We start from the raw sequence: 130,748 nt of genomic DNA on the forward strand, positions 1-130,748 counted from the left end.
AACAATTTCACTCAATTCATCTCGACTCAAATTTCATTTCATTTGACTTGATTCGAAAAAATTTTAAATTAAATTAAGATGATAAAATAGAACTTGTCAACTTGATTAACTCGAAATTTTTTTCACTCGATTCAATCAAATGCTCACCCTAATGGCAATTGACAGTGTTGGTTGTCTCTAAGTGGTCACAATAAAAAACAAAAAAAGAATTATAATAGGTCATCTTCTGAAAAATTGAAGAAATGGTTTTGTTCCATACAAATCATAATGAAAACCCTAATATTTCTGTTAAAAATTATTTTTAAGTGAAATCTCAAATTTTCAGTCTTCCAATTCAACTGAAAACAAGTCCGGCTCAAATAGCAATTACTCGAAGCACTTCTTTTATCTTTTTACACTACTTCGGAAACCCAAGGAATGGGTCTCATGGATCCCAAAAAAAGAAAACTTCAGAGTCATGTGAACAGTCCTTTCCTTTTATTACATATGGATTGGGGGCTAATGCTACAAGGCCACTAAAATATCATGAGAGAACAGGTCTCAATCTCCAGTAAAAACATAAACACACAAGATATGGGAGGACAACAGTTATGGACTGAATTGAATAAGCAATATAAACCTGCTGAAATGTTAACAAACAGTTGAAAATAGAGCAGTCAAAAAATTAGGCCAAGTTGTAACTATGAAAATTTTCTATGGAAGTAAATTCAATTTGAGCTCAATTGTGTTCCCAAAAAATATTACTTCTTACGACAGTGAAGAATGACATTGAAGGAGTAAGTTTCAATCAGTAGAGGCCCAAAAATTTCCACCAGAATTTTCCAACAACACCCCAGATGATGGCATTAATGGAAGCCATTATAAATCCCATCTTGAATACCTCGGGAAGGTCTACGTATCCGGCTGTCAACAAAAACAAATGAATTCATCAGTTCCCGGTGCAAAATCCGAGTGGACAAAAGTAGGTCTTGTTTGTGCAAAGGCACGGTGCTCATATGCATGTGTAAAAAGAGAGGAAAAAAGAGACACACCTCCATAGTAGACAGCTGCCTGACCACTGCTATAATGTGTTAGGGCACCAAAAAGATTGGTGTTGTAAGCAAGAGCCAGTGCTGCTAACATGCCAGGTACTCCAGCTGCCAAATGCATGGCGAGAAAAGCGGAGTATAATGCACCTACATGACCGGTTTGACTTGCAAATAGGTAGTGGATGAAAAAGTATGATGCCTGAAGAACACCCAATGCAGCTGGCCAGCTCAATGAGAGAGATTGAAGGACCTTAGCTACACAACCAGACATCCAGCTCACTATCCCAAGGTTTGTCAATTGGCCTGCCATGCCTACCAAAACAGCAAACCAAGCCAATGTATCCCATGCTGATTTTTCGCTTAAGCAATCATTCCAGTCGAGCACGCCTAACAAAAGGAGTATTGACAAACCGATCATTGCAGCCACAGCACTTGGTATACCAAGACTCTCACTGCACATGGTTCAGGAAATATCGACAAATCAGGAAATTGTAAATTACATGTTCTGAAACAAACATTAAACCACAAAATTCATAGCTACAAATTCGCTGCCTATGAGCATGCATGGACATTGACCATAAATGATAAGAAAAATAGTCAGTGCACACGTGCATGCAAGTCACTACTAAGAAACATTTTTATTGCCTTGAACTATAGCAGGGCAATCATGCTTCAATATTTCAAACTCATTTCTAGAAATAAATCATTTCCTCAACATTGGAGTACACAACTGATTGGAGTTAATTTCATAGATGCATCTACAACTTCCTCTATAACCACATTCTTTTTTTAAAAATAAGCATCATAAGTAATAGTAGATGGTATCCTCGCAGAGCAGAGCTTAACAGGAAAGCAAACAAGGTAGTTAATCAAGATACACTTATTCCATTTTTATACAAACATATATTTCACGTACACACAAACATAGGATGCAAAGACATCAAATTCTCAGCTCAAATGGAAAGAGAGGTGAATTGGTATGATGAACTGTCACTTATGACTTACCCACAGACCCATAGAGCAACTGCAAGAAGCATTGTTCCAACCATGATCCATTCATTTCTAGTGACAGGACCCATGTTCTCTAGTTTCTTTGCTGCCATTGCAGGGGCATCTGGTGTGTCTTTGGTTTCGGGAGGATAAAGCTTGTATAAAATCAATGGAGTAAGCAGTAGAGAAACAAGTGCTGGTAAACTAGCCGCCTTGAACCACGAAACCCAAGGACTTGAAATGACAATCCCAAGCTCCTCTGCTAATTTGAGGCATAGCAAATTCTGAGCTGCAGCAGTCAAGAAAAGAGCACTGGAGTTGCCAGCAGACTGTCATAGACAACCACGAGTAATGCATAAGTCAAAGACCCAAAACTACTAATGCAACTAGGAACAAAGATAATCACAAGTTCAAATGAGACATACAAATCAAAAAGCCTAACCATATGAAAACCCAGAATCCAGATTACTCAAACAGAGTAACAAAAGCCTATTTCCAGGACCTAACAGTATAAAATTAATTATTCCCAGTTTCCCACCCATGAATCTAAGCTAACAATATAAACAAAATAAACCAAGTAAAGGGTATTCTCTAGTTCAAATGGGACAGAGGAATGCAAGAGTCTAGCTATATTAAAACCCAGAATCCAGATTAATCTAACAGAGTAAACTAAGTCTAATTCCATAATCTAACAGTATACAAATTAAATATTAATTATTCCCACCCATAAATTCAAACGAATATTATAAGAAATTAAACTAAGTAGATGATCATCAGTAATAAACTAGAAATTAAGGCAAACCTGAAACTGCGATTGAATTAGATAACTCCCAAGCTTCTTGGATGACGAATCTCCAGGCCGACTTCCAGCAGACAAAGACAAGGACTTAATAATGGGCAAGAAAACCCCACCAGCTCTAGCAGTAGTACTAGGCATCGCCGGCGCAATCAAGGCCTCACTCAAAGTCAGTCCATAAGACAACCCCAACGTGCTTTTGCCCAACCATTTGACGAAATAAGTAGCGATTCTATCCCCGAGCCCCGTTTTCACGAATCCACGAGCGAAAAAGAAGGAAATGACAATCAACCAAATGACTTCATTGGTGAAAGCACTGAAGGCGGACGCAAACGGCAGCGTTTTGGTGACGATGGAAGTTGTGAGACCTATAAAAGCCCATGCTCCAACGGGTAAAGGGCTTAAGACTAGACCGGCGATTGTGGATAAAAAGATGGCCAAAAGTTGCCAGGCTTGTGGAGTTACTTCGACCGGTTTGGGAACGAGAAAACGAACAATTAGACCAATGGAAACTGAGAGAAACAAAGGGAAGAGTTTGGCTCCTTGAGGAGGAGGAGAGGTGGTCGTTTCAGTAGGTGGGGTGCTGTCGTTTCGAGAAACGGCCCGGATAGGTGAAATGAGGGGCTTGGGTCGTTCGGGAAGTAATAAGAGAGGCTTGAGCGGAGATCGAAGGGTGGGGATTGAAGATGAAGGGAAAACGGATGGCTGGGAAATTTTCGTAATGGGTCTAGACCGGAGGTGAAGCGAAGACCGGGAGGAAAGCGAGAAGGGAGTGGTGGTAACAGTGGAGAAAGCTTGAAGGGCTAAGCTCTCCATTGTTTGGATTGAGAGAAAATGGAAGGAAAAAAGCTGAAAATCAAGTAAAGGAAAAGACGATGGCTGATTCTGAGTAAGAATGACCTTTGATTGAAATGAAAAGGAACGGAAATCCCAAAGGGAGTGGCGAATCTGAAACTGGTGATTGGTGGTGAATTGGGTCGGGTTTGTCTAGTTTCCTACGGAGGGAAGTTTTTTTTATATTTTTTCTTTTTCGCTTTTATATTTTTGAGGTTTTTATTTGAGGCTCTCTTTGCTTAGACTGAAATTTTCATAAGTATTCGGATAAATTACATCTAACTACACTAAATTATTAATATATTTATATTTGGTCATTTATTTTAAAATTTTGTATTTAAGTTATCTGCTATTAAGTTTTTTTTTAAAGTCCAGCTAGCAAGCTCCAAGTGGCAATTCGATTGACGAGTAAAAAAACATACTTAAGATTCAAGTCAATCTAACGAACAATGTTGGAGATCAAAGAAGAAAATTGTTTGGATTTTGGTTTGTTTTAGGGGAAAAAACTAAATTATAGAAGAGAAGTGAAATGAGAGCTATCAATTGGTGCGGATAAAAAAGGCCTTACAATAATTATTTTAACAATCTAATGCCTCAAATGAAAACATTTCAAATAGTTCGATGATCATTTTGTAATTTTTTGAAGTTGGGTGATCAAAATGTAAGCTTACTAATAATTTAGTGACCTTGGTGTAATTTACCCTAAATATTTTGAGGGCAAATGTGTTTTGTTTTTTCCTGGCTTTGTGTTTTTTTATGGATAAAAGAACATTTTATCTTTTTTATCTTCCAGTTTTTGTAGCCATTATATTAGGCAAAGAACCAATTATTGCGTGGAAACTAGATACGTTAGAAGGGGATTTTTTTATCCCAGTAATAAAAATTTTAAATTTAGTAAAATTACTAAATTAATACAAATTTTTAAATTATTTGCCAAACCGATACACATTTTCTATAAAGAGAAATCAATTTACTAAAAAACTAATTTTGACTTTTTTATTTTCATTTTTAATTCAATAAAAAGGAGTGATGGATGAATATGGTATGATGTAAGGTAATGTGAGTCGTGACCACAGAAAATTAATTTTAAGCAAATCGATTTCGGTTTTTTTATTATTATTTTTAATTCAATAAAAAAAAGGACTATTTGATTGATGACTGCAAATCGGCTTTAAAACACTTCATTTTGTTTTATTTGTTTTTTAATTTAGTCCATCGACATGTGAGTCTATTAAACCATCTATTTCCAACAGCATTTAGCATCTCATTTTCCTGAAAATACATATTAGTACAAGCACTTGGTCCATAATTGGTTAAGGACGTGCAACCTTTGGCATATAGGTTATCGACATTTGGTTTGTGAGCAAATAGTGCAAGACATGATCTGGTACTAAACATTATGGGTTCGACAACTGAGAATGTTGCACATGATAATGACCATGTTTCTAAATATGGTGATCCTTATGCTGACGATGTATCGGTCAAGGAGATTGTTTGTAAAGATGGGAAGAAAACAAGTTGCAATGATGAATGCAGGACGCGTATTTTGTGAGAAACTGACACAGGCTATGGATGCTAATTGTACAAAAGAAAAATCAATGACGGTTAGGTGTATGAGTCTTTTTGGGCAACATATAGGTCCCATTGTCCTGCAATACTATGTAGATATTCTTCAAAGGTGGTCGATTATGAGATCTAGTTGCAGCATGTGTTTTTGCTTACATGGAATATGTTGACAGTATGTATAGACTTAAGCATATTTTCAACGTTCTGAAACATGAGTTCCACCAATGAAGAATGAAACATATTGGGACATGTCTTTGCCTATTATAGAATTGCTACCAAATTTGTTACTACATTGACTTCCTAATGGTAGACCATAATCAAGCCATGGAATCAATGTTGTACGAGCTCGTACCCTGTCGAAGTAAATAAAAAGTATATCCATGAATTAAAATCATGTATATGTTAAAGAATGATATAGAAAATAATATTTACTATATACTCGTGTTAACATGTCAGTGTTCCACATCATTGTGGAATTGACCTATGTAATTGTCCCCAATATGTCGTATACAATATCTATAGCGTGTACAATCCCAAAGGCTTCCATTTTGATCAATCACAACCTGTACTCCGGGTGCCCTATCAGAAATGGTGCATATCTCAGGTTGCAACACAACATGACTTCTCAAGTTAGTCAAGAAGAAGTCCCATACATTCGCGGTTTCTCATTTAACAATTGCAAATGTTATTGGTATAATGCTCCAATTATCATCTTGTGCAACGACCGACAACAAGTGATGCTCATATCTCTCGTACATGAATGTAACATTAATTTAGGCAAGTGACTTACAATATCAGAATGCATCAATGCATAGATTGAATGTCCAAAAAAGATGATTGAAAGTTCTTTTGCCTTGGATGATTCAATCTCCATGATTTGTAGGCTTTATTTGCAAATCGAATACGGTACTTGGGACATATTAGTTCAGTACGCTCAACCATTGCCACAGATTATTATATGATTTATCCTACTCGTTATGCATTTTTTTCATTATCTTCTGTTTTGCAACTCATGCTTTGTAGTAAGACACAATGTAATAATACTCAGTGCAAATATTAGCAACCGAAACCAAAATGAGAATCTTAGAATTTGCTTTCACCAAAGGTAAGACAATATAAGAGATAATGTCAGAATCTAATTTCGAATGATCCCATGACATACCTCCAACAACACAAGTATATGGAGCGTCATATTTATTTACCATTTATGGTCTCGTCTTCTTCATCGATGCCATGATTTTCCGAAAACATCTATTCTCACGCTATGTACACTTCATCTAATATTTTCCTGCTCACAATTTTTAACATGAAAATTGACTCCATACTTTATATTATATTTGCTTTACTGCAACAATAACATCTTTGGAGGAAAACTTCATTCCAACTTGTAAATTACCAAAATTTGTAGAAAAACTTGTATGGCCCGATCTTCTATGAAACAATTCTAAAAATTCTACCTTGTGTTGAGCATCAATGTCAACAATAAGCATGTGGGGTGGAGGTTCATACGCTGTAAAATATGGTTTAGTAAGAATGGTCTCTAGTTCAAAAATAATGTAATTTTTGAATCATCATAGTCAGAGTCCTAAACTAGATCATTATCGGTTTTATCACTTTTACTTCCTCTTTATTATAATGTACCAGAATAGATGTCCCTTCACAAGTGCAAATGGTAATGAGAACATCATATATTTTCTACAACCCTCCATTAAAACCAATATTACTTACAGAATGTCCTCTCATATAACTTTATGGCTCACCCGCATAAGGGTTTCCAACATAGGACATCAACATATTGATGTCGAAATCAAAGGTGCTTATAGTATGTCGTGTCGGGATCTTCGTGTTCGGGTTACAACTAACTTTGATGGTACACCAAAGTTGCAACCGAAGGCTTCAATCTAGGAATATCTTCCCATTGATGATTCTGGCATTCCCTAATACGAGCTTTTCAATAATGCTGTTAAACTATTGCACAACCGTGTTATTGGATTTTGTGCTTCTTATTCCTAGCCAAAACCTTAAGCGTATTAATTGGAATTGTTGATGAACTCGGACCATCTTCTTCTACATCGACAAATTGGGCATATAACTTTACTACAACGTTCCCAGTTGAGCAATGCACATTAAGCATTAACTCGACATCAGTGTTGCCATTTAGCTTAAATGTATCATATCATACAAGGTTCATTGACGTTAGGTATCTATATTTCAAGCTTGAAATTCTCCTCTAGATTGAATCCGAGGCTTTTCTTCTAATTATTGATAGAAGTTTGTTCAATCTGATACTTTTGTTGAAAGCTAAATCTGTAAATTGGGCAAAAACAAAAATGACTTCGATGTTAATGTAAAAAGTTTGATCGTTGTAGTTAATTTTAATTTTTTACTCATCTTTGCAAAAATAAAATAAAATTGTTTCACATATTTAATAAAAAATAAAAATGATAATATTATAGAAAAAATAAATAATTATTAACCAAATTTAAGCAAGATAACAACGTCAAATAATTATTTACTTACTTGAACTAATTTAGTTTGTTAGGTTGATTTTCCAACTTTCACTGCAACAAATATGACCTTTGTTTAAGCAAATTAATAAAACAAATTCAAATATTTAATATCAACAGCCTTCTTCTCAACATGCAAATCTTTTGCTTGAAATTTAACTCTGGAACCCTTGCCATATCATCTTCATTTTATAGGAAAACTCTACCACATAATATGAAACATTTTTCAAAATGTTTGAAAAGATCGGATATGACTACACAAATAAAAAAAAAGTTTCTAACGAGTAGCCTTTTTTTAAAAAATTCAGCCTAGAATTCCCAACATCCATTTTACATGAAGACTTTGCCATCTGATGGAAGAGACAAGACGAGTTTAAGAAAAACTTAAAACTGACAAGTTATCTCAAGATTATCAGGATTAAAATCATTAAAATTTTAATATGACAGTCGTATGTTTTCCTTTTTTTTTATCTAATAGCCCTAATTAAACCTAATGTTACTTACTTGACAGATGCTGACATGGCAGGCCTACAGGGCAAAAGCACGCCCTGTAGGCCCATCACAGAAACGAAGACGCATCCAGTAACACGTACTTACACCACCTATATACTGATACTCCCAAAATTGATCTATTTTCTTAAATTTCTTAAAAATCGGCCCAATTCCCTAATTTTCATTTTTATAATGGTTTCTATTTCATTGTCGTGTACTATAAAAAAGTTATACATCTTAAAATATTTGTTAGGTAATCACTTTGACCATAAGTAAATATGGCGTCGCCCATTGTAAAGCCTTTGCTGCGGACATCATATGGTGACATTAAAACCTACTTCCAATGGAAGAAAAAAAAGGGACCTTTAAATAAAGACTCGAGAACCCTGAGGAGGAGCCTATAAATAACCCATCCATAAAAGGATTGTTACTGAAACCCCTTTCTACGACTTTCGGCACAACCGGTATGAACTGTTATTGAAACCCAAGTCTTATGTAAACAATATTAATAAAAGAATTTTGTATTTAGGTATATAATTTTTTTTTATACATAATAGAGGAAAACAACAATGGCTACTGCCTAATTATCCATGTAAATCAGACTTAGCTTTTTTCTGGAGGTTCATTGAAGAAATGGTATCCAAGCTCCCTTGTTTTCGCATTATTAGACAATGGATCGGCTACATCATTTGCCTCCCGATAAACATGCTCTAGACAAACAATCCATCCTCTCTGCAGTATTTGGTGTATTGTACGGATCACAACATCTGAAGAAGACTCTGGATTCCTTTGACCAATAATCTCGAAAGTTAGTTGTCAAATTTAAGTAAAATTTTGATCTCCATAACTTTAGGCAACAAAACAACAGGCTCCTAAGGCCCAATTTCAGATAACACAATCTGAAAAAAGAAAAAACTTGAGATATGGGCTTTTTTTATCTCCATTTCGATAGGGTTTAAGATTTGTTTCATTAATGAGAAAATATGAAATGGACCAAACTGAGCCACACAAGGGTTTAGAAGTACAGAAAAATTATTTGAAAAAATAAAATATAGAAAAATATTAAAATTTATGAAAACGTATAGAAAAACTTTAAATTTTATAAAAATATAAAAATTTACTAAAATTTATAATAAAATATAGAAAATACAGAAAATATTAAAAAATAAAAACTTTATCAAAAAATATAATATATAAAATATAAAAAATTATTAAATTTTATTATCAATTATTATAAATGATAAAAATATATATATAGAAATTTATTAAAAATAGAAAAAAAATAATTTTTAAAAAATATAGAAAACTCTTTAAAAAATTAAAAATTATTATAAATTTATCATAAAAGATAAAAATATAGAAAATTTATTAAAAATTATATAAAAAGAAAGAAATTATAAATTTTTGGCAGCATCGTGATAGTGGCGAATGACCATTATACTCTAGGGGAGTAATCAGAAAATTTTTTTATGAGAGATCAAAATTAAATTATAAATTCTGAGGTACTCAAAGTGCAAATTTACTATTATATGATATTTTACCATTTCGGGCCAAGGTGCTGAGTGCTTACCCTCGGCCACCACCAGCATATCCCATACTCAACATGCATCTACACAAAATTTTCATAGCTTGTGGGATAATAATTTATCAACCAAGGTTAAACTGGTGGCATGGTGAAGGTTCAACAGTTACTGACCGACCTATGCCGACGCCGTCATGTCCCAGTTTCAGAAGGATGCCCTCTGCATGCTGTTGGAGACTTGGTGATCCTGTTTTGGAGCACATCGACATTGTCCACAGAGAGAGATTCAAAAGAGCGTTAACTAAATATGTGGGCAATAAGGGGATCTGAAAAACAAGCAATCAACAGCCATTTTTACCTTTGCCGAAACTGATGCTGCGACAGCACCTTAGCCTTGGTGCATGTGGGTCGAAGATGGTCCCTTCCTTGTTGAAGCCTATGACTCAAAGCTCTTCTTGGTTGCCTTGGGTTCCATTTCCTCTATCCGATGGTTACTTTCAGCTGTTCTTTTAGTGGGGTTAGATGGGCAATAATTGCTGCCGTATGAATAATTTATTATTACATGCATTAATGGCAGCAGCCAATTATTTACCAAATAATAAGAATATCAGTCAAACATCAAAGAAAATGAACCAAAAGAAAATCATCAAAGAACGACATATGAAAGAGACATACTACTTGTAGAGGGGTCGATTTCTCTTTTTTTTAAGGTTTACATAGTGTTTCTTCATTTGAAGTTGATATAACTCTGTAATGGTGAAAACTTAAGTACTTAAGAGGATTTGATGTTAGAATCATTAAAATATTATACAAAATTTAATAAATCGGGATCTCTCATATAAAATCATCAAGAATAGATCATAAATAAAATTAGATACGGAAGCGTACCTGAATTCATCGATTCATTGAAATTTGTTCAGATCTTACAATTTTTTATCTTCGAAAAAAATAGTTTTTCTCTAATGGGGATGGAAAAGATATAATAGATAACCCTATTTCTTGGGAACCATTACCTCTCTAAATAACTGATTATTAAATCAATTTTTGGTTAATTTGGCCCCTCATCAAATTATAAATACAACTTATGGCATCTAAATATTATTTCCATAACACTTTAATACATATGACACTTATAACATAATTGGTCATTTAATTTTGTATCACACTTTATAATAACATTATACATTATACATATGTGCTCATAATTGAAGATTTTAATCCAACATGTGAGGTATCCGTTGGTCACCTATCAAAAGGACGTGAACATCTGCAAATAGTAGGATTTGAGCTCATAGCACTTTCACTTTGTGAACCTTGTCCCAAGCATTAGTGTTTCATGTCAGAATCGAGAGACCAAGCCCTGACTCGACTTGATCGGGGACAATACCAACCCATTAAGAAATTCATCTACTCCAAAACAAATAACACTTCACAAACTTGTTCAGGACAATTTATGGACAAATAGTGTCATAAAAATCACAATTTAAGAATTAATTAAGATATTGGGTGAAAAAATAATTTTTTTCATACAATCTTTTTCTGTTTTCCTTTTACTATATTTTGTAAGTTATCATTCAAAATCCATAAAGAGTTTATAGTTAGCTTTGACCTTATATTAAAAAAACAATATTTTTATTAAATCTATACAAATAAATAACATGTAAGTTATGTATATATATATGACTTATTTTAGGATAAACAATTAAAATAGTCACTTTTGTTTACCTTAAGTTATATTTTAGTTATTTATGTTTGAAATATTACGTTTTAGTCACTTACGTTATCGCATTATAACATTTTAGTCACTAAGCCGTTAATCGTCGTTAATGGTGTAATGGTAAGCTGACGTGACACGTTAAATCATCATTTCAAACAAAAAAATTATACAATCGGTTCCAATATTTTTTTCGTTTTGAGCAATTTAATTTTTTCTTTTATATTCTTTTAACTTTTTTTTTTTAAATTTTTCATTTCTTCTATTTCTCCCTCTGTTTTCCTCCCTTCTCCATTTCTTTTAACATAGCTTTTCTATGTTTTTCATTTGTTAAAACTAGTCCCTATACTTTTATTTTTTTGAGTGAAGCGAGCTTGTAAACTAGTTTTAACAAATAGAAAACATAGAAAAGCTACATTAAAATAAATTATGAAGGGAGGAAAACAGAGGGACAAGCAGAAGAGAATAGGAAAGTTAAAAGGACATAAAAGAAAAAAAAAGTTAAATTGCTCAAAATGAAAATATATAAGGACCCATTGTAGAATTTAACCTAAATTTTTTGTTTGAAATGATGATTTAACATGTCAGTCAGTTTACGGTTACACTATTAATAAAAATTAACGGTTTAGTAGCTAAAATGTTACAACACGATAACGTAAGTGACTAAAACGTAATATTTTTAACATAAGTGACTGAACTATAACTTGAGGCAAATAAAAATGACTATTTTAGTAGTTTACCCTATATTTTAATTTATTAGTTTGATAATTCTTAATTGCGTTAAAAAAATCAAGAATTAAAACCGATAATGTTCAAACATTTCAAAGGTCATTTGTCAACGGTAAAAGTCAACCACAAAAATGATGGCTGGCTATGTGAAAAAAAAAGGAGCAGTCAACATAATATTTTTAAGATGCTTCGGAGAAGAAGGTGGGGCGGAGTTTAACAGCCGCCTTTAGATTCGAAGGCTTGATTTTTATATTAATATTAGCTTTATTTTTAATAAAATGATTTTATTTTATAGTTTTTAAATATATTTTTATAATTAATAATTATATTATTTTTATAACATAAAAACAATCTAGGGTAAATATTTATTTTAATACCTAAGCTTTGCTTCATGATTCAAATTGGTACCTAAGGCTTTTTTAGGTCCAAATAGATATATAAACTTGGCTATTGATTTAAATTGATACTCTTCTTGTCGAAATTAGTAGTTAGTTATTTGAACTAATTTAAACTATGAAGGCAAGTTCAGGTACTTAATTGGGTAAAAAATAGTTTAGATACCAAATTAAACATTGATGCTAAGTTTAGATACCTAATTGAAAAAAAAATACTAAGTACCAATATGAACTTTGAAGATAAATTCAGGTACCAAAATGTATAAATACCCTAAATACTGATTTAATTTGAATAATCTTAATTTTATTGGAATTGTGTAACATTCAATGGATGAAAAGACAAGGAGAACGTCAGCCATGAATTCAGTATTTCCAACCTGCCGCATTTTTTTATTTTTATTAATCTGTTGGGTTGGTGGGCTGACTGGTGAATGGTGATGATGCTACACATCTCAATCTTCAAGTGGGCCAATGACACTATTTATTATTATTAATCTTATCTATATATGACATGTTGTTTTTACGCATTTATTTTATACACTCTTCTCGCAATATTATCAATGATATCTTTTTTATTTAATAATATTTTAGTAATTTTTTCTATGTTATTGACATATAATTTAGACGACTTTTTTTATCCCGAGTCCTAAACCAAGAATTCTTAACCCTGAATTGTGATCCCCGACCTTCAAATCATGAATCGTAGATTTTAAACCTCGAATCTCGAACCCTAAATCCTAACCCTTAAACCCGAACTAAGAATCTTGAACCCTAAATTCTAGGCATCAAATCTACAATCTCAAAACCCAGATCGCGAGTCTCAATCGCAAACTCTAAACCCTAAAATTGACCTCAAACCTCAAGCATTGAACCTTAAACTTTGAGGTTTGTGTTCGAGGTTCATGATTCAATGTTAGAGTTCACAGTTCAAAAATTTGGGTTTGGGGTTCAGAGTAAAAAAATTAGCAAAACTATGTGCTAATGACATAAAAAATTTGTTGAAATGTCAGTAAATAATTAGAATGGAACAACGAATGATGTAGTAAGAAAAGTTTATAAAATAATTTCTCCATATTCAACATAGAAGAATAATATAATGGATAATTATATATTTAAACATATTTAATATAACATATATCTTATTTTAAAATTTTGACTCATTTAATAATTTTTTTCTTAGTTGAATAAAAAAGCATTTTAATATTATTTAAAAAATAAAGAAATTATTAAATTGGGTTTATTCATGACTGCATTTGAAATAAAGAAAAAGATTGGATTGTAATTCAATCAGACATGATCCAAGATAGTTAACACGATTAATTAATATAATATGCACATCCTCTATTTTATATACTATCAACCTTCTTTATAACAATTTCATTTATCTGTTAATATTTTACCTATGATAACACACTATTATAGAGAGTCATTTGTTGTAAAGTTATCATAGAATTCATATCATGAAATTCTATCAAATTAAGAAAATGAAAATTATGTTCAAAAAAGAAAAAGTGGAACTACGGTTGTTACATCAAGTATTGTGTCGGAAATGGAAGATTCTTATTGGGCATATCCCAAGAACTTTTGATGGTGTTGCAAATCACATGACTGAATGTGCTGATACAGGTAGTTCTTTGATACATTTATTTAGAGCCCCACCAACTTTGGTTATGAGCTTGTTGGGAAGAGATCACAATGGGTCTATTTCCTCTTAATTATGGCTTATCTATTATAATTGCTTAATGCTGTCATTTTCTACCAAAAGAAAAAGAATAAAAGAAAAAATGGGAAGCAAATCAACAAAATTAAAATATGTACATCGGGTGCATGCATCATTACGTCTTTTATTTTACATTCTTTCACTTGACTAATTACGGAGTTCATAAATCTAACAAGTCCAATTAATTAGTATTAGTTATCAAATTAAAGTAATTAATTTATCATGAGGTACTAAATTCAAGTAATCAATTTATAAGTTTATGATATTCCATTTTCGTAGTAAAATATTTAACTAGGAAACTTAATAGTCTATGAAATTAATTTCTTTTAATTCCACTCATTGAATATTATTTTATTTAATAAAAAATATTAATATATTTTTCATATAAAATTTAAGTACTTTATTTTTAATTAACATTATTTTAATTGAATAAATTATAATTAATAGGGTTGATTATATGAAATAGTTGTAATTTTACTTAAAATTTCAGGCAATATATTGTTGTAGAGAATTAATTTAATAAATAAAATACTTCATAATTATGGATGTTACTTTTATAAGTGAAAAGTTGTTATAAAGGATTTAAATAAAATATAAAAAACCGATTCTACTGAAAGTTTGATTGTTATATTGAAATATTGTTATAGAGAGGACTGATTGTATTAAAAAAAATAGTGATAAAATTCCTATTTCAACAATTGGAACTGATTTCTAATCTCACTTAAAAAGAGTTCAAGGAAATTACGGTGCGATGAATAATTCGATGTCTATTAAGTAAAGTATTGACTTGGAATTTTGTGGACAAAAAAAGTATTAGTGAAAGAAGTTGAGGCTTAAATCATCGTAGTGCTTTATGTTCAAATTAATATTTATTATTTTGAAAGAAAAAACGAGTTTTTAGTCTTTTCTCAATTAAATAAGTGTTTAATTGACTCAGGGTATAAATTTAATTATACACTTAAATATAATATTAGTGAAAGAAAGTAAATTATAAAAAAATATACATAACACACATTTGGGGAATTGATTAACAAGTCTTACTAACACCTTAAATACTTGGCAACTTTGTTTAGATTGTCCTTTGAATATTTTTTTATTTCAAATTAATTTTAGAATTTGATAGATTTTTTCAAACTGGTCTATGAATTTAGATTCCGTTAAGGTACGATGGTGTTATAATTTGATATTATGTCACATCATTATTTTTTAAAAAAAATTATACATTTTTCAATTATATATATTTTTAAGAATTTTTAAGTGATGATATGAGACAATCTCAGAATGCCACATAATCATACCTTAACGGTTGTATATCAAAATTGAGAAGAATTGTCAAGTTCCTGGATTAGTATGAACAAAAAATATTCATTAACCAAATTAGAAAAAAAAATACTAAATTTATGGGACAAATCTCAAAACTGTATATGAACCATGGTTTAATGTCCAAATGTATACATGAACTTTGATTTTGTGTACTTTTTATACATGAAATTTTGATTTGATCCAATTATTGTAAATTATTAATACAATTATTGATATAAAGTCATTTTATATTTATATATTGCATACATAAATAATTATATTTATCAAATATAAAAATAAATTGATATATTTATTTATTTAAATGTATATGATTAGGTCAAAATTAAAGTTTTAAGTATACATTTGAACATCGTGTATAATTGCATCAAATTGAAGTTCATGTATACAATTACACATTAAATCGAAATTCATGCATAAATTTGAGATTTGTACTCTAAATTTGTGGACTAAATATTATTATTTTATTGAATGTAGACAGTATGTTGATTTATCTCTATTTTACATGAACTATTAAAATAAAAAATAAGGAAATTTAACATAAAAAAGTATTAATTATTAATTCTTTTTTAAGATTTAAAAGTTACACGAATTTGAAAAGAATTAAGCTGTCATTAGCTCACCCGCGGGTAAGGGATGAGACAACAACTAGACAACGACAATTCGCCGCTGTTTCGTGAATTACCTTCCATTTTACTTCCTTCCCATCGCACCCTCTATAAATATATACATATAAACATAAAAGTGGAGGACCAAACCTTTAAAATTACAATACCGAAATTCCTCCCATTAAATTTCTTTTAGCTTCTTCGTTTGGCTGCTAATGGCTTCTTTCAACGTATCTTCTCCTTCAACTGCAGCTCTTTCTCGTCTTCAGTAAGCTCTCTTGTCTGTTTCTTTTACGGGTTTGGCTCTAATAGTTTGTATTTAAAATTCTCACTCTTTTTTTTTTAAGTAAGTTAGGTTTCTTATGTATTCTCTTTGGCATTTCTTTTTTTTGCTCCAATATGGATTCCTTCTATTATTTGGTTTTCCTATCAAATTTTGAATCAAATGTCAACTTTTATTTTTATGGAGTAATTGTTCCGTTTCGATCTGATACAGACGCTTTGGTTAAATTGGATTTGGTCTTTCACTTTTATTTTGATTGGTCGTTGACTTTTATTTTAAACGACTCAAGGTTTCCGATGGCCGGTGATATGAAACTTTGAAGAATCTCACCCAAAAGTTAGGCGTTAGGATCAGAGAGCCTAGGTCCATATTCTTAAGGAAATTCCATACTTTATGCGAGATCCAAGTCCTATACCTTGGGATTAGGTATATTCTAGTTCATCACGCTTTGTCCTATATCTTACCATTAGGCATATTTTAGTCCGCCAAGCTTTTTTGCAGTTTTGGTGTTTACGGTGGTTGACTTTACGCTGGCTTAATCTAACCTCGACAAATGCTGTAATTCCGGTAATACCATCAGAGCGGCAGATGACACTAGTTTTATTTATTTGAACCTCGATCAGACATTGCAATGTTGAGCTCATCGCAAGTGTTGCTTATTAGCCACTGAGAGATACGGTGAATGTTTGGCGGATTGCACCTGAAAAGCTAGCTATTAGGGTAGGAGAGCCTAAGTTTGTATAAATGCACAAGGGAATCTTATACTTTCTAAAGTGCTATCCAAGTCCCATACCTCGCAACCAGAGATTGTTACCTATTAACTTAAAAATTTAGCCATTTTGTCAAAAATGTCCTGTCTTTACATAAAAATTTAGCCTTGGCTGGAAAGCAATGTGGCAATGTTATTTACGAATTCATTGAATGATAAATGCCTTTGTGTTTAGTGTTCAATAAACGGCTAGAACTAGAAAGAAATAAAAGGTACAACTTTAGTAAGCCAAACAAAAGAATAACCTATACTATTTTAAATGCTTATTTGTTTTTGCTGCTATTTCACATTTGATCAATTTGATAAGCAATCATCAGATCATTCCACTCATATCTACATACTATTTTTAAGGTAACTTTTTTGGGTATGTTTATAGGATTCTAATAATGCTGAATTTCTGCCTGAAGTTGCTAGAGTTTGTTCAAAGAAAATATTTGGGGGGATTTTGTCCGGACGCACCCCAAGTGATTGATGTTTAATGCTTTATCAATGTTGTATGCAGTCTTTACAATTATCAGTACAGTTTGATTGTTGGAAATTCTTATTGAACTATCTTTCTGCTCAGGTCATCCAAAAGTTTCAAATTCTTTAATGGATTGCACAGCACAAATCTATTCTTAACAAATGGCTGCTTACCTGATTTGGCCTTGACGCGGTTGGATAGTAGATCATCCTTTGTTATTAAAAGTGGTGGCAAAACTAGAGCTGCACTTGTATCTGGAGAAGGCAACATCCTGTCTTATTCGAATGGCAATGATGCTACAACAAATGGTACCCTCTTCCGTGATAAATCGGTAGGGATCAAAGCACAACAAGATGCAATAGCATTTGGAACTCTTGCGGCCGATACTGCTCCTACAAGTAATGGCTTTCCCATTGATAATGATGATTCTGATTTGGATCGTCCAACTGAAGGTTTTGCTTCCATCCTTGAGGCAATCGAGGACATTCGCCAGGGCAAGGTTTGTTGTTTTCTTGGATTCTTTTTGTTCCCTGAGCTGATAATACTTTTGTATTTTATTTTACTGCATATTGGTCCTTTCGTTTACTAATCTGAATTAATGTTGCAGATGGTATTGGTTGTAGATGATGAGGACAGAGAGAATGAAGGAGATCTTATAATGGCAGCTGAGTTGGCGACACCGGAAGCAATGGCCTTTATCGTGAAGCATGGAACTGGGATCGTTTGTGTGAGCATGCTAGAGGAAGATCTGGAGAGGTTGCAGCTTCCTTTGATGGTGAACCAAAGAGAGAATGAAGAGAAACTCCGCACTGCATTCACAGTTACAGTGGTATGTTATTTTGTCTTATATCCATATCCAAATACATGAGTAATTTCACTTTCTATTTGGAAAGAAGTTCCTTCAATGATACTAACTTAAAGCTTCAGGCTTAATTGTTTCTTACTGTTAATGCTTTGAAAATTATAGCCAGCTACTGGGGGCTGAATCTGAATGCTGATAATGTTACATACGTGGAAGATATTTATGATCGTGATTGCCTATAGTTTTTTTTAAGCTCATAGAACAGTTTTGTATACACCATTTTATAATACTTTAAGCAACTTATGATTGAGGACTAGTTGGTTCTAGACTTTTAGTTCCAGAAAGATGGCTTCAAGACTATATAGTTGAACAATTTCAATGGGTCTCAACTTTTCCGTTCCATGAAAATCAATTTTGCAGGATGCAAAACACGGTACTACAACTGGTGTATCAGCTCATGATAGAGCAACAACAGTATTGGCCCTTGCTTCTAGAGAATCCAAACCTGAGGACTTCAACCGCCCGGGTCACATTTTCCCACTGAAGTATAGGGAAGGTGGTGTCCTAAAAAGAGCTGGGCATACAGAAGCTTCTGTTGATCTAGCAGTGCTAGCTGGACTGGACCCTGTTGCAGTTCTCTGTGAGGTTGTAGATGATGATGGATCCATGGCTAGATTACCAAAGCTTCGCCAATTTGCTGAGCGGGAGAACTTGAAAATTATATCCATTGCTGATTTAATTAGGTAAATAAATGAGTATCATATCCAGCTCTGTGCTTTCTACTTATATCTTTCATGCAGCCTATGGTTAAGTTGCATTGGTTGAATTTGCCAAAACTATTATCAATTGTCTATTGAGTCCTTGAAGAACAATAAAGGAAAGGACTACTTCTAATGCTACTTATGATTTGACAGGTATAGGAGAAAGAGGGATAAATTAATTGAGCTTGCTGGTGCTGCACGGATTCCAACTATGTGGGGGCCATTCACCGCCCATTGTTACAGGTCGATATTGGATGGGATTGAGCATATAGCAATGGTTAAGGTGAGGACATAGTAAATTCTTATAGGAAGTTTCACTTCCACGTATTATCTGTAAATCCTGTATAAATACTTTCCTTGTGGTTAGTCAAGTCAGAAATGTTTTAATCTATTTTCATCACATTTCCTATTATATTTCCATAAGTATCATCATTCTATATATTCTTTTAGACTTTGGGTTTTCTTAGATCAAAAGCATTTATTCTGAAGAATATTGCATGATTCTTTTTTCGGTGTTAACAGGGTGAGATTGGAGATGGGCAAGATATTCTTGTGAGGGTTCACTCGGAATGCCTCACGGGAGACATATTTGGATCCGCTAGATGTGACTGTGGGAATCAGCTTGGCCTTGCAATGAAACAGATTGAGGCTGCTGGCAGGGGTGTTTTGGTATACCTTCGTGGACATGAAGGCAGGGGAATTGGTTTGGGCCACAAGCTTCGTGCATATAATCTTCAGGACGCTGGTCGTGACACAGTCGAAGCTAATGTGGAACTTGGATTGCCCGTTGATTCAAGAGAATATGGCATTGGCGCACAGGTATATATCTAATTCTAAAACGAAGAAATAATGAATGGAATTAAAAACAAAGTTCGGTAAATAATAAATCGAGAAGGATCCGAATCCTGGTTTACACCTGTGGGCTTAACCATTTGCTCTGATGGATTTTACTTATTTCTTACCTCTCAAAAATGTTTGTCAAAACATAACCTCCGACTCTTCTTTGCAGATACTGAGGGATCTTGGCGTGCGAGCGATGAAACTGATGACTAACAATCCGGCCAAGTACAGTGGACTCAAGGGTTATGGATTAACAATAGCAAGCAGGGTTCCACTACTAACTCCTATTACAAGGGAGAATAAGAGATACTTGGAAACAAAACGAGCTAAAATGGGTCACATATATGGCTTAGATTTTAACGGCAGTTTGAACAGTCTCATTATCGGCGGCAATGGTAACACGGTTGCTCCGACGGATGCTGCATCTGAATCCTAGAATCTGCTGCTGCTGCTTTGCTTTTAGATGTAGTAGGCAACTCGTTGACATGATCCATTGCTACAAATTGACATCAATACATCACATCTGTGAACTTGGTAAAAAATATGAAGATTTATGCATTCACTTTGGCATATGCTTCCATGTAGAAAATATGATTCGGTTTCCTACAAAAGGAAGAGCCATAGCCATTCATTCTTTTTCTAAATAACATCTCTCATTTGTTAGTGTTGTAATTCGAATTTTATATGAATAAAATTTAAAATGAAAAATGCTTTTAGCATGTACTTTGCTCTTATTTTCACAATGGGATTTTAATCTAGAATTTATATTTGGTGAATGTAAAAGTATTTATATACTAACAGTGAAAATTTCAAATTCAATTGAATAAATTATTAACAAATCAGAAATGTTACATTTTTAAATATTTTATTACTTAATTTATACTATTTTTAAAATTCAAGTTTTGAAATATGCCCTGAAAATATTTTAATTATTTACTTATCATTTATAATGCATCACCTAAGATATCTATTTAATAAATTAAACTCGTGTCATGAGAAAAATCAAAATTAATATATTTATAATTATTTGAATTTGAATTTGAATTTGAATTTAAAAAAAATTACATTTATTATTTATCTACATTTGCTAATTACATGGAAGATAATAATTATAACTTTAAAATTCAATTTTTCAATACAAAGAAATTACAAGTATCCAAATTTAAATCATTCGTTAAAATATTATTTCCAGGTGGTGTCATGTATATCCGTACAGTACTTGTCTTTCGCAGTTGATCAGAACCGTTAGATCTTCCAGGTTCTCGACCGTTTCCAACATGTAGACCCACTCAGCAGAAGCTTCAACGGTTCAGATTTAATCACAATGCCCCACATCAACGGTCAAGATGCAAACGACGACCGTGCTTTGTAGTCGTTACTAAAAAGCACAAAAAATCAAAGTAGTAAAGAAGCCAAAGCCAATCAGTCAAGGCCAAAGCAAAAGCAATAAAAGCATAAAAGCAAACCCTCTTACTAGAGCAAATGAAAGCCGTTTGATTTCCTAGAGATTCGTGATAGAAACTATCCAACCGTTATTATTGAATCCTGTTATCTATATAAGCCCCCCGGGGTCCCTTCCTCTTCCTCGTACGTACACTAACGCAAAAAAGAAGAAACTTAAAAATCTCCATTATTTTAAATCCCTCTTTGCATTTCTTTTAACGGCAATGGCTCTCTCTCGTTTCGTTTACTTAATCATGCTGGCATTGCTTTTTTGCTCCGTTATAGCACAATCTCCGACGCCGTCTCCTGTTTCTTCGCCGAAGAAATCTCCGTCATCTACTCCGACACCGATCTCTTCACCTCCTACAATATCTGCTCCGTCTCCGTCGGAGGTTCCGTCAGCGACTACACCGTCTCCAGCAACTGTTGAGTCACCTCCATCTCCTTCTGCTCTGTCACCGAATGCCAGTCCCACGTCAATTTCTGAACCTCCTGCCGGAGCTCCGGGACCAGCGGAGAATAGTGCCGTTAGGTTTGGTGCTGCTGGATCTGTTGCGGTTGGAGTGTTGATGGTCGCTATGGTACTGTAGGCATATCCAGATCTTCCTTCTCTCGATGATAGTATAAATAAAATTTAGCTTATGTATTCTCCTTAGTTTTATTTTGAAATTTTGTTCTTTATATAATGGTAAATTTATACAATTACCTATATTACTGCCTATGAATTATGTATTATGCTTGCGATTTCAATTACTGTATTCGTATATAATATAATAGTATTTATATTTGTGAATTAATCCTCTTATTCTATATTTAGATCTTAAGATTTTGGCATTCTTAAATGTGATCTGATTTTTTAAAAATGGTAACATTAACACTGTCCCCATCGACGGTGCCAACTCGTCATCTCCGCGAACAATTATCGGAGCGTGGGATAGGCGCTATTGTTCTCGATCAAAATGGAGGTAAAAAAAAGTCCGATGAAAAAAGTTATCAGTAGCATTTTAATATTAATTAATTTACTTACCGAAGACCATTAGGAAGTATGCTTAGTTGCGCAACAACAATGTGAGTTCTCTTTGAAATGCTCCAATATCATTTAGTCACCTTAATTTGCCATTTATTGATTTTTAATATTTTTAATAATATTTGAATATTTTTATAATTGTCTTTTAACATTTTTATATATTTTTAATAATTTTATTTTTAAAGATTTCTAACGTGGTGGTCCAGATCTAAGTCAAGTGCATCTTTTAGAAGGTTAAATTTTGTTATTAGTTACCGTACTTAGTAAAAGCAGATTTAATCACTATACTTTTAATTAGTCATTTTTAGTTCTTGTATTTTTAACATTTTAAAATTTTAATCCTTGCCAAATAATAATTTTTTAAATTTATTAAATTAAATTAAATTATTTCCAAAATCTGATGCACCATGTCATGTCACGTTAGTTAATTGATTAAAAACTGTCATTTGCGTTAAACTAAAATTTCAAGATTGAAAATTGTAGGGACTTAAAATGATTTAAGTGGAGAAAATAGACTAAATCGACAATTGAATGAATAGTATATGATTAGTAATTAAAATTAACCAAACATATTTAACTGCTATTAATGTTTGAGTCAGGAATAAAATTTTAAAATTTAAAATGCATAGGGATTAAAATTGGCTAATTCGAAAAGTACAAGGCCTCAAATTGATAAAATATGGAGTAATAGTAGAAGTTAAACTTTTTTAGAATTGTAATGATTCCACTAAATTGAGTGCATTTGACGTCGTCGTCTCCTTGACAACACTCCTCTTTTTCTTTTTAAAACTTAAAATATAATAATGTTATTTTGTTGGTGTAAAGGGTAGCAAATGAGGAAGTGGGGAGGGAACATGCATTGTATCTTCGCTTTGAATTTTGAAGTTTCCATATATCATTTCATCACATGTTTTCAACACCTGCTCAATCATTTAATTTCCACCAAAATTCCTAGAGTTTTCTAATAAATTTTAAATTCCAACATTATAAATAATAAATAATATTAAAAAAATGTATTTCATTTTAAGGGATTAATTTAATAATAGAAAAAATTATACTCAATGGCACTAAATTATTAATAAATTTACGTTTTGATTGTTTAACTTTAAAAAATTACAAAATAGTTACAGAATTATTCGAAAGTTCTCATTTAAATAATTGAGCTGTTAAGTTTTTTTTTTTAAATTCGGCTAGCGAGCTCTAAGTAACAAGTGGTATATTAGATCAGTACTCATCAACAAGTAGAAGAATATATCTTAGATCCAAGTCAATATGATAATCAATGTTAGAAATCAAAGAAGAAAACGGTTTAAATTTTGGTTCGCTGATTCATGATGTTTCATAAAAAAAACAGTTGAAGGGGAAGAAGAGTTTTCGATTAATGAAAACAATGCGAACAAAGACGGCCATGCAATAGCGATTTTAACATTTAAATGAAAACTTTTAAATAGTTTAATGATCATTTTGTAATTTTTTAAAGTTGAATGACTAAATCATAATTTAGTAAATGGATGAAGCTTAACGTTCACGCATAAAACCAAATCAAAGCCTCCACGCCTCAATGAAAATTGGATTTTCTCAGTCTTTTCCTTTGAAAATCTTCAAAAATCATGTTTTCGAAGCTTCGTCTCAAATGTTACCCCCAACTTTTCATCGTCTTCTATATAAACCTAGGGTTTTTCATCATATCATCATTGCATTTGGTCAACACTCAAACTTCTTCAACTTTCCCAACATAATTCAATCTCTTTTTTTCTCAATTTTCTATAATCATTAGTTTAATATTCCAATTAACATGATTCATTCCACCATTCGTCGCTTTTTCTTAATGATTTTCTTGGTTTCTACAATGACACAATCCCTGCTGCATCAGCACCACCTTCGTCAACCTCACTGTCGTCAACTTCTCCGGCACCAAACCTTTCGCCTGTTCCTTTGTTGTCGCTGCTTACCAACGAGAAGCCAGGTCCTGCTCTGTCGCCGATCACGACGACTCCAAGAGCAGCTGTCGTACAACGGCGCCGTTTTGAACAGAGATTTTGGATCAGGATATCCATTGTTATTGGTCTAATGACTGCCGGTTAGATGATGGTAATGTAGGGATTTTGAGTGAAAAAAAAAAAGGAAAAGGGTACATGTTAAAGTACACATATAATAGCTAGAAATTGTATATTATTTATTTCTGTAGAAAATTATAGGATTAATTTTTTATTTGATACTATGAAATTTCCTATAATGTTGAAGAAGATAAAATATGCTTAAACACAGTTGAGCTCATGTATTGTGTTTTAATTTGTGGTCCGATTGTGACTGCTCTTAATTGATCGGCTTTGAATGTTTCTGAATTTGGCATCATGGTTTGCTATTGCTTGTGGTTGAAGTCTCAATTTTAATGCTTGCCCTTCTGTTGGGTGCTAATAAAACAACTCATTCTTTTGCTCCGACGACTTCCTTCTGTGCATCTGTCTTCTAGAGATTTTGGTCCAAATTATTGTAGATTGTTGATTTGATTTCTAGGGATTAGGATGGGGTGGACGCGGTAAGTCTTATTTGAATTAGTGTTTTCTTTTCCTGTTGGTTAATTCCATTATTTTCTTTTATGGCGATGATATTAATTTTAATGAAGTAAAGGAGATTCAAAGAAGGGGACAGCAGAATTGAAATTGTGAAAGTTTTGTATCCCAATGTTGTAACTTGGAACGTTAAACGTGACCCCATGTCACGTAAAACTGGGAATTCTTCAACGAGGAGATAATGTTGTTTATCTTTGACCCCAGTTTGACTAAAGAATTTTTCTTGAAATAAGAATTAATTCTTAAAGGAAATATAGATTAATTTTACTATATTGTTCTCAATGATGAAAAATCTCGAATAATTTGTGTCACCTAAATTCCTTTTTAAAAAAAAAGTGAAAGGATGAGGAATCTGTGGGGGCGAAGGCCGAGGGTCGAATATTTGGACAATGAACTCTAGTTGATTAAGGTAGCAATTTTGAGGTATCCTTTTGTATTTATGAATACTGAATTTTCGGGGATAATCTTTAAACCCAGTAAGCAAGTGACCTGTGAAGACAATCCTGTTATTAATTATTACTATATGAACTCAAATGTTGACACGCTTCAAATTATTCAGCTCGGCTTGAGTCTTTTGGATGCTTAGAGTAATTTTTCGGACTTTGATTCTCCCTTTTGTTATGTTTGGGAATTTAATTTCAAAGGTTTCAATATCAATCGAGGCCACTATGCTAGCGCTTTGATCGAGCTGCTCAAACGTCAACAGATAGATTTTGAGAAAAATAAAGAGAAGGGGATTGATTCTAAAGATTTTGCAAAGAAGCTTTGGGATTATGGCTTGGTTTTCAACTGCTATGATCTAAAAAGTATTACTTGGATTATATTTCATGGTGCTTATGACTTCAGATTCATGCTAAAGATTCTTATTCAAAGTCCATTGCCTTTGGATCTTCACCCATTCGTGCATCAATTGGCTTATTTCTTTGGCTACAATGTTTTCGACCTTAAACACACCTTCAAGTTATTGGGGTTGCTAGGTGGTTTAGAGAAAATAGCTCAAACATTAAACGTGACTCATATTGTCGGATCAAGTCATCAAGCCGAGTCAGACAATCTACTCACGCTTCAATGTTTTATGAAGCTCAAGAGTAAGCATGTTTTTAAATCTAAATGGAGTGAGACGAATCAAATGTTGCTAACTCCCCTAGCATTATACGGACTAGTTCAAACCATAGGATGAAATATTTTACGTCTCTTTTGATTAGTGACATAAAAGCAATGTTATTGAAGATATTACATTAATATGTTTCCAAAACTACAATCTCCTACTGATTGATGATTTTTTTTAGCTGTGTTGAGTTTTTTCCCTTATGACTTGTTTGGATTTTGAAGCTTCATTATGATGGGTTTAGTGTATTTGCTTGGATATTCAAAACATGAAAAAGATGCATTACATTCATAATCATAAATTGGCAGAGTACATATCAGTGATGTTTAGGTGCTTTCCATGGTGCTGGGGTTGTTTGATTTTACAAGAATTGAACCCTCTAAACATGGGTTTTTATATAGTTAAGATATTCTTATTAAGATATTATTATGGGATATTATATTTTACGAATATCTAAATATATTATATATCTTTCCGTATATTTAGGTATATATTATTTATTATATATTATACGTAGTTACTGTTATAATGTCTATCAAGAAAATAATCCCAATTCTGGTCAATCCTCCATATTTGATTTACATTCAATAACAACCCTTTCAAGGTTTCCAATTTGAGTAATAAGATAGTGATGAAACTTTTAAAAGCAGCTGAAAGTGCAGAGGAAACAGGGGATAATCTTTGTTTGAAACGGCTGAATGTGCAGTAGAACTACTTTATGGTCATGTCTTCCTCTTCCCCACTCTTTAGAGCATCCTTCGCTATGCATTGGAAAGCTTCTTCCACATTAACTCCTTCCTTGGCAGATGTCTCGAGGCACACCATGCTGGGGCCTTTTTCTCAGATACGTAGAGAGTCAAAACAAAGTGGATAATTGTATCTTTTAGGAAGAAAGAGAATACCAAGTGACACTGTAAAGGAAGAATTGAAAAATACATACCACTCTACTGTTTCCGCCATCAACATCGATGTTGCTCCCCAAAACAACAAAGGGGAAATTCTCAGGATCCGAAGGGCTTGCCTGCAAGGTATCTCAAATTGTCATTTCTCTACCGAATAAATCCCAGAGAGTTGGTAGATGGTTTTCATCACTACTCAGAAGTTCAGAATATATACCAAAATAAGGAATTCTTCTCTCCATTGTTGTCATAAGTAGACATCATATACAAGAACACAACAATCAGCACCACGATAGAAAGCAACGCCTAGGCTCTGGAATCTTTCCTGGCCAGCTAAGTGGTCACTCATAACACAAAAAGGCTAAAAGAAACTTCGATAGTTTTAGAATGCAATGCTACAATCTGCTAGAAAATACTCAATAGTGATCCATGAGGTTGTCTAATACTAAATCACAGAAGTCTAGTCAACAAGGGGCGCAACATAATTCCCTAGTCAAATAACCACAACTCCTCGTCAATTGGTCAATGATATAACTAAAGAAAAAAGCAGCCATGGAGTTTTTAAATGAATGAAAAGGAAAAAGTTAGCATTGGCAGTTCTGAGTTAAATATCATAGAGAAATCCTGGTTAAGCACTAGTTCACCAAAGCTAGAGCTTGGTTCATCAACAAAGGAGTAGGCACTAGTCAATAGCACACCATAGTCGTTCATTGTAGATTAAGATCCCACAAAGAAACAAATACAGCAACTAAAACAATCTCATCTAAATGTTAAAAAGTAGAGATGAGTGTGAAATCTAAGCTTCAAACTGCACTTGCTTTGTCAAAAAATCAGCTCCAATCGTTGCCTTGTACTGATTGCTAAACTTCTTATTTACATATCTAAAAGGCAAACAAAACCATAACTAATAGTAACACTAATTCAAATTAACTTATAATAAAAAACACTTCATTTCTCTGCTTTCCTCAATAATTAGTAAAAAACGACTGCTGCAGGATAGTGATTCATCAAACACGTCTTCCCTACCCTGCAAGTTCAACATCATCACAATTCACAATCATTCGACAACAAACGAGACCGGTAATTCGAACAGAAGTATCCTAATTGAGTAGGGATTAAATGAAAAAGTAAAAACATAAATCTTAATTGATGTAGGATTAAATGAAAAACTAAAAACATAAATCCTATTTGACCTGAGATTAAATGAAAAACTAAAAACATAAATCCTAATTGACGTGAGATTAAATGAAAAACTAGAAACATAAATCCTAATTGAGGTAGGATTAAATGAAAAATTAAAAAGATAAATCCTAATTGAGGTGGGATTAAATGAAAAACTACAAAGATAAATCCTAATTGAGGTGGGTTTAATTGTGGGGCTTATATATAATCTTAGCTCAATTGAGTGAAATTACACATATTCAATAAACAAGCTTAAAAACACTTCTTAAAGTTCACACAAAACAATTTAAGTCGGCACTCAGTAGAGACAGTAACGAAATATTATAAAATTGAGAAAGAAGAGATTACTGTGACCAACTATGTCGATTTCTGGCAATAAGTCCATCCTTATGAGACATGTTTTTGCTGAAGATTTAGACAGTGAACTTTTGATGATTAAGGCAGCAATTTTGAGGTATCCTTTATAGATACTGAATTTCCAGGGATGATATTTAAACCCAGTAAGCAAGTGATTCGTGATGGCAATGCGGTTATCAATTATTAGTATATGAAGTCCAATGTTGACATGCTTCAAATTATTCAGCTCGGCTTGAGTATGCTTGGGGTAATTTACCGGACTTTTATTCTCCCTTTTCTTACGTTTGGGAATTTAATTTCAGAGATTTCGATATCAATCGAGACCGCTATGCTAGCGATTTGATCGAGCTGCTCAAACATTAAGGGATAAATTTTGAGAAGAATAAAGAGAAGGGGATTGATTCTAAAAATTTTGCAAAGAAGTTTTGGGATTACGGTTTGGTTTTCAACTGCTATGGTCTGAAAAGTATTACCTGGATTACTTTTCACGGCACTTATGATCTCGGATTCATGCTAAAGATTATTACTCAAACTCCACTGCCTTTGCATCTTGACTCGTTTGTGCATCAATTGGCTTATTAATTTCTTCGGCTACAACATTTTCGACCTCAAACACACCTTCAAGTTCTTGGGGCTACTAGGTGGTTTAGAGAAATAGCTCAAACATTAAACGTGGCTCGTATTACCAGATCAAGTCATCTAGTCGGGTCGGACAGTCTACTCACACTTCGATGTTTTATGAAACTTGAGTGAAAATATTTTTAAATCTAAGTGGAACGAAACGAATCAAATGCTGTTGCCTCCCCTAGCATTATACGGGCTAGTTCAAACCATGGGATAAACATCCTACTCTCTTTAGTCTCTTTTGTTTAGAGACATAAAAGCAATGTTATCAAAAATATTATTATAATGAATGAATTACATATTAGTGGTTAATAAGAAAATGATACATTACATACATAATCAGATGCAAATATGGTTACTTCTCCGTTAGGGAATTTTCTTAATAATATGTTATATAGAAATATTATATGAATTTTCCAAGATGTATTACTGTTTGAAATTATGAAATAACATAAAATGTAGTTTGTACTTTCACTTGGTCCAACTTGTGTTTGTTCATTCAGCCATCGTATAGTTGAAGGGTTTTTTTCCCATCATTCGAAGGTTAAATTTTGCTATTGTTAAAGTTGTGTGACTCAAATTTCCGTTAAAAAAAAAGTGGCAAGATAGAAAAACAACAGTTGGTGAATTTTTAAACCTATAAATAGACGTAGTCGTCTCTCCTCTTGTATCATTTTACATCACCATTACTATAAATAGAATTAAACATTACAAAACACAAATAGGATATAATCTATTTAGACTCAAATAATTCTGGATAGGACCCACACATGACGAGATTTAAGTCACAATAAATCTAGACACGGCTAGAGGTGTTCATGGCCTGGGTTGGATTCAAATCAAGCCTAAGTATGACTTTGTGTTTGCAAAAGCTCGGCCCACCCTGCAATATGATATTAAAATTTTGCCCACCCATTTTATACTCACTCATATTATTTTAAAATAAATATATTGTTTTAATTTAATATTTAACTTTTTAAATTATATTTATTAAAATTTTTAATTTTAGAGAACTTAACATATTTTTTAATGTTTACACAGTATTGTATTATTATATATTTAATTTTATGCAATATAAATTACATAATATATGAAAGTGAAATAAACTATATTACAAAAGTGTAAAATAAGCCGGACTTGTTGGATTTGGGTCTTGAATGTTGAAATCCAAACCAAACCCATCTTTTAAATATTGAAGCTCAAGCCGAACCTATTTTTCGAATCACATATTTTTATTCAAACCCTCACATATCTCAAGGCGAGCCTTTGAGTGTGGCTAGCTCATAAACAAGTTTAAACAATGCCCACACATATTTTTACACAAAGTGAAATTTAGTGTTTGATGTTAGAGGCGCAAGTAAAAGCTTTAGCCTTCAAAATAGAAAATTTGTTCTGTTCGGCACTTTAAAAATTACAAAAATTTAAGTTAATTAATTTTTTATTTGTTATAATAAATCTAATAACTTTATTCACAAAACACAATAAATTTTAAAAAAATAATTATATTCATATTTATACAATTAATACGATGACTTTTTTTAAAAAAAATTACATGAATTGTTAAAATTAATAGCAAACTTATTTTTTAGAACTTATTCAAAGAAGTTTTACCTATGAATCAATTTTTTGGGGTCCTTGCTTCTCCAACTTTGTTAACCAAATCATCCAACTCATGCTTTATTTCTTCAACCTGTATAATGTTTAACCAAAAAGTATCAATAGTTTTCGATTGAGTCTTAACTTGATTGACATGAGTATGATTGTCAATGTAGGAAGACGTGGGTTTGAGTGCGCTGAAATGCATTATCCTCCCATTTATGGATTGGAACTATAAAAAATTATTAAAAATAAATAATACTTTTTAAATAATAAATATTAACTTTCATAAAATTTGGCATTTTTTATTTTTTAAATAATTGAATAACTAAATTGATTAATTTAATAGTAAAAAAACTAATTTAATCTTGTTCCTACGATAAAAGAATCTTATACGATGTGTATATTTACACACACGTACACACTAAATTATAACACGTCCATGTTATGAGTCAAAAAAATTTATGTAACAATTATATTTACAAAAAAAATCGATAAAAAAAAACAAATGAAACTTTTGTTAGAATCGGTAAAAGTACTATGGGGCCCTTGTATTAAGAGTCAAATTACATTTTGCCTCTCTATTCAAAAAGTGGGTAAATTAGTCCTTATACATTAAATCAAAGATCAAATTGATCATTCTGTTAACATTTTTATCCATTTTTATTGTTAAAAACTGGTCTTTATATATTAAAATGAGATGCACGTGACACATCATGTGTAACATTTTGATTATTCTGTCGATTACGTAAGTTTTTAACGGTAGAAATGGATGAAATTTTTAACATAAAGGATCAATGTGTTCTTTGATCTAACGTACAAGGATGAATTTTCCACTTTTTAAGTAAAGGAAGTAAAACGCGATCTTACTTTTATTACAAGGGCCTACTTTTACGGTTAATATGGTAAAGTTGAGATGATGTAAAAGAAACGAATTTTTGATAATTTCATAATAAAATTGATGAATAATAGTGTGGATATATGGTTTATTACCTGGTGAATGAAGTGTGTAGTGGCATGAGCATCATGGGCAGTTATATCAGAAACATGTTCCACCTCCATTGCTGCAATTTTCAGCATGCTATCATCGGGAAGCTTTTCCGCCACCTCAGTTGATACTTTCTCCGCCGTCGTTGCTACCTTTTCCACCACTTCCGCCACCGTTTCCACCCCTTCCACCACCATCTCTGCTTCTCCTGAATATGCATTTCAAATTTGTAATCATTGTATTATACGTTTTCCCAAGGGTTCTTTTTCTTATTGGAACTGATAGTAATGGATTTTGACATAAATATACCTTCAAACCTCTTTAAATTGGCACATTGTACCTTCCAGAGTGGAAAAAAGAAACCTAACACAGCTCCCAAAAGGCATCTTGCCCTGCAAGAAATTGATGATCCTCAGAATTGTTTAAAACTTTGAAAAATGAAGATTAAAATTTGATTTTGATCCTTCTATTATGATCAAATTGAAACTTTAGTCCCTGTGTTTTTTATTTGACATAATTTGGTCAATACAATTTTTTAGTGGGTGAATGTACTTGTTTGGTCCCTCTATTATAGGGGCTGTATAAATTTAATCCATTTGCTATTAAATGGATCAATTTACTAATTCAATTATTTTAAAAATGTCATTTCCTGTTTAAATGAGTTAGATTTGAAAGCTTCTTATGATTTTGTGGATGAAATATTTTGTTTTGGGTTGAACTATAAATGAAATAAAAGTAATTTTCATGTCATTTTTTAAAGAAAAAAAAAGAAGTAAATGTTATCTCTTATTCAATTTGGTCTTAATTGATTCTTTCTAAGAATATATGGATTAAATTGACCCATTTATTAATAAAAGGAATAATTTGATCCGGTCCCTATAATAAAGGGACTTCTTGAGTACATTCACCATTTTTAATGTCATAAGTCGGCACAAATAACTAAAAGGTTGACATGGATTTCTTTTAGAAACACTCCTTTCAATCAAATCAACTATAATCAAATTCGAGTATTACATAGAGCAATTGGACTAATATCAAGAGCCAAATAGTTTTTTTTTTAAAGACGCATATGATGAGATTTAACCCAATACACATAATTTAACCGAAGTTATGCATGGGGCATCAATATCTCACGACCTTAGTTTTAGCCAATAATGTCAAGGCTTCGTTAGTATTATTAGTTAAAATAATTAAAAAAATTAATGCCTTTCAACACAAAATAATATTGTTAAGTTAGGGAAATTATAAAAAAAATCAAAGTCAACATTTTAACAGAAATAGTTAATGATCTAACTAAAAACACTATAAAAATATAGGGATCAAATTATAATAAATCAAAGTGTAAGAACTAAATCTCAAAATTAAGCATAATGGAGGGACCAAACCCAGAATTTGACCCAAAAACAAAACCCCAGCATGTTGATACCAGCGTGAGAAGCTGCACCATGGAAGACCTGAACCAGCACCTGGTGGGCTGTGATCATTTTCCCTCACATCCTTCATAGCGCTACTGTTAAACGCAAAGAAAAAAAAATTGTTTAAACCCAAAGCCTGAAACTGGTTAATATTAGTGTACAAAATGGAAATTCAACAAGATTATAAATATTTACTGAAATGTTAGTATCGACTTTTCTCCAGAATCCCATGTTGTTGCTAATGAATCTCAGCCCTTGGTTGTTGTTGTTGACAGCGAAACCAGGTAACTTACCCTTGTCACCTGAAGATTTTCCCAATGTTTTGTAAGGATGAAACAGTGTTTCAATGCGGTTTTGCAGCATGTAGGAAACTGACCAACCTTTGGTAAACATCTTTTTCATCACCAATTCCTTTTTTTCGTTAATCAATGGGATTTTGTTGTGAAACTGCTTTAAAAAAGGACCAAAGAGTGTTCCAGCACGCCAAGGGATGATGATGATGATGATAATGTTTATGGTTTTTCACATGTATTTCCTGATATCTCTTCCTTACAAGTTAAACCTGACTCAATACAAAGCTTAAAGGCAAACCCCTATATTGCTTCTTCAACTTTCTTACATACTGAATTGAGCAAAGCACGAAATTTCAAAACATGTTTCTTGTTCCTTGCAAGCCAAAACATTTACTGATTTTAGTATTTAGTACTGGATAATATTTATTTACTGTCGCACCATCGATGAATAATAACATGATACGTCATCTTTAAATTAAATAAAAAATATGGAGGACTTATAAATAAATAATAATAGCTTTATTTAAATTTATCAGAAAATATTAATAACCCTTGGATTTAAGATCTTGGGTTTAAAATTTTAATAAAATGTAGTGTTATTATTCATAGATGGTGCATGAATTTTATGAAGCGACAGTATATTAAATATTCTTTCTGAACTAAATAATGACATGTATTTAATGATAGTATCATTATCTGCGTATTAAATATTCATAATGGGTACTTTAGTTGTCATATTAGAATATGAATCAACAAATGTGTAACAATAGACTAAATAATTTGGTTAATGGGACTAATATAAGTTTCTTCTACAAGCAACGAATCCTTAATAAAAAAGAACAAAAAGAAAGAAGATTGCCAGCAATCCAATCAGGCCTGGCCCTCGGGTCGTATGGAGGCAGGCCGTTTAGGGCTTAAGGTTGAAAGGAGTTCAATGAATTATTTTCTAATTTTTAAAAGGCTTAAATTTCTTTGAATTTTTAAAAGTAAAAAAAAATTTACTAACTTTTAAGGGCCTCAAAATTTTTTTTTAGCTTTTAAGGGTTCAAATTTTTTTACCAACTTTTAAGGGACCTAAAAGAATTTTTCTCCAATTTTTAAGGAATCTAAAACCCCATTTTATTATTTTGCCTAGAAACCAAAAATGTCAAGAACTGACCTGAATTCAATTAGGTGGCGGGAATCCAATGCCAACATATAAAGCTTGATACGTGTTAGACATAAGGATACTTCATCATATAATGTATACTTTTAATATTTAAGGTGGATGAATTAAATTAGATAAAAATCGTAAAAGTAGAAAGACTCAAATATATATACACACACTAGTTTTTTAGATTAAATGTGCGAGTCCACCCTCTCAACTTGGTTTTTATTAGATAATGAAATATAATAACTTATAAACAAATGTTTCAAAATTTGTTCTTTTGAAATATCTCGATTTTTTCAACAATAACAAGATTTGTCTCCTTAGCCTTAATTTAGTTTTAAAACCACAATTTACTTTTGTCAAATCTTTCCAAATCAAAACATAATGGTAAAGTTAAAAATTTTAGTCAATAACATAAGAAAAGGGTTTTTTACTGGAATATATTAAAAAAATTAAATACCTAAATAGGTTGTCAGATAGATTAATTACGGAAATTGTATGTTTTTTTTAATGGCGCCTATCTGATGGGCGCCAATAAATTTTTTATATTAATTTTTTTTAGTTTAAATAAAATATTATTTTTTATTTTTATTAAAAATATTCAAATATAAATATAGGTAAAAATACGGACAACAGGTCAAAATAACGAGTAAAAAATGGGTCAACGGGTCGCACCTATCAGATATGCGCCAATGCCCATGCTGCTGCCTCTGTCCCTTCCACCAGGCTATTGTCCCTTCAATGGGAAAAAATTACAAATGGGGGACCTTATAAATATGGTCCCCCAAACCCCATGTATCAATCGGAAAAGAGAAAGAAAAGAGAGAAAGGAGAAGAAGAGAAGAAGAAGAAAGAAAGAAAGGTATTGTATTATTTTAGTAAATAATTTTGCTTATAATTTAAAGAGTTTAATTAAGATATTATGATTTTTTGTTATTAATTATTAATTATAAATTATTTATGTTTAGTGTTTATAGTTTTGGATTAGTATTTTGTATGAATGTAATTTTTTTTTGCTTTTTATAATTATTTTAAAATTAATTTGTTAGTAATTTAGGATTATGTTATAAATTTTTTTTGTTTTTTAATATTTTAAAATTAATTTATTAGTAATTTAAATTTGTAAGACTTCAATACTATATTCGAAATTTAAATTTGTTTAATCTTTTATCTTTTTATTATGAAATTATAAATTCCGCTAAGAGATTAATAACATTTGATCTATTTATAAAGAACATAAATAATAAAGATGGACGGGTATAAAAACTAGTTTTATCTATGCTAAAGATAAGTCATTGTTTAAAGTACTAAAGTGGGATTTAACTTGAAATTTTTGTTATAAATGAAACAAAGAAATTTATTAGTTCACACCTTCACAATCTCTTAATTATGAATTGCATCTCTTACTTTACAAAATTAATTTATTAGTATGTTAGAATTAAATTATAAATTGTTGTGTTTAGTTTAATATTTGGTGAGTTTAACATATAAGTTTATAAAAAAATTAAAAATCATTTCCTTAAAAGTTTAATCATAATTGACTCTTTTAATCATATAGTTGATGTTAACTCATTTATTTTTTTTATATCAACTTGGGGGGTTTTTACCCAAATATCTTTAAAAAAATTAAATACCGAAATAGGTTGTCAGATAGATTATTTACCGAAATAGTATGTTTTTTTGTAATCGTGCCTATCTGACAGGCCAATCAATTTTTTATATTAAAAAAAATTTTAGTCGCGCCTATCTGACAGACGCGAATCAATTTTTTATATTAAAAAATATTTTTTTAATCGCACCTATCTGACAGGCGCAAATCAATTTTTTATATTAAAAAATATTTTTTTTAAATAAAATATTAATTTTTATTTTTATTAAAAATATTTAAATATATATACAGGTAAAAATACAGTCAACGGGTCAAAATACGGGTAAAAAATAGGTCGCGCTTGTCAGATAGGATTAAGTTATAAATTGTTGTGTTTAGTTTAGTATTTGGTGAGTTTAACGTATATATTTATAAAAAAAATAAAAATCACTTCATTAAAAGTTTAATCATAACTGACTCTTTTAATTATATAGTTGCTGTTAACTCATTTAATTTTTATATAATGTAATTTTTATATAATATAATTGTATTTGATTTTTTATTTATTTAACAGTTTTTATTGATTTATTAAAATGCTGATTAAATTCGTATGTTTTAAAGATAGTTTATATTAATTTTAATTATATTATTATTGTAATCTGACATAAATTTTTTTATTGTAGGTAAATTATGAGAAATTATTAGATATTTATTTATTGTGTTTTGTTTTTAAAATTTGAAATAATTTATTGTGTTTTTTGAAACAAATTAAATGAATTCATTTTTTTAATTGCAGATTTGCACCAAATGGGTTCGTTGATTAATAATAATAATCACATATCAAGTACTATTAATGAGATGGCAATAAAATTTTTATTTGACACTCATGTTATTTGTTGAATTAAATTATATTGTATTAACTATTTTGCTAATTTAATAATGGGTCCGTACCGCGTATTGAGAAGCTGTGTTAATAGTGTAGGGTTTCTGCCAGATGAACGCCTAATACCCTACTTAGAGTTAGCTGGGTTCAGGTCAGCGGCATTGATCCGGACTTTTGATCTGCGATAAGACTTGATTTCAGCTTTAGTTGAGCGATGGCGTCCGGAGACCCACACATTTCATTTGCCGTGCGGAGAGTGTGCCGTCATTCTAAAGTATGTTGCACTATAGCTCGGGCTTCCCATCGACGGAAATGCGGTCACGGGCGTAAGTTCAATATCTAGGCCGGCTACCCTTTGCTATGAATTACTTGGACGCTCGCCAAGTGAGGGAAAATTTACCAATTTGAGATTTTTATGGCTAAAGGTCAATTTTGAGCATTTGTCGAGTACTGCCAATGAATGGGAGGTGATGCAGGCCGTTCTAGCTTACATTATGCACCTTATAGGGGGTGTACTCATGCTGGATGCAAACGGCGGTAAGGTCCACTTGATGTACTTACCCCTATTATCCAATTTGCATAACACCCGTTTATACAGTTGGGGGTCTGCTGTTTTAGCCATGCTGTATCACGAACTTTGTCGGACGACAGATCCTTCTATGATGGACATAGGCGGATGCCTCATATTGCTGCAGTCGTGGGCACTTTACCGGATCCCATTCTTGGCATCCATTAGTCACCAATCATATATATTTCCACTCGTTAATAGGTGATGAATTTTTACTCGTTATAATAATTAGTTGGCTTTTTTTTAGATTATATTGTTCTAACAATTTGTTTTCGTAGATGGAGTACCAATCCGGGTATCGGGAGGTCATACACGGTTCCGATATACCGTCTAATGATTGAGAATCATGCTAGAGAGTGGGTAAGTTTTTCCAATATAAACTTCATTTTATTATTTTATCTCACTCGACCCGCGTTAATATATCAATGTTATTAATTGTGCAATTCATTTGGATGTCGTATTCTGTTCCAGAAATTATGGCAGTTATCCTCTCATTTGCTCACGTCGACTCAAACCTATAGTGCATTAGCGCACCCGTTATCAATTTTCAGGTAGTGGAGTGGTATCATGGCAATCGAGTACTCCAGCAGTTCGGTTGCATACAGTATATCCCGACACTGCCAATACAATTGGGGGAGATACATGGGATGAACAAGAGGGGGATGTATAGACATGATTGGGGAGAAGTGCATGAATAATATATTACGATATGGAGCAACCGGTTGGGGAGGGTACCTCAGATGGATTGTGCTTTGGATCTGCAGCCCTCGTTAGAGTACATACAGTGGTACTGTGAGATAAGGAAACCATTTTTGTTTGGTGGGCGGTCGATGGTAGTCCCTCCGCATACGACACGAATTGGGCAACCCCTTCTAGATCCGCATCATGCACCAGACCCAGAGCCGGAGTTGGAGGTAGAGACGGAACTACACTCTAAGGATAGTTCTTATCATCCAGATTTGAGGGGTGATGACTATTTCGCGGGCTTGTCTCCACCACCGTACTCCACTCCTCTCGCCGTATCACCCAGGACTATTGTGTACCACAATACCACGAATCTGGTTTTCGACTAAAGACGCGTTAACGTTTCCATCCTCATTCACACCTTCGTCTTCAATATCATCCGGGACCTCGTCTACGTCGGGATCACTCTCACTATCAACTTCGTGATCAACAGGATCACTACTATAGTATACATAATCGCCAACCACATCAGTCTCGGGTGCAGCATTAAGATCAATATCGGTCCCGTGTATAGTTGATTGACTATCAACATACGATACCAGAACCACCATACACGGCTCTTAAACTCCATCTTCTTCACCTAATGAAGTGGGATCTTTAGTTGCCTTCACACCAGCTAACTCAGCAAATAACTGAATCGGTGCATTTTGGTTGCTCTGAGTCCTACAATAAAGAGCGATCATTGTCTCCACATCTTCATCGTCTACAAGTTTCATTTCGGTAAATTTTATTGGATCCGTCAGTAATCACTGAATTTTGTCCGGTACGTTCTTCGTGTTTTTATTTTGTTTTGTTTTGTTTTATTTTATTTTATATATATTTAAAACAATTAATTAAAAAATTATGATTTTTTGGGCTTGCCTCATGTGGGCCTAATGGTTGGGTCCAATGGTTGGGCATGTAAGGTTGGATAATTGGGTTTTAAATAATTTAATTTTGAACTTGTTTGGGCTTTGGCCCATTGTTTTTTATGTTTTAATAATTAATAAAACAATAATAAATCAAAAAAATACAAAAAATATAAATTACACACGGACCACTAAATTTTCTTTAAATCGCATTTTAGACCCTAAAATTTCCTATATTTATATTTTAGCCCCTAAACTTTCCAAAAATTACATTTTGGCCCCATATTTTCCTAAAATTACACTTTTACCCTAGAAATTTCGCATCTTCTGCAGTTTGGTCCTTCTGGACTTGTCAAATCGCCGCAACCAGCAGGCCAGCTCCAGCAGCCTCCCTAGGCCATGATTGCTCCACTGCCACCTGAAAACAAAGAAGAAGAAGACAAAATTGAAGGATTTAAAAGAAGAAAATTAGGGAAAGAGAGGGGCGAGTTTTTGCAGCAAAGAAAAAATAATAAAAAAAACAACAGCAAAATATTCAAAAAAATAGCAGCCCAAAACCTCCTCCTGCAACCATCGCTGCCGCACCGCCACTGTGACACCTCCACCACTACTACCTACAACTCAAGCAAGCCAAACAACAAAAAGAAAAAAAAAACAGCAAGTAAAAGAAGAAAAAAAAACAGCATCCGAAAAGAAAAAAGAAGGGAGAAAAGAGGACAAGAAGAGGAGGAGAGGACCACCACACCACCGTCGGCCGTTGCACCAGGCGGAGGAAGCGCCGTCGACTGCGCAAGGCGGCTGGGGTTCGGCCCAAAGAAGAAGAAGAAGAAGAAAGAAGAAAAAGAAAGAAGAAAAAGAGAAAGAAAAAAGAAAAAAAAATCACAGTCGGGTCAACCCAACCCGACCCGACCGAAACGACCCGACCCACGGCACCCAGCAGCAGCAACAGGCCCGTTCCCAGTGGCCCAAAACAGTAATCAGCAAAAAAAAGACAGCAAGCCTGTCAAAGAAAAAAAACAGCAGTAGCCCAACAGCAGAAGGCCCAGCAGCAGCCCAGCATCCTGCAGCCCAGGCGCAACAGGCCAGCAGCAGCAGTAACAGGCCCCAGGCCCGTTCCAGTAGCAGGCCAGCATCCAGCCTGGCAGCCCACTAAGGCCCAATCCGAAGCAAAAAAAAAAGGGAAAAAAACCTATTCTTCAAGCCCATAACTTTGGGTTTTTGGTAATTTTTATCCATTTTAATTTAATTCATGTATTTAAATGGTGTTTCATTTAATTTAAATTAGTATTTTGAAAATAGTTTTTTTATATAAATGTTATTATGCCATTTTATTTGCATGTTTAAAATAAAAAATATATATTTTAATGCATAAGGCAACGAACCGATTTAGCATCAAGCCATTGATTTCATCGCTATGTTGGGTGAATATCGATAGCTCGTGTTAAATACGGGACGTCCTTTTAGAAGTCGAAAACAAACAAAAGGGGAAATTCTCGTATTTAAAAAAATTCTCGTGTTTTAATAAGAATCACGATTAAATATTAAATTGAATCGATTTAACATAAAATCGTTGATTTCATTGCTACGTTGGGTGAATATCGCCGGTTTGCGTTAAACTCGATACGCCCTTTAAAAATAAAAAATATTCAAAAAAAAAATTTCGGGTTTTAGAAAAAAAATTTTGTGTTTCGAAATTTTCTTGTCTTCAAAATTTTTTTTCATGTTTCAAAATTTTCGCATTTCAAAAATCTTCGTGTTTTCAAAAGTTTCGATGTTTCAAAAATTTCCGCGTTTCCAAAATTCCGGTGATTTAAAAAATCTTCGTGTTTTCAAAAACTCTAGTGTTTCAAATTTTCATGTTTTCAAAAAAAAAATTCTCGTGTTTTAAAAACTTTCGTGTTTTCAAAAATTTTTGTGTTTTCAACAATTCTCGTGTTTTACAAATTTTTGCGTTTCAAAAAAAATCGTGTTTTCAAAAAAAATTCTCGTGTTTCAAAATTCTCGTGTTTTAAAAATTTTCATGTTTTTAAAAAAATATTTGTTTCAAAAATCTTCTTGTTTAAAAAAAAATTCGTATTTTGATCAGATCACGATTAATTATTAAATTGAACTTGTATTTTTGAAAATTAAGACAATACACATTTAACGAGATACCAATTTTGGACGTCGCGAGGGTGCTGATACCTTCCTCGTGCGTAACCGACTCCCGAACCTTAATTTTCTCTGGATTTTGAAATGGACCAAAAATCGACTCTTTTTTAGAAAATTTGAAAATAATTTTTCTTTTAAAAAAGAGAATTTATTAGGTGTCCGATCACGCCTAGAAAAAAGATCGGTGGCGACTCCTTTTTCAAATAAAATCGAGATTCTCTTTTCAAATCTGCAATAATCATTTCGACTAGTGCCCGTGGCATCGCCAAATTTTTAGGTCACTACACCGTCGAAATTGAAAACTTGTAGAAAAGTTTTGATATCCTTCTCCCACAACGTCTATAAATTTTTTCACTAATTTTTTCCTTCATATCATCAAACGAGATATTTCTATTAAAATTCATTGCTACTTGTTTGCGACATTCAAATATACATCCCACGGTTGTTGTCAAAATTTCTCCATCGAAATAAACGCATACAAAAAACTGATTCTCCATCTTCAATACTAGATCTGTTAAAAAATTTTCAAAATTCTTAAAACAGTTTCGAAATGCAAAAAAATTACATAAAATTTTTAATACAAAATTTTTCATTCAGAAGCTAACAAAATTAATAACCTAACAAAATAACTTTCAAATAATAAAATTACTAACAATACTCTACATTCTATTTAAAAAGAAATAAACCAAAATACATTATCCTTCTTATTGTTTTCCTTTCTTTTTTTCTTCTCCCTATCTTCTTATTTTCGTTCCTCTGCTAAATTTTGTGCCTGTGCTCATTTGATTTTCGGGGGTATATATAGGGAAAAAAAATAAGCAGCAGTGGCGCCTGTCAAATAGGCTCCACCATTGGCGCCTCCGAGATAGGCGCAACTAGTCGCGCCTCGTATCTATACCCGGGTCATATACTGATCCGGGAAATATTAATAATATTTTATTAAAATAAAAATATATTAATATAAAAAATTCATTGACGCCTGTCAGATTGGCGCCATTAAAAAACATACCATTTCGGTAATTAATCTATCTAACAACCTATTTCGGTATTTAATTTTTTTTAAATTTATTTCAATAAAAAACCCCATAAGAAAACAATGATTAAAGTTGTTTAACTGAAACCCTAATAATTTGAGAAAGAGCAAATTGCCCCTAATTAACACTAGATTCACTTTTGCTTTAACTTTAGATGGGTTTTTAAAGAAAATAGTCAAACCCACATATTTGTTCCATAATTTTTTCATTTTAAGGAAGACGTCGTGGTTTAAAGATTGAAAAATAAAGTTTAAAGCATAAATTGAATGTCAACTTTAAAAAATATTGCGTCAACCAATTAATTTAAGCTTTTATTCATATATTTAATTTTTAATACCAAATAAAGGTAAAAAAAAAAAAACTTCAAGTCTAAGGAAAACATAACATCAATACGTATATCGTTGACTAAACTCACTTGTGTGGATTTTAATTCTCAGAACCCACTAAGCATCGAGTGAAGTAGTCCGAAGGTTTGCAAGTATAATCCAAAATGTCAGGATCTTGCTCAAATCTAACCATGTTATCAGGTTCCAATGTCACCCATGCTTCAACTCCACCATCAAACCTAGTATCCATCAACAAAACCATTTCTACATCCTTATGCACACTGGCTATCCAACCAGGCATTCCCCACCCAAAATCAGCTTCGTAATATGGAAACTTAGACAAGCTCGTTAAGATACAAATTTCAGTGTCACCTTTACTTAGTGTTTCATGGATCTCCCTCGATGAATTCGTCGCTGACAAGAACAAATCCTCAGCAGTTTCAGCTTTCCCGAATGTTTCAGCGGCGTTCCTCAGTTCATTTCCCACTAAATTCACCAAATGCAGCAAATCAGGGTTCTTGTCATCGTTAGCTGTGAATCGTACGAGGATGTTTATAAACAGGTTGCCTGCTCCATTTGATGGTATGGGTAAAGCTGTTTTCCCACGAAAATTGTATGGGAAAATTTGTAATGAATCCTTCTTTTTCGCCATTGAAATTCGTACCTTCCATATGAGGGCGATCAACAGCTGCGCCCTAGAAAATTGCCCTACCCCCACCTTGGCTTTCAGAGCAGCTATGGTGGACGCGGTGAATATGAACCTCTTTGTGATTAGGGTATCTAAATTATCATCCGGGACTGGCATTTTATACGTTGGTTTAAACCCATCAGGCAAAAGGGATTCAGTTTCGAAACTCAAACATTTCACAGCATCGACACCAATTCTACAACAAGTAGCCCATCCATTCATGAACCCAAAAATCGTGAACCCATCAGCAAACTTGTGGGAAAAGCTGGTTCCGATGGCTAAACCACCACAATCGAATTCATTGATTTGAACCGCCAGGATTGTTGGGGTAAACACGAGCTCATTCGGGTATGGGACCAAAAGGTTCACCAATTTAACGTCGAGCTCTTCCAATATGAACTGGTTTAGACTAACACTGACTCGAGCTTCTAAATATTCAGCACCTTGGTCGTTACAATCAATGGCGTTTCGGTCTTGGATGAACCTACCAGCAAAAGGGTAAAACTTGGTTAATACATCGGAGAGTGAAGACTCGAGCTTTTTGAGTGTTTGGTGGCCATTAATGGGTGCTTTAAAAAAGAAAATGAAGGAACCGAATGCTGGAGGAGCGATTTGATCGAAACATGAAAGCTTTAATTCTCTGAGGTGAAGTGGTGTTGGAGACGATGGCTTTATTAACTTTCGTGTTTGGATTTGGACCTCCATTTTTTGAACTGGGATCTTTGCAATGCCTTTTATATAATGGTATTTTGAGTTTTCTGCATCCAAGTCTCTATCTTTGAATTTAATTTAGAAGGATTAGAGAAAAATGCATGGGAGTTATAAGTTAAGATCACTGTGCTCTAACGCAAATCACCATAATTATGGTTTTTAAGGCCTTCTTTATTACAAAGTGTTAGAACAAAATCAGTTTCCACAACATCTAATTTTGATTTTTCCAAGCTAATTAATAGTTTCTTTGTCGCTCCACGATGGTAGAGGTAAATGAGAAAATATTGTATAAAACTTTAATTCTATATGTCATCCCTATTCTAAATAGAGATGACATGAAATTACAGTTTCATATAACTATTCTCTCGAATAAGGGTGCTTATTAGTAGGGGTGAGTTAAATTCTTTCGGAATTTTGTCAACCCTTCATCATAATGTGTTTCTATTTGCAATTTTTCAGTTTTTAGATTTAATTTAATAAGATAAGTTTTATTTTATTTTATGTATTTTAGGTAAATTTATTTAAAAAAATTAAATTTCAATTAAATAAAAAAATTACATAACCTTTATAGTATTTTTAAAATAATTTTTATATTATATGAAATTTAAAATATTTATTTTTACACTCTAAAATAATTTAATTATAAATTAAATAAAAATAAATTTTGGTTTAGTTTAGATAATTACGATTATGGACTTGTATCCTATAAATCATCCAAATAACTTGATTTGGATCATTTTTCGAATTTTCTTACTTAGACTTACTCTTGAGTGGAGGCGTTCATGGGCCGGATCGGGTTCAAGTTGAGCCTATGCAAGGTATCTAGACCAATTTTTCAAGTCCGGTTTTAACCCGAAAAATGGACTACTTTTTACCCAAGCTCGACCCAATTTAAGAACAGTAAACCCGGGCTCAATTCAGCTCACCCATATTTGAGTTTTTTAGATTAGTTTTTATTTAAAAATATTTTTTTAAAAATATAATACACTAAATGCACTAAAAATAATAAAATAAATGTTTTCTAACACATTAAAAATACAGTAAAAAGTACTTATATTAAAAACACTACCATAAATGTAATAAATATTTTATTATATTAAAAATACAATAAATGTTTTATTGTATTAAATATATTTTTTAAAATTTATATTTTGGGTTGGGTTATGTAGTTAGGTAAGTTTTTTTTTAGGTTTTGGGTAATGAGTTTAATTGTTATTGGGTTAGTGATTTAATATAAATATAAATATATATAATTATTATTTAACATATATAATTAATATAGTATTTTTATAACATAATATATTCGGGTCGAGCTAGATTCGGGCCAAAAATCTTACCTAAAGTTCAACTCATCCAAACTTTTCCATTTTTCAGGCGGGTAATCCAGTATTAAATGACTAATTGAACATTTATTCATAGAAAAGTGAGAGCAACTCTATTGTAATTGTTAGATACTTTATTGATTTATAGTGTATGGGAATTGAATATAGGTGAATTTAAGGATTCATTTGGATGAGCGGGCAATCATATTGGTAAGATTGTTTAGGTGAGATTAAAAAATAGTAGTGGTAAGGATATTGGTTAGTGTAGTATTGAAGTTGTTGGTAGTGAGATTAAAAATAGGGCTATGAAATTGTAAAATGTTAATAATGTGAAATGATAGTTTAGTCAGTACAAAGTCAATTTGCCAATTGGGGAGAGAGAATTTAATCAAACGAGTCATTTGGAGATATCAACAAGAGGCTTTAATCACTGCTCTCTTATGTTATTGACAAGAAATAATGATTAAAAGTTAATAATAATGAAATTTATATTTTATATTAAAAAATATAATAAAAAACAATAAAATAGATTATAAAAGTAAAACAAAAGGAATTAAAACAGAAATTATGTCACTAAGATATGCTTAAAATAAGTGAGGAGTTTAGACATGTTAGTGTGGTTTGCAAGCACGAGTCCGTCACTAAGAACCCAAAGTTCCGCAATCACGTAAAATGACACCAGCTCTTGCAGCTCCCCGATTACCAATCGAGGATCGGTCGGAGTTCAATTTGAACTGGCCAGGGGAAGGCGGATGCCATTGTGTGCTGTTTAAAGCTGATTGAAATGCCAGCTGCTTTAGAGATCAATGGCATCCAAGACCAAAACCGTGAGAAAAATGCACTAAAATCTTGGATTTTTGAGTTGGAGTCGGCCCAAAATCAAAAGAATTTCAAACTCCAATTGACAAAGAAAATTCCAAAGTTTTAAAACTTTAATACACTCAATTATCAAACACAAGTCAGCTTGACCCACCAAAACTCATGTTGGGGTGTAAGTAGAGAGAACCCTAAAAATGATGAAATGCCAAAAACATCATTCATGAACTCACCCTTAAAAGTGAAAGGGAAAATACAAAGAAAAAGTGGGAAATTTTTGTTTTCCCTCAATGATTAATAAGAAAAGGGCATTTCTCAATATTTCTTATCCATTAATATATTCAAACTAGAAAGAAAAAAAATGGGACCTGAACAGCCAATGGACCCCTGCTAATCTAAAGCATATCTATCTGGATTTGGGCTTTTTGCCCATCACTCCACACTACACCTGTCCAAAGTACTAACCTACCTGTTTATAGTCAATGGCACACTCAAAAGAGTTTTGAGGTAAAAATATTAAGAGATATCGGTATTAGGAGTTAAATTATATTTTATTTCTTTTACTTAAAAACGATTATATAAATCTTTGTATGTTAAATCATAGAGAAAACTGATATTTTTTGTTAAAAATTTCAGCTATTTCAACTGTTTAAACTGGTGTGGCTAATGAAATATTCAAACAGTTAAACATGGCGTGCCACGTGCATCTCATGTTAATTTACAAAAATCAGTTTTTAACAGTAAAAATTGATGGAATTTTTAACAGAATGACCAATTTGCTCTTTGATCTTACACATAGGGATTAATTTGCCCATTTTTTAAGTAGAGATAATAAAATACAATCTGATTCTTAGTACAAAAACTTCCATGATACTTTTACTAGAGTTTTGATAAAAATATGGACTCAATTTAAACAAAATTAAACATTCATTTAAAATATAATTGAGCTTGGGCTCTTTATTGGAAACCCAAATTTGAATCAACTTATTTTTCATGTTTATAATATGTAATTTTTTGTTCAATTATAATTTAGATAATTTATAATATGTATAGACTTAAACAAGATTGGAATAATAATTTACAAATATGTGTAGGTTTGAATAAAAATTTAAGATTCATATTTCAAATCAAACAAAACATGAGTAAAAAAGTATGACATTAATACTATATATGAATTTGATTTGATTCATAAACACTTCTATTTAGAGTTGTTCGTGGGTCAAGTTGGACTAAGTAAAAAATTTAGGCTCGATTTCTAGGCCCGGACCTAAAAATGGGCTTAAAATTTTGTCCAAGTATAGCTCGTATTAAAATTCTTTTATATTATTTTTATATAAAATAAATTTAAAAATATAATATATCAAATACAATAAAAAATATTAAAATAAATGTTTCCTAACAAATGGAAAAAATACTTAAATAACATTAAAATAAGTTCAACTTAGCAAACAAATATCTCTAAAATAGTAACAAAATTAATAATAAAACAAGAGTTATAAACATCTAAACAATAACAATAAAATAGTAGTAATATAATGGCGAAATGATAACAAAACAATAAAAAACAGTAGTAATATTTTTTTCTGTAAATTTGGGCTGAGTCGGGCCTAGACCCAGACCAAAAAACCTACTCAATGCCTGGCCCGTTTAAAAAATAGGTCTTATTTTTTTGTTGAAACTCATTTTTCGGACTTATATATTTACCTAAATTTTTCCACTTTTCAAGACCCGACCTATGAACAACTCTACTTGCACTCTATATATATTTTTCTCTTTTTCTAATCCAATAACTCTCTTTCTTTCTATATATATATACGATGTTGGTGCAATTGGTAATTAAGAAATAAAGAATGATCGGAGGCAGGCAAGAAGAGTTATGGACCAAGAAAGATGAGAATGAGAAGGTGCAAGTGGAGGATTGAATAAGAAAAAGGAAAATGAGGGAAGTGGGAATGTTTGTAAGGTTATGGTAATGAATTAATATATAATTAATGAGAGAAATGAATTTTCATTGAATACAAACAATGTGAGTCCAATCCCCAACAAGCAGAGGGGACATGCATGTGGGGGAGAATGGTGCGTTACGTGGCTCCTTTCCCACCACCGCTTTCCATGCCATCACCCTCTTTCACTTTCCTCTTTCACCTACTGTTACTCTAATTTATTTAGTTACTTAATTCAATTATTTCAAAGTCAACATTTGATTAAGTCGAGTTGAATCGAGTAAAAAGATTTTGAGTTAGTTAAATTGATGAATCCTATTTTAGCAATTAAATTTAATTTGAAAATTTTTCAAATTGAATCGAATGAAGTCAAGTAAAAAATTTCGAGTCAAATCGAGTTGAGTTAATTGATCTTATTATTTATATTCAATGTTGTATTTAAATGGATCAATTATTTAACTAGTAAACAAAGTACAAAATTATTTAACTAAATAAACAATATAATTATTTTTCCTTTTAACTTAATAGGTAAACATTCATCAAAACAACGTAATTTTACCTTTTAACTTAACAGTTTTGACTTTTAACTTTAGAAAAAGTAAACATTTATCAAAACGACGTAGTTTACCTTTTCTTATTCAGATATTCGGATAACTTGAATTGTGTAATCCATATTCAAGTTAAATCGAAAAATTTAATTTTTTATTCGAGTTGATCCGAATAACTCAAACTATTTAATTTAAAATTTAAAATTTTTATCAAGTTTTTCGAATCGAATTGAATTTTGCTCACCCCTATTTAAGTTACTGGATTGTTAAGTTGTTCTTTTTAAATTTGACTAACAAACTCCAAGCAACAACTCAAAGATCAGCACGATAGATCAGTACTCATCAATGAGTAAAAGAATATACTTTAAATTCAAGTCAATGTTGATCAGTGTCGAAGATTATAAAAGAAAGTTGTTAGGATTTTAGTTCAAATATTTATGATATTAAAAGTTGTTTCACGAAAAAAAATAAATTATACGAGAGAATAGGAATGAGAGTTTTCAACTAGTGTAAGCAATGTGAATAAAAAATGTCATATAACAGTGCTTTTAACATCTCAATAACTTAAATGAAAACTTCGAATAATTCAATGATATTTTATAACTTTTTAAAATTTCGTGATCAAAATTAGAAAAATTTTATAAATTAAGTATTTGATTTCATTTGAAAGTGGAGGTTTTTTTTTTTGGGGTCCCTTTGAGTTTAAATCCTCGGACTCTTCTTCTTACAATACTTTAAGATAGTATTACTATTTATATTATTATTTAAATTCGTAATTAATAAATAGTTTTTTTTACTTAACAAAGATAAGTTATAATATGTGTATATAAATAAACATATATTATAAAATAAAAATTTGTACAAGTGAATTTAAAATATTATTTTTTTATAAAAATGAAAGAAAAACATGATAGTATCCTGGACTCAATTGTAATTTTCTAAACTTTATTAATAATGTACAGAATAATTTATTCATATATAAAAAGAATCTCGGAGGGTGGGAAAGGGATAACATGAATATATTTATATAAAAACATTAAAGAAACAAAAACACACAAATATCAAATTTAAATTACGTATGAGTAGTTTATTAAATCTTAGTTTAATTAATATATGTATTGTTGTCAATATAAGAGAGTATGAGTTTGAGTGTGTTGAAGCCCATTATCCTCTTATTTATGGGTTGATGAGAGACTATAAATAATTTTAGATATTATATAAAAATAAATATTATCAGAATCTATAACGAAATTATTTTTTAATAAACATATGCAGAGAGAAGGGTGTTATGTCATTAAATAATATTCCTTTTGCAGCACACCCACTCATATTCCTCGCCCATGCCGAGTGCTCACCCTCCCATTTATTTCAATTCTAGCACCTGGGCCCTGCCCTGCCCTGCCCTGGCTGGGGTTTTTTTTTTTTTGAATTTATCCGTTATTAAATAAAATTTCGAGTTTAAATTTTATAAATTTAATTTAATTTTATTAAAAATTCAATATATTTTGGATTTAAGTTTAATCGAGGTCTAATATAATGATCGAATATCAAAATTTTTGGTAAAAGAAAAATTAAATAAATTCTGAAAAATCATAAATATAATAACCTAAAGTAAAAAATAATAATAAAGATTTTTATTGATGATTATTTTTAAAAAATTAGGGTGTGTTTGATAACTGAATCTTTATTATTATATTTTATAAATGTTGAATTTATACTAGAAATTTGTTTGGTAAATTAATAAATATAAGTACAAAACATAATTATATTGTTTGATAAAATTCAATATTAATTTTTAAAATACTATTTATTTTAAATTTTAATTATATTAATATAATATTTTATATTATTTTAAATAGTTTTAGATGAAAATAAATATAATAATTTGAATATCTTATCTGTTTTAACAAAAAAAAAACTTATGTCAATTTTTTTAATAAAATATAACTAACTTAATATTTTCTACAAGTGATAAATAGCTACTTACTTACCTGCCTACTTATTTTATTTAGCATTTTTTTGTTAAAAATTTTAAAAAATTAAAATGATTATTAAATTTATTTAAAATATTAAATGTTGAAAATTTTTATTTCATTAAAAATAAATTTTTTTAATGGTTTACTAAACACACCCTTATTTACTATTAATAATTAATAAATGTTTAATATTAATAAATTTAATAATTCTCAATGTATTAAAAAGTGGTTTTTTTTTTTACAAATAAATATTAAGTGTAATAGTAAAGCATATTATCCTTTTAAAAAAGAGAGCGTGAGTTAAAATATTAAAGATGAAAAGTTTAAACTTTGAAAATAGTCCATAAAATGAAGATCGAAAGATAGTAAAAATATATATTTTAAATATTTGATAAAATAGTAAGGGTGAGAAATGGTGGTGGGTCAATTTCAGCAATAAAATAATAAAAGAAAAACCGAAGGAGAGGAGTGATTGTGATCAGTAGAACAGTAGAAGGGAGAAGCCTTTTGTTGGGTCTTTTGGGGACGCCGTGAAATCAGCTAACAATTTTCATTTCTCCATTAAATATTATATATATGAACAAAAATGAATCCTTTCAACACTTTTTTGGACTATATGTTTCTAACATGGTGGCACAGCACTATAATTAAAAAGATAGACACAATTTTTTTTTCTGCAAAAGATTATCCCATTGATTATTGAGTGGAAAATTCTAAGAAAACCCATAATTTCATTTCATTTTTTTATTTTTAAAAAGCCATCCACTTGCTAGAAAGAAAATGCTCTCTCTTTCAAATAATAGAGGGATTGCATACATGTAGGCTACAAAATGTTTGCTACATTTTTGGGTTATTTTAAAATTTTAATAAATTATTGATATGAACAAAAGGTTTTGACGTTGGGAAGGTTCTTTTGGGGGCGGAGAGTGAGAAATTAGACTGGTCAAAATATGTATATTCAAGAGAGGATCCAAGAGTAGGAGAGTTAAGAATCGTGTTAAGAGAGAAGATGTCTTATCTTGATTTTTTGAGGTGTCATACGTTGTTCATGTATTAGTCTTGAACTTCCTATAAATTAATTTGTATGTGAGTATCTTGTTATCGTTTGTCGTCCCAAGCATGTTTTTAATATAGATTGTCATGCATAGGGAATAAATATTTACCATTCATGTCATATAATTGATCTTGATGACCCAGGCTTATGAAATCTTGAGCTTATAGGTGTATTAACTCTGATGGTGGTCTTGCAAGGTATTAATATAACATAAATAAATTATAATCCAATTAAGATAGGTGAAATGATAGTAAAATAGTAATTAAGATAGGTGAAATTATAGTAAAATAGTAAATAAAAATAGAAAAAAAGTAAAAAAATGCAATTTTTTTTACATATTCGGGTCGGGCCGAAAAAGCCTTACCCGAGGTAAGTCTATTTTTACAGGTTTTTTTTTTTTGCCTAAGCCCATTTTTCGGGCCTATATTTTTATCCAAACCTTCACACTTTTCGAGTAGGCCTTCGGCCCGGGCCAGGCGGCCCAACCCATGAGCAGATCTACTTCTATAGTGGAAAAGCACATTTAACCTAAAAGTATTTTTCCACTGTAATGAAGAACACACCCTAAATCTAAAATTACACTTAACACCTACAAATAAAGATTGAGTCAGTTTCATGAGTTAACCGAACATCAACTTAGTTAGAAAATAATTAACTCATGACATTAATTCAATCATAAAAAAAAAACTAAGAAGTCATTATTTTTAAGGTTAATGTAGCATTTGGTACTTGAGTTTGGTTCTAATGTTTAACTTGATACATGAGTTTGACTTCAAGATTCAATATAAACTAAATGGCATCATGTGGTCCAATGAATGTATGACATGTGTACATTACTAAAAACTATAGGTACTTAATTGGGATAAAGAAAAAAAACCATATTAATAATTATGTAAATTATGTAGTTGTGAGTTCGAATTTCTTATAAATTATATAACCGTGTAATTACAATTATTATTATGTGGCATATGGAATTCCAATGTAATTACATTCTTTCAACTAATCGCGTCTAAAGAATTACAATTCTTTATAATTACAAAAGAGTGTAATTAGTATCATGATAATTACATTTTCATCCAATTACTTTGTGTTGTCCAAACAAATTCTAAGAGATGTTTGGTTTACAAAATGTAAGATTATCATTGATAACATGATTACTCGAAATGTATATTGCTTAACACATTACCGATTACATTGTCTTGTTTGATTCATTTAGTTGAAATGTGATGTTTTTATGTTTGGTTGATCGAATATAAAATTACTTTAAAACATATTTTACTAACTTATCCTTATGAAATTTACCTATTTTTAGTGTTTAATATACAAAGGTTGAAACTTGTAGTGTTTTACTTTACTGATAACTTAATATATATTTCTCTAGTAAATTAATTTCATATATATTATAAATAAATAAATTGGGATTGGGAAGAGTGTTAGTGTGAGTTTGGATGAGTGGTGCGTTTAGCTTACTTTTTATCTCACACTACAGTATCTAATCTCATCGTTACCGTTGTTTTTACACTAATTAATCGCAGGTAAATGTACCGTCTATCCAGACTCACCCTTCATCAGCTAAAACTTCTCTTTCCAAGTGATAAAAAAGATAAAAAGAATCTACTTTTTTTATCTATAGTTAAATTATCACTTTGATACCTATATTATTTTTTTATCAATTTGACCATTATATCTGTAATTCTTTACCCCAATTTAATTTTTTTAAAATAATTAAACCAATCAATGAGACGTATCAAAAAAATTACTTAAAATTAAGAAAATAAAAAATAATAAAACATAAAAGATTATAAAAACTAAAAAAATTATAATCAATTTTCAAAATCTAATATCTAAAAATATTAAAATCCTTAAACCAAAGCAGAGCAAAGCAACCGGAAAAACACAAAAGGATTGCAGAAAAGCACAGAATGTACGGAAAATGCAGCCCTTAAAAGCGCAAGTAATTTCACTTCCATGTCGCATGGGGTAGAAGAAAAAGGCAACAATTCCATAAATGGACCACTTCTTTTATTCCTTTTTCATAAGGTAAATTCACATAAATGCTCCCACAATTATAATCTTTTTTGTACCATACCATTACCCTATTCATAAAGCTTTTAATTTGAGTTATTTTTTAAATATTTAAAAAAAAAGTAAAGGGCAAGAGCTATACATAGAAAAACAAAGGAAAAGGAAAAAAGACCCACGTATTAGTTCAATACATTCTCAAAACTACCTTTAATTCTCTCATGCAATTGGATTCTATTTTTCCAAATCTTTCTGCATGCCCAAAATATACTCATTAAATTTCTATATATATATGTTAAATTTATTGATAAATTTCTCCAACTGATTCAATCGAAAATTGAAGATCTATTTGATTTAAAATAAATTAATTAGCCAAAATCAATTCAATATAACTGCTCAATGTTTGATGTTCAACTAAGAAATTGTGGATGGTCTGATTCTCTTTCACAAGTGAGGATCTACACTGATAAGAACAATGGAGATTAAGGAATGTTTCTAGGGAAGAAAACAAAGCTCTAGACTTTTTACCCAAAATATCTTCTGATAGGAAGGAAGGTGCTCACCAAGTCTCTGGGGAGCTCGTAGCTATTTTAAAGTTTGTTACAACAAGTGATGCTTTGGTTTCATAGTAGTTTGATGTAATTGTTTCTTTATCTTTCACCAAAAAATATGTATATATAATTTTTAATTTTTATTCATTGAGTAAAAGGGTTGATTAGTAATCGAATCGATTCTCTCGGTAATATAAAATTGAAAAAAATCAAATTAATTCGAGTTTGGTAAAAATCAATTAAAAATTTATTTGGATAGGATTTAATGTACTCTAAGTAAAGTTTTATGTCCGAATTTTGTGAATGAAATACATATAGTATTAAAAGAGTTTTGTTCTATTTAATGATTCGATTAAGCTCAACTTCAAATTTAATCGAAGTCCAATATATGATTATGGAATATTAAAAAAATTTTAAAAAATTTAGCATTTTATTCTATATATTTATGTATCAATCACTTTAAATTTAAAAAGAAAATACGGAGGAGATCCTCTTACTTAGGGTAAGGAAGTTTTTTGTCGATAAGAACAACTAATAATGTACTACATGATCATCTTCGACACACATCTCTTGCATGTTTAGTATTCAAAAAACACTTCAAGTCACACTGTACTCACTCAGAGACATCACAACAAGATAATAAACTCTTTAATCACATTCAAATATACGTGCAAAAGGTCCACCATGACTCAACTACCTGTCCTCCACAAAGCACTTGTTCAAAAGACTTACATCAGTCTATATAAACTCTTTCCACTTACTGAATCATTTCAAGACATTACTTTATTCCGACACTCAACCAAAATTAACTAAAGAATCTTTCATTTCTCTACTAGTTCATGTAAATATATTTAGACGACTCTCAACACTTTTATACGAATGGTCTTTAATCTTATACCAATAGTATTACATAAACTTATATATTTACATATATTTTTTTGAACAATCTCATTATAGGTTTTAATAATATCTGTTCATTTTGATACAATGCTTAGAACTATCCATAGTCTCTCCCCAACCCATAAATAGGAGGATAATGCGCTTCAGCACACTCAAACTCACGTCCTCCTGCATTGCCAACAATACCCATACCAATCGAGCTAAGACTCGATCGGCTATATTTACATATTTTTTAAGAATTAGTAATTTGTATATTTATTTATTGATGGGATAAAATTAATCCCTAGTCCATGGTGAAAAAAAATGGAAAAAGGATACAAGTAATTAATGAATAAAAATGTAAAAAATAGTGAGACAGTTCATCATATTGTTTTGAATTGATTAATATAGAGTCTAGCTAGGTTGATTTAAAATGCTCTTCCTTAACATCCGGCTCATTTGAATAGCAATCATGGAAAATAGGAACATGCTAATTAGTGTCTATGAATTATGGGGTTTTTTTATTATTATATCTAAAATTGAATTAGTTGGTTTAAAATTTTGATTTATTATTACAAATTAAAATATTTCTGCACTAATGTTTATAATTAAATGTTTAACTTTAATTAAGTTTTATTTAATTAAAATTGAATTTTTTGAAATAATATTAAAAATTAAAACGTTCTTTGGACGAGTGTCGAAAGAAACGGATTGTGCATGTGCAGACGACCGCAAATGAAGAAAATTTCAATATTTACATTTTGGTAGAATTTGAACCTGTGCTCTATAACATATAGGGCATTTATGAGCAACTACACTTTCATTGTCCACCTCTTTAATTTTGAAAATGCCACTTTAAAATTTTCTCTCGAAAGAGTTGAAAATCCCTTAGCAGTATTAAATTATTTTTTATATATATTTTATGTCTATTTTATAATACATGTTTGGGGTTTGAGATTGTCTCTCTTAATAATATCATTTTCAAAGTTCGTATCCCGTTCTTCCATTAATACTAATTAAACGAGGATTCTATTAATTGTGCCCATAGACACTAGTTAAGAATTACTTTTATTATATTTATAAGAATTAAAATATAAAATAATTAAGTATATGCTCTGTTTTATAAATATCACATTTAACTAATACCAGTAAGCATTAATAAATATTTTCATTAAAATGATATTGATAAGCATTATTAAATATCAATATGTGGTCGGGTACGATGGTAAGACACATTATATTTTTAATGAAAGTATGAATGTTCAAACCTTAGAAAGAACATTGTTAGGAGAAATAATCACGGATCTTAAATATGAACCATAAAATAGACATAGAAAATAAAAAAATAATAAGTATTATTAAATTAGATTATAATAATGCATTGATTATTCCAATATTCTTGGATCAATCTACAAAATTACATAGAAAATTAGATTGTGTTCATTAGATTACATGCCTATGTCTGCCAATTAATTATAATTAAATTTAGGATAAACTACATAGATAATCTTTCAACTATAAAAAAAATTTCATTTTAGGCACTTAAGATGAAAAAAGTTGTAATTTAAGCACTCACGTTGTATAGTTTAGTCATTTTGGTCACTTTGATTAAATGCAGTTAAAAAATTAGTATAATAATAAATTTAGCTATTAACTTTTACATATTATATCAATTTAGTTATAATCTTAAAAATTAACTCTTAAAATTTATAAATATTCTCAATTTGATCCTAATTTTAAAAAATATTATATATATAAATACATAAGAATTAAATTAAATAAAAATCTCCAGCGTCTCCCCTTCCCCCACCGGACCTGTCCCCCCTCCCCCACCATCGTTCCTCTCCCTCTCTATTGCTACAAATTAAGGACTAGCATTTGCAAATAAATCCAGAAGGGCAGGTTACAAGAGAGATCCAAATATAAGCAAATCAAATTGCAGCTATAGAAGGAGAAAAACCAATACAAGTCATGCATCTATGTTAGTATAGCAGTCATAAAGACTGTATTTTTCATAAATTCTAAGTGGTTACTAACGTGCATGACAGCGTAGATATCGTACCTAATGACAAAGACATCACGAAACTCTTCTTCCATGCTTCCAACCATATATTTGTGGAAAGGAAGTTTAGTTAGAGCCTTAGAGGTACGCTGAAGAGATGATATACATTTAGTTCCACCTCTTGCTGCAAATTAAGGATTGGCAGTAGAGAGGAGGAGGGAAGGGGGTGAAGGGATTTTTATTCTATTAAATATTATTATAAAATTTAAATCTCTTATTATGTATTTTTATATATAATTTTTTAGAATTAGGATAAATTGAAAATATTTATAAATTTTGAAGGTTAATTTTTTAAAATTCTGACTAAATTAATATAATATATAACAGTTGAGGGCTAAATTTATTATTATACTAATTTTTTTAACTATCAAAATGAACAAACTACGGAACATGGATACTTAAATTGCGAACATTTTACTTTGGGTGACTGAAAAGAGAACTTTTCATACTCGGGTACCTTAAATTAAAAAAAAAAACATAAATTTAAGTGTATAGTGTATATTTTAGCAATGGCCATTTGGTAATTCAAACCTTTCGTCAAACACCTGTTGGGTCGTGTTACGTAAACATAGCAGCTCTATATTCTATCTCTGTCAAACCGAGGAATGTTTTTTTTTTTTAAGATTATGCATTTAAAATTTATAAAAAAGATGAAAAAAAAAACAGTAACATAACAATGGTAGAGAGAGGAAAAGAAATTGAATCTCCATTCTCCACTGTTTTTTTTTTCTTTTTCTTCTTTTATAAAAAAAGTATCAAAATTTTTGCAAGGCAAAACCATCCAAAATTGATCCAAGAACAGTGAGATACTATACTACAAGTCCCCATTACTTCACAGCCTGTAAGCAAAAAAAAAACACCTTGAAAATCCGTGAGAAAGCCGACAATTTCAAGATAATTCCAAGCATCCCATGTGGGATTCTTCCTTTTCTTCCTCTCATCAACTCTCTCTTTGTTATTGTGTCACCACTTAGTAGTTCTTCTTTGTTTTCTTTTTTCTGTAATTTTTTCCCCTCATTTTCTCTTCCTTTTTTTAGTGTAAGAGTCACTTTAACCAGAGCCAAAACCCAGTTCGAATATGTGGGAATCAGAGACTGAATCTGTCAGAGGTAGAGAGTATGGCAATGGTGTTCTTAGCTCCAACAAACATGGTGTCAAAACTGATGGGTTTGAACTTAGAGGCCAGTCCTGGTATATTTATGTTCATGGACCTCATTTAACTTTCTGGGTTTTTCTTTTTGTTTCTAGGTTTACATTTATTTTGTTTGCAGGTATGTTGCTACAGATATTCCAAGTGACCTTTTAGTTCAAGTTGGAGATGTCAATTTTCACTTGCACAAGGTAGCTGTTTATCTAAAACTTCAAAAAAAAAAATTTAAAGCTCTAAAACCATAAATTTCTTCTCACTTATTTTTATTTTCCCGGGAAAGTATCCTATGCTTTCTCGAAGTGGAAAAGTGAATAGGCTTATATATGAATCAAACAACCACCCAGATTTAAACAAAATTGCTTTGGAAGATCTCCCTGGTGGACCCGAAGCATTTGAGTTAGCAGCTAAATTCTGCTATGGGATTGCAGTGGATTTAACAGCAGCGAACATATCTGGTTTACGATGTGCTGCAGAGTACCTTGAAATGACAGAGGATTTGGACGAAGGTAACCTTATATTCAAAACCGAAGCGTTTTTAAGCTATGTGGTGTTATCTTCATGGAGGGATTCGATACTGGTGTTGAAAAGCTGTGAGAAACTGTCGCCATGGGCGGAGAACCTTCAAATTGTGCGGCGCTGCAGTGAGTCTATAGCTTGGAAGGCTTGTGCTAATCCGAAAGGGATTAAGTGGGCGTATACTGGGAAACCGAGTAAGGTTTCGAGTCCGAAATGGAATGATTTGAAGGATTCTAGCCCCAGTAGGAGTCAACCTGTGCCTCCAGATTGGTGGTTCGAGGACGTTTCGATCCTTAGGACCGATCATTTCGTGAGGGTTATTACGGCGATCAAGGTGAAGGGTATGCGGTTCGAGTTGATCGGGGCGTCGATCATGCATTACGCGGCGAAATGGCTTCCAGGGTTGATAAAAGATGGTCAGGGTCAGGGGCCAGCGGATGATATGAGTATTAGTACCAATAGTAATAGTAGTGGCGGTACTGGTAGTAGTAGTTGGAAAGGCGGACTACATATGATTGTATCCGGGACGAAGGACGATACTCCATCGATTCAGGCTAAAGATCAACGGATGATCATCGAGAGCCTGATTAGCATAATCCCGCCGCAGAAAGACAGCGTTTCCTGCAGTTTCTTACTTCGGCTTTTGCGGATGGCTAACATGTTGAAAGTGGCACCAGCTTTGGTAACCGAATTGGAGAAACGAGTCGGGATGCAGTTTGAACAAGCTACTCTGGCGGATCTTCTCATTCCTTCTTACAATAAAAGTGAAACCATGTACGATGTGGACCTTGTTCAGAGACTATTGGAACATTTCCTTGTTCAAGAACAGACGGAAAGTTCGAGCCCGAGTAGACCGCCTTTTTCGGACAAACACATGTATGAAGGAACACAAAGGAGCAATAATCCGAATGCCAAGATGAGAGTTGCCAGGCTTGTTGATAGTTATCTTACGGAAGTTTCGAGAGATCGAAACCTGTCATTGACAAAGTTTCAGGTACTGGCTGAAGCTTTGCCGGAATCTGCAAGGACCTGCGATGACGGACTTTATCGAGCTATCGATTCCTATCTTAAGGTAACCTCTTTATCCACATATTGCAAATGGTGGTATCATTGAGATCAAATGGGGTAACAAAATTCAATTGCAGGCACATCCGACACTCTCCGAACATGAAAGGAAGCGACTCTGCCGTGTCATGGACTGCCAAAAGCTCTCGATCGATGCCTGCATGCATGCTGCACAAAATGAACGGCTCCCCCTGCGAATCGTGGTACAAGTTCTCTTCTCGGAGCAAGTGAAAATAAGCAATGCATTGGCCAACAGCACACTCAAAGACCCTGCGGAAACTCAATACCAACCATTGATACCGAACCACAAGACATTACTCGAAGCAACGCCGTTATCGTTCCAAGAAGGATGGGCAGCTGCTAAGAAGGACATCAACACACTCAAGTTCGAGCTCGAGAGCGTCAAGGCCAAGTACCTCGAGCTCCAAAACGACATGGAGAACTTACAACGACAATTCGAAAAGATGTCGAAGCAAAAACAAACATCGGCATGGACAAGCGGATGGAAGAAACTGAGCAAACTCACCAAGATGACAGCCGTGGAAAACCACGACATCGTACCTCAAATTTCGACGGCGGCAGAACAGACTCGAAAGACGCCGAGAAGATGGAGAAATTCGATTTCGTAAAAGAGGTGCCTTAAAACTCTACATTTCCCATCATGTGTTAGCCTTCCCTCTTATTTTGTCTTGAAATTTTTGAGGAAATTGCAGTGTTGATGTTTTACAGTGATTACCATGATAAAAAAGAAAAAGAAAAAGCCACCACCATGAAAATAACTTCAAATTGTCATTCAAAATTTGTTTGTGTTTCTATGCGATTTTGTTTGATGTGTTCATTCTTCTGTAATTCCCAATTTAGTCCCAATGCCTGCCAAATCAAATATGCTAATGGAACAGGGCTCTTGATGTTTATTGCATAATATATTGTTGCTTTTAAGATAAATATTAAATATCAAATGTGAAATATTTTATTGAATTAGTAAATAAACCGTGTCATAGATATTAAATAGAATGTACTAAACTTCTTTAACAAAGTCCGACAAAGCCCAACAAAGCCACAAACCCAGATGCATAAGTAAAGAAAGCAATAGAATATCTTGAAACTCTAGTAAACCTAAACTTCGTAACGGAGAAAAGGGGTCCATTGCTTGAATCAACCCTTTCGCCTAAATAGAAACAAAAAGAGCACCAACACACCTTTTGCCATCAATTATGATACGGTGAGAGTCTCTATACAGTTCATTGCTCAATAGACGGAAAGTCACTAGGGCTTAGAGAACGCGAACCATCATTGGACTCGAGCACTAAAGCACGACTCGACCCTTAGGCCACCTGGAATTTCTTATTTCGATGGCTTGTCCTCATCCTATTGGAAAAACTGTCTGGAGTTTGACATTGAGACAGAGTCAGGGACAGTGTAGGGGTTGGTGGCTGGCTATTCAACGCCCAAAAAGTCGACCACCGTGACTACAACTAAAACCTTAAACAGTCACTCGGGATCTCCTGGGCAAAGAGACATTTGTGTGCTTAAAACGAGAGATATCAAACAACTACTGATAGAAGATAGCGCGCAAAAAAACTCCATTCAAAACAAATCGATTCTAGATTTTGCATCCCTAATCTAACATAAAAAATCATACAAACAATCATAATGAACTACCAATAATTTAATTATATGGTGCAGGGATAAGGTTATGGTACAAATTAATATCATTCATGTGAGTAGTTAAAACCCAACAAAAACAAATAAGTCCCACCAACAAAATGAAATTGAAAAGAACTTGCTTGAATTTATATGAAATTCTCTCTTTTTTCAAAATTCAAAAACAAAATCCATTTCAATTCTTATTAACTTTTCTAATTTCTTTTCAAAGTTTTAATTAAATCCTCCATTTTTTTTAAAAAAAATTCATTAAATCTCTAATTTCTTTTTTTTTTTGAATTATTAATTAAACCCTACTTTTTAATAAAATTTCACGAACCCCCCAATTTAAAAAAAAGTTATTAAATTCTTTAATTTTTTTAAAAAATTTTAATTAAGCCCCAAATTTTAAACGCCGTTTTCATCACCGTTGAATTACTAATTAATGATATATTTTGTACATGACATTTTAGCTAAGGGATATGAATTGTGTAGCTTATATATTAGCACTTGAAGTGGTAAAGTACTATGGAGATCTCTATATTAGGAGTCAGATTGTATTTTTCTTTTTTTACTCAAAAAATAGATAAATTAGTCCTTGTACATTAGGTTAAAAAGCATATTTGACTTTTTTGTTAAAAATTTCATCCATTTGTACTGTTAAAAAATAGTGTGGCTGACGGAATAAGCATATATTGACACGTGGCATGTCACGTGTACCTCATGCTGACGTACAAAGACCAATTTTTAACAGTAGAAATTGATGGAATTACTATCAGAGAGGCCAATTTGCTCTTTTATCTAATGTATAAGAACTAGTTTACCTATTTTTAAATAAAACAGACACTTAAACCAGCTTAACAAATCATTCCATGTATAGAATCCTGAGAACTGATATTTTATGCCATGGGTTGAATCAAAGGCGCCACAAATTTCAAAACGTACCCTCAAATCCCTCAAATTAAACAATAATCTCATCAATAGTTTCACGCTAATCACCAAAAACAGGAAAAGACAGCTCTCCAGCAATGGAGTCACAAAATATAAATCTTTCTTTCACATACATACATCATATATGCAGGCATGAAATAGATATGGCAACAATAAGCAAGAGTGTGTGATTTGAGAGATAACAAAGAAGCTACAATTTTGTCCACATATTCTGACATTATAGTATCATCCTTATTTTGTAGTTTTGGATGTTACTCAACAAGGTGTAATTATTAGGATTAGGATAACAATTATATATATTTTTGTAAGTGTAAGAAATTTTAATGCTATAACTTAGAAAATATTTTTGAAAAAACTTGAAACTAATCATTACTTTTTTTTTAGAAGAAACCTAAATACAAACTAATTACAAGGGGAAATTTTGAGCAAGGCTAACACTAGCCTTATTAATAGAGGAGATTGTTAATACCTCTTTTGGGATTTCTTCAAAAACTGTCAGGTTTTGATCTGTATTAAAAGCCAATTTAGTTATGCTGCAATTTCATTTAACTCATTGGGAATGTATTCAATGACTCAATGCCCAACCTTCACTAAAATTTGATGAATTCTTTTAATAAGGGTAGAGTTTGAATCAGTCAATGAGAATTCCTGAATAGCCTCAATCGTCTTCAGACTATCTACTTGAATCAAGACGCCCTCAAAATGTTTACCTTGAATAAGGGACAACCCATCTAGAATGCCCCACAATTCAACATCAAAGACAGAACATTCACCCAGGAATCTATTATATCCCATAATCCAATCCCATTACCATACCTTAGTGCTCATCCAGTAGCAGCTGTACTGGACACAGCTTGAACCGCACCATCAGTGCATAAATTGATCCAATTCTCCAGCATGTGAAAGATTGGCCTCGGCGTCTGCTGTCTAGATAAATCCTTCTTATGAAAAGAGGCATACTGTTCTGCCCATGTATAAGAATTATTCACAATGTCAACTGCTTTCCAAGGGACCCCTTGGAAGATGAAAAGGTTCCGATTTTTCAATATTCTCCAAGCTAACAAACCAAGTAGGCTTGGCCGAACAACATCGCCTGCAAAGAAACGCTCACATAACACATTTGGCACAACTTGCATCTAAGTTTCCTTAGTTGTCGAGCAATCTTCGATGGCACGTAAAATATATTAAAAAAAACTCATCATACTAATTAAATTTATGTTATTCCTCTAATTCTCAGCACTTTAATAAGAATTGGAATAAACACTTAATTTAATGGAATTTATTAATTAAAATGATTATGCATGTGTTATTAAAATAAGATGTATTAATTCAATTAATAAATGGTTTTTAGATACACTCTTAATTAAAATAAACTTTTAACTGATTTAAATTAAAAAAAGAAAAAAATAATAATAAAATATCAAGATTATATAAATTTTCTTCTAAACAACCACCACCTTACCTTTTTCTTTTTTCTTTTAATTAACAACCCTACCATCAACTGCAATTATGATAATATAATGTGACCATAAACATATTTTAATAAGCATTTAAAACATACCTCTGCAGTAGTAATAATGTATATTATATTTTTAAAAAGAGAATAACATTTAAATTTTACAGATAAAATTGTTGAAAAGAATAATCACGAACCTCCAACATGAAAAAATAAATATATATATATGTCTTTGTGTTGAATGAGATGTGATGATCTTGAAATGGGCACCAATGCATGCATGGTTCATATGTATGGCTTCTAAAGTGGACCGAATATATGTATATCCTGGAGAGGTGGGAGACAAAAAATATCTAACCCTACAGTTTTAGGCAATGAGAAAAAAGGCGATGCATGAACCCATAAAATGCCTCAAAAGTCCACTTTTCTTTTGTCCATGGGAGTGATTTTTGGGTTTTGAGATTTTGGATATCCTCTTTTGTCTTTTCATTCTCTTTCGTTTTCATCCAACACAATCAATTGAGCCAGAAATACTGTATATGTGCCTTCTTCTTTTTTCTAGAAATGAATTTAACCCTTTATCAATTTAATTTTTTTAATTAAATTTAATTATTAACTTCTTTAAAAGATTAGTGATCAAATTTAACTCTTTTTAAAAAATTAAATGTCAAATTTAACTTAAAAAAAAAGTCAAATAGACAAAGATGTGAATGGCAAGGGTAATTGTGATATTACCTTTTCTTTTCTACTTTAATATACATTTAAAATTTAGTGTAATAACATGAGAAAAAAAATTATTTATTGCAACATAAAACAAAAGAATAACTAATACAAATTTAAACTTCAAATTAAAAATATGAAAATAATAACTCTCGTAGCCATCATTGAAATATAAAGTTGATTATTGGAAAAACTAAAGGAAATCACAACCAATATTATTACATTAAAACTGAAAATGAGAGTACAACAAACAAACAAGCCATAGTTTGGAGCTTTAAACTCAACAGAGTCATGCTCCAATTATGAATACAAACAAAGACCCTGCAGAGCCATAAAGAAGGAAACACACATATAACTTGTACATGAACCAGAAAAAGAAAAAGACCAAACTTTTTTTACTACAGGATTTGATGGAAGGTGGAACCTTGAAAAGAAGAATAGAAAAAAAGAAACTAAATAACCTCTCTTCAGTTCACTGCATGCATGTACATCTGCATCCCCACCCTATAAACTTTTGTCTTCATGCTTGTAACAAAGACTAAAATATCAAACATGATGTGTTTTCAAAGGTAATAATAAAAGAGGAACAGGGTGGGAAATGGGACCCAGTTTCACCTAACGCGCATGCACTAAATCCTTGGGGGCTCAGGAGGGACCTAGTTTTTACAGCACATACCACTACTACCAGCCTCCCCATGCGTTCAAAGCATTGGTCACTTGACACATCCCATGGCAAAAAAGCTATCCATGATCATCATTTCAGGTCAACAAACAAAACCCTCTTTTCTTTTTTTAAGCAAAAAGAGCTAATAGCATACCTTGCATTGCTGCCTTTGTTGGCCCCCCATTATATAAGGCTCCCTTGAGAATGTAAAAGATGACAAACAAACCGTCCCCACAGAGCTAAAGCCGGTGTAGTGATTTCAAATTCATCAATCATTCTTGGTTAAGACTTTGGTTTTTTTTTTTTTTTTTTTTTTAATTTCATCCTTCTTTTCCCACCACTTAGCCAACAAGTTACTAGAAAGTAAGGAGTGTAACCTAGAAGTGGTTCACTCCTAAAGTCTCGGCTTCGAGCTTTAAAGACTTCAAGTAATCTACAGATTCATCAAGGACCAGTAATGGGTCCTTTCCTTTTGTACCAGGTATTATGCTCTCAAGGATTTTTAGTGTCAAGTGAATCTTATCCTTCATCGACTGTTCAGTATGTAAAATCTCCCCTCGGTAGCTTGATTCTGCATTGCTGTCATACTCGTGAGAGCCTTCCAATTTCACTGAACAAGCGCCATCCACCATTATCAATTGCTTATGCCCACCATTCAGTAGTTTTTGCCTTTTGTTTGGACCATCAGAACTAGCAACTTGCTCAATTACATCATAATCATGGTCTTGATTCTGATAGCTTCGCTTAATTCCAATTGGAGAGTGAGCGGTGCTCATTACTTCATCATCATCACAATCATCATCACCGACACCAAAATCCTCCTCCTCTTCATCAGAGTAAAGCAAAGCATTAAGTTCTTCAGTGTCTTCACGCATCTCACTCCCTTCAACCCCCAAATGGCTCTCATCATATTCCTTCTGTAAAGCTGGTGGTGTCGGAATAAGACTATTTGTCTTAACTGCTTGCACCCCTTCATGGATATCAAGAGATGAAGCTAGCTCAGTAATGGCAGTTGCCGCATGCTGATGCGGTGATCGGAAAGAGCCACAAATTAACCTTGTCTGACTCCCTGAATGATCAAAAATTATCAGCCCTTTCTGCAAGGAGCCAGACACAAAATTAGCTGCAGCCCTGCCAGTGTGCCCATTAGCAATCTTGAATTGCTGCTCATTGAGAAATGAACCTCGACAGGGCAACGAAGTAGGGAAACTCGGGTATAACTGCTGAAGCAACCCATGAGGTTGATACTTTTGTTCCGTTTTTAAGACAGAAATATCTGCGGACCCTGGCATTGCAATTTTTGCAGGAAGCACATGAGTGCCGTAATTCATACCGGGAACCAAAGACCCCAATTTTGACACACTCGCAGAAAGCATGTGACTGCTAGGATTTATACATGCAGGCAAGCATTCTGGCTGCCTGGGCTCTAACGATGCACTCATGCAACTTAACTCGGGCAGTTGCCGAGAAGAATGCTGTGGGAAAACCCAAGAATTATTGGTCTTAACCATCCAACTAGAACAAACTCCTGCAGATTACAAGTAATAATTTTGTCACGGGAACCAAACTAATAAATTAATACCGATGCAAAACAAGATGAGGCAAGTGGTAACAACATACCAGGCGATGGACAATGCTCAATACTGTAGTTTCAATTTTTAAACTCTTCTTTAAGGAACAAATGTTGAAAAGAAAAACTTTATAAATTCCAGCTTGATAATATACCAAAGATAAGGATTCAATCTACGTGACAGGTTTAAGCAGATGACGAAAGTACTCAGCCTGGAAAACATAAAATTGACATAATATCAGTTTAAACATCCATTTATAATAATTATCGATACAAAGAATTAATTGAAGCAACTGTTGAGTAAAAAAGGAAATGAATGAAACTAAAATTTCAACTAACCTGGCAATCCTCCATTGGTTGAAAGCATGCAATTACTCTAACTACAATTGTTGGTTTTCCGGCAATCCCGTTTTCGTGTTTCAACGCTCTAAATCTTGTTTGACTAGCTGCTTGGCACACCATAACTACGTATTTCTCCTTGGATTAATCACTCCTATCGATAATGGATGAGAACAAAGCTAACCAAATTGACCAAGATATAAGACAAATAAAATATCTACCTAGTACTAAAGAAATGGTTTGACTGGAAGAAGTGGCAGAAGGAGCTCAAATTACAACTAGTGTTTAACTGACAATCTTTTCTAACTAATCCTATATTGATCACGAAAAAAGGAAAAAAAGTGGGTAGATCCCATTGATGGTCGAACAAGGTAGCTCATAGAAAATTAAGGTAAATTGAAAAGGCAGAAATTTTACAAAATAACTCGGCAGTACAAATTCAATCGCACAACGATTCGGAACACATCAACCAAGACACTCCACCAAGGCATGCCGTTTCCCTTCTATGTTTTACCAAATTGTCCCCAGCTTTTATGTTCTTTGTTGGTACACAACCAGATATTTCTGCAAAAAGGAAAGGTCTAATTAGAAGAGAGGCACTACTACAAAAAATCAAAAACATAAGATGTGAATATGGCAGTCAAAACAGCATAAACCACTTATTAATATGAATACGAACATAACATAAAACAATTCTTATGAATATGGATGATGCATTTTTTCTTCATAGAGCCTATGTTAACTCTTCATCTTCTCTAAAGTACCTATGTTCGACACCATATTCAAACAGTATATGGGGATACACTCATCCAAGCACTTACATTGAGCCCCATGAGATATCTTAGAATATAAAAGTTCATCACATACAAATTCCAATTTCATTTCAGTCCCATCATTTCTCATAATAACACTAAATAAATAAACCAATATATAAACCAAGCAAAATTTAATTCTAGAATTAAATGTAACTACTGATATAAACAATTTTCATTATATAAAAAGGAACACATGACTAAAAAATCCTGGAAACTGAAATATTATAAGAAACCCAAAAAAGAAAGAACAAGTACAATAAACCCTAGAGAGATGACTACCGAAGAAAGTGATAAAAGTCACAAAACACCAAATTCAACTCAATATATATATTCTCTTAATTCTTCAAAAATGGAATATATATAAGATAAAAATACAAACTATGATGAAATCAACCCCCCCCTAAGAAATTGATTATATAAAACCCAAAGAAGCCTTCTTCTTTTTTTTTCTCCAAAATTTTAACAATTTATCAGAAATCAACATCCAAGAACAAGATCCTCAAAAACCCAGAAATAATATGGGAAATCAAAGCCTTCCCCCCCCCCCTTTTTAGTCAACAAACAGAAACAAAACAAGCCCATCAAGCAAACAACATACAAGAACCTGTAAAAAGGATGAAACTTTGAATATAAAAACTTACAGAAAAAAAAAACGAAAGCTTGATATTATGGGATCCCAAAGGTACCAAAGAGATAAGCTGAAGACAGAATCTTAAGAGAACTAAGAGAGAAAAAAAGAAGAGAACAGTTAAAACTCAAAAGAGGAAACAACTGTGTAAAAGAGGTGAGTGTGTTAAGGGACAGTGAGAATATATAGAGAATTTGGTAATTTGGCTGCCCAATTTACCCACCATTTCTTCCGCCAATTATTGCTATGCTATACCATTTTTTTCACTGTTCCATGTACAGTAATTTACCCATTTCAGTGGTTAAATTAAATCTTTAATTACCGTTGGTTTATTTTTCCTTTACATTTTTATTGACTGAATTTCAATAAACGGGCCTGTATTTGATCCAGGCTTATTAAACTAAGCCATGTTTCTCTTTTTCCAAGAAAAAAATCATTTTTTTGGGTAAAATTTTATAATCTATTAATATATTAAGGTAAATCTAATCAGAAATTTAATAGATTTTATATAATAATTTTAAAAATATAATTTTTAGTAAATTCAATTCTGTTTCGGATAACCATAATTTTTTTAACATTAATCATTAATCTCAATAGGTTTTTATCCTATCCGCTCTTTTTGCTATAATATCTAAAACTATCAATAGTCCCTTCTCAACCTTTAAACAGGTAAATAATTCGCTTCATCACACTTGAACTCACATCCTCCTGCACTGATAAAAATATCAATACTAATCGAAATAAGACTCAATTAACCCTATATTAAAATATTTCAATTTGAGTCCATTTTCAATTTTTTTTTACTCTACCCTATACTACATTTAGTTTTTTTTTTTTAATCGCATATAGGTAAGAGGTCTTTGGTTCAGGGTGTAGCCAAAGGGCAGAGGCCTGGTTGAATGGTTTAATTGTTATTTTAGTACTTTCCAATATAAATAGTTCAATTTCATTCTCTTTAGATTGTTTTAAATATAAAATTTGTAAATTTTGGCTCATTTCAAAAGTTAAAAAGTTCAATTAAAGTCATTCTCCCTGTAACATAATTTTTAACTTCAGCTCTACCCTGATTTACACTTGAAGAGCACACTTTAAAATGATGAATATTTATTGAATTAATAGACATTGGAAGAAAATAATATTGATTTATGCTCACGATGACAACACTATACAATCCCAAAAAGATACTCTATCTACCAGGGTCAAAATTGTATTTTGACTTTCAAAAATAATAAATTTTTAATTTAATCCTTTAAAAATTATAAATATATAAATTAATAAAATAATAAGATTATATTTTAACTCTCGTAAAAATACATAACTCAATTCTAGCCCCAATCCTCGGAAGAGTGGTGAAATTATCTAATGTTTGAGGTGCTGAAAAAGCATGCAACATGTAGTGAATGTTAAGAAGATGAAGCAGAGAGACAAAAACACGTGCCATACACTCATTGGCAATCTAAGCAGGTGATTACCCAATTCAAAGAAAAATTTAATAAGTTGTAACAAGTAATGAGCCATGATCCCACAACAATAATGGTAAAGTGTGAGTTGGGTGGGACATTTTAGAATTATCCAGTCCTCCACCTCCATCAATCATTTTTCTATTTTAATTATAATCCTCGTGTATTAAACCTCATCCCCAAATTATTTAAATCATAATTTTTGGGTATTTTAAGAGAATTTTAAGGTAGATTGAACCATTTTTTTTAATAAAAGCAAATATTTTTTTATTGAATTGTTCAATTGACAATGATATTTTAATTTTATTATTAAATTTTGAATATAAAAAATATTTTATTGAAACTAAAATTTTATTTTATTGTGCAATGTCAAATTACTAGACCTGTCTCGCCCGACTTAAATTTAAAAAAACAAAACTATTTTTTTTGTTGTTTTTACTGTTTTGCTGTTATTTTCTTGTTGTTTTCTTACTATTTTGTTATCATTTTAATATTATATTGTTACTACTTGATTGAATATTGTATTAACTCTTGTTTTATTGTTAATTTTGTTATTATTTTAAAAACATTTACTTGTTAAGTTGCACCTATCTTAATATTATTTAAGTATATAATATTTTTAATATTTTTGATTTATTATATATTTTTTTAAAATTATATTAAAAAAATATTTCATTGAAACTAAAATTGCATTTTATTGTGCTTGATTGATCATTTTTGTTTATATTTCAATAATATAAAATTGAGATTATAAAGTAGATGCATTGATATTGTACATTTAAGTTTTTTCATTCAATTAGTAACTCAAAATTAAAGATGTAAATGCGTGGGGTGATCTTAAAAAATGAGAGAATTTGGATAAAAAAAATAAGTCTTAAAAATGGGTTTGGTCAAAAAAATAAAACCTATTTAAAAAATAGGTGGACCTTAGGTAGGGTTTTTTTGCCTAGGCCATCCTAGCCCGAATTTGCAATAGAAAAAATCTTTTTTTGTTTTGCTGTTGTTTTCTCATTTTTTGCTACTGTTTTGTTACTATTTTACTATTATGTTGTTACTATTTGTTATTAGTGTTCAGATATTGTATAACACTTGTTTAATGTTAATCTTGCTACTATTTTAGAGGCATTTGCTTGTTAAGTTGCACTTATTTTAGTATAATTTAAATTTAAAGATTTTTTTAAAATTTATTTTGAATTTATTGGGAAATATTTATTTTAATATTTTTAGTATATTTGGTGTATTATATTTTAAAATTTTTATATAAAAAATAAAAATTTTTAAAAATTAACACGGCCAAGCCGGGCCCAAATTTTGACATTTTTATCTGGGTCAGACTTGGACTAAAATTTAGACTCATTATTTGGGCCGGGCCAGGCTGAGCCTATCAACTGAGCCTAAAACTCTGTTAGGGCCTGGCCCGGCCAATGGACAACTCTACTCAAAACTCATAAAAAATTAATTAATTAATTAAAAATTAATATATTTTTATAAACTTCATGTCCGTTTTACAGTTCATATTCGGGGTTCGTGGCTATCATTCCTAGCAATGTCGTCTTCCTCCCCTGAGGAATGTTTAAAATTATATGCAATTCATGTTATGTTAAATTTAAGAGTTGATGATTTGACTCATTGTGTAGCAAATGCAAATTGTTAGTTAACTTTACTCATCAATTTCAATGCATTTAATAAAAATAATTATGACATATAATAACTTTGAAAATGGTACCTTATGTGTAATTAGTGGAAAGATTTAACCCCATAATAATAATAATTTGTATTTTAATTGAAAGATATAAAAGTGTTGAAACTTTGAATAATCACTAGGCAATGCTTTTATAAAAGCAGCCATGCTTAGAAAGCTTCTTTAATTAATTAATTAAATAAATGTGCTTTATAAAGCAAAATAAATACAAAAAATTAAAATTAAAAAAAAAAAGGTATATTAGGTTGGGATTTTGGCATCGCAATACTTATGCCATAACATGCACAATATATACTTCTAATTTTAATTAAAATTGAAGTCTACGGGTGGGTTTGGATGGGCGGTGCGTTGACCTGCGGTTAGTGTAAAAACAACGGTGGAGGTGAGATTAGATACTGTAGCGATACTGTAGCGTGAGAGAAAAAGTAAGCTAAACGCACCGCACCGCACCCAATCGCCCATCCAAACTCACCCTACATATTAAACTTTTGGGGGTTGCTATATGCCACCGTTAATTGTGGCGTTGATGGAGATTTGTAAATTCATAGAATACTTCCCAAATTTCATAGCTACTACCTTTATTCTTTTTATTAAAATAATAATAACGGGTCGATTGAGTCTTATCTTGATTGATATCGGTATTGTTATCAGTGCAAGAGAACATGGGTTTGAGTGCGCTGAAACACATTATCCTCCTATTTGGGGAGGGGCTATGAGTAGTTTTAGGCATTGTATCAAAAAGAACCGATATGATAAGAACTTATAATGAGATTATTATTCAAAATAATAGTAATAATAATGGAGCAATGAAATTTTGGTATTATAGGTAAAAGTTGAGCTTTTAGGTCTTTAATTATTGGTATAACGATTTATTTGGCACTCCTTCAACTTTACAAAAAAAAAATATTTTAGCTTACCATTTAATTTTTTTTATCTCTTTTAGTCCTTGAACGTGCGCTATTTATCAAACCATTCTCCAAATGGATTGTATGCCACATCAACAACATTATACTAGGGGCATAGTTAGGGGGATGGTAGGGGCTGACCCCTATAAATGAAAAAAATTTCATTTAGGACTTTTAAAATTTTAAATTAGTAAAGTAAAATTACACTTTAGTCCCCCTAAAAATAATAAAAAAATCAATTTAATCCTTGAAAAATTATAAAGATTTAGGGTATTAAAATGGTGAAATCACATATTTACTATCATAAAAATTATAATTTAATTCAGCCTGCACTAAAAAAAATTTATGGCTTCGCCCCTATGTTATACGTTAACTTTTTCATCCATTTTAAGATGATTTGATAAACAACTCAAGTTCAAAGACGAAAAAAATGTGGAAAAATAAAATGAGAGCTAAAATGATTTTTTAAAATTGGAGGGCTAAATAAGTTATTATGCCTTAATTATTTAAATTCGAGTCTCATTATTCATAATTACTGTGTGAGCCTCCAATCTCACCATGCACAATCAATTACCAAGATTTTATAATTTGAATTCGATGCAGTGGATAAATTAGATAAACCAGCTTGATAAATCAAATTTGAATTCGATGTAATGGATATTTTGTAATCCAGTAATTATTGTCGGTTTGTTGAATTGCAATTAAACTCGGCCCAATCTTTTACTAAAAGGATTGAGCTAATTATATTGTCTATATTTTTTATAGATATATTTTTATCTAGATATATAAGATCTTAGACACAAAAATAAAAGACTAAGGGTGAGTTTGGATGGGCGATTGGGTGCGGTGCGGTGCGTTTAGCTTACTTTTTCTCTCACGCTACAGTATCGCTACAGTATCTAATCTCACCTCCACCGCTGTTTTTACACTAACCGCAGGTCAACGCAACGCCCATCCAAACTCACCCTAAACACAACTCAAATTTTCTCCTGGGTCCATAATTAATCCTATGTATGGAGAGTCATATTCCAATTCTCCATCCGTATGTATTTGTATTCGTTATTGTATGGCCGTTTTATCTATAAACTCTAAAAAGAAAATAAAATAGATCAATAACCAACGAGGCATTAGCATTGTTAGCAAAGGTTGAGGCCCTGATCTTTAGATGCTCAATGTGAGAAGCCGAACTTAGACCAAAATAAAATTACCTAAATATACTTTAAATCCCAAACAATTTTCTTATAGAAACTTTACTTCGTATTATATTATTACATTATTAGAAGATAGAGGTTAGGATTGAATATAGACATATTTGTTTAAAAAATATATGTACTATATCATATTTAAATATTTATACATGTATTGAATATGATTACTTTTTAAAATAAAAATTGAAAAAAATTAGACAATATGACATGAAATTGAAAAATTACCTCAATAGGCAAGAAAGCAACACTTTAAACAAAATTATTAATGACTCAAGTTGCAATAGAAATAAGATTTTGCAGAAAACAAAAGCTCAAACAAATTCATGATCTATAAAACATATTTAATAGTTTCAACTAGAGTTGCTCAGGTTTAAGCATGATATTAACACATTTTATATTGTCCAAGTTTGGTCTAACCTGAAATATAAGTCTAAATTTTTGCTCAAACTTACTCGTATTTGTAAATAGCTAATCCAAACTCATTTTAAACCCCTTAATTTTTTTTGATAAATATTTAATACATTTTTAATTTAATATTTTATAATTATATACATATTTGTTTATTAACATTTTATATATAGATAATTTAATAATTTTTAATATTTACATTATAGTATTATATATTATAATATATTTAATTTTTATGTATTATATAACATAGTATACTAAATAACAAATTTATTTGAATGTAACGGTCCTACTGTTGTAGTAAATTTGGGTCGAATTTTGGAATTTTTATTTAATGCATGTAAAGAATCTTTCACTTACAGCTTTTGGTTAAATGATACATCTCCTCAATTTTTAATAATTTAAATTTAAATTTGGTTAAATTTCAATTTGGTTAAACCAATTTCGTTGTTCATCGTTAATTCAACGATCAAAAATCTTTGAGCAGCTTCCTCACTTGCTCCAATGTCACAAACAGCACCACCGTGAACGGTCCTTGCCTTGAAATTGTGGGGATGAAGCCTTTGTACAATGCCATAGGCCCCTCCGCTCTTACCGTCTTCAATGCACAATCCAAAGCACCCGAGTACGGCGGTTCCGCCCCAGGCGCCACCTTCATGTTCATCACCCTCGTCTTGATCACGTCAATGGGGTTGGACGCCACTGCCGCCACGAACCCCGCCGCGAAGCTGGCCGTTACGTGGGTTCCGATCCCATCACCCATCACTCCTTTTTCCAGTATCGTCTCCTTGGCTTGATCGTACGTCGCGAGCTGCGATGCCGTGACGATCATTGCGCGATTCACCGTGAGAGCTGAGCCGCGCCACAAGCTACCCACACCTTCTTGTTTTGTCATTTGACTCAATGCATCGATTACACTCTTGTAATTGCGTCGCTGATCAATAGGGAGTCGCCCATCAGCTTGCATTCGCACCATTGCTACGTCAGCGGGGTTGCCAACGGCGGCGCCGACACCCCCGGCAATAAGTCCAGCCAATATCTTGCTCGTAAGTGGCAAATTCCCAGTTTCCTTGTCAGTCCATTTGTTCTTTATAATTTCATAAAGTCCCATACGGGTAGTAGAATACAACGTTTGTCGAAGCATCGTGGCGGAGACACCGGAGAAAAGAGCCGCTACACCTTCCAATTGGATGATACGGACACCGATAGAAATGGGACCAACACGAGGTTGCGAGATCGAAACATTCCCAACGGCAGCAGAGTTGACGGCAAGTGCCGGACGATAAAGTTGAAGGGAAGGATTAGGGAGATGGGATTCACCTTGAAGTTGCATACGGACCTTGATAAGGTCGAGAGGATGAGTTGAAGCGCCGGCGACGATAGATGCAATGCCTCCCTCAACGAAACCTTTCAAACCCATGGTTGCAATTGGAGAAAAGCAAGGAAGTAAAAGAGAGAAAATGGAAGAAATGTGTGTTGTGTTGGAAAGAAGTGCAGGGAGAGTAGATTTATATACACAACAAAGGGATTGAAGTTGGAAGAAGGAATGTGATGGAAACCTTCTTGGTTGTTCAATTATTAAATGTTCAACGCGGTGGTGCGTTATTAATTGAAGCATATTAGGTCGTGTGCTGTTGACTTTGACGGTACTTTTTGCTTTTTCAATTGTGGGTACCGGCCACTGGGTGTTTTAATGGCTACGCATACTTTGAATTTGCTCTATACCAATGGGGCTGGAAGAGATCAGGTCTGCCTGCCCAATTTGCATGTTTAGGTCACTCTCACCATTCAACTTGAGCTGTTAGAGAGCAGTCTATTTCAGAAATTAAAACACACAACTTTCCCATCTTGTCTTTGTCTCTTAATGCTGATTATAAACCCATTTAATTGTTAATGTTTTAAAAATACATTTTACTACCTACAATAGGGATTTGGCTTATGGTATTTCAATAATAAATTTAGGGTAAACTATCAAAACAATCACTTTTTTTACCTCAGATTACATTTTAGTTATTTAAGTTTAAAATGTTACGTTTATTCACTTACGTTATTGCATTATAACATTTTAGTCATTGAGCCATTAATTGTTATTAACGGTATAACGTTAAGCTGGCATGTCATATTAAATCATCATTTCAAACAAAAATTTTAAGTTAATTTATACAATTGGTCCTATATTTGTTTCGTTTTGAGCAATTTAATTTTTTTTCTTTTATATTTTTTTTAACTTTTTTTATCTTTATTTTCCATTCTCTTCTGCTTCCCCCTCTGTTTCTCCATTTTTTTAAGGTAGTTTTCCTATGTTTTCTATTTGTTAAAACTAGTCCATATACTTTTATTTTTTGAAGAATTTAATTTTTTCGAGTGAGACAAGCTTTTGAACTAGTTTTAATAAATGAAAAACATAAAAAAATTACGTTAAAAGAAATAAAGAAGGGAGAAAAACAGAGAGAGAAGCAAAAGAGAATGAGAAAAAAAAGTTTAAAAAACATAAAATAAAAAAATAAATTACTCAAAATAAAAAAAAATATAAGGACCAATTGAAGAATTTAACTTAAATTTTTTGTTCGAATGCCACATTAGCTTACCGTTACACTGTTGACGATAATTAACAGTTCAATGACTAAAATGTTACAACACGACAACGTAAGTGACTAAAATGTAACATTTCAAACACAAGCAACTAAAATGTAACTTGAGACATATAAAAGTGACTATTTTGATAGTTTACCCATAATTTTATACAATTTCTTTTATAATTTAATTTCATATCTATTTTTCGAATAAATAAACTAAAATTTGGGATCAACAGTAAATAGTTAAAGCTTCTCTTCAACTAAAGTAATAGGAAAACTAAAAAAAGAAAAGATATTTTTATTTGTAAATAAATTTAACCAAAATTATAAAATTAATAATACATTCATTACAAGCCTAACATTTTAGGTGTATTTAAATAGACAAAATATCATAATTTTTTTCTCAACTAATGGTAATCGAAAAATATATCAAAGAGCTTAATAATTTAAATTATTAGCTTTTACTATTTTGTTTCGATTTAAACAAATTAAATACAATAAAATTGTCAAAAATATCACGTTAAAATTATCTAAAAAAAAATATTGAATTTACTCTCATATTTTGAAATCTTTGCATTATTAAAAATGTAAAATTATGAAACCGCTGTACTAAATTGAAAAAGACAAACTAACCCATGAACATTAAAAATTTTATCGATGAATAATGACATGTATCAATTTGCTCTTTGATCTAAGATGCAAAAATTAATATATCCATTTTTTGAGTAGAAGGGGTAAAATGCAATATAATTCGATATAACTCTAATACAGGACCTTCATTTTAGAGAAAATGTTATAACAAAATTTCAATTTGCACTAATTGATGAAACAAACCTTATTATAAAACTCAGATCTTAATTAGCTCAAAGGAGCACAAAAATGCATGTCGGCCGGGCTTGAGAAGAAGAACAAATAAAGTCACTACCTTACCTGGAGAAACTGCTGCGGAGCATCTCATATTATTAGAAGAAAAAGTCAACACTGAAGAGCTGTCATACATGAATAAGATGACTCATATTGATACTCATTTAATATTCATACATGCTACCCCATAATATCTATATATGTTCATCACAGGTGAGTTATTCGGGCTACATATTATTTCTCGACAGTCACCAACTGCCTGCTACTCACTTCAAACTTAGGACTTCAATCTCGAATTCGAGAACCGAGTTTGGCTGTATTCCCCATGCAGGAAACCCACCAGCACCATAAGCATAGTCTGGGGAGCACTGCAGACATGTATAAAAAAGGTCCATCAGAAGCTTCATCGAAGCATGCAGGGACCCTCGGCGGACCGAGGGACAAGATATTGCATTTCCAACAAATCCAACACATACAGAAACTTGAGGTTTCATAACGTAGGTTATGACACAACATATAGAAACAGGCACCCTGATTCTTTTCTTGAAAACAAAAAGGAAAGGAAGAGATAAAACAACAAAAGTTTGGAATTTTGTGGTATTGACTTATCAACCTTGCATTGGGAGGCCCAAGATATACTTTTATGATATGAATTATCATTCATGGCATTGATCTAAACATTTCAACTTCAAATATGTAATTGCAGTACAACTAAGTACACTTGAAATGAATTCAGAGTTTGGTGAAACAGTACCCGAAGACGAGCAACTTCTGCCACTTGCATTCCCATCACACCTTCATCCCATCCTACAAAAGGTAGAACATAACTTTTAGTTCCCCCCAAGATGAGGTACTAGGTATTCCACAATAAGCAATAAGACGTGCAAAAAAAGAAATAGAAAGAGTAAAGGCAGTCACCGCAAATAAGCAATGCTTGTTTCCTAAGTTTCAAAAAAGCATCAAGCATTCTTTCTTCTTTTTTTCCTTCTCAATAGATATTGAGTTCAACCAACATGCACATTATAGTTTGTCCTAAATAACAGATTCTTTTACACCATTACATTATAAGATCACCTCTTCACCAATCTATAAAGTGGAGTGGTATATAGATCATCAACTTATGGTCTCGATTGACATAATTAAGACAAATTTATAAGCATTCAGTTGGTCATCTATCAACTACACAACTTGATGGGGAAAGAACATGAAATTTCATCACTTCCAATGGCCAATGAGGTTGATGTCACCAACAAAAAATGCACTCGGATATGACAAAAGACAAGGTGCTATAGAAGACAATGGTAAAAACAAGTTCTACTAGAAAATAAACCACCATTCAAATCGAAAATTTCGATATATCAAACTTTATGACACAACTCGAACCAATGCATTCACATTCTTTAATCAAAATACCCAAAAAATAAAGTTTCCTGCTTTAGTAAAAAAACCATCAAATTTTGTGGAATATTATGGAACTCAGCAAGGTAGGAACCTAGCAACAAGCCATTACAATTTACCTTTTATAACAGAGCCCTTGCCAATTTGGAAAGAGAAAGGTTGCTGCCCTGGATCCTTTGTGCTAAAAAATGGATACAAACAGAGAAATAATCAATAATTCAATATTAACAAAGCTGTGTTAGAAAGAAGAGAAAAAAAAACCCCCAATTCGTCATTCTGGTAGAAAACCATTACTCACCTCCAGAATTTCTCAGACAAATCTCCATTTTTCCCTGCACCCAACAAAATATTATCATCAAACATAGAAACAAAAAAATCGTGTAAACAGCACCGAAAAGCAAGCAGTTTTTCATCAAATTAGGGCTTTTAGGGAAACCCCTTTTGATTAAATAAAATATTGATGACTCAAAAATGAAAAAAACGAAACAGATTTTTTTTTCAGCCAGAGAGAAAAGCAGAGAAAGAGAAATAGCAACCGTAGCCAGTGCAGTGAACGGTGACGGTCTGACCGGGGGTGGGTTTGGGACCGGTTCCAGGCCTGATGACTTGCTTCTCTACTCCCATTTTTCAGGTTTGAATGACAATCTAACTGGATTTTCTTAGGGTTTTTGCTTTCTGTTGTCGGCGGTAATTATCAGGTAGTCAATAAATACAGTCGAGATTCGAGAGTATTGCAGGCAAACCGGGGGGTATCTTGGAAACGGGCCAGGCCCATTATAGGATGCTTTGGTTAAAATTAGATTGAGGGTTTTGTTATGGGTAGAGGGCCACGGGTGATCAGTAGTCTCCCGTTTACCCTTGGTTTTGGCATAAATGCACCACAATCATCTGTTTGAATCATCAGTCCAATTTTTGTACTGCACTGAAACCCTCAGTTTTGACTGAAGCATTGCCCTACAGTGAAGAAGGAGTCCTTCCTTAGTTGACAATAATGCCTATACTTTTATTTATAATTATCATTTTATCTAATAAATATTTTTAATTTATTATATAATTAATTAAAATATTTATAATAAAATATCGGAAGATACATTTTAAGATTTTATTAAATGAATTTATAAATTCACAAATTTTTAATAGTTTAGTAAAATAATCTAGAAAACTTTCTATTTATATACCATTTTTAATCTAATGTCCTTAATGGTCATTTTCTATTCTCACATCATCGCTACAGCTACGTTTGAATCCAAATACACACCTCATGGTTGTTTCTATTCTCACCGCTACAGTATCTAATCTCACGGCTACAATAACTAATCTCACTGCCACCATTGTTTTTAACCTCATCGGAGGTAAACACACTATCCATTCAAACTAAAGTCTTAGTCTCTGTACTATTAAAAAGAATCAAATAAGGCTAAATTGGAATAAAGTTAACATTTACGGTATAAAAAATATCATTTACTGTTTAACAAAGTTAATATATTTAAATTTTTTATGGATTTGTAAATGAAATCTTTAGTCTGGATTGAAATTGCAATTGATTTTTTAAAAAACATCTTTTATACAATAAATGTTAACTTTGTTACAATTTGGACTTATTTGATTCTTCTCAATAGTATAGGGACTAAATTGATCCATTTACTAATAGAGGGACTAATTTGATACAATTCCTATAATATAATGACCTTTTAGGTACTTTAACCTATTAATATCATACATAATTATTCAAGTTTGTTCTATTTAAAATATTAGTCTCATATTTTATTTAAGTAAGTAATTCAATTTTATTTAGACTCGTTCATATTATTTTTAATTTTAAAAATATATCTTGGACTATCATTATACCTTTAAAATTATAATTTTAAGTATAAACAATTAATATATATTTTTTAATATTTGTGTTATAGTAAAATATATTTAACTTTCATATAATATAATTTATATAAATATATAAATGAAATGAAAAATTACAACCTGAAAATCAAGGGTAGCTAAGGGAACAAAAAATTTTCTATTTAGGTTCTTTAAAATTTTTAATAAAGGTAAAATTATATTTTGGCTCCTTTAAAAATGATAAAAAATTGATTTAATCATTTAAAAATTATAAAGATATAAGCTATTAAAATAATAAAATTATATTTTTACTATCGTAAACATTGTAATTTAATTTCAATCCCTGAAAATTTTTTCTAACTTTGTCCTTACTAAAAATGAATATAATTATTTTTAAATTTTGAATATTAAAATTCTATCATCAACTTAATTCATATTTTAAACGGATTTAATATATTATTTTGTAGTTGAAGAAAAACATGATAATTGAAGTGATGCAGTTGCATGCAGGTATTGAGTTTGAAAAAGAAAAAGGGCATACTCAGCAAATCATGATTGAAGATGATGCCTTGCAGGTGACTAAAGGCGTTGGGTAGGCATGATGTGGATTTTTGTTTTCTTTTTCCGATATCGACACAAGCCAAGGGAAAGTTATAGGGGTACATTTCGATGTTTGTCATGTTAGGCGCCAAGCCAAGTAGCTAACCGAGTAGTTTAGTGGCGGATGTGACATTAAATTTAATGGATTTAGTAGTCTATTCATATGAATATTTTTGTTAATGTAAAAGGATGTGAGTTTGAGTGTATAAAAGTGTATTATCTTCCTATTTACAGATTATGGGAGGGGCTATGAGTAGTTCTAGGCATTGTATAAAAAGAGCAGATATAACTAGAATCTATAATGAGATTATTCGAAAAAAATTTCAGGGGTTTAGTAAAATTTCTTTTAATTATAATTTTTTAAAATTGGGGATTTAATGGAAAACTTTTATGAAATTAATAAAAATTTTAAAAAATTTGAAGGATCTAATTAAAATTTTCAAAAAATTTCAAAAAAATATCAAAATTTTTCAAATTTTGGAGGGGCCAAAAAGATTCGCCTCATGTAGCTCATATAAATTATCACATGCTATTTATACTGAGTTTGTCTTTACACAAGGATTGATTTTGAGGCCTAATTTTCCATTATTATTGTGGTTGAAAAGTGATTTTTAAAAAATTTAACAATCAAGCCTATTCAATTATTTGGTTACTCGTTTCACCTAACTCTTTATCTTTTGGGTGCTACAAATAATGTAATATAATAATATATAAATTAGAAATTAATTTAAATTTTTAAATAATTAATATAAATAATGATATTTTGATAATTTTACCTCCAAACACAAAAGCCAAAAGGCAAAAGACCTAAATCTCACCTTTTACATTTGAATGAAAAACACTTTTATGACAACACTCACTCTAAAAGTATTTTTCATTGTTTTTTCTGGTTGAAATGTACTTTTGGAACCCCAAACACAATGGAGAACAAGGCCATCTTATGTGTTTTGGATTGATACAGTTCGAATGGAGAGTTCTTTTTTTCAAACAATAGAAGCATTCACTTTCGAAAATATTAGATTCAATTTATTGAGTGGAGGCTAAACAAAAAGAGTTATTTTTTTAATACAATAGCTAATATAGATATGTTTAAGTGTGTTCAAACTCAGGTCTTAACAACGATTTTAACCGAATTAAACTTAGTCTAATCTTATTGATAATAAGGTTTAATTGAATAAGCAATCCTCAAATTGAAACTAGCCTCTGCTATTATCTCTGTTATAAAAACCACTTCATGTGTCATTTTTTATCGATATAATCATGTAAATGAATTTAAATATATATTAATGATCCAAATATAAAAAAAAAGGTGTAGTTCAGAGAATAAAATATGAATTAAAGGAAACTCATTCTATGTAAAGCAATTTGAAAAGGCCAAAAATAGTGTGACATTAAACCATTTCATACAATCTCATTTTCCTGATCAGATCAATAATGGTTACCCACATGATGGTCCTTCCTTTGTCAGAGTAAGCTGCTGATAGTACTTGTACTTATTTTAGAAAAAACCCCAATAATTTACATTGCTTAGAAAATGAAATGAGACGGCACCGACATGGTAAAAGGTGAGTTATCGCATGGTGTTTTACCTCTCCTCTACTTCTCATTTTATTTTTGTTGTTTCTTTAAAAGACAATTTTTTATATGCTATTGGAAAAATACATTAATTATTGCCACACTGCATCTTTATTATTAAGAAAAGGAACATCAAAACAACAATCAACATCAACCACCTTGCTTAAAGAGATAATATGGTTTTTATTTGGGGAAAAATCACATCTAAACTCCCCCACATAAACCCTCCTAAAACATCACACACACACACACACACACACACACAAGCAGTAGATGCAGTTTCATAGTACGAAAAGACACCATCTGTCTTCTAATCGTGACTTAATTGGTAATTTTCATTCCCACCATTGATGCACTGCAACTCCTTCATCCCTCAACCTACCATACAAAGCTACACATTCCCAATAAGCCCTTTTATTCTTCTTCCTTTTCTTTTTCCTCATCTTCTTCTTCTTCTTCTTCTTCTTCACTTCATCTTGCCATTGATTGTTACACTCAAAGAACAATTCATCCACCAATCCAATTGTTTTCCTTTCTATCATCTTCTCCACCACTTCAGCTTCTGCTTTCATTACAACGTAATCTTCTTCTCTTACATTCATCATCAACCAATCTGAAACGTCGATGCTCGCAGTTGCTTCGATGCTGTAAACCTCAAATTCTTGGTTCCTTTTGGGGTAGTTTTCCTCAAACCATTTCATCACAATGTTCTTATCATCATCATCGTTGGAAGATCCCACATCGATGAACACTCTACGAGGGTAATTTTCAAGAGAATCCCCTAACAAATCTGGCAAAAAGTTGATTTTCTTCAAGTAAGAATGTGATTTAGCCCATGCTTTTCTTGGTGGTTCAAACAAAACATCTTCCAAACCACTCAATGCTGCCTTTTTAGCTTCCGTTGTTAACTGAAAAAGCTTCCTTTTAGCTGAAGAATCCAATAAATGGTTCTTTGAACCAAGCTTCTTCATTGCAACAATGGTGGAATGATATTTCTTAAGATACACAATTATATAATCAGATTGTTTTTGATAACCTGTTGAGATTTCATCACCTAATTGCATAGCAACAATGCCACCAATTTTCACTAAACGATCCACAAACTTGGAATCGATAGAACCCGACACGAAAACAAAATCAAACTCGTCATTTGGTAAAGAACTTTGTCGATGAAAATCAGGTTCAATCACCAAATCAATGTCACCATTGTTTATAAACATGGAACCTTCATCATCATCATCAACATCATCCATGCTTTCAATGAAAGAGTTCAAGATGAGAGCTTTTTGCCCTTTTTTTATAAGACCCTCATTAACAAAATCTCCCCAAAGCAAATTCCAGTAATCCAAGCTGATACAACCAGAGCTTTGATGAAACTCCATGGCATTAAAAACTGGGCTTGAAGGTCCTTTTAAGAAGGACCTAATACAAGGCAAAGTGATAATCACCGTCGCTAAAAACAGCGAACGCGACAGAACAAGTAAGAACCTTGGATCAGGTAGCTTAATAATCAAAAGAGTGTCTGGATTTAACGAAATCCTTGAACTCTGCAACTGATTGTAGCTATGGGGTTTTGGTCGAGACCGACCACCTCCCATCTCCATTTCAAATGGTCGGATCTGTAGCTAAAAGAGCTTAATTTTCGCCTGGTTTGGCTAAAGGGTACCTTTTGATTGCTGGGAAAAAGAACCCTTACCCTTCGCACAAATTTGTGAAAAACAAATGATAAAAACAGAGACAAAATCTAAACACAGCTAAGAAAAAAAAGATGCTTTAGCGAGTACAAAACCTAGCAGCAGTGTGGTTACCACCCAAAAGAGCAACACAGGGTCGAGTTCTGCAACAAAGGAAAAGCAATGACCTAAACCTTTCTACCTCCATGGCTGTTCTACTTCTCAAAATCCCCCTTTTGTGTGTGCGTGTGTGTGTTCAGATCAGATGAGTGAATTTCCAGGAAAACCCAGATTCAAGTTTCCTGGAGATGGAATTATGAACAAAGAAAAAGAGAAATGGAACCATTAGAGGATGAAGGGGGAGAGTGATGAAAAGTGGGTTCTTTTTTGGTCAGCTTTAAAATAGGGGAGAGTTAAAATTATATGGGGTTTGATGAGCTGTGGGTTGTGTACCGATGTGTGATTGTCCTTTGGTCTTTTTGGTTCACCTTAATTTTGTCTAGTTGTTTGAAGGTTGTTTTTTTTTCCATGCCAAGCCACTGTCTTCAATGAAAGAAATTTGTTTTGGTGTTTAGAAATTTCGGCTAAAAACACCAAAATTTATAGAAACAACTTTCTTCCTTAAAATATGCTATTAGTTCCTGTAGTTCTTATATTTTTAATTTTAAAAAATTTAAAATTTTAGTTTCCTTTGAAAATTTTCAATTTATTATGTTTAATTTCCATTAATCATACACTACAGCATTTGATGGTAGCTTAATCGATATGTCAACTTGACAAATTTTAATAAAAAATATTTATAATTTTAGGTTTTAAATAAAAAATTTGGCAGACTTAATTTTTAATTTTAAATATAAGAACTAAATATCAAGTTTTATTGAAATATAAGGACCAATAACATATTTTAACCTAATTTCAAAGTTTAAAAATGATTTGAATTATTGAGATATCCACAACATATTAATTCTTAGACAAATAATAATAAAATTATCTAATTGTGGCTTAATATTAATTCAAGTTCGAAGGGACGTGGACCACCAAAATAGTCCATTGTCTCCTACATAAAGCATGAGAGCAAAATAGGAGAAATCGTCCCACCCATTCTTAATCAGCTTGACAACTTCCATGCCATCACTTTCCACTATAATCTAAAAAACCACCACGGTCACAAGCAAGTGTTAAGCTATAAAAAAATAACCCATAACTCAAATGAGAGAATAGTATCCACATCAATATTATGAGAAAACCCTAATATCTACTCGTCTTTTTCATCATGGAAGTGTAACACTCCTTACTTGATCTGATTGTCGGATTAAGATATTGGAATGTCACATTCATTATCGGAGTAACTACAATAATATCATATCAATAAAACATTCATAATGCATAAAGAATATGATTTTCTAGCTTAATTGAGCTTAAAACAAACTTTCGAAAGCTTTCTAAGTAGCCAAAACTCGACTCAAGACAAAAGGGTAAAGGCTCAAGCTATCGGGAGCTCGTAGCTATGTGACATAGCTTGTCACGACCTCGATAAATTCCTCTTCGTGACGTGACTATTTGGCTTAAGCTCGTCGCGACTTCAACATCTCGATGTTGCAACGTCAAACCTGCAACTTCAAAACTTTCACCTTTTGCTCCCTAACCACATTAAACCACTTCCATAGGCTGTATCCCTTTCAAACAACCAATAACACATTGCCTATATACATTCATCAACTCTAGACATTACTCAAATCATCATGAAACAACTTCAAACATATCTAAAATATAAAGTTTACAATGAAGATCATTAGCCAACAACTTCATCCTTTAGTTCATATATATAACATTCTCAATGAAATCCTATGTACATGCCAAATCTATATCCAAAATTTGAAATAAAACTTCTTCTAAAGCTTGAGATCTGATGAGATGAGTTGGAGACGATTTTCACCTTAGCTTAAAAATGATCTTCACCTACGTGTTTGAAAGAAATATGTTAAGCTCACAAGAGCTTAGTAAGCATATTAAGAATCATACCATGAAATTAAAATTAATTTCTTACAAAACATGTATATATATAAATATAATATTTCCATTTCATTCAATCACTATATTCAAATTTTGTTTCCATAATAACTTTATTGAAGCACCAATTCCACAAGTTTTAATTTACTTACCTATGCCACATTACATTCACTTACCCTATAATGCTATTGCCCAATTGTAGACTTAGTAGAACACAATAGGATATAAGAAAATATCAATAAGATGCACCGAAGTGCCACTATTCTTCACATGGACTTGTGGATATCACTTTGCACCGAAGTGCCATTCACTTGCACCATAATGCCGCTTTCACTTGCATCGCTACTATCACTTGCGCATTTAGTCACTTTCCTAATGGCATGCCATTTATATCCTACTAGTTCTCATTTTTTCTACATAGACATTTAAGCTATACAATTTATTTACATTTTCTCAACAAATGAAAATCGTATTTTTACACTCTTATAATTTAGTCCTTATTCATTAAATTCACTACACATACACTTTCCAATTCATAACAAAGTACAATTTTATATTCAAATAATTCCCTAAAATCAAATCATCAATTTCATATATAAATAAATCTCAAATAAAATGCTAAACCAATTTGTAAAATTCTTGACATACTTATAACAAAAATTGCTTGAAAATGACCTCTTTCTTCCTTCCTTCACTTTTTTGCTATCTCCTTGCCCTTGTCACCCACTTGGTATTCACTATTCTTCTCTCTCTTCATTCACATAATACACATACACAACATTTACACATCAATACACTATTTACATATCACTTCCATGCATGTCAAATAAGATGTTTATGAAATTTCTTAAGAAAAATATTGTCTTCCTTACCTTAACCTTTCCTAACCCCTAACTTCACTTTTCTCTTCAAGATGTATTTTTGCTAATTCCACCAAAAACTAATCATGCCATGAAGTTTCTATTGTTTTTTTACTAAAACCTATGGTGGAAATTTGAGTTTAGAGCTTGGAATAGGATAAAAATGGAGGAGGAAGACTAAAATGAAGAAAAAAAATAAAACTTGATGAAGATGGGGAGGGAGACACGTGAGAGAGAGAAGCTAAAAAAAGATAATAGCCTTTTTTCTCCTTTCTTCTACAACTTTCTTCCAAAACATCTTTCAATTTTTTTGTTAGAATAATTTAAAATAAAATCTAATCATCATCATTACAATTAAATGGTGCCCGTTCATTTTTAATCTCATCCTCATTTCCATGCACTTTCATGGTCAAATTACACTCTAAGTCTTTGCTCTTTTTTCTCATTCATTTAATCTAGTCATTTCTTATTTCTAAAATTTTTAAACTATGGCCTAACACTTCTCACACATTTACAATTTAGTCCTTTCCTTAAATTAATTTTCCTAAAGTCAAAAGTCTTTCTAATTCTTTATAATACCCAATTACCTTCTCTGCTAATATTAATAATTCTATTCTGTCTACTTCAAAAATTTCGAACGTGTCAACTTGAATTGATACTGTTCACTTCTTAGGGAATGCTAAGGATGTTACAGGAAGACCCTTCCTCTTGAAGCCATCACTCTTGTCTTACTTAGCGCATTGTTAATGTTGAGTTTCACCACACCACGGGGAGGTTTCAATCAAGTTTTAGCCTGATAGGGAAAATGATAAGAAAAAGCAACACTTTTATCAGGGTCATTATAACACCCTGCCATACATAAGCTTCGCTGCACAACTCTTTTAGGGTCCAAGCCCTTATCCTAAAAAATAAACCAATTTCATTACTTCCAGATACAATAACAAGTTGCAACAAAACAACTCTTTCAATTACCTTCCTTCCTCATAATATTATAGCGATTATGATGCCCCTTACTAGCCAAGAATCAAAATCAACATCAAAGAAACTGTTACTAACCACATTGGGCACTAGTTGACCCCAAACATCTTTGACATTGAAATAATCCCACATGGCATAAAGAGTAGTTTCAACACAAGAAGAGCAAATTGGGTAGATATCAACAGTTGTTATAGCTCTCCTTAAGTGTAACGACCCGACTTTAGTCGATTTAAAAAAAATGAGATTCTGAAGCCAAATTTCGTGAATTGGATTAGTGAAATTATTAATTGAAGAGTTAGCACATCTGGTATGAGATTATATTATTAGATTATCAAGTAATTAAATCGACAAAGTCGTTAGTTATAATATAAAGACTAAATTGTAAAAGTATTATTACTATTGAGTTTTCATCTAGAAAAATGCAAGAGGGCTTATGTAGCAATTCAAATAAGGTCTTAGATGCAAATTTCCCATATTAGAAGTATAAATTAGTGGCTAAGCTCAATCCTTACCATTAAATTCCACTAAGTTTTGTGACATGAAATCTTAGCCATTTATTTCTTATTAATTAAGGCTCATCAAGCTTAATTTCATCACTAAGAATATATATATATACACAAATGAGTGGGAGAGAGAAGAGAGGTTCAACTTTTCTTTTTCTTTGCCTGTCCATAGTTTGGAAGAAATGGGAAATTAAGCTAATCCATGTATTAGATTTCTTAATTGTCAAATGTTTATCAAGTTGCCATTAATGAGTTTTAGGAGATTTAAGCTTGATAATGATAAAATTATGGATGATATGTTTAAATTATGTAAGGACCATGGTAGAATGTAGTAGGTAATGTTGGATTAAGGTAGAGATTTAGTTAAGCTATATAGTTAATTTTATGACATTAGGGATCAAATTGGATAGAATGAAAGCTATTAGAAAATTATGATATAGATTGAAAGCTTGAGATTCCTAATGAATAAATACAAAGTCATATTTAGATTTGATCAGTAAAATAAAAAAATACGAAGATTTCGAATATTAGGGCTGAGAGGGACAAAAAGGAATAAATTGAATCCATGAGTTATTGATTGTTTCTATGAGTTTTATGTGAAATTAATATCATTTCCATCATTGGATTTATCGTATGTAGCTAAAGATAATGCCAAGACATCGCGGGATAAGCGAAAGATGAAGTCTATTGATGACTAGCCTTATTTTGGTTTGTGCTTTCATGATTCAGTTTCAATACATAACTCATTAATGTTAATTTAAGTAAGGTAATGTTTAAGTTCTTTGTCTCGTGAGAGGTGAATATACTTGTGTTATGTTGAAATGGTGAATATGATGAAAATGTGATTCAATATATGATTGGTATGTCAAAGCATGATAACGATATGAACATGATATGAAAATGCTATGTAATTAGTAAATGACATGTGAACTTGTATACATTGATATGATGAATTCTCTATTAAACAATCTTAGATAGAGTTCGAGTATAGTTGGCATACTATAAGATTAGTTATACGAGGATTTCTTTGGTTTAGACCTATGAGGCATGGAGCAAATATTGCTTCAGGCATACTGATGAGGTGTTAGGCACACAATACTTCAATCTATATTGATGCGGCACAGAGCGTATATTACTTCAGACATATAGATGATGTACTAGATGCAAATCATATTAGTGTGATGGTAGATTGATCTATGTATCTATTTTGAGTACATGTTCGATTACCAGGGGCCACAAAATAATCTATGAATGATTGATTATCCATATTCATGTGTGAGTAGTTTTACTTGGATAGATTAAATGACTACAAAAACAAATGACATGAATGATAACATGTAAAAGATCATGCGATTTGGATATTACAATATCTAAAGGTCAATGATGTTATGATACAAGTCAAGCAATATGACAACTGCTACAGTATAAGGGCTTGTATCGGTATAAACTTGTATCGATACAAGTTAAGAAGACAAGTGTCCCTCCCCTATTTCAAGTTATTTTGACCCTTGGGACCCGAACTTGGTCCTAGACACCTCCGATCACCTAGAAACCATTTTAAAATGTTTCTAAATTGTTTTAAATGACTTGAAAATGTTTTTAATCAATGGAAATGATTTGATTTGAATGGATGATTGTTTGAATTACTTGATGAATGTGAAGTAGAAGTTAGTTCGAGTTGCTTCAGCAACAAATGTGGTATTTCACATTTAGATCTGGTGATCAGATTATGTGTGGGGTGTCACATTAAGCGCTCACTATTAGTTAATAAACAGCCTTTGGCTACCAGCCAAACGAATTGTCTTACACATTGAGGTCCATGGATTTTCCAAATACACTTCCACTTATCATCTGTTAGTTTCCAAGAGTCACACATAACCCTATCATATGCCATTGCCATCGAACAATTGCCATTGGTCTGGTCATGCCACAAACATAAATCAGGGTTGGCACCCTTAGAGGGAGGTGTCATAGTGGCAATTTTGATAGTTGTTTGATAGTTGATTTAAGGAACAAAACAACTCCAATTCCAACCACCTCTCGAGGCCACATAATTAGCCACACAACTAGAATTCTTCATTTCAAAAGGAATTGCGAAATGGATTACCAAAGGTCCCATACCTGACACCTAGCTGTTTTCCCAAAACTTAAATACTCGACCATCCCCTTACAACCTAATGAATACTATCACGTAGCACATCCCAAAAGTTGGACAAAGACATCTAAACAAAAGAAGGAAAGGATTTGGTCACAAACGCTGGACAACCAAATTTAAGTTTATACTTACTCCTTAACATTTGAACTAATAAAGCATCCATGTTAGAAATAAGTTGAAAACCAAGCCCAAATAAGAAAAAAAAAACTTAAAAATCACCCTTTTTTAATAACAATAGATATTAGTCTATAAATGTTGTCTTTTTATTTTTATTTTACTAGAATTGTGACCCTCTATGTCGAGGTTTTAAATTTTCTTTAATTAATATATAAAATATTTTTAAAATATTTTTTAATAAATTATAATTACTTGGTGTTAGTCTCTTTATTATGCCAAAATTTTGGATTAAGCCCTTACACTTTACTTTTGACATAATTTGATCCCTTTAATTTTATAATACCATTAGTTATCCTAAATAACTTACACTTTTAACTGTGCCAATTAAAATAACATTGTGTATTTTTTTTAAAATCACCACTTCTAACTAAATAATGGCTTAATCACTTTTCAACTAATCATACTGTCAAAATAGGATGTCGATAATGGTAAGAAAAGAGAGAAACATAGAACACACAAATTTTACGTGGAAAGCTTTTTGGGAAAAAAACCATGGGCAGGGGAGAAGAAAGTTCAATATGTCGAATTCGAATGATTACAAGGAGTATAAACTGCGTCTATTTATAGGTTGAGAAAACCTTATTCTAATCAACATCTAATAGAAGTAATGCAATAAGGTTGAAACACCTTATTCAAATAAATATCAAACAGAGAAAGTAAACTTCTATATAGATTCTTCTTGTGCAGCATATACCATATCGCGGGGGCCTCCGACCCCCGCACCACTGATTGCAACCCCAGTCCAATATCTTGCTTATTGGGGATCCACGATGGGCTGCGGCCCTCGACTTTTGTCCTCGTGGATCCCCCTATCTTGCCACCTGTATTTTATTTTAATAAGAATTTGGGTCACAACTCTAACACATACTAACATAGTTTTTTTTGTCAGAAAGAGTATGTTTAAGGAAAAACCACCTCAACATTTTACTTGAAATTATTAATTTTTGACACCATTTTTTTGATAAAACGGGGTCGACTTGGATTTTAAAAATGAAAACGAATATGGGAGTTGCCACCAATCCTTTTTGATGAGTTGTGATTGGGCCACCTTGAAAAGCGGTTGTTTTTAATAAATAATTTAATTTTATTAAAACAACGATTTTGGTTCGTGAAATCCAGAAAAACAGGTTCGGGAGTCGGTTACATACGAGGAAGGATTAGCACCCTTGTAACATCCAAAATTGGTACCTAGTTGATTAATTAATGTCTCAGTGTCGAAGATTGAAAACTTTAAAGAGATTTTAAATACGACCCTTTATTGAAATGTTTGAAAATTTTCGAGAAAATGGCATATTTCACGTTAATCGAGAAAGAGACTTATATCCAGTAAGTCAGGACACAATGTCTTGAATTCTCAATGCGCGAATGAATGCCAAAATTTACTTATTTTAAATGATATTTAATTATCTCAAGCTTAGAAAAGGGATCATGTCCAGTAAGTTAGGACACGATCTTTTCTTAATTCCCGATATCGTTTAAAAACTTGAGGAAGAAAAAGGGATCATGCCCAGTAAGTTAGGACACGATCTCTTCTTAATTCCCGAGATCATTTAAAACTTGAGTTTGAAAAGATTCGTGTATTTAGATTTATTGTGAAAATCGAAACCCAGTAAGTTAGGGTACAACCTTCTCGAATCTAAACACGAGATTTTGCTTATCCAAAAATCATAATTTATGCATTGAATAAAATTAATCTAACACGAAATGGTAGAAATGAAACACGGTGTCAATATGCGTAATAAAACAAAAATGAATACGATGATGTAAAAATAATACGAGCAATAACAACGAAAATAAGACAAATAAAAGGACAAATCAATAACATACAAAATAATAGGCATATATATGTGTGTGTGTGCATAAATATATAAATTATAAGATAAACAAAAAATATATATACGTATGTATATATATAAATTATATAAAAAAAATGTGTACGTATATTATAAAAATGTATGCATGCCTATATATATATAACAAAATTTTGGATTTAAAAAGGTGTAAACGAATAAATAATAATAAATGCTAATACAAAATTAATGATGATAGTATTAATAATATTTAAACAATTAATTTAGTAGTAAAATGACTACAATAATAGATTGGGGATTAAATTAAAAATAAACAAAGTTTTAGGGTTGAAATTAAAAAAGAAGTACAAAAAGGACTAAATCACAACGCGCATGAAAGGAAAAGGACCGAAAAGCCCTCGCTGATCAAACTGCATCGTTCCAGTGAGGCGCGTGTGCATGGTCTAGGGACCAAATTAAAATAGAAGAAAAATTTTATGGCTAAAATTGCAAATATATGAAAAAACTACATTGAAAGCAACTCAAAAGTGGAGGGACTGATTGCAAAATAGACCCTTATGTGAAAACACGCGGATCCTACTGGCGGGTTAGGTCGGCTAGATCGGGTTAGGCCAAAACGACGCCGTTTTGGGCGTTTTGGAGCTGGGCCAAAACGGCGTCATTTTACACGCCTATAAAAGTATAAAAAATTTCCAAAAACATAATTTCCCCTTTTTAGAGAAAAAAATAGAAAATGTTCTCACTTCCCTCTTCTTCTCCGGCCAAGGGTCCGGTCATCGCCAGTCGCGTCGTCCGTAGGTCGTCAGCGCCGGCGCTGCCGTGTGCGGCGGTTGAGAAGCTAAAAAGCTTCCATTTTTATATCGAATCGTCCCTCCAACTCTCCGAACACTCCGACATCGTCAAATAGGTAAAAAAAATCTTTTTTATTATTTAAGGCTTCAAAAATAAAAATAAAGAAAAGAAAAAAAAACAATCACCTTTAAAAAAACTGACTTCTGCTTTTATTTTATTTCTCTTTGTTTTTTTTGTGTTCTTTTAAAAAAAAAACCCTTTCGTTACAATGGTTTATAATCAGTTTTTATACCGAAATACAAAATCCTATCTTTTCCCCCTTGTGCTGTGGTTTGCTTTCTCTTTATTGTTTGTAGGTAACTGATGCGGCAAGTGGGCAAGTGGCAGTGTCAAGTGAAGCAGGTGGTGATGGGACGTACCGACGGTGGCGGCAGAAGGGTCTGAATACCCTAGGTGCGGCGCTGTAACACTAGGGTTTGACTTGTTCTTTTTTCTGATTTGATGCTTTGGGCTGTTAGGGTTTGGGTAGTTGGGGTTGTATTTGTTGGGCTGGTAGGTTAGTTTGGTGGGTTTAATTATTTTGGGTTTTGGGCCCGGGCTAAAATTGGGCTTGTACAGCTACCCCTCTTTGCTCATTGTCATGTAACAAGAATAGAGCAAAGACCAAGAAAGGTCAATTTTACCCAGCCTCGCCGATTCTGGACCTGTTCTAGTGCTTCTTTTCTCCAAGTAGCTTCATTCCAGTCCACTGTGTCTTCTTGAGTCGATCCACTCCACTGCAACTTCAAAAAGAGATATGACTTGTGCCTTCAATCCACTCTGCTGTGACTTTAGGGGGTGTGGTTTGTGGTTTTAGTCTGTTCCATCTGTTTCATGGAAATAAGGTTCATCAGGGAAGTAAGATTCGCTATTGTAGCTTCAATCTGTTCCACTGCAACGCCAGACCAGCAAGATTAGCCGTTGTAGCTTCAATCTGTGCCATGGAAGTAAGGTTCGTCAGGGGAGTAAGATTCGTTGTTGTAGCTTCAATCTGTTCCACTGCAACGTTAGGGAGGTAAGATTCGCTGTTGTAGCTTCAACCTTTTTAACTGCAATGCTGGGGAAGCAATATTTGCTGTTGTAGCTTCAATCTGTTCTACTGTATTGCCAGGAAAGTAAGATCCGCTGTTGCAGTTTCAATCTTTTTAACTGCAATGTCGGGGAAGCAATATTCGTTGTTATGGCTTCAATTTGTTCCACTACACCACCAGGAAAGTAATATCCGTTGTTGTAGCTTCAATCTTTTAAATTACAATGTCGGGGAAGTAAGATTCACCATTGTTGCTTCAATCTGTTCCACTACACCACTAGGAAAGTAAGATCCACTATTGTAGCTTCAATCTTTTAACTTGCAATGTCGAGGAAGCAAGATTTGCCGTTACAGCTTCAATCTGTTCCACTACACCGCCTAGGAAGTAAGATTCGCCGTTGTGGCTTCAATCTTTTTAATTGCAATGTCGGGGAAGCAAGATTTACTATTGTAGCTTCAATATATTCTACTGCACTGCCAGGAAAGTAAGATTCAGCATTGTGGCTTAAATATTTTTAATTGCAACATCAGGAGTATGAGTAACTCCATTGATCTGCTCTCTGGGGAACATGACCTGTAAAGTCTATTTTATGAACCTATTTATGCCTAGTGATTAGGATGTTATGATCAGAATGAATCAAATGCTCCTAACTAGGTGTGTATGAATGAATGTAAGATGAAAATGATCCCTTAATTCTTGAGTTGTTATTGCTTATTGTTTAATAAGACTTTATTGCCAACGCGTCAGAATGCTATCTTGTCCGGTTGGTAATGCTCATATCCTACTTAACCGGCTTGCCCCTACTGTAATCTTCAATGTCCGATCCACTGTAATTTTCAAAGTTCAATCCATTGTAATCTCTGGGGATATAAAATTTGAACCATCTTTCTTCCACTGAGTATAAGATCTGGCTCTTTCTCAATCCTCTCTCACTGCAATTCAGGGATACAGGATCTGAATCTCTTTGGTCTCCTACACCATTCCCAGGGTGTTGTACCAAATGTTTTTGCACAATTGTAGTACTTTCTCTTCTGAGAAACCTTTTCTTATCACTCGGTGATCATTGCTTGTTTGTTCATTGAAGCTTTGTCACCAACACGACATTTTGTCATTTTGTTTAATCTATGTTTGGACAATAAAATCCGAAAGGATAGTCTTAATTTAGACTTTTCCTCCTTAGACATTTCGACCTTTAAACTTAGTGTGTTTCAAACAATAGTCCTATTTCAGGCTCCTGTATTATTTAGAAGCTTTTAGAGTAATATGCAAAACTCCTTTTGCTTGAATATTAACAACCCATTAATCTTTATTTCAACGAAAAATGCTTGATAAAGATTATCACAGTGGACAAGATGAAATTTTATTGAGAGAAAAACTCTAAACAAATAAATTAATCAGGATAGTAAATTTTGTTAAGATTCAGAATAAATAAGATGAAAAAGATTATCACAATGGACAAGATGCAATTTTATTAAGAGCAAAGCTTGAAATGAATAAATTATCAAGGATAGTAAGAATAAAAGAGGAATTGATTAGGAACTCGTATCTTGAAAAAGAAAGAAGTATTCCAAGACAGCAAATTCAATATAACTAGTATGAAGATTAGGTGCCCCAAATATCGCAGCTTGAACTTCTCTATACTAACTCTTTGAAAGACCATTCTGAGTTTGACATGTGTTTGGGAGATCTACATGACTTTGTCGATGCCCCAAGACGTCGCCTACCATTTCCTGTTGATTCAGGTATAACAAGATCACCACATGCCCCAATCTGATCAAAATTTGAGCTGCCCTTTTCGGGTTTTCAACTTAAATCCCCTTTGGTCTCAAGGTGCCCTTTACGGGTTTTCACCTTGGCCTCTCCCCCTTTTTTTTAAAGCGCCCTTTACGGGTTTTCACCTTAGTCTTTTTTAGGACTCAAAATACCCCTTTACGGGTTTTCACTTTGGTCCCTTTCTCTTTCCTCAAGTGAAGTGTTTCTTGACTGAGTCTGAGTTTACAGGATTTGACAGGTTTTTACCATCCATCTCACTAAAAATTAAAGCTCATTCAGAGAAGTTCTTCTTTACAACACAAGGTTCTTCCTATTTGGTATTCATTTTTCTTTAAAATCCTTTTGTATAAGAAGGATCTTTTTCAACATCAGGTCCCCCTCGTAAAATTCTCTAGGATAAACCTCTTTGTCGTAAGCTCGCATCATTTGACCATGATTGATAGCTCTTAACATTCCTTAAACCAATGGGCCAGGTGTTGCCCCGACAAAGGTTCTGGCCGACGTTTGATGAGCATAGAGGGTAAATGATAACTTCTTTATACCAATCTTTACCAGTATCGGTCCTCTTTCCCACGATCCTTGTTTTATTTTTCTTTTTGGCTACCTATGGCGTTTAATCTTTGAACAGACTACAAATTTTTGACATTGTCTTTTTTTGGCATTCTTCATCGGTGTCTGATCTTTTTTTTTTTGAAATTAGAATTTAATGACTTCGACCTTGTAACATTGATATATGAAGCTATTTTCACCCTCTTAGTGAAGTAATCGAAGACAACAAAGATGAATTGATGCTTGCTAGAAACTTTTGGCGATATCAGCTCAATGACCTTCATGCCCCACATAGAGAAAGGCCATGAAGAGATAAAGGAGGCACATAAATCTTGTCTCTATAAATTTGGCACTTATGACATTTCTGGGTATAACTGATGTAATCCCCTTCCATGGTAGACCAGTAGTACCCATATCTCATGATTTACTTGGCCATTGCAAAACCATTAACATGTGTTCCTTAGACACTATTATGGACCTCTTTCCAAGATTTTCTTAGCCTCAATAGCGTCCACACATCTTAGTAGCTCAGGCATACCTTGATACGATTGTACGAAATCATCTTCGAATTCTTAGAATGACGTTTCACTTTGCTTCGATGGCGAGACATGATCCAATCTCTTTCTTTTCTCCTAAGCTCATTGTCCACTGACTTTTGTAAGGTAGGATTTATTTTTTCATCTTGTTCTACCATCTTCAAAAAGTCCGGAGATAGGCTACAATCTATGTCATCTTCAAAGTAATGAGATTCTTTTAAACACATGTCTCTCTCAAAAGGAAATTTTGAGTCTGTAGCAGTGTCACTCATGTCATTAATATCTAGGGACCCATTGTAGGTACAAAAGAATATACAAAGAATGTATAAATTTATGAATAATTGTTTGTATAGTATGGCTGTGAATGAATAAATGAATGATTTGGAAGAAAATCCAAAAGAATGAAAGAATCAAAAATGATTATTTATAAAAGATGAAAGAATATTGACTCAAAAAGGATCACAAAGAAGTATTAAAATAATGACGTTCAGACATGAGCCTATTTCACAAAAGAGTTCTTATTGCCTCTAGGCTAAAAGCAACAAGTGTATTCTGAATATTACTCTGAGCAAGCTCTAAATACTACAGGGATTTCTTCTGCAGTCCGATTATTCAGAACACTCCCAATTTATAAGGGCGAATATCTAACAAGGTCCATTTTCAATTGCGTCTTCATATATGGCATTGATGTGAACGTTTCCCAACATTTCTTCATACATCGCATTCACCCCATTATCAATATGATTGGGTAGCGGATTTTCTGCATTAGATGAGTCATCAAACTTGACAATGCCCATATTGATGAATCTTTCAACTAACTTTTTGAAGGCAGTGCAATTTTTTATAGAATACCCTGTAATTCCCGCATGATAGTCGCATTGTGCATCCGCGTCGTACCATTTGGGGTATGGCAGTTGTAAAGGCTTCATGTAGAAAGGGGAGACAACATGTGCGTCAAATAAACTCTGATACAGCTTCCGGTATGACATTAGGATTAGTGCAAATTGGGACTTCTCAATGTTTTGCTTTGTGCCAAATTCTTGTCTTAGGGGGATCTGATGGCCAGTAGTAACCGTCCTTGGCTGGCTTGCGGTAATTGGCTTTGAATAACCCTCATTATACTTACTCGCATTATTCACCTCATTTTTTCTTTTTCGGGGCCTTTAAAGTATTGGTTTGGGAGTTTAACTCACACCCTTTACATTTGTAACGATCTTCAAATTGTTTTGAGAACTCTACTCTCGCCTGTTTTGTTTCCGCTAGATCATCAAGGACTACAGGATTAGTTAGATTGCCCCTAAGATTGGAACCTAAGCCTGTCGCGAAATTCACCGGTGTCGAGGTACTGGTCTGGTATTGTGGTCGGATGTTAACAGTTACCCTTTGTGGATATGTATTTGGTTGTGCTTGGATGTTTATTGGGGTAAAGCCTGAAAAATGAGCAGGGTCTTCATTATCATCTCCAAAGTGGACTGTTGGGTTTGTTCCTTTTTCTAACCCTCTATCCAATAACTGGGTTAACTGGCTCATCAGATTTCTTTGGACTTCTATCAGTTGATCCCTCATATCTTGTTAAAATTTGGTCAATTGCTCTTGCATCTATATTTGCATTTGCTCTAATCTCTCCAACCTTTGGTCCATTCCCTTAGTTTCTGTTCGGGTAGCGCAAGGGTGTTGGTTTGGTAGGTTGGTTTCCATTGACTCTGAAATTATTTTGTTTAATTAGGGTCTTTTAGTGAAATTTGATGCATGCAATAAAATGTAATGTAGATGCATGAATGCAAAAAGACGTTGATTCTGATTCAATTTTATTTAGAAAACTTTACTAAAAAACAAATTTCTTTACATAAAACGAATGCATGTACGACCTTGCCTTCACACTCTAAGAAACAACATCGATCCTTTTCTTCACCCGGATGTTAAAATGAATATCACGAAATGCCACTACTAACTCCTTCTTACTTTATCCTAGTTGTGATCCATCATCTGCCCATCCTCGTAATGCTCATCAGCTTCTTTAAGGAAGTCGGAATGTGGGCGACCCTCAAATAATTAGCTTGAATCTTTGGGCCACGAAGTAAAGTCATGTACTTTTCCATCACCCTTCTTTTGCTATGTTTCTTGGGATATATTCGGGCAGCCATATTATCTTTCACTTTATCAAAAAATTCGTTTTCCATGACAAGCTTTCTAATTTAGTAATCAAATTTGAATCAACACCTTCTTTCTAAGATGAAAAATGCAATGCAATCATAACCAAAACAAAGCGAAACAGGTTAGTACAAAGCAGAAGCAGACAAGAAAAATAGAGTACATATTCGGGTAACCACTAAGGGTTTGAAGTGGCTCTAACTAGGGTGGGCTCCTAAGGTCTTCTACACGTGGTTTGGTTCTAAAGCAAATGTACTAAAACCAGCAGATTCCTCGATCCTCACCTATCACAGGCTCATATAGACCGAGTTCAGTTCAGGGGAATACATTTCCCTATGGCCATGAGGAGATGAAAATCTCACGAAGACATAGGTACAGATGTATCCCGGAAGCGATTCACTATCCTATGCGGAGGTGAAAACCTCACGAAGGCGTAGTTTCTCACTCCCACTTAAAAGGGTGTGACCAACGGTCATGCAATGTAATGTGTAGAAAGATACCGAAACTTAAACTAACACAGCAATTATAAACTACAATGATGAAGATCATAATAAAGATGGATAAAATGTAACGAATGGATTGTATATTTAAATTAGGTTTTCAATCTTTGACAAAGAGATAAAAAATAATCAACTCGTGGCTTGACACTCTTATTTTGAGTCCCCAGTGGAGTCGCCAAGCTGTTGGCACCATTTTTTTGATAAAACAGGGTCGACTTGGATTTTAAAAATGAAAACGAATGAGAGTCACCACCAATCCTTTTTGATGAGGTGTGATAGGGCCACCTTGAAAAGTAGTTGTTTTTAATAAACAATTTAATTTTATTAAAACAACGATTTTGGTCTGTGAAATCCAGAAAAATAGGTTCGAGAGTCGGTTATATACGAGGAAGGATTAGCACCCTCGTAACGCCCAAAATTGGTACCTAGTTGATTAATTAATGTCTTAGTGTCGAAGATTGAAAACTTTAAAGAGATTTTAAATACGATCCTTTATTGAAATGTTTGAAAATTTTCGAGAAAATGACATATTTCACGTTAATCGAGAAAGAGACTTATATCCAGTAAGTCAGGACACAATATCTTGAATTCCTAATGCACGAATGAATACCAAAATTTACTTATTTAAAATGATATTTAATTATCTCGAGTTTAGAAAAGGGATCATGCCCAGTAAGTTAGGACACGATCTTTTCTTAATTCCCGAGATCGTTTAAAAACTTGAGGAAAAAAAAGGGATCATGCCCAGTAAGTTAGGACACGATCTCTTCTTAATTCCCGAGATCGTTTAAAACTTAAGTTTGAAAAGATTCGTGTATTTAGATTTATTGTGAAAATCAAAACCCAGTAAGTTAGGGTACGACCTTCTCGAATCTAAACACGAGATTTTGCTTATCCAAAAATCATAATTTATGAATTGAATAAAATTAATCTAACACGAAACGGTAGAAATGAAACACGGTGTCAATATGCGTAATAAAACAAAAATGAATACGATGATGTAAAAATAATACGAGCAATAACAACGAAAATAAGACAATGAAAAGGACAAATCAATAACATACAAAATAATAAGCATATATATATATGTGTGTACATAAATATATAAATTATAAGATAAACAAAAAAAAATATAAGTATGTATATATATATATAAATTATATAAAAAAATGTGTACGTATATTATAAAAATGTATGCATGCCTATATATATATAACAAAATTTTGGATTTACAAAGGTGTAAACGAATAAATAATAAATGCTAATACAAAATTAATGATGATAGTATTAATAATATTTAAACAATTAATTTAATAGTAAAATGACTACAATAATAGATTGGGGATTAAATTAAAAATAAACAAAGTTTTAGGGTCGAAATTAAAAAAAGAAAAGCACAAAAAGGACTAAATCACAACACGTGTGAAAGGAAAATGACCGAAAAGGGAAATATTCCCTTGCTGATCAAACGGCGTTGTTCCACTGAGGCGCGTGTGCATGGTCTAGGGACCAAATTAAAATAGAAGAAAAATTTTGTGGCCAAAATTGCAAATATATGAAAAAACTACATTGAAAGCGGCTCAAAAGTGGAGGGACTGATTGCGAAATAGACCCTTCCACAAAAACAGGCGGATCCCACTAGCGGGTCGGGTTGGTTGGATCGGGTTAGGCCAAAACGACGCCGTTTTGGGCGTTTTGGAGCTGGGCCAAAACGGTGCCGTTTTACGCGCCTATAAAAGTAAAATTTTTTCCAAAAAATCATTTCCCCCCTTTTCAGAGAAAAAAAAACCAAAAATGCTCTCACTTCCCTTTTCTTCTCCGGCCAAGGGTCCGGTCCTCACCCGTCGCCACCATGTGCGGCGGTCAGAAAGCTAAAAAGCTTTCATTTTTACGCCGAATCGTCCCTCTGACACTCCGAACACTCCAACGTCGTCAAATAGGTAAAAAAAAATCTTTTTTATTATTTAATGCTTCAAAAATAAAAATAAAGAAAAGAAAAAAAAACAATCACCTTTAAAAAAACTGACTTCTGCTTTTATTTTATTTCTCTTTGTTTTTTTTTAAAAAAAAACCCCCAATTACAATGGTTTACAATCGATTTTTATACCGAAATACAAAATCCTATCTCTTCCCCCTTGTGCTGTGGTTTGCTTTCTCTTTATTGTTTGCAGGTAACTAATGCGGCAAGTGGGCAAGTGGCGATGTTAGACGAAGCAGGTGGCGATGGGACGTGCCGACGGTGGCGGCAGAAGGGTCTGAATACTGTAGGTGCGGCGCTGTAGCACTAGGGTTTGACTTGTTCTTTTTTTTTTGATTTGATGCTTTGGGCTGTTAGGGTTTGGGTAGTTGGGGTTGTATTTGTTGGGTTGGTAGGTTAGTTTGGGGGGGGTTAATTGTTTTGGGTTTTGGGCCTGGGATAAAATTGGGCTTGTACATTAATCATGTTAATTATTTGGACTAACTAAATCATTACTTAATCACCTTCTAACTAATCATGCTAACATACATATTTTTGTTGGAATGAGTATATTTAAGGAAAAGTTCACTTTAATGTTTTAACTGGAATTATTAACCATGTTAATTATTTAGATTAACGAATTGTATTATAAATGTAGATGAAAAATGTTTCAAATTAATTTATATTGACTAACTCTCAAATCCAAGTATAATAAAAGGACCAAAGCCACAATTTGACATAGTAAAAGTAGATGAGAAAATTATTTAAATTAAAGTATAAAAACCTCAAATATAAATATAATAAAAGGATTAAATATAAATATAATAAATTGAATCTCACCCTCTATAAAAGTGGAGCAAATAAAGTATCAACAAAGTTTAATATACTAATACTTGGGGTTGGATTAAGTTTGTGAGTAAAATAATCACATCACTCATTGGCAAAGCATGAATGTGATTATGATATGGTTTTTTTTCTGAAGTATAACTATGTTGGAGTTGATAGCATCGGTTAGAATACATTTATAAATGATTATATAACATTTAATCATGTATATATTTTTGGACATATATTTTCAATGATTTAATAACTTAAAAATCCCACACATTATTATATATGTAAAATGTAAATAGAAGCTACATCATTATTTCATGAAATAACATCATAGAGAATGTGATAGCAGAGTTCATTCTCAGCAATATATGTGAAACTAATTAGGAATCAAACTGTCTTCAATAGTTAGATGGAGGTGGAGGTATGAAAGGAATGGAAGGCAAGCTGCTGCTGGGAAGTGGTGGAAGAATAGTGATAAGCTTAGGCTAAGATGGTGGGATTGTTGGTAGCTTTGGGATTCAAGGCAATATAGGAGGAAGTGGTGGAATTGGTACGCTGGGAAGTGGTGGAAGAATGGGGGTAGGGTTAGGAAGTGGTGGAATTGGTACTGGTACTCTAGGAAGTGGTGGAAGACTGGGGGTAAGGTTAGGAAGTGGTGGAATTGGGAATCCAGGCAGTGGTGGAAGAATGGGGGGAAGTGGTGGAATTCGTAATCTAGGAGGTGGTGGAATTGGTAAAATAGTTACTTGCTGAAGATTTCGAGCTGCTAGGCTAACCTCCATGCTTGAAAAACCCAACAAAATGAAACAAGCTAATAAAATGAAAACGTTGGAACCTGCCTTTTTTTTTTGGAGAGATGAACTAAAGATTGAAGATTTGAGTTGAGGTTTGCATTGAGGAAAGCAGGATTGCTTTTCAGGTATTTATAGCCACATTTGAAAGACTTTTTTAATTATTTGTTTGAGATATTATTCCCCTACTTAGCATACTACCTTTTCTCACCCATCTGTCATCACCAACAAAAAAAAGAAGAAGAAGATAAATTAGACTCATCCTTAAACTTAAAAATATTCTGAATGAGTCCATTTGTCTAATGTTAGTTAAAAATTAAATGCTTTTAAATTTTGTGTGAACTATATCTTTCTATTTCCATTTACCTAATGCCAGTTAAAAAATAAATATTTTTTTATATAATGAGTGTATATTTGACTTAAGTATGTGGCGCTCTATTAAAAAAAAATTAAATTAGGTGGATCAAATTTAAATATTAGATAACTATACATGTTGGTACTTAAACTTGGCTTTAGAGTTCAAATTGGTATTTAAGATTTTTTGTTGTCCAATTAAAGGTTGAATTTAAATTAGATAGTTGAACTTGATTTCTTAGTTCAAATTAGTGCTTAATTATTTGAACCCAAGCTTAGATACTAAAATGTTTGGTATAATATTAAATTAAAAAAATTCAAGATGTAAATACTAATTTAACATTTAAACTAGTTGCCCCATACAGCTACAATGGTAATGATAGAAGAAAAGTAATTGAATGGGATTAGGAGATGAAGGTCCTAGTAAAGCCACCTCTAGAGGTATGAGAGTTGCGACCACTCTATAATTGAATGCTACAAAAATGGTTATATCTAGGAATCTTTCGCCATTAGCTAATAATGGAAATAGCTATATATCACTTAAAAAACAATAATTCATATTTTCTTGAAATATATTCAAAAAATTGAAAAATATAAAAAATATCATTTTTCTAAAAATCCAAAAATTTATGTGAAATTATATAAGAATATCAACAAATTCAGAAACTAAAAGATATGGAAAGCTTTAAAGTTTTTCCAAAAAGATAGAAATTTGCAGAAAATTAGGTATTTAACATTCCAATATTTTTATTTCCCTTCTTTCCTGATTGGAGAAAATATGAATTAGGTGACGCCATCGTTAACAATTGGGGCAAGGTAAGACACGGTTGGAAACTTCAAGTAGGTGTAATTTTGGGGAAATATTACATTGTTTAATAATGAATATTGACATGATTTACCCTGAGTTAAATCAATTATATTTTACTTATATTTTCTATACAAATTTTATACAAGCCTAAATTAATCATATTCAATCATATCAATCTCAATATTTTGAATAAGATAATAATATTTTCTTAAAACTATAACTATATAAAGTATTGTAAAAATAATTATTCAATTATACAGCTATTTTATTTGTATATACATTAAATTTATAAATAATTTATAATTATAATTAACATAACCTTCTCCATCATTTAATTAAAATTTGTTGAACTTATAATTACAACAACTTTCCGTGAAGAAAAGAGAGAGACACAAATACAAACTAATGAGATTAAATAAATCTCAAATATAAAATATTCTTCAATAAACATCACAGATACAATACATCATTAATCAATCTCAAAAGAAACAAGAAAAGAAATTCATAAATTAAACAATAAGAATATAATATAACAATCCATTATTTAATAAATTCAAAAAAAAATCACATTTATATTTTAAATTTTATTGGTCTAATTTTAGATAGGTTTATAAACTTCAAATGATTTAAAATATTAGTGTCACGCCCCTAAATATAGGAAGGTTCATTGAAATGAATAAATAAGAAATGTGTTGACACCATTTTTTTTTATGAAAACGGGGTTGACTTGGATTTTGAAAACGAAAATTAAAATGACAGCCGCCACCAATCCTTTTTGATAAGGTGTGATCGGATCACCTTGAAAAGTGGTTGTTTTTAATAAACGATTTAATTTTATTAAAACAACGAGTTTGGTCCACGAAATTCAGAAAAATGGGTTCGGGAGTCGGTTACGTACGAGGAAGGATTAGCACCCTCGTGACACCCAAAAATTGGTACCTAGTTGATTAGTTAATGTCTTAATGTCAAAAATTGTAAAATTTGAAGAATTTTAAAAATACGATCCTTAAGTTTTTTAAAAAGAAAACTTATATAAATCAAGTTACTCGTTAAGACCCTCCCATTTCAGAAAGAGAAAACGTCACGCCCAATGCGTTAGGGCACGATATTTTACCTCTTCAGAAATGAGCTTGTCTAAAAACTTACACAATAAAATTTTAAAGGGCATTCAATTGTTTAAGTCATGTGAAAAATTGCAACCCAATACATTAAGGCACAATTTCTCAAAATATTAGACATTGAATATTGCATTTATTTTGAAAAATCCTCATATCCAATGCGTTACGGCACAACGTACTGAATTCTCGATAATGAGCTATTTATTTATGTTTTTGTTTTAAAGAGCACCCTCGATTATTTAGATCCAACGAAGAAAATTGGAACCCAATACGTTAGGGTTCAATTCTCTCGAAGATCCCAAATACCGAGTATTACTTTTATTTTGAAATTTTCCGTTTTTGATAAATCCGAGTAAAAATGGATGCAAAATAATGATAATGATGATAATGTAAGTAAAATAACACGAGCAAAATAAAATATAAATAAATAATAAGACTAATATAAATACAATCGTGCAGGCGCAATAACAAATAAGAAACAGATAAAAACTAAAGCAAGAAAAATAATAATAACATACATGTAAATAAATAACTGAACAAAATTAACAAAATTAAAAAAATATAAAAGATATATTTATACATATATGTATAAAATTATGAAAATATTAAAAACATATGCATGTACACATTTTTGAAGCTATTATACATGAAAATATATGTAAGTATATATGCACATACATGAATACGTATAGAACCATCATCAAATATATAAAAGTATATATATATGTAGGTATATATGAATCACAAAATTTAAAGAATAATATATATAAGATATATATTTTGGAAGTATAAAGAATATGTAAGAATTTATATATACATACATTTATATATGAAAATGAAATATATAGATATGTATGTAGGTATGTATAAATATTATAAAATATAAAAACATATATGTGTACGCATATATATAAAAATATATATATATACATATATATTATGAAAATAAAGCTAAAAAAAAAAAACTAGTTAGTGTATTAACATAATTGTAACGACTAAATAAAGGAAAATAATAATAATAATAATAATAATAATAATAATAATAACAACATTAAAATAATTAACTAAATAATAAAAATTGCTAAAAAAAAGATTAAATCGAAATAAAAACGAAAATACTGGGCAAATTCGAAATAAAAAAAACGAAAAGGATTAAATTGCTACACGCACCGAAAGAGGGAGACCAAAACGATAAATAAACCAAAGCCCCAAAACGCAGCGCTGCAACGGACTAAAATGAAACAAAAGGAAAACTATGTGGCTAAATTAAAATAAAAGAAAATAATGAAAAAGGGCCAAATTGCAACTCGTTGCAAAGTCGGAGTGACTACGCGCGCAAATATCCCCTTTTAAGAAAACACGTGGATCCTCCCCCAGGGTCGGGTCACCGAGCGGGTCAGGGCCAAAACGGCGTCGTTTTGGAACCTGACCCTAATGACAAAACGGCGCCATTTCGTTTAGGGTATTTAAACCTAATTTTTCCCAAAAAACCTAATTTCAGCCACCATTTAAAAAATAAAAATAAAAAAATTTCTTTTTCTCTCAAAAATCCGACTTTTGGGGTAAAATTTTTTACTTTCTCTTGATATTTTGCGCGAATATGAATTGTTTTTTTTAAAAAATATGTATAAAAATAAAAATGAACGGGTATAAAAAAGAAAAGAGATGCGAAACTAAAATCACATTGGAGTGAATCTGTTTGTTTTTTTTTAAATCTGTTTTTGTATTATTTAAAAGTGTTCTTACAAAAAATCTAAAAAGGAACCCCCTAAATTACAGAAAAATTTGGCTTTTATAGTCGATTCTCCCCCCTCATTCTTTGCTCTGTTGGTTTTCTATTGCTTGCAGGGACTTGACGCGGTGCATGTGGGGTGTCGGTGGCAAGTGGGGTGATGGAACATCCGACGGTGGCCGTGGCTGCTGGTGATGCGACTGGTGTGCGGCGGCCAAGAGCTAGGGTTTCAGAAAAGCTGAAACCCTAGTTTGATTGTTGGGGTTGGGATTTTGGGCCAATTGGGTTATTGGGCCTCGAGTTTGGGTTTGTAATTGGGTTAATTTATTTTTTTTGGGTTTTATGTTTGGGTTTATTGAATATTGGGCTGAGGGTTAGTGGGTTAGGCCTAGGTGGGTTGGTTTGGGTTTTGGGCCCCGGGCTAAAATTGGGCTTGTACAAAATGAATTAGGTTTAATGGCTAAGTGTTAAAGAATTCACCTTAGAGACTTAAGTTCGAGTTCCCTTCCTTCCTTTTTATTTTTGGTAACTTGGTTTTAGGGTAAAGTCACACTCAAAATATATACGACTAGGAATTAAGAATAAATAAGAAATGGGCAATAGGTCCAATGGTTAAGTGTTAATCCCCTATCTTAGAGATCTTAGGTGTAAGTTTCCTTTTTCCCCTCCCATTTTTCTTTTGGATTTCGACAATAAGGGGAAATTTGCTGTGCCACCCCTAGGGGTTTCAAACCCGAGCTATTTAATCATTCTTTTCCCATTTGGATTAGTTTTGCTTCTTTTCAAATTCTTGTAAAATTTCTACTCATATTATATTTCTCTTATATTTCTTTTCTTTTCCTTTCTTTTCATTGTAACACCCTAAACTCGGTCGAATAGGTTCGACCTAAATTTGGCGAGCTACATTAGCCACCGAAGTGACTTTCCATTAACTCCCAATCTAACCTCTAACACACCACTTACTTGCAACGTATATTATGATAAGTTATATCATAACAACGGTATAATATAATACATATAATGTAAATCATGCAAGCTTAAAACCAATGTAACACCCCAAACCCGGCTGAGTAGGTTCGACCCAAATTTGGCGAGTTACATTAGCCACCGAAGTGACTCTCCATCAATTCCCAACCTAACCTCCAACACACCACTTACTTGCAATGTATGTTATGATAAGTTATAGCATAACAGTGAAATAATATCACATATAGAATGTAAATCATGCAACCTTATTAAACAAAATGAGGGAACGGTTCGCATGTTAATTACTACGTAAGGCCACGTAGTAAGGTTATCGCACCTAAGGGTTCACAAGCATATAGGGGGTCACAAACAAACAAAGGTCGCAGAAAATAACACTTCGCAAAAAAAATTGGCTCGCGTATGATGTTAATACATATTTTGGAAAAATTGAAAGAATGCGACATGGTACTCATGCTAGGAGAATTAAAGAAACATCAAAGTATATTCATGCAGAGAAGAAATTAGTAATAAAGGTTTAACTTCATGGTTCGCAAAATATTAAAAGAATAAACTTAAACTTTAGGGAAATCGTTTCATTAACAGAATCATATAATGATAAATCTAAACCCACATAAATAAAACCCCATCACCTATTTCCTTAGGTTCGCATTATTTGTTCAGAGATAGCCTCGCTATTGCCATTGGCGACTTACTTACCTGCAAAGTAAGAGAAGAGTGGGTGAGTTCATTGCGAACTCGGTGAATAATCCGGAATCATCAACGTATGATTAAAATACAGAGTTTAAAATAGAAAGAAGACTTAGTATGAAAAACTATTGTATCGCGTGTTGGGTTCGCAGTGAATGCTAGGTTCGCAGTGAATGTGCGAGACCCAGTTTATAGAACCTGCTTGTCATAAAATCATATAAGTTTGAAAATAGTTTCGCATGTACTTACTGAAAATCATACTTAAAAACTTAGCTTGTTCTTGTTTGAAAATGGATATTTTATAGAATGAAACATGCTCACATACTTATCTTATCGGAATGGCTGAGGAATATAAAATATGTTCTTGCACTTTTCTTAACTTACTTATATTATCTTGTCTTATTTTGTTGGATATGTGGATCTCTTTATAACGCCTCAGAATGACTCAAAGAGTCCTTAAGATGTCCCATAAGTGTAACATAAGCTAAACACTCTCTTGTACACCAACATGTCCCATTGAATGGAGCATAGCTTGGCGTTCCCTTATCTCTCCACATGTCCCAAAGCCTCAATGCCCAAATCACAAAACTTATTGGTGAGTACTCACAATCCTTTGGTATACAAATATATCCAATATATAAGCTCACAAAGGCACTCGTATAGAAACTTAGCACATAGAGCTAGCAAAAACATAGCTTATAGAACTGTACTTTTAAAACATGCTTTAAAACATAGGCTTGCATAGGAGCGTGCGTAACACATCTTTAAAACATAGCTTAAAACATATCTTGAAAACAAATTATCAGAACTTTTAAAAACATAGTTTTATAGGAAAAAAAACTTACTCTTGGAACTTAGTTTTAAAAAAAAAAGATTCTTAGAAAACATAACAGTTCACACACAAGTTACGAAACCTGAGCATTCATACTAAAAAACATGATAGTTACCACACTTATGGCAATTCTTAACCACTCATCGATAAAACTGAAAATTTAAATGAGTTTTGCCTTGCCTTTATCCTTGCTGTAGATGGTCTGGTTGGTTCGTAACATGCATAAACACACAAATTACTTCAATAGACAAAACTTACGAACTTCACACATGCAAGCGAACCTAGCTTTCTGGACAATAAACCCTAATAGGAAAAATGCTTACCTTGGTTGCTACGAATTTGGTTCAGAACAAAGACTTGACAACAAAATAACGATGAAAGAATTTTTCCTAAAATAAGGATTGTATTTATAGGCACTAAGTATCTTAGTGATCTTAAGATACCCTATTTGACTTAGGAACCCTCTACGGTTTAAAAGAAGGTTACGTGCACGAAAAGTATCCTAGATACACAATATATTTATTTCCTAAGTTTAGTCTAACTTGACTTTTGATTGGCGAACCCCTAGTTTGAAACTCAATTGTTGAACCCCAGCTCACTAAACAGATTGGCGAACACAACTTTCAATGAATCTAGCGAACCTCTTACCACATCATTTGGCGTGCAGCAGTTTGCTAGAACACTGGCAAACTCCTTACTGGTATCCCCTTTGGTGAACCCTAGTTTGCTGAAACACTAGTGAACCCTCACTTGTAAGGTCAAAACTTCTAGATCAGGTTTCAGGATGTTACAAACACCATATTTTTATCATAATTGTTGTTGATTATTTTTCTTTCCTGAATCAAATCATCTTTCATTAAATTATTTTTCTATTAGTTTTGTAATTTTCGTCAATAGCACCTCTATATTTGCCAAGAAACAAACCGAATTTAGGTGAATCAGACCAAAATAAAGTGTGAAGAACATCAACCGGAACTGTGGTGAAAGGCGTGTGTCTTTTCCAAGTGAATCAGTGGTGATCTGTGTACGATTAAGGCCACATGGGCTATGCATGTGGTCCACCAACTACCACACAACCATGTGCACTTGTAGATTTTAGGGACTTCATGAACCATACGGCCTCAGCCAGTTACACGATCGTGTCTTTCCTGCAAGGTTTATCATTTTCCACATGGAATCATGCTGTTACATGACCGTCTAACCCTTACACAGGGTCTTACCCTTCTCACATGGCCTGGCCATACAGCCGTGTGACCCTGTTTTACAGTTTTGACCAAAAATTTATCATATGTTCAATTTAGTCCTCGTTTATCCCTTGAATTATTTTAGAGTTTTCATTCACTCAATTAAGTCCTTGATATTGTGTTTATTCTAGAATCTGTGATTTAATGACTAAATTCCTATTTTTATATTGTATGAGATGTGAATATTACATGCCTACTGTCATTGTAATACTGATAAACTATTAATGATAATACTGTTACCACCCTATTGAGTACATGTTAAGCATGTCTACTGCTAATGTTGAACTGAATACATGATAAGCATGTCTATTATTATTATTTTTTGTATTGTTCTATTACAAAGCATGCCATATTGCATTGCATGGGGTGGGACGATATGTATGGAGAAAGGGTGACAGTTTAATAATCTGCAACCCAGTGGTGGCTCGTCCACAAACCCAATGGCAGTTTATCTGCAAATGTTTTAACTAAAAATACTGGTTGTTTATCCGCAATTTTTACAACGAAGTGGTAGTTTATATACAAATCAGTGGTGATTTATCCACAACTCGGTGTGTATCTGGATGAGTTCTGGGGAACTCATAGTGTGGTGTGTAGTGAAGTTGGGTAAGACCTTTTCTGATAAACTGAAATTGCATTGCCATTCATAAACATGTACATACAAACCATGAATTCTAAATATTATAGTGAAGTGTTGAATTGGAAAACCGATATTGTGAATTGCTATACGATTGTGGTTATTCTAAGAATTGTTATTTCGTATGCTTTGACCACTATGTTACACCGATTTTCTTGTGATATGACTCACATTGAGCTTAAGTTCACCCCCTTTTAATTTCCATCTTTATAGATAACCCACCAGGTTAGGACATAGACACAACATCTGGAAGGTCTTGGCTCAGATAAATTTTTTTATTAAAAGTATTTTAGACTTATTATTATTTCTATTATTTGGAATTGTATTGTTTTATTCAAACTTTGGCACGAGACTTAAGTATTGAGTTTATTTGACATGCATGACATTTAATTTGAATATTAGGATATTGAAACATGGATTTTAAACTAATTATGCATGAAATTCTGGTTTCTCCATCATTAAAAATATTTTGAATATCATTTTTCCGCTACGATATTATGAAAATAAGAATTTGAAAAAAGTAAATGAATTGGAAATCAACTTTTACTAAGTAAACTTTAAAATCCATTGTTTTTTGGAAACTTTTATTTTTTAGTGAAAACATGATTACACGCAAAGTTTTTCTTCAATAATAAGCAAATGTTTTAAACAACTGTTTTATAAAAACTCCGATAGTTGTAGTAGGCCATTTCGGTAGCCAATGCAATCTTTTGAATTCAGTCTTAACGTTTAGGTCGAGTTGAGGAAGTTACTATTAGCAACTTAACATTAATTTGAACATTAAATGTTGGTCCAAACTTGACATGAAATATATTTAGAATACATAAATCAAAAAATTAGTAAGTTGGCTACTTGGGTTAATTTATTGGTTTGACACAACATATCCTATAGTAATTCAATGGGATTAGAACATCCCAACTCCTAGTTGATTTAATTGCTAGGTTATCTAAGTCCACGCTTGCAATTATTGCTTAAAGCATTTGTTTAATAAAATCTTAAATTCCAATGGAGGTGCTTTTTCATAATATGAGGTAACCTAAGAAAAAGGAAAAAGTTGAACATATTGTTAAGTTAAAATTGAACAACTTAAGGCAAAGTGTACAAATGGAGTGTCATCATTCAAATCGGTCCTTCTCTTAATTGTCATAAGCCAATTAGGTAAGCCAGATTCTTTTAATAAAAAGTAAAGATTTCATGGCATCCCTAAAGCATTGCAAATTTTTTGTAAGCATTAAAATGGCATTAGTTGGTACAATACTGGTATTGATCTCTATATATTGCTTCGGTTTTGATCAGTACCAAATAGTTTATATTTCGTTCAATCAAAATTTTGTTATGTTTGATTATTTCGGTGTGTTTCGACCTATTTTGGTCAATATCGGCTTGTACTAGCTAGTATAAAATTTGATGTTTTAAACTAAATTTTAAAATTTTTTAATCTTAATTATTTTAATTTTGGCTAAAGGGTCTTCAAAGCCCTTGAACATTAAAATTTCAATCAATTAAGCCCATCACAGATTAAAGTTAACGATCAACCATGAAAGAGCAACAATAGCCATTATGAGCAATTGTTTTCACCACGTGGCATGTTAGACTGTACCACGTGACGAAATATGGTGTTTTAAATTTAAAACCATTAAAACTATAGAAAATCATAAAATATTAAAAAATTACAAAAGTTATAAAATTATATAAAAATGAACAAAATTATAAAAAGTAGTATAAATGATACAAAAATTATATAAATTATTAAAAAATTGCAAAAAGAAAACATTAAAAATAAGCTTAAAATAAGAATATATAAAAAAATGTAAAAAAAAAATTAGAAACTAAGTTTCGGATACACAGCTCTGGCTGTATTTTTCATAAATAAAAGCTTGGTTGAGATTTTAGATTTGGTATAAATACAATAAATATAATATTTATAGTAGTAAACAAGTGAATGAAATTAAGTAATTGTGATTGAGATTCACCATGATTATATTTATAGGAATAAAATATTCCTATATATAATGAAAGTGTAATTGAATAATAAAATTCATATTAATACAAGTTGTTTTAAAACAAAAGTAAATAATTTGATATTGATCTTGTGAAACAATTGAATTTTGGTTTTGTTATGGGATTAAATTAGCAATTAATCCTTTTTAAGAATTTAGAGAACGAATTAGATAAGTTAGACATAAAAGTAGAAGAGTAAAAAGAAAGGAAGTAGTGGGTAGATTAACATAATTAGGAGTTTAAATGATATGATAATAATTAAAGCTTTAATTTAGTTAAGGTAATTAGAAATGTTTGATCATATTTTAGATGTTAATTGAAATTAAATGAGTTAATAGGTCGAATACAAGTTTATATTTTAGTTAAGATAATTAAGAGTTTAACTTAATTTAGTAGAATTAAAAAAAAAAGAAGCACATTGAATCGTCGATGAATTGATTTGATTCTAAATCCAAACTCAAGAGAGTAGGAACATAATCCATTGTAAACAACACTTTTTAAGTTGTTTAAATTTTTGAGAAAGAAAAACACTTTCAACTTTTTTTTAATCCCCACTCTATCCACCAACCTACTCGTTGCTTTATAAGTCAAAATCGGGTAATTAAATATTACACTATTACTAATTCGGTTAAATTGGTTAATTCGGTCAAATGAATATTATCGATTTTTTGATATGTTTTTTTACTTGTTTTAATCAAAAAAATAAAACATATAAATTTCGGTTAATTTGATTAACCGGCCGAATTAATCGAAATATTTCGATTTGGTTAATGGTTAAAGATACTAATTCAATTCGGTTAACTGATCGGTTAATTGTTTGAACACCCCTAAAAATAAGTCATGGGACCAACATACTGACTGCCATACAATTGTTAGGTATATATAGCAACTCATAAGTATGAGTAGAATTAGTATGCAGTACCTTAGATTCATTGAGCCACATTTCAAAGTTTCCCATGATCTCTTTTGCTGTCAATGATATAATAAACTTTTTGTATTCACAATTATGTTCACAATATAAAACATAATTGGTCGACTTGAATACAATTAAATGAGACACTCTAATGTTCTTTCCTTTTCCTCAAATCTCTCTATTTCAATTCAACTACTCTCTAGATATGTCCCGTTAGATTGAATCATACATGATCATCGATAGCCTACTAAAATAGCTAATATTGATGTAAAACTTCAAGAAACAGTTAAAGGTCATGAGGGTACTTAGTATAGATCTTCAGTTGATCTCATGGGTTTCACACAACATAGAAGCAGAGATCAAATCTTCTATTACCCATTTTGTTCGTATAATACACATGTAGTATGAAACACATGCTATGGTATTACTCTCACTTTCCTTGAAGTGTATGTCTTTATCAAAAAATCAATACCACATAGGTGATAATTCAAATACACTTAGTATCTAACTCGAGTCCACAACTTTATTTTCTTAATAGATTCAACAACAAGACTTTCACCTGGAATAAAAGACATATAAAGTGAAAAATCCATATTTAAATTATTGAACATAAATCAAATTGATTATAATTATATCATTTTGCATATAGCTCATGTCGTGCAAGTGCGCACTTTAGCCCCAACAAGTTTGGACCTATGCCCTTCATGCATGCAAGGCAAGATTCCAAACATAATCATTCAATCATCATTTATGTGGGTTCTCATATATATACAAATCTCACACTTGGTATTTAACCAATGTGGGATCTAAGCTTTTCTTTTCCTCAACAAATATTCACAAGTAGCTTACTTTGAGCACCAATTTCTCATTCATCACTCAACCATTTTGAGCATATGATATACCGTTGTAAAGGTCTCATGAAGTAGAATATAAAATCATAATTTTATGATTCAACTCTCAACATTTACCAATTAAAAATATGCCTCAAAGTTCCCATAAATTACAAATTTTCCAACAACTTTTGAATGCATTAATCATTATCAACATTAACTCAAGTGAGGACAAGAATATATTATTCAACTTGCAATCCTAGAGTTTTGACATTCCTTTAAAAAATCTCTAGGAATCGGTTTTGTAAACTGATTTGCAATCCTCTTATGCATAGACTTTCTCTCTTGTTGTGAGATTTACCTTCACACTTATTTTTTCCAATATACTAACTTTAGATATTTGGAGTTCGGAGTTGGTCAAACAGATGTAAAAGCTACCTTTTCCAAATGAAAATCTGGAATCTACACAGACAAAGTAGATTTCATTGACAAAGGTGAAATGCATAGTCTGGGCAAGTTATGAAGATCAATTTTATGATCTTAAGCGATTTTCCAGATAGTGATATGCTATTTTTTTTTATTAAGAAACTGTTTAGTTTGATTTAATCATAATTGATAAAGACCACTTTACTCATGTTAAAAGAAGGAAAGAAAATTTTGTAACTATGTCATTTTATGTGGGTGACATGTTGTTGGCCGCAAATGAATTAGTGCTTATCATTATGGGTTATGCAAGACTACATGTCAATTCATACGAATGTGTCCTTTTTTCAATGTTGTGAGTAGCATCATATATGTTATGATGTACATAAAGCAAAGTATCTCTTGTATAGTTGGATTCAAGATACTCCAATCCAAACTCATTGCAAAACAATGAAAATGATATTGAGGTATTGAAAAGACACTATGGATTTTCACCATGCTATCTAATTGTGAATACAAATACCTATTAATTAAAAGGAGATTTAGGGTCTGTTTGATAGGGGGAAATGATTTTCCGGAAATGGTTTTCCCCATTTTCCGGTGTTTGATTGGAGGAAAATGATTTCCTTTTGGAAAATCAATTCCAAAACACGGGAAAATCAACCCTATATTTCCGGAAAATGTCTTACCCCTTAGAAATCGGTAAGACATTTTCCACAGCTCATCTTCTCACCGTTGAAACCATTTCCATAGCTCCTCATCATCTCTGCCTCATCTCCTTTGCTATTGTTGCTAATTTTACTGTATCCACAACATTATTGTTTTGTTTTACTGCCGACAGTCTTCCCTAACCCTATCTCCCCTCCTCCATTTTTTTTCCCAAATCCAAAATCAAGGCATCAAGCTACCTCCGTCCTCCATCGATCCACCTCCGGTCTACCTCCGGTCCTCCACCCAGTTCCAGTTCCAGAAAATCAAGGGTTTGTTTATTCCCGAATCGCCAACAAATTCGTATTTAAGGTAAACTCTTTGTTTACTCGTTGATGTTCATAATTTGTCTGTTTAGCATCACTTGTTTGTTTAGCTGGTTTAGCTTCTTTGCTAAATGTTTGATTTATCAGTGATTTATTTGATTCATTATTGCATTTGATTATGGTAACTTATTTTAGATTTCTGGGTTTGATTTCACGTCTTTGATGATGCTTCGGTTCTATTCAGCGTTGTTTAATTTATTTTGAGTTTGTTATTAAAAAGAAAAAGAAATGATTGCTTTTCTTGGCATTATTATTGATTTTGGGTAGGATTTTCTTTTTATCTTTTGGGTTTGCATGGATGTGATTCAGATTGGATCGAATAAGGCCAGAAGATTAGTATTTTGGGTCTAACTGATTGTTCGTGTTCTGAATTTCATTTTGGAGGTGAAAAATTATCAAATTTGACAGGATGAGCATGAGGTAGCAGATACAAATATTAAACTGCAGAAGTTGCTTTATTTGCTACATGAAATTCTGCCTCTGCTTCGACATATACAACAGGAGCAACATGCTGAACTAGAGGTGGAAGCCAGTATACATGGTACTGTAATGTGATATGTCTGGTTTTTGTAAGTTTTGGTTTTTATACTAGATGATGCTTCGAAATGCTAAGTGATGTATGCCTTCCTTTGCCATAGGTGTACAATTGACAGAACAGGACATAATGGTATCAGTGATAGATGATGATGATCGAGTGTATTGGTATCACCTCATGCTCTTTGATACCAAGGAGAAACTTGTGGTTTTTGTTATGTTATGTTACGTTTTTGCCCCTAAATTGAAAATCTCATGTCATATTAGTTACTTGGAAACAGCTTACATTCTTTACCATATTAATCTGTGTGCTTATCTTATATTTAAACTAGTAGGAAGATGTGAAAAAGGGTTATCCTAGGATAGTGCCGATTTGATGAGACTGATTCATAAAGCTTACCTTATATTTTGTTGTGAAAATCAAAACCAATTCACACCATTAAGAAACTTAACTCTTATTAGTTGATCTTTTCTTTGTAGTACTTAGTAATGGGTTGTATATTGTTAATGATATGCATCAACCGTGATGGATCTTGTTGTCTTCTACTATCGTGTATATTATCATGTGGTTATGAAATTGCATCTAAAGATATGCAAAAGGGATTTTTATTGTTATTAATAATTTGCAGACATGGCTATTGTTTTTCCTACTATAATGACTATGAATGTTTCCTTCCTTGACAGTGACAATTGCAATACATCCATTGTCAATTTCCATAGAAGCTGCCCTGATTGTTTATATGATCTATGTATATCATGCTGTCATGAACTTAGAAAAGGGTCTCAGCCTGGAGGGAATGAAGCAAAATCTTCTCACCAGCTGTCTGCTAAAAGAGTAAATAGTCGAGCTATGGGTTCAGATGACCAGATTCCTGCAGTGGCAGCAAGAAATGATTGGAGAGCTGAGGAAGATGGTAGGATTCCTTGTCCTCCAAATGGAAAGGGTGGTTGTGGTCGTGAGACACTTTCACTGAGACGCTTATTTGAAACTAATTCAGTTGAGCAACTGATTCAGAGTGCTGAGGAGCTCACCATTAATTTTCAGTTACCTGATATCGAGTTTTCTCAAGGCTGTTCTTTGTGTCAAACCACCTGCTCTGCAGGAAATGAAGCAAAAAACTTTGAAGTAAGGCAGGCAGCTCATAGAGAGAAAAGTCATGACAATTTTGTGTACTGCCCGAATGTAATGCAGTTGGAAGACAATAGCATTCAGCATTTTCAAACTCATTGGATGCGAGGTGAACCTGTTATTGTTAGAAATGTCCTTGAAAAAAGTTCTGGTCTTAGTTGGGAACCATTGGTTATGTGGAGAGCTTTTATAGGTGCAAAAAAGATATTAAAAGAGGAGGCTAAGAGGGTTAAAGCAATTGATTGCTTGGACTGGTGTGAGGTACTTTTTTGGATAAGAAGCATAGAAAAATTTGGCTTCAAAAATTTTCTCAGGGTTGAAGATATTGATACTTTTATGTGGTGTAATATTATGCACTTGGACAATGTTGTTATTATGTGGTGTACTACTAATTATGTATTTGGATAATATTATTTCTAGTACTCATTATGGTTTCGAAGCAATTTATAATTATTCAATATTCTTACTAGTACTCATTGTGGATAATATTTTTTCAATTTATAACGATCAATATTGTAGCTTATTATTGAGTATTATTATAAATAAATCATTGCAATATATGTAAAAACAATTTAAAATATAAAAATTATTAATATATATTAATATATGTAAAAAATAACTTTTTCGGAAAATATTTTCAGGAAATCTGTCAAACAGCGGAAAATATTTTACACAGATTCAATCAAACACCAGAAAATATTTTCCAGTAAGTCATTTTACAGAAAAGTAAAACATTTTCTAGAAATCATTTTACGGAAAACATTTTACTGCCAATCAAACAGACCCTTAGATGAAATATTGAAATCTATCTCCACACATGTGTTCGTATTTGATAATGGAGTGAACTCTTAAAGTAGTAAGAAATAAACTTGTATAGCATGGTCTATTATTGATGCTGAAATTGGCATTTTTAGCGATGGTTCAAGAGAGTGTTTGGGTTAAAATAATCACGATTAATATAGTTACGTTAAAGCAAAATATCTTCTATAGTTGGATTCAACATAGTCCAATCCAAACTTATTGCAAAACAATGAAAATGATATTGAGGTCTTTTATTGTACTCTCTTGTATAGTTTGCATCTCAAGGCACTTTCTAGTTGATTACGATGAACAAAAAACGGTTGCAAGCTCTGGGACGAGCAAGATCAATATCTTTAGAGATCAAATGATGGTTAGTATACAAATTTAAAAACTAGTTTTTATAATTTCATTTTCATATAGTTTTTATTTATTTGTTATTATAAATTTTATGCTTTTTATAATATTTTATATGTTTTAGTATTTTTACAATATTTTAATAACTTTCTATCTTTTTAAATATTTATTACCATTTTTATTTTTTAATTCAAATAATTTATTTTTTTCCAATTTTCTATATTTTATAATATTTTTAATAATATTTTATATATTTAAATATTTTTTCATAATTTTAATTTTTTTAAATTTTTCATAATTTATATGTTTTTTTAATTTTTATTTTAGTACTTTTTAATGCTTTTCACAATTTTTAATAATTTTTATAATTTATATTTTTTTTCGTTTATAATCATTTTTATAATTTATATATATATCTGCAATTTTATATATTTTATAATTTTTGCAATTTTTATATTTTATAAAATAATTTTGTAATACTCCAAACTCGGCCTTAACGTTATGACCAAATCTGGAGATGCTATGAAGATACATTAAAAAAATCTAGAATATGTTGATTTTATAAAATGATACTTGCCCTTATTTAGTAAAATCTGAGTTTATTTGAGAAATTTATCGTTTTGATGGGTTTGTCAATTATTTACTCATAAAACTAGTCGAATCCAATTTGAAAACACGATTTTTTTTTTGTTGTAAAATCCATTATTCAACAATTCAATTTTCAACCCACCAACGAGGAAATCACACAGGACTTCCTGCTAACCTACCATCTTTTTTCAAGAGTTCAAACCCAATCCAACACCACCAACTCGACAGCACATTAAGGGCTAACAAAAATAAATTAGAGACTCAAACGATAAATTAACATCTTATCGTTGAACTAGTAAACTCATTCTATCACAAATTGATCAAAAATAGTATTTAAGTGGTAAGGAACAAGATAAGGATAAAAGACAAAAATAATAAAATTTCTTAAAAATGAGATTTGAACCCAAGAGCTTCAACAATTCACAAGAACCCTAATCAGTAAAACAAATACTTATTCATGACATAAATTAACAAATTAAAAAATCATATTTTTGGGTCTTAAAAGTTTTTAATAAATTATAATTACTTGATTCCAGTTTCTTTATTATGCCCAAATTTAAGATTAAGCCCTATATTTTAATTTTGACATAATTTGATTTATTTATTTTTATAATGTCATTAGTTATCTTAAATCGCTAACATTATTAGCTATGCCAAGTAAAATAACATCGTGTATTTTTTTTTCTTAAATCATCACTTCTAACTAAATAATTGCTTAATCACTTTTTTAACTAATTATACTAACATAGATTTTTTTTAGTTGGAACGAGTATGTTTAGGAAAAATCACCTCAACACTTTACTTGAAATTAGTAATCACATTAATTATTTGGACTAACTAAATCATTACTGAATCACCTTCTAACTAATTATAGTAATGTATATATTTAAGAAAAAGCTCACTTTAATGTTTTAACTGAAATTATTAACCGTGTTAATTACTTAAACTAACTAATGAAAAATATTTCAAATTAATTTATACTGAATAACTCTCAAATCCAAGTATAATAAAATAATATGACTAACTCAAACTTGGCGTTGAATTGAGTTTGGGAGTAAAATAATCACATCACTCATTGGCAAAGCATGACTGTGATTATGATATGGTTTTTCGAAGTATAACTATGGTGGAGTTGATAGCATTGATTAGAATACCTTTATAAATGAATATATAACATTTAATCATGTATATATTTTTAATAATTTAATAACTTAAAAAAACACCACACTTTATTATATATGTAAAATGTAAATAGAAGCTACATTCTTATTTCATGAAATAACATCATAGAGAATGTGATGGCAGAGTTCATTCTCAGTAATATATGTGATACTAATTAGGAATCAAACTGTCTTCAATGGCTGGATGGAGGTGGAGGTGGAGGTGGAGACATGAAAGGAATGGAAGGCAAGCTGCTACTGGGAAGTGGTGGAAGAACAGTGATAGGCTTAGGCTAAGATGGTGGGATTGTTGGTAGCTTCGGGATTCAAGGCAATGGAGGTATGCAGGGTTGAGCTGAGAATGATGGTAGATCTAGGATTGAAGGCAATGGAAGTATGTTGGGCAACTTACGAAGTGGTGGTAGTTCTAAGTTCTGGGATTGAAGGAAATGGTGGTGGTTCTGGGATTAAAGGAAGTGGTGACATCGGAGGTGGCAATGGTACCGGTAAATATGCAGATGGCAATGGTACTGGTAAAAATGGAGGTGGCAATGGTATTGGCGACAATGGAGGTAGCAATGGTACTGGTGACAATGGTATTGGCGACAATGGAGGTGGCAATGGTATTGGTGGAAATGGAGGTGGCACTTGCTGAAGATTTCGGGTTGCTAGGCTAACCTCCATGCTTGAAAACCCAAGGAAATGAAGCAGGCTAATAAAATGAAAACGTTGGAAGCTGCCATTTTTTTTGGAGAGATGAACTAAAGATTGAAGATTTGAGTTGAGGAAAGCAGGATTGTTTCGGGTATTTATAGCCACATTTGAAGGAGTTTTTAATTATTTGTTTGAGATATTACTCCCTACTTAGCTTACTACCTTCTCTCACCCATCTTTCATCACCAAAAAAAAAAAAAAAAAGTCTTTCCATTTCCATTTGTCTAATGCTAGTTAAAAAATAATGCTTTCAGATTTGTGTGAAGCATATCTTTTACTTTTAATGTTTTTATACGGTGAGTGTATATTTGGTGTGGATATCTTTATCGTGTGTAACTATTAATTAATTCTCTTATTGCATTGTACTAAAAATATTTAAATTAGGAGGATTAAATTTAAATATTATATAAATGTATACTTTGGTACTTAACTTGATTTTAAGGTTCACATTGGTATCTAAGATTTTCTTTGTTCAATTAGATAACTGAACTCGACTTTAAGGTTCAATTTGCTACCAAAAGTGTTTTTATAGTCTAATTAGGTACTTAAACTTGACTTCTTGATTCAAATTAGTGCTTAGTTATTTAAATCAATTTGAACTATAAAATCAAGTTTAAGTACTTAATTTAAACCTTGAACCCAACTTAGATACTAGAATATATATTTACCCTTAAATATTTGATAATACTAATCTAGATTTAAATACTAATTTACATTTAAACTATTTGCCCCATAGAGTACTATGTAAGTGGACTAAATAATGATACAACAAAGTAATTAAATGGGATTAGGACATGAAGCTCCTATTGATCTAATTTGTGGGTTATCTAATATTAATATACCTAAGCAAAAAAAAGTTAGTTATATTTTCCTGAAATAATTTAAAAATCGGAAAAAAAGCAAAAAAAATCTCAATTTTTTTAAAAATCCAAAAATTTATATAAGATTCCAAGAAATATAAAATTATTTTATTTTTTAAAAATAAAAATTGTCAAATAAATTTAGATAAATCTCAAAAGAAATTGACAAATCAGAAATATATATATGAAAAGTTATATAAAATTTCTAAAAATTAAAAATATAATTTTCAAAAAAATAAAAAATATTTAATCATATTCAATTATAAATTAAATAATATTAATTTTAATATTTTGAACAAAATAATAGTATTTTAATTATAATTTTTTAAAAAAAATATAACTATATAAAGTATTGTAAAAATAATTATTAGTTATACAATTATTTTCTTTATATATATATATTAAATTTATAAATATTTATAACTATAACTAACATAACTTTCTCCATCTTCTTATTGATTACTAGATATAATTAAAATTTAATTTTCATATTTATTTCCTAATTTATAATTACAACAACTTTCGGTAAAGAAAAAAGCGACAAGTATCAACTAATGAGATTAAATAAATTTCAAATATAAAATATTCTTCAATAAACATCACAAATACAATGCATCATTAATCAAACTCAAAAGAAACAAGAAAAAAAATTCATAAATTAAACAGTAAGAATCTAGAATCAATAGACCATCTCATACTGTGTATATAACAATCCATTATTCAATAAATCCAAAAAAAATTATCATATTTATATTTTAAATTTTATTGGTCTAATTTTAGATAGGTCCTTAAACTTATGATTCTAATTGGATTTTAAAATATTAACACTTAACATTAATTTTGGACATGGTTCAAATTTAACTGAAACATATTTAAAATACATAAATCAAAACTTTAGTTGGCTGGGTTAATTTATTGGTTTGGGACAACATAAACTATAGTAATTCAATGGATCCCACTCTAGTTGATTTAATTGCTAGGTTATCTAATATCAGGGGCGAATCCAGGGGCTGGCAGGGCCTGATCCCTCTAATATGGAAAACTTTTTATTTAGGTCCTTTAAATTTTAAAATTCTAAAATATAAAGGTAAAATTTCACTTTGTCCCCCCTAAAATGATAAAATTTTATTTAATTCTTTAAAATTACATTTTTACTATCGTAAAGTTACAATTGAATTTCAACCCTGCCTAAAATTTTTTCTATCTTTGCCCCTGTTTAATATTAATTATAACCAAAGCCACCTCTAAATCCACACTTGCAAGTATTGCTTAAAGCAGTGGTTTAATAAACCTAAATCCCATTTGTGGTGCTTTTACATAATATGAGATACCTAAGAAAGGAAAAAAGTTAGCTAAAATTGAACTAATTAAGGCAAAGTGTAAAATGGAGTGTCATCATTCAAATCGGTCATTCTCTTAATTGTCACAACTAATTAGGTAAGCAATTTTTTAACAAAGTAAGATTTCATGGATCCCTTAAAACATTACATCTCTTGTAAGTATTACAATGACATTAGTTGTTACTGTTGTGCGGAGCGTGTAAGAGTAAATTATTTCACACTAAGTTCAATTCCCAGGAAGGAGGTGGATCACAAGGATCGCTTAAGTACCAAGTCTTTCCTAGCAGAATATTCCTCAATCGTAATTTAATAGCACAATAAATCACTACAATCACACTCACAATTCATGCAGAATAATACAATAAAGAACACAAGAATTTACGAGGTTCAGCAAATTTTGCCTACGTCTCGGCACTACCAAATATATTTCACTCCAAAATACAAGTGAGAATTTACAAAGAGAGAGAGAGAGAACAATGCCTTAAGTAAAGAATGGCAAATATAGATACAAATGAGAGATGGTTATGCCTATTTATAGTTGAGGTTCAGGGATCAACTTGCAAAGTCACTTTGCATTGGGACCAATATTGCAATATCTCAGTTTCTTATGTCATATCTCGATACCCATATCTTTGATTTTCCAATATTGATACTATATCTTTGACTTTCCATTATTTGATAACCATTATATTTGACTTTCCATAAATACGGATGATTGCCAATAATCTCCACCTTGAAGATTTGATTCGAATAATCTTATCTTCACACATTCTCTTGCCTTTGTCAACAACACTTGATAGTGATTCTTCAATATTAAACATGCAGAATATTGATCAAGTTCAAACAATGTTCGAACTTGATGTTGTTACCACCTTGGTCATCTATCTGCGGGATTATCTGCAGTCTTAATCTTCTGAAGGTGAATTTTCCCTCATCAATAATTTCCCCCAAAATGGAAACGTACGTTGATATGCTTTGTACGTGCATGATAGATTGATTCTTGCTAAATGATAGCACTTTGACTATCACATATACGTTAATATGCTCCTGAACCAATCCCAAGGTTTTACCATACCTTGTACTAAATAGCTCCTTTACACCTCTGTTACAGCCATGTATTCACTTCTGTGGTTGACAACGAACTGTAGATTGCAGTGTAGACTTCCAACTTATTGGTCCTCCAACAAGTGTAAACAATACCAGTGGTTGATCTTCGTTTGTCCAAATCACCGGCATAATCAGAATCAACGTACCCAATAACACCTTTACCAAGTGTAGTATCCTGCTTGAACAGTAATCCAATATCATGGTATTCTGATATACCGTAGAATCCATTTCACAGCTTGCCAATGTCCTTTTCCAGGATTATGCATATACCTACTCACTTATACTAACTACTGTGAAATGTCGGGTCTTGTACACCATTGCATACATCAAGCTACCTACTGCATTAGAATACGGAACTTGTAACATGTATTCTTGTTTCGTATTCGTCAAGAGATAGTTGTGAGAAAGCTTGAATGAGAAGCCAACGGGGTACTTACACTTTTGTCTGCTCGTTCATGGCCTTCTTAGTACTTCTTCAATATTGCTTCTAGACAAATACCTGCCATGAGCTCTATCCTATATATTTTCCATGCCCAAGAATCTTCTTAGCTTCACCTAGTCTTTCATCTCAAACTCAAGGTTGAGTTGAGTCTCCAATCTTCTCAATTTCAACTTTACTCTTAGTTGCTATCAACATATCATCAACATATAAGAGCAAGTATAGAAAAATCCGCTTTCTTGTAGCTTCTGAATATACACGCCAATGATCAAATTTATTTCTTGTGTACCTTTGCCCTTTCATGAACTGATCAAATCGCTTGTACCACTGCCTCAGAGATTGTTTTCAATCCATAAAGCGACTTTGTCAGTTTGCAAACCCCAATTTTCTTTAATCACCAACCTGAATCATCTGCCATGAGTCATATAGATTTCCCTCTTGAATTCACCGTGTAAAATGCGTCTTCAGATCGAGCTGAACTTAGTTCAAGATCATATTGCGAACCAAGTAAAAACGAATACGAATGCTTCACAACTGGAGAAAACACTTCATTTTAAGTCTATTCCTTTTTTTTGGCTAACCCTTTGCTACCAATCTAGCCTTGTATCGAACTTCATTTTTATCAGGAAATCCTTCCTTCTTTGCATATACCCATTTGCATCCAATTGCCTTCTTTCCTTTGGTAGTGTCACCAACTCCCAAGTCCTATTTTTATGAAGAGACTGCATTTCTTCATTCATAGCTTGCTTCCACTTTACACTATCAGAGTTACTTCTTGCTTCTGTGTAAGTAGAAGGAACATCATCATCTGCAATTGGAAGTGCATAGGCCACCATATCATCAAAGCGAGCAGGCATACGAATCTCTCTTCTTGGCCTTCTATATGCAATTGAATCATGTTGTTGTAGAAGTTCTTGGGTGAAACTTCTTCATCATTTGTTCCTTCAATATTAGCTGGATCATCATTAACCTTTTCAAGCTCCACCTGCTGCAAAGTGCCACTGGTTTGTTATCCTTTTGTGAATCATTGTTCTTCATCATGGTTGATTCATCAAAAGTCACATCTCTACTGAAAAATCTCCTTGTATAGACACAGAGACGGTAATCTTTTACTCACATATACCTGAATAATGCTTTCTTTCTGGGTCTCTTAGATTCTTTTACATGTAATTCAGTGGAACCAAAAAAAAATAATTAGTAGCAGTTTACAGCCACCTCTCCAGAGGATTTTTTCTTTATTCAGTATGGCAACCGTTATTAGATGGCTCATATGTAACTGCCTCAGCCAAATTCCTTGCCATCGCATGAAAACACTACATCAACTTTTCTTGATAAGTCCGATTCATACATTCCACCATCCTTGTTGTGGTGGTCAAGTGAATGTCACACCCACTGCACTTGACAACTTGAGAATGATCATTTTACCAGACATTTCATCGAATCGTTTGACCTTTGACCAGTTGTCTCCACAACTTCGCATCAAAAATGCATCCAAACTTCATTTTCCTTTCATAGATACACCCATACTTTTCTTGAATAATCAATAAAAAAGTAACAAAATAGTGGCATACCTTCCCAATAGAAAGCCACTTTAGTAGGTCCCCAACATCACTGTGAACGTAGTCCAGAATTCTTTGTATTTGAATTGCTGAATCCAAATTTTATCCTCCGTCTGCTTGCCCAGAAACACAATGTTCACAGAATTCCAATTCAAAGATTTGCACCATTTCAACAAGCCTTGCTTCGCCAAACTCCTGCAAAGCTTTTTCACAGCATGTCCCAATCCATAGTCATATAACCTGGTAGCCTCTGGAATCTGCATCTTTCTTGCAATAAGCCTTGATGTTTACCAATAACTGTACTTCCATTTAAATTAAGATATTATCCTTCTTGTACCTTTTTTCCCTGTCAATACCCCCAGCTACTACTTAGTAATCCATCTCTCAAAGTGATTGGTGAGCCCTTTATTCTAGACCCCTAATAGATGAAAGATTTTTTTCTTGCAAGCTAGGTATAGTGCAACATCTTGTCAAGACTTGAAATGAGCGTTTAATTCTTTCCAATTGGATTGTACCTACTCCCAGTCTTACAAGCGCTGTCATTGCCCATAAAAACAACTCCACCTTCTAGTTCTTAAGACTAGAAAACCAATCCTTATTAGGACACATATGTAAGTACACATCCGAATCCAAAATCACCATCTGTATGACATGCCATTGCAGCCAACCAAAGCTAAAGTCGACTCACATGCCCGCCTACACATGCCATCAAAATAGCCTTGCCTTTTTAATTAGACAATTCTTTTTCCAATGCCTTCAATCGACAAAAGCACATCATTTGGGAGGTTCCCCTTTGGAATTACTCCTACCAATGCATTTGTTGCATACGAACCATACTGTTAAGATTCTGTGTTTACTCTCTGGATCTTTTTATCTTTTTCGAGTTCAGATCTATCAACACTACAGACTGCATCAAATGTGATTGTATCCTTCCCATGAAGCAATGTGGTGGTAAGATGATCATATTCATCAGGAAGAGAATTCAACAACAGTAATGCCTTGTCTTCATCTTCAAATTTCTCATCCAAATTTAGCAAGTCTGCTAAAATTTTATTGAATGAGTTCACATGGTCATTCATCGACATACCGGGTGCATACGTGAATCGATAAAGTTTCTTTTTCATATAAAGCCTATTTTCAAGACTTTTTGTTAGAAACTTTTCTTCCAGTGTATCCCACAACTTCTTCGCTGATGTCTCCCTCATGACAGAGTACTTCTGCTCTTTGGCCAAACATAGGCGAATTGTTCCACATGCCTGTCTATTGATCTTGGCCCACTCCTTGTCATCCATCTTGTCAGGTTTTTCTTCAAGGGCTATATCCAGCTCTTGCTGACATAAGACATCCAGGATCTCACATTGCCACATACCAAAATTATTGGTACCATCAAATTTCTCTACTTCAAATTTCGCATTGGTCACAGTAGTCTTTGACGATGACGATTTTTCCATTTTTCTCCTCAATCCCAACTACAGTACGTGAACAGTGCCGTGAACGATCGTATTCCCCAAGTACGAATCTAGCTCTGATACCAATTGTTGTGCAAGCGTGTAAAAGAGTAAAATTATTGTACTAAAAAATCACACTAAGTTCAATTCCCAGGAAAGAGAGGTGGATCAAAGGATCGCTTAAGTACCAGGTCTTTCCTAGCCAGAATATCCCTCAATCGTAATTTAATAGCACAATAAATCACTACAATCACACACACAATTCATGCAGAATAATACAATAAAGAACACAAGAATTTAACGAGGTTCAGCAAATTTTGCCTACGTCCTCGGGCACTACCAAATATATTTCACTCCAAAATACAAGTGAGAATTTACAAAGAGAGAGAGAGAAAACAATGCCTTAAGTAGAGAATGGCAAGTTTGAGATACAGAAT

The 130,748-nt window shown here is 32.2% G+C and overlaps 13 protein-coding genes, 1 long non-coding RNA gene and 1 pseudogene across 21 annotated transcripts; 5 read left to right on the forward strand and 10 right to left on the reverse strand.

Annotated features, from left to right (window-relative positions):
- Nucleotides 1-455: 455 nt before the first annotated feature.
- On the reverse strand, nucleotides 456-3,835 carry LOC107908941 (dicarboxylate transporter 2.1, chloroplastic). Its single transcript, XM_016836254.2, has 4 exons — nucleotides 2,821-3,835; nucleotides 2,034-2,347; nucleotides 1,032-1,480; nucleotides 456-903 (listed from the first exon to the last, which is right to left on the reverse strand). The coding sequence occupies exons 1-4, from the start codon at nucleotides 3,628-3,630 to the stop codon at nucleotides 788-790; spliced, it is 1,689 nt and encodes a 562-aa protein (XP_016691743.1). The 5' UTR covers nucleotides 3,631-3,835; the 3' UTR covers nucleotides 456-787.
- A 4,805-nt stretch (nucleotides 3,836-8,640) lies between these two features.
- LOC121214824 (uncharacterized) lies at nucleotides 8,641-10,336 on the reverse strand. 3 transcript variants are annotated; one of them, XR_005910560.1, is made up of 4 exons: nucleotides 10,094-10,332; nucleotides 9,910-9,982; nucleotides 9,755-9,822; nucleotides 8,641-9,000 (listed from the first exon to the last, which is right to left on the reverse strand). It is a non-coding gene; the product is annotated as an uncharacterized lncRNA (long non-coding RNA). The 3 variants fall into 3 exon arrangements; XR_005910559.1 differs by having other exon boundaries at nucleotides 9,755-9,982; nucleotides 10,094-10,336; XR_005910561.1 differs by having other exon boundaries at nucleotides 9,784-9,982; nucleotides 10,094-10,333.
- Nucleotides 10,337-16,329: 5,993 nt separating this feature from the next.
- On the forward strand, nucleotides 16,330-20,858 carry LOC107908940 (bifunctional riboflavin biosynthesis protein RIBA 1, chloroplastic). Its single transcript, XM_016836252.1, has 7 exons — nucleotides 16,330-16,489; nucleotides 17,839-18,235; nucleotides 18,344-18,565; nucleotides 18,959-19,281; nucleotides 19,453-19,582; nucleotides 19,822-20,118; nucleotides 20,309-20,858. The coding sequence occupies exons 1-7, from the start codon at nucleotides 16,437-16,439 to the stop codon at nucleotides 20,573-20,575; spliced, it is 1,689 nt and encodes a 562-aa protein (XP_016691741.1). The 5' UTR covers nucleotides 16,330-16,436; the 3' UTR covers nucleotides 20,576-20,858.
- A 948-nt stretch (nucleotides 20,859-21,806) lies between these two features.
- Nucleotides 21,807-22,172, forward strand: LOC121214584 (classical arabinogalactan protein 1). Its single transcript, XM_041088363.1, has one exon. The coding sequence runs from the start codon at nucleotides 21,807-21,809 to the stop codon at nucleotides 22,170-22,172; it is 366 nt and encodes a 121-aa protein (XP_040944297.1).
- Nucleotides 22,173-27,001: 4,829 nt separating this feature from the next.
- Nucleotides 27,002-27,538, reverse strand: LOC121214585 (ras-related protein Rab7-like). The gene is made up of 3 exons (XM_041088364.1): nucleotides 27,458-27,538; nucleotides 27,239-27,311; nucleotides 27,002-27,123 (listed from the first exon to the last, which is right to left on the reverse strand). Exons 1-3 carry the CDS (start codon nucleotides 27,536-27,538, stop codon nucleotides 27,002-27,004), a joined length of 276 nt encoding a protein of 91 aa, XP_040944298.1.
- A 3,305-nt stretch (nucleotides 27,539-30,843) lies between these two features.
- On the reverse strand, nucleotides 30,844-33,841 carry LOC107908938 (uncharacterized). Its single transcript, XM_016836248.2, has 5 exons — nucleotides 33,551-33,841; nucleotides 33,363-33,446; nucleotides 32,246-32,328; nucleotides 31,942-32,144; nucleotides 30,844-31,042 (listed from the first exon to the last, which is right to left on the reverse strand). Exons 1-5 carry the CDS (start codon nucleotides 33,751-33,753, stop codon nucleotides 30,971-30,973), a joined length of 645 nt encoding a protein of 214 aa, XP_016691737.1. The 5' UTR covers nucleotides 33,754-33,841; the 3' UTR covers nucleotides 30,844-30,970.
- A 5,936-nt stretch (nucleotides 33,842-39,777) lies between these two features.
- On the reverse strand, nucleotides 39,778-44,329 carry LOC107907729 (acetyl-CoA-benzylalcohol acetyltransferase). The gene is made up of 5 exons (XM_016835056.1): nucleotides 43,127-44,329; nucleotides 40,444-40,574; nucleotides 40,144-40,223; nucleotides 39,984-40,039; nucleotides 39,778-39,843 (listed from the first exon to the last, which is right to left on the reverse strand). The coding sequence occupies exons 1-5, from the start codon at nucleotides 44,327-44,329 to the stop codon at nucleotides 39,778-39,780; spliced, it is 1,536 nt and encodes a 511-aa protein (XP_016690545.1).
- Nucleotides 44,330-58,129: 13,800 nt separating this feature from the next.
- On the forward strand, nucleotides 58,130-61,077 carry LOC107908937 (root phototropism protein 3). The gene is made up of 4 exons (XM_016836247.2): nucleotides 58,130-58,699; nucleotides 58,780-58,849; nucleotides 58,939-60,246; nucleotides 60,320-61,077. Exons 1-4 carry the CDS (start codon nucleotides 58,587-58,589, stop codon nucleotides 60,866-60,868), a joined length of 2,040 nt encoding a protein of 679 aa, XP_016691736.1. The 5' UTR covers nucleotides 58,130-58,586; the 3' UTR covers nucleotides 60,869-61,077.
- A 4,127-nt stretch (nucleotides 61,078-65,204) lies between these two features.
- Nucleotides 65,205-69,259, reverse strand: LOC121214825 (transcription factor bHLH143). 2 transcript variants are annotated; one of them, XM_041089135.1, is made up of 5 exons: nucleotides 69,040-69,216; nucleotides 68,001-68,147; nucleotides 67,584-67,737; nucleotides 67,295-67,456; nucleotides 65,205-67,202 (listed from the first exon to the last, which is right to left on the reverse strand). In XM_041089135.1, the coding sequence occupies exon 5, from the start codon at nucleotides 67,183-67,185 to the stop codon at nucleotides 66,052-66,054; it is 1,134 nt and encodes a 377-aa protein (XP_040945069.1). In that variant the 5' UTR covers nucleotides 67,186-67,202; nucleotides 67,295-67,456; nucleotides 67,584-67,737; nucleotides 68,001-68,147; nucleotides 69,040-69,216; the 3' UTR covers nucleotides 65,205-66,051. The 2 variants fall into 2 exon arrangements, with proteins under 2 accessions (XP_040945069.1, XP_040945070.1); XM_041089136.1 differs by having other exon boundaries at nucleotides 67,584-68,147; nucleotides 69,040-69,259.
- Nucleotides 69,260-75,014: 5,755 nt separating this feature from the next.
- Nucleotides 75,015-76,352, reverse strand: LOC107907728 (mitochondrial uncoupling protein 5). Its single transcript, XM_016835055.2, has one exon. It carries the CDS (start codon nucleotides 76,325-76,327, stop codon nucleotides 75,179-75,181), a length of 1,149 nt encoding a protein of 382 aa, XP_016690544.2. The 5' UTR covers nucleotides 76,328-76,352; the 3' UTR covers nucleotides 75,015-75,178.
- A 1,864-nt stretch (nucleotides 76,353-78,216) lies between these two features.
- Nucleotides 78,217-80,527, reverse strand: LOC107908935 (peptidyl-prolyl cis-trans isomerase FKBP12). The gene is made up of 5 exons (XM_016836244.2): nucleotides 80,084-80,527; nucleotides 79,846-79,879; nucleotides 79,667-79,728; nucleotides 78,904-78,956; nucleotides 78,217-78,517 (listed from the first exon to the last, which is right to left on the reverse strand). Exons 1-5 carry the CDS (start codon nucleotides 80,169-80,171, stop codon nucleotides 78,416-78,418), a joined length of 339 nt encoding a protein of 112 aa, XP_016691733.1. The 5' UTR covers nucleotides 80,172-80,527; the 3' UTR covers nucleotides 78,217-78,415.
- Nucleotides 80,528-83,893: 3,366 nt separating this feature from the next.
- LOC107908934 (uncharacterized) lies at nucleotides 83,894-85,162 on the reverse strand. The gene is made up of 2 exons (XM_041088365.1): nucleotides 84,039-85,162; nucleotides 83,894-83,936 (listed from the first exon to the last, which is right to left on the reverse strand). The coding sequence occupies exons 1-2, from the start codon at nucleotides 85,160-85,162 to the stop codon at nucleotides 83,894-83,896; spliced, it is 1,167 nt and encodes a 388-aa protein (XP_040944299.1).
- A 9,296-nt stretch (nucleotides 85,163-94,458) lies between these two features.
- On the forward strand, nucleotides 94,459-104,640 carry LOC107907727 (uncharacterized PE-PGRS family protein PE_PGRS24). The gene is made up of 5 exons (XM_016835053.1): nucleotides 94,459-94,497; nucleotides 94,874-94,932; nucleotides 95,036-95,069; nucleotides 103,268-103,374; nucleotides 104,397-104,640. Exons 1-5 carry the CDS (start codon nucleotides 94,459-94,461, stop codon nucleotides 104,638-104,640), a joined length of 483 nt encoding a protein of 160 aa, XP_016690542.1.
- A 12,450-nt stretch (nucleotides 104,641-117,090) lies between these two features.
- On the forward strand, nucleotides 117,091-120,410 carry LOC121203208 (lysine-specific demethylase JMJ25). Of its 4 annotated transcripts, none has more exons than XM_041089140.1 (4): nucleotides 117,091-118,264; nucleotides 118,663-118,819; nucleotides 118,917-118,980; nucleotides 119,497-120,410. In XM_041089140.1, the coding sequence occupies exons 3-4, from the start codon at nucleotides 118,943-118,945 to the stop codon at nucleotides 120,347-120,349; spliced, it is 891 nt and encodes a 296-aa protein (XP_040945074.1). In that variant the 5' UTR covers nucleotides 117,091-118,264; nucleotides 118,663-118,819; nucleotides 118,917-118,942; the 3' UTR covers nucleotides 120,350-120,410. The 4 variants fall into 4 exon arrangements, with proteins under 4 accessions (XP_040945074.1, XP_040945071.1, XP_016691729.1 ...); XM_041089137.1 differs by having other exon boundaries at nucleotides 118,917-119,031; nucleotides 119,497-120,380; XM_016836240.2 differs by having other exon boundaries at nucleotides 117,828-118,264; nucleotides 118,687-118,819; nucleotides 118,917-119,031; nucleotides 119,497-120,380.
- Nucleotides 120,411-122,895: 2,485 nt separating this feature from the next.
- On the reverse strand, nucleotides 122,896-123,587 carry LOC121214826 (vegetative cell wall protein gp1-like; annotated as a pseudogene). Its single transcript, XR_005910562.1, has one exon. The product of XR_005910562.1 is annotated as a vegetative cell wall protein gp1-like (transcript).
- Nucleotides 123,588-130,748: the final 7,161 nt, after the last annotated feature.

Source organism: Gossypium hirsutum, chromosome D02 (assembly GCF_007990345.1).
Source record: "Gossypium hirsutum isolate 1008001.06 chromosome D02, Gossypium_hirsutum_v2.1, whole genome shotgun sequence".
NCBI lineage: Eukaryota > Viridiplantae > Streptophyta > Magnoliopsida > Malvales > Malvaceae > Gossypium > Gossypium hirsutum.

What these genes read in the sequence shown, in the direction of transcription:
- LOC107908941 (XM_016836254.2), bottom strand. Translation starts at nt 3,630, where the DNA reads ATGGAGAGCTTAGCCCTTCAAGCTTTCTCCACTGTTACCACCACTCCC. An exon ending in TAATTCAATCGCAGTTTCAG is followed by an intron (nt 2,348 to 2,820) that starts GTTTGCCTTAAT and finishes TGTCTATGACAG; the next exon opens with TCTGCTGGCAACTCCAGTGC. An exon ending in GTTGCTCTATGGGTCTGTGG is followed by an intron (nt 1,481 to 2,033) that starts GTAAGTCATAAG and finishes AACCATGTGCAG; the next exon opens with TGAGAGTCTTGGTATACCAA.
- LOC107908940 (XM_016836252.1), top strand. Translation starts at nt 16,437, where the DNA reads ATGGCTTCTTTCAACGTATCTTCTCCTTCAACTGCAGCTCTTTCTCGT. An exon ending in AGGACATTCGCCAGGGCAAG is followed by an intron (nt 18,236 to 18,343) that starts GTTTGTTGTTTT and finishes TTAATGTTGCAG; the next exon opens with ATGGTATTGGTTGTAGATGA. An exon ending in TCCATTGCTGATTTAATTAG is followed by an intron (nt 19,282 to 19,452) that starts GTAAATAAATGA and finishes ATGATTTGACAG; the next exon opens with GTATAGGAGAAAGAGGGATA.
- LOC121214584 (XM_041088363.1), top strand. Translation starts at nt 21,807, where the DNA reads ATGGCTCTCTCTCGTTTCGTTTACTTAATCATGCTGGCATTGCTTTTT.
- LOC121214585 (XM_041088364.1), bottom strand. Translation starts at nt 27,538, where the DNA reads ATGAGTGACCACTTAGCTGGCCAGGAAAGATTCCAGAGCCTAGGCGTT. An exon ending in GTGCTGATTGTTGTGTTCTT is followed by an intron (nt 27,312 to 27,457) that starts GTATATGATGTC and finishes GATACCTTGCAG; the next exon opens with GCAAGCCCTTCGGATCCTGA. An exon ending in CGATGTTGATGGCGGAAACA is followed by an intron (nt 27,124 to 27,238) that starts GTAGAGTGGTAT and finishes TCTGAGAAAAAG; the next exon opens with GCCCCAGCATGGTGTGCCTC.
- LOC107908938 (XM_016836248.2), bottom strand. Translation starts at nt 33,753, where the DNA reads ATGAAAAAGATGTTTACCAAAGGTTGGTCAGTTTCCTACATGCTGCAA. An exon ending in AGAAAAGTCGATACTAACAT is followed by an intron (nt 33,447 to 33,550) that starts TTCAGTAAATAT and finishes TGCGTTTAACAG; the next exon opens with TAGCGCTATGAAGGATGTGA. An exon ending in TGGTGCAGCTTCTCACGCTG is followed by an intron (nt 32,329 to 33,362) that starts GTATCAACATGC and finishes AATTTCTTGCAG; the next exon opens with GGCAAGATGCCTTTTGGGAG.
- LOC107907729 (XM_016835056.1), bottom strand. Translation starts at nt 44,329, where the DNA reads ATGGAGGTCCAAATCCAAACACGAAAGTTAATAAAGCCATCGTCTCCA. An exon ending in GGTCCTCTCCTCCTCTTCTT is followed by an intron (nt 40,040 to 40,143) that starts GTCCTCTTTTCT and finishes CTTGAGTTGTAG; the next exon opens with GTAGTAGTGGTGGAGGTGTC. An exon ending in AGCGATGGTTGCAGGAGGAG is followed by an intron (nt 39,844 to 39,983) that starts GTTTTGGGCTGC and finishes CTTTGTTTTCAG; the next exon opens with GTGGCAGTGGAGCAATCATG.
- LOC107908937 (XM_016836247.2), top strand. Translation starts at nt 58,587, where the DNA reads ATGTGGGAATCAGAGACTGAATCTGTCAGAGGTAGAGAGTATGGCAAT. An exon ending in GAACTTAGAGGCCAGTCCTG is followed by an intron (nt 58,700 to 58,779) that starts GTATATTTATGT and finishes TTTTGTTTGCAG; the next exon opens with GTATGTTGCTACAGATATTC. An exon ending in CTATCGATTCCTATCTTAAG is followed by an intron (nt 60,247 to 60,319) that starts GTAACCTCTTTA and finishes ATTCAATTGCAG; the next exon opens with GCACATCCGACACTCTCCGA.
- LOC121214825 (XM_041089136.1), bottom strand. Translation starts at nt 67,185, where the DNA reads ATGGTTAAGACCAATAATTCTTGGGTTTTCCCACAGCATTCTTCTCGG.
- LOC107907728 (XM_016835055.2), bottom strand. Translation starts at nt 76,327, where the DNA reads ATGCTTCAATTAATAACGCACCACCGCGTTGAACATTTAATAATTGAA.
- LOC107908935 (XM_016836244.2), bottom strand. Translation starts at nt 80,171, where the DNA reads ATGGGAGTAGAGAAGCAAGTCATCAGGCCTGGAACCGGTCCCAAACCC. An exon ending in TTGTCTGAGAAATTCTGGAG is followed by an intron (nt 79,729 to 79,845) that starts GTGAGTAATGGT and finishes TCCATTTTTTAG; the next exon opens with CACAAAGGATCCAGGGCAGC. An exon ending in CAAGGGCTCTGTTATAAAAG is followed by an intron (nt 78,957 to 79,666) that starts GTAAATTGTAAT and finishes TACCTTTTGTAG; the next exon opens with GATGGGATGAAGGTGTGATG.
- LOC107908934 (XM_041088365.1), bottom strand. Translation starts at nt 85,162, where the DNA reads ATGGAGATGGGAGGTGGTCGGTCTCGACCAAAACCCCATAGCTACAAT. An exon ending in TTTGAGTGTAACAATCAATG is followed by an intron (nt 83,937 to 84,038) that starts GCAAGATGAAGT and finishes TTTGTATGGTAG; the next exon opens with GTTGAGGGATGAAGGAGTTG.
- LOC107907727 (XM_016835053.1), top strand. Translation starts at nt 94,459, where the DNA reads ATGTTCTCACTTCCCTCTTCTTCTCCGGCCAAGGGTCCG. An exon ending in GAAGCAGGTGGTGATGGGAC is followed by an intron (nt 94,933 to 95,035) that starts GTACCGACGGTG and finishes TTGGGCTGTTAG; the next exon opens with GGTTTGGGTAGTTGGGGTTG. An exon ending in AATACTGTAGGTGCGGCGCT is followed by an intron (nt 103,375 to 104,396) that starts GTAGCACTAGGG and finishes GATTGTTGGTAG; the next exon opens with CTTTGGGATTCAAGGCAATA.
- LOC121203208 (XM_041089137.1), top strand. Translation starts at nt 118,943, where the DNA reads ATGGTATCAGTGATAGATGATGATGATCGAGTGTATTGGTATCACCTC. An exon ending in AAACTTGTGGTTTTTGTTAT is followed by an intron (nt 119,032 to 119,496) that starts GTTATGTTACGT and finishes CTTCCTTGACAG; the next exon opens with TGACAATTGCAATACATCCA.